Consider the following 144,179-nt stretch of genomic DNA (forward strand, 5'->3'; position numbering starts at 1 on the left):
GCGCCAGAGAGCTCTGGGTATTTACCAACTGCCCTGTAGCAGGAACTGACTCTAGGAGCTCCTTACTCCACCACCATCTTGCTGGTTGTCCCCTCTGTGTCCCTTTTTGTTGTTGTTGTTGCATCAGCTCTCTGCACAGGCCAGCTTGCCTTTACCAGGAGGCCCCAGGAACCAAACCCGGGACCTCCCATATGGTAGACAGGAGCCCAATCATTTGAACCACATCTGCTTCCCGGTCCAGTTTCTTAATAAGCATCTCTAATAATCTTTGTGAGATATAGAGAGTTCCCTGACTGAGGTAAGATAATCAGGAAATTCCCCTTCATCTGGTAGGGGTAGGGGAATAGTAGGATTCAGGGTGTTTGTTGTGAGCAGTGAATGGTAATATGAGAAGGAGAGAGTGACAGAATCTCATAAGAGGTTAATCGACTGCCTGAAAGTGTTGGTGTTCTCAGTCAGTAATAGCGTCTGTATTGCATGAGGAACCAGGAGGTCAAGTTGGGAGCCCTTGAACTTGATCAGCAGAAGCAGCAACAAGCTTCGAGGTGACAGCTAATACACTAAAACAAGGTAAAATAAGAGAGACAAGCCTTTGCAACCAAGTCAAGAGGTCAAGAAAAATAGGAAGTAATGGTTTTTTGATGGTTCCCGTGAAGTTTGAGTTAAAACTCCATGGGCTTATCCAGATTGCTCTTGTGTTGTGGAAAAACAGTAAGGAACATGGTTTGAAAGTTGAAACATTTCCATAAGCAGACAAAAAGTGTGGGCTTAGGAACACCAGGCCTTGACTAGATGAAACACCATCTGGTCATCATGAAAAAATGTTTGGGTGAGGAGGCATTGGAACTTTGCATGACCTGTACCTTATTATTGTAAATGTTGCACCTACAGCTGCTTATTAGTTCCTAAATAAATATGATGTGGAAACTAGGGTTGAGGCTCTCAATTTCGGAAGCCGTGAGTCCCCTCGTCCCATCTTTATTTCCTCTCTTGTGTCTTCCTTTCTGTCCTTATTATTTCTGCAGTTCTGAATCACCTACCCTTCTTGCAAACCTATTGCTGAGCTGGTTTCAGCAATTGGCGCCCAATGTGGGGGCCTGAGGTGGAAGAAGAAATCACTTCAAGCAAAATTGAATGTGTTGTCACAGCAAAGAGCCCTGTGTGGTGTAGAAGGCCTTTCAAGTCCTGAGTGAGTAAGGACACTCTCAGGGTTATGATGGGAAATGGAGACAGTCCAACAAAATATCACCCATATGTCTCCTCAAACAACTCCTCAAGGCAGGAGGAGCTGAGGCCAGCGAGTCTCGTATTTTAAAACTTTTACAGATTATAGAAAAATATTGCTCATGGTTCCCAGCAGTAGGAAGTTTAGAATTAGAAGACTGGGAAAGAGTAGGAAAAGAGTTTAAAAATTACATGTACAAGGTGTTCCACTCCCTGTTACTATTTGGTCCATTTGGATGATTATTAAATCTGTTTTGGAACCTTTGTAAACAGAAGATGAGGAAGAGAAAAATGAAAATAGAGAAAGTGAGGAAGTTCCTCCCACTGGATTTTTTTATGATACTAAAGTTATTTTGCAGCGGTGGACTTGGCCCAGGAGTTAGGGCATCCACCTACCACATGGGCAGTCCGTGTTTCAAACCCCAGGCCTTCTTAACCTGTGTGGAGCTGGCCCACGCGCAGTGCTGATGCACGCAAGGAGTGCCCTGCCACGCAGGGGTGTCTCTGTGCAGGGGAGCCCCACGCGCAAGGAGTGCCCACCGTAAGGGAGAGCTGCCCAACGCGAAAGAAAGTTCAGCCTGCCCAAGAATGGCGCCACCCACACGGAGAGAGCTGACACAACAAGATGATGCAACAAAAAGAAACACAGATTCCCGTGCTGCTGACAACAACAGAAGCGGACAAAGAAGATGCAGCAAATAGACACCGAGAGAACAGACAACCGGTGGTGGGGTGGGGGGGGAAGGGGAGAGAAATAAATAAATAAATCTTTTTAAAAAAGTTATTTTTGCCTTCAGCTCCTTCATTAACTGACTTTAGAAAGTCACTTCCCCACCCCACCCCCCCCCGCCACTGACACCTCCTCCCCCTCCTATGCCTGGAGATGCTCCACCAAAGTTGTCAGCTTTACAACAAGGCATTTTACAGGCTAGAAGGGAAGGTGACTTGGAGACACTTCAAATGAGACACTTTCTGGCTACTATACAAGAAAGAGTAGCTCCTGGAGTGGATCCTCAAAATCTGAATGGAGTTTATGAGTTCACTCATGAACTCTTCCTATTTAAAAATTTGAAAGAGTTAAAAGTAGCAGTGCAAACAATATGGTCCAAATTCTCCTTTTACCTATGGTATGGTGAAGAGGCTTGCTGAAGGCTATAGGCTGGTCCCATCTGACTGGTCCTCATTAGCACGCATCACCCTAGGGTCTGGAGAGTTTTTACAATTCAAAACCTGGTGGATAGATCATGCAGAGACTCAGCCTGCTCATAATAGAGCCCATAATATCCCCATTTCCTTGGATCAGTTAGTGGGGGTGGGGAATTGGGTGGAAGTAGATCAGCAATTAACAATGAATGATCAAGCCATTGCATAGGTCTATTGCTGTTGCTTAAGGGCCTGGGAAAAAATTGAGGCTAAAGGTCAGCCTCTGGTGTCATTTCAAAAAATATTACAAGGACCAAAAGAACCTTACCCTGACTTTATTGCTCGGTTTATCAAAAACAGGTCAATAATTTAGAAGCTGCTAATACTATTTTACAGCTAATGGCTTATGAAAATGTTAATCAGGATTGTCAGAAAGTTATTGGGATTATGAAAGGTAAAGCGGATTTGACTGGATATATTAAATTGTGCCAGGATGTTGGGACAGAGGGCCACCGTGCCACAATGATGGCTTGGGCTATGGCAGGAATGAAAATCAATAAGGGGTTCTCTGGAAAATGTTCCAATTGTGGAAAAATTGGTCACATGAGAAAAGATTGTCAGAAAAAGTCCGAGGGAAAAACAATGCCACCTGGACAGAATATTTCTGCTTGGAAATCATTTGAGCCGTGCCCCTGCTGTAGTAAAGGAAATCATTGGGTTAGCCAATGCTGGTCTAATTACCATAAGAATGGCACTCCCTAGGGAAGTGGGTTGGCCCAATGGATAGGGTGTCTGCCTACCACATGGGAGGTCCGTGGTTCAAACCCCGGGTCTCCCTTGACCCATATGGAGCTGGCCCATGTGCGGTGCTGATGTGTGCAGGGAGTGCTGTGCCATGCAGGGGTGTCCCCCGTGTGGGGGAGCCCCACGTGCAAGGTGTGCACCCCGTAAGGGAGAGCTGCCCAGTGTGAAGGAAGGTGCAGCCTGCCCAGGAATGGCGCCGCACACATGGAGAGCTAACATAGCAGGATACACAACAAAAAACAAGAAAAAAGGAACATGGATTCCCCGTGCTGCTGATAAGGATGGAAGTGGTCATGCAAGAATGTACAGCGAATGGGCACAGAGAGCAGAGAACTGGGGGCGGAGAAATTAAAAAAAAAAAAAAAAAGAATGGCACTGTCCCTTGTTGGGAAACTTCCAGCGGGGCCCTCTCCTAGCCCTGTTCCAAAAAGGGGGCTTTCCTGGTTCAGCAGAACAATCCTGGCACTCCCTGATACTCCACAGTGCCCTTCACTTACCCCCTGCCATGGCAGGAAGCACAGCCATAAATATCCTTATGACAAAACTTGTTATCTTGCTTCCAGGTGATACCTCCATCTGTGTAAAATGGGACTAAGGGGACTTTTACCAATTGGCATGGTCGGATTTCTCCTTGGGAGGAGCAGTCTCACCTCCCAGGGAATTAGAGTGCATACAGGAGTAATTGATTGTGACTATCAAGGCAAGATTCAAGTTATCATGTCCCGTCTCAGTTCCATGGAAAGTTGATATTGGAGATTGCATAGCACAATTGTTGTTGCTCCCTTACCTTCCTGTAGGGACATTCTTCAAACTTGTCCATCATGTCAAATTTTTAATAATCCAAAACAACTGGAACCTGGAGTAAATCCCCAGTGGGTTTAACTGCTAACTCACTGTGGCAAATGGAGATGTAATTCATATCTCCTCCTTTGGAAAATTATGTTATGTTCATGTCTCTGTAGATACTTGTTCAGGATTCATTTGGGCTACAGCTCAGATGGGAGAAATTGCTTGACATGTAAGACAGCATTTGTTAGCTTGCTTTGCTGTAATGGGACTCTCCCAGTCTCTAAAAACAGATAATGTTCCTGCTTACACCAGTGTCTCCCTCAAAAGATTTCTAGATACTTGGAGTATTTCACATATTACAGGACCTCAGTATAACCCCCAAGGGAAGGCTATTGTGGAGTGAGCAAATCAAACCCTTAAACTCATGTTACAAAAACAAAAAGGGGGAGACAAGGAAACACTGCAGGCGCAGTTAAGCACTATTCACTCTTAATTTTCTTAACTGTGGAACCACCCTGGAAGGGATAGCAGCTGAAAAGCATTTCCAAATAATTAGAAAAATCAAACCCAAACTCTGTTTGAAAAAACCTTTAATTGGGTGGAATGATCCACTGACTAATGAATGGTCAACAGGGAAGCTGTTAATTTGGGGATGAGGGTATGCTTGTGTTTCCCCAGGAGACGGAGAACATCCTGTGTGGGTACCAGCTCATCAAATAAAAGCATATCATGAATGCCAAAAGACGATGAAAGTTCCTGTGGAACCCAGAACCTCCGGTCATGCAGATGGAGAGATTGACACTGAAAACTACCTGGTTGGGTCCCACTCCGAAGACCAGAGCAGCTTCACCCCCACAATGGGGGGCAAATTAAACATCTGAGTCAAGAAGCCGAACAACAGTTGGAAAAGGAGAAATTGCCAGTTACTGCTCCTAATTTGCTGGTAGCTATGCTCGCCATAGTAACAGCAAACTTCTCAATGCACACAACAAATCCTCTGGGGTATGAAGCAGCAAGAAATCGCCAAATGTGTCATCACTGCTTTGCAAAACCAAAAAGGGGGAATTGTTGTGGGAAAACACTAAGGAACATGTTTTGAAGTTGAAACGTTTCCATAATGCAGCTAGATGGAACACCATCTGGTCAGCACGAAAAAATGTTTGCGTGAGGAGGCATTGGAACTTTGCACAACCTGTACCTTATTATTGTAAATGTTGCACCTGACCCTTATTACAGTAATAACAAACAGCTGCTTGTTAGTTCCTAAATAAATATGATGTGGAAACTAGGGTTGAGGTTCTCAGTTTCAGAAGCTGTGAGTTCCCTGGTCCCATCTTTATTTCCTCTCTTGTGTCTTTCCTTCTGTCCTTTTATTTCTTCAGTTCTCAATCGCCTTCCCTCCATGCAAACCTATTGCTGAGGTGGTCTCAGCACTCATGCATATATAGATGAGATGACTTTTGTAGTTAGGGAAGCCTAGGAAAGGAGGCTAATGAGCCTCCTTCAGGTTACGGAAATCCTATTCATATTTGGGCTCCCAAGGGAGAATGTCTCTTACTGAGAACTTAATCAATTCATAAAGCTTTTACCATTTCCAGCTTTTGATTTAAAGTGAGAGACTTGTGACTTGTCCTTTCACTTGAACACTTAGTGACCATCGTAGGGTTATTAATTGGCCTAATTTCAATATTTTTGTGTCTCAGGGATTAGGGAGGCCAGAGGAGAGGGAGACAGGAGGGGGAGTAGTCAGAACACACAAAACATTTATTGATTACATTTGCCATCTTATATGGATGTGCCTTGGGTACCCCAAAACAATTACAATAGTAACATCAAAGTCACAAATCACCATAACAGATATAATGATAATGACAAAGTTTGAAATATTGTAAGAATTACCAAAATGTGACATGTATGCAAAGTGAGCCCATGCTGTTGGGAAAATGGCACCAGTAGACTTGCTTGATGCAGGGTTACCACAAATCTGCAAATTGTAAAACAAATTATCTGCAAAGTGCAATAAAATGAGGTATGCCTATAAAGATTATTGTGAGGATTAAATTTGATGAAACAGTGTTAAATTGGAGGCAGTATAGTATTTCCATTAACAACGCAGGACTCCAGCTTCCCTGGATTTAATCTCCACCACTTTCTAGCTGTGTGGTCCTGGGCAAGTTAATTAATCCATCAGTGCCTTAGTTTCCTGATCATAAAATGGAGATATAATGATCTTTGAATTGCAATTCTGAAATCCATAAAGCTCTGAAAACCGAAAGTTTTGTAGCAAACTCCTTAGGTAGCCAATTTTGATCTGAATTGAACTGAGGTTATTTATAGTTCATATTCATACCATTTAGTATGAATAAACCAATGTTTTGCTGCAGAAATATTAATGTTTGATTTCAAGGTCCTGCCCCAGACTCTCTGGGGGTGTAACTTGCACCTGTAGAGGGACTAGACCACCTCTCAAGTATATCTGACACAACGCTGATTTTATTACCTCCTAAGCAAAGGAGAACTATGTGTTAGCACAGTCTTCTGGAACAGAGCAAAGAGCTCATCTTATAAAGGCTTTTACCAAAGTGAAGCTGTGACTGATTGGGGTTGGTTTCCATATTGCTTATTTACAATTTGGGATTAAGGCCAAAGGATTGTCAGTCTTCCAATTTCCTTCTTGACTTTGGGGAATAGGAACTTTTTATTCTCACACTCTCTTACCATTCTAAAATCTGAAAAATCCTATGTTCTGTGAGACCCCTGGTCCAAAGGATTCAGACAAGGGATTGTGAATCTTAAATACCTACTTCACAGGTTATGGATGATACCCATCACGGGGTTCTCTGCCTGATATGCACAAATGACCAACTCCTGAGCCTGAGGAAGGAAGAGCTTTATTGCAATATGCATAGCAAGAAGATCAGAAGGCTTATGGGTCTCCCCCAACTGCAGTAATTCTGAGAGTTTTATAGTATCCAAAGATGGGCAGGTTGAGGTATGATTATTTTGTGTGCAGATTGATTACATGACTAGCTACAGAACGTCTGTAAGAAAACAGTGGTCTTAGCATGAAGATGGGAGTGATTTTTAGCATCATAATGAGGTATATAGGTCACCTACAGGTGAAGGTTTAAGCTACTGCACGTGTCAGACTGGCCCATTTCGGTTGAACTAGCTTTGTCTAGTAATATAACTTAGGAAGTGGGGTTGGTTAGTTCTGGGCTGACTCAATTTCCTTCACTAAGAAACATTAGGTGGCTGTCTTTGAGATCACAAGACTTCAAAGTTGTAAAACAAGATAAGGGGTACAAGTGGGGCCAGTCACGAATTATCATGAGGCTTTTTACAGTCACAAGGTAAAGATTATACAGTTATACAATCATTATCAAAGATCAAGGTATCTGCGTTACAGTTCAGTGAGTTTCTTTTGGCTATTCTACAATATACTAGAAAGTAAAGGTGCATCTATATAATGACTCGGTAACTGTAATCGTTTGTTAACTCTTGGTTCCATGGAGAGCGTTAAAATAGTTAATACGTGTGAAATGACTGAGTCAGTGCTTGGCCTAGAGGAAAGCTCGGTGTACCTGACAGGGTTATCATAAACATGTAAAGGCTTGGCACCTAGCATTCATTTAGCAAGTATTTATCAAATGCTTACTACGTGCGATGCTTTAAGAATACTACCAGAAGAGGAGACTTACTCTACTGTTAGACTAAACACTAGTTCCTTTTTTGGTTGCCTGGCAGAAATGCTCTAATGGCAGGAACCCGTGGCTGGGTAAGGGAGGGCCCTTTTCCACCGCCCTTCGGTTGGCACCCTGCAGGGAGCGCCCCAGCCGCTCAGGCTCACCCGGTGCGCGCCCTCCGCCGCGCAGCCCTGCGACCGCCGGCTTCCGTTCCAGACAGAGGGCACTTTCCGAGGCTGAAGGCCCCACAGCCGCCCTCAGCTTCCGGCGGGAGTTTTCCAGGCCGGGCGACCCACCCCCACGAGCGCGCCAGGCCAGCTGCCCTTCTCGCAGGGGGCGGGCTACGTAACTGGGCAGCTCGGCTGCGCGGCACCGCCTCCTTCCCCACGTCGCCCGCGCGCGCGCCGAAGGGGCGGGGCCAGGAGCGCGCGCCGCCCGCGCGCGCCGAGGCGCCTGCGGATTGGCCACGCCGGCCTGTGTTGCTCCCGCGGAGCGCACCTCCCCTCTGGGTTTCCCCGCCAGCAGGAGCCTCGCGTTCGATGCGGCTCTTTAGTCGCTCGATCCGACAGAGTGGCTGCGCTTCGCCGACCGTCGCTATGTCGCGACAGAGCACCCTCTACAGCTTCTTTCCCCAAGTCTCCTGCGCTGAATAATGCCAACAAGGCCCCCGCAAGGGCCTCGAGCAAAGGCAGCGCCGCCGCCATCACCGGGGGCCTCTCCTTCCCCCAGCGGCGATGCGGCCTGGAGTGACGCCGGGCCTGGGCCCTTGGCGGGCTCCGCGTCGCCGCCTGAAGCCAAGAACCTCAACGGAGGGCTTCGGAGGTCGGCGGCGCCTGCGGTCTCCTCCAGGTAGCTGGGTGCGGGGTCGAAGGCGAGGGGTGATGGCGGCAAGGCGCTGGGAGCCCGGGGGAGGGGAGGCTCGCCGTGGGGGGCGGGAGGCCCCCGGCAGCCCCTGGGCTAGGAGGTGGGGCTGCAGAGATGTCTCGGAAGTGTGCAGGCTGAGTTGGGACATTGGGGCGGGGGTGTAGACTGCAAACAGGGTTGGAGGAGGAAATAAGGCTGTGCAGGAAGAGAGGTTGGAGGGGAGAGGAGATGCACAGGGTTAAGGCGTTTTGGAGGAAGAGGAGGAGACGTGTTCCTCCAGGTGGGGGGAGGGGGCGGGCGTGGGTGCAGAAGGGGGAGAGGCCTGCAGTTTGGGTTGGGGAGAAGATGGGGGGATGGGAGTCCCATAGGATGGGAAGGGAGGAAAGGAGCTATGCCTACCTAGTGCGGGAAGTGCGGGGAGGTGTTGGTGCTTGCCTGGGGCGGAGGAGGGTTTGTGCCTGGGGCGGGGGAGGGATGGCGGAAGCTGGAATGCCAGCTCGCTGGAGGCTATGGGGGCGCGGCTTGCAGCGTGTGGGGGTGCGCGAGGAGACTCCTTGTTCCGAGCTGGGGTGGTGAATTGGGGGTCCAGATGACGCTTAAAGCACGCAGTTGATGGGTGGGTCTGAGCCTCAGACTGCTTGATCCCATAAAGAAGGAACTATGGGCTCATCGCCTGGGTGGTGGTGGGGGCATTGGGGGATGGACCAGGAGCTGAGGGGGGAGTGTCCTAGGGCGGAGCGTCGGGCGTTATTGGGCCTAGTGAAGGTGCGTGCCTGAGAGGTGAGGGGAAGGGGCCAGAAGTGATTGGACCGGGTTGGGTCACCTCGTAGGTAGCACAGGCACCAAAACAAAAGAAAAATTTAGAAAGTTATATTTGGGCACACGTGGAAGTTTTGTATTCAATTCAAACGTTGTTTTTATGAAATTCTTTAGTTTTTATTAACAATTCTATGGGAGGAGGTGGGGCACCGTAAATTTTTCCGAGTGAAGAGGTGAGCCACTAAAAACCTTGATCCGGCCCTGGGCAGGGATGCATGGACCGACTGCGTCCAGCCTGCCCGGAGGAGTCGTTCTCGCTTTCTGGTCTTTTATGAAGGCAGAGGCCTTGGCTGATCTTTTGTTTTTGTTTCTTCTTTTATGATTTTTTCTTGGCTGATCTTTTTATAAGAGCAGCGAGAGTACCGTATTGGATTTGTCACAAAATATAATGGTAGCTATTTGAACCGATGAGGAAATAAGAGGTTTACAAAAACCAAAGAACGCTTTAAAAATTAGAGAGTTGGTTAGTGCTTCTAAGTAATCGATTTCAAATGTCCTGACTTTTAAAGATGTGCTTACAGGAGGTCCCAGTTTTTTCAAAATTTAAACTAATTATTGTTACCCTCGTTTAAGCGACCTTTCCAGCCACTTAAATATGTAATAGAGCGGATTACTAGAACCTGGTTTTGGGGAACAGGGTCAGTATCAGGATAAGACTTTTTTTTCATGTTGAGAGATGCATGATGTGTTAATGTTTGTACTTGAATGGGAATTGATAATTCCTGCATCCATGCTAAACTGATGTGTTTATTGGAGGGCTGTACTGCTTTATTATAGAAATTGGCTCACACACCCGTGGGTATGGACAAATCCAAATTCTGTAGGACAGGCCACAAACTGGGAACTCCAATAAAGGTTTTCTGTGAACTCCCCAGAAGCTGGCTGGCTGAAGTAGAGGTACAGATTATTTTTTCCGACTGCTGAAATCATCAGTTCTCCCTTTAAGACCTTCAGCTGATTATGTAACCGAAAAATTAACAACTGTGTTTTAGTCCACTAAATTCTAGTTTAGGCAGTTACTAACCTTTTGATAGATATATTGCAATGTAGCCAAAAGAAAATACCAATAACTGATCTCACTGATTTATATAGCCTTACTGTATGTTAGCCTTTTTAGTAGCCAGAAGCAAAAATCTGTTGTAAATCACTGAACTATAACCCAGATTCCTGATTTCTTTGGTGCTGATGCTGTGTTTTGTAACTGAAAGGTTTACCCTGTAACTGCACAGTACTGAGACAACTCATTACTGGCCCCACTTGTATCCCTTACCTTGTTTTGCAACCCTGAAGTTGGTGCCCTTGCACATAGCCAGCCCCCTAAAGCTAGGTGTCCCTGCACGCAGCCTCCTTGTTGATTAACACGAGTCAGTTCAGAACTGACCGCCCCAATTCCTAAGCTACTTAGCTGGACCTAGACAGTACTAATTAGAGTTGGCTCGCCTGCCATGCGCAGTAGCCTAAATCTTAAACTTCGTGAGCTAAGCATATAATTGATCTGCGCATGCTCAGTGATTAGAAGATCGGTAACCTGGTCATTATCCTACGCTTGCCTGCCTTTGTTTGAGTGCTATACTTAACCATCATACGGGCTGAGTTTTACAGACCTAACTTGTTTTAATCAATTTAATTAAAACAGCGTATTTTAAAAAAAATGTTCAAATTGTCATAATTTTGCCAGAGGGAGGGAGCCTCTTGTAAGCTGGCTCTTAACGTTTTTTTAGTACCACCTCGGAACTTTGGAAAACATTCATTCTGATGACAAGGTGTCCCATCTTTAATTCTCCTTGTGCCAAGGTATGGAATTAGCTTTTCTGTAGTGTCTTTTTAAATAGAGGCTAGGTGGGATGATATTTTTTTCTGAACACCCTAGAAACTAGTGCACAACTAATGGCTAAGTTCCCCATAGCTGAAGGAAAGAAGGCAGGGAGTGTGGGCAGAGGTAGGTATGATGAGAGCCCTTGGAATGAATTATTGCTCTGACAACTTTTCTTCCCAGTCCCATATTTTAGCTATTTAAAGGGTAGGAAAAGTCTACTTTCATGGTCCACTTTAAAATGTAGGTGCAAACACTGGTAGTTTGATTTCTAAATTTGGTTTGAGAGTTTTACGGATCTTTGAGAATTCAGTGTTTATATAAAAGCGTTTGTTAGATACAACCCAGTTTATCTTTTTTTGTTTACAGAAGCACGTTATAGCAATGCTTTGGAATCTACCTATCCTTTAAAAAAAAAAAAGCGGATACACAAAAATGTTAACTATAACTGTTGAGCATAACCAGTAAACAACACTAAGGTTATGGATATAGAGAAAGTAGAGATAATGTGATTGTAAAGCAAAAACTTAGAGATCTGTTCAGTGTAAATTTATCCTTTTGAAGTCATTTCATATTTTATTTAGTTACATGAAAGCCTTTATATTTATTTTTCTGAACTGGTAGGTTTTTCTGTCTTATGTTTTTTTTCACTGTCTTGCAAATCCCTAAGTATACCAAAGTAGACATTTAAGATACATTATTTAAAGCTTTAAAAGCACTTATCAGATTGTCAGAAAATACAGCCAAATAAATGTTAAAATGCAATTAAATTAGTTTAAAGACGGTTAGGAGAAAGTTTTAAGTAGGGCCAGTTTAAATATAAGATTTAATACAGTATTTAGCATTGGTAAAAAAAAAATCCAAGTATTTGCACAGATTAAAATGTTTCTTTTATTTTGACATTCTTTGGAAACTACACCAACTAGAGAAAAAATTTAAGAATTATCTTTAAAGAGTTAAAGTTTACATACAAAATCAATATATTTTAAAAACTTTAATTAGCACTCAGGAAATAATTTTAAATTGAGAAATGTTTAACATTTTTAGTTTATTACATGTTTTATCAGGTGCTTAATTCGCTTCTTTTTGGCTTGAGAACCACTGTTTCCTGGGCCAGGATTTTTAAAGTGTCATTGTTTTTGAAGCTTGCCCTGGAGAAATTGCACATCACTGAATTTTTTTAATCTTAGCATTTTGTAGTGTACTGCCAGTTCTTAAGAGCAGGGAAGTTAGGTTATGTGTAAGATTCTCTTAAGTAAGGTTATATTTAGGGCAAAAACAAAATGATTATTTAAACAGGTCATTTTGAAATCATTTTAGCTTTATAGATGTGGAACTTATTTATAAACTGATAATGGTTGTAAGGTTTTCAAATAAATTTAAAGGCATTTTATGATAACTTTTAGTTGCTTGGAAAGGAATCTTTTCTAAAATTTTTGAGACTTTGAGATCTTTGAACACTATTTTAAACTATGTTCTACATTTGTACAAATGAATGACAAAGTTCTAAGTTAACAGCTTAGAGATCACAAGTTCTTTGGGATAAGACTAGAATGATTAACATATTTTAAACATATATTAACGTATTTTTATATATAGTTAAATATGTATATTTAAACTTATTATGTATTAGTTGTAGGTATAAAACCTGAAAGTTTTCCCACATGTGTATTAGGTCTCAGTGAGAAAACTGAGTTACCCTGAGAATAGATGAGAGAACTTTTAAGTGGCAAATTTGGCCATCTTTTTTGCTTAAGAATTTTGAACTAATCATTAGTTTCTTTGGGAGACCCTAAGACAACTATATTTTTTTAAAAATTTGCTTTAGATGTATTTTTTTCCTGTATAAAATCCTATCATCAGCACCCTGCAAGAGTGACACACTTGTTCTAGAACATTCCTGTATTTGTATTATCAACCAGTCATCATCCATATCCAGAGTTCACTGTTACACAGTCCCAAGTTTATCCTCTAGCTTTCCTTCTTTGACAAATACAACCCTGAACTTCCCCTTTCAGTGTCTACAAACACACCCATAAATCAGTGCTGCAAATTATACACACAGTAATGTGCTAACATCACCTCTGTCCATTTTCAAACATTTACAATCAATATTATTAAAGATTCTGTGCACATTTAAGTGTCAGCTTCCTGTTTTCTACCCTCATTCTATCTCCTGCTAACCTATACTCTGGATTTTAACTCTGAGTTTAACTCATTATAATTAGTTCATGTTAGTGAGACCATACAATATTTGTCCTTTAGTGTCTGACTTTTTACTTAACGTAATTGCCTCAAGATTCTCCGTGTTGAGGACTTCATTTCTTCTTATAGCTGAATAACATTACATTGTATGTATATAGCACATTTTGCTTATCTATTCATTGGTTGATGGACACTTGGGTTGTTACCATCTTTTGGCAATTGTGAATTATACCACTATGAATATTGGTGTACAAATGTCTGTTCTCATCCCTGCTTTTGCTTCTTCTGAGTATATACCTAGTAGCAGGATTGTTGGATCATATGGCATTTCTATACTTAGCTTCAAGAGGAACTTCCAGTGTCGTCTTCAGCAGCTGCACCATATTACATTCCCTACATTCCTACCAGCAGTGAATAAGTGATCTTTTTTCTCCACATCCTCTCTAACACTTGGAGATTTCTTTTTTAAAAATAATGGCTGTTGTTGTAGATGTTTATTTTTTTTTTATTTCTCTCCCCTTCCCTCCCCTTCCCTCCCCTCCCCCCCATTTGTCTGCCCTCTGTGTCCATTTGCTGTGTGCTCTTCTGTGTCCACTTGTATTCTTGTCAGGTGGCACTGGGATTCTGTCTCTTTTTGTTGTGTCATCTTGCTGCGTCAGCTTTCCATGTGCGGCGCCGCTCCTGGGCAGACTACGCTTTTTTTGCATGGAGCAGCTCTCCTTGCAGGGTGCACTCCTTGTGCATGGGGCACCCCTACGTGGGGGTCCCTCTGCACGGCATGGTACTCCCTGCATGTGCAGCACTGCGTGGGCCAGCTCACCACATGGGCCAGGAGTCCCTGGGTGCTACCTGGACCGCCTATATGGTAGGCGGATGCTCTATCAGTTCAGTTTGAGCCACATCTGCTTCCCTATCTCGTGGTTTTGATTTGTATTTCCATAGTAGTTACTGATATTGAGAATCTTTTCATGTGCTTTTTTTTTCTTTTTAAGGAGGTACTGGGGATTGAACCTGGGACCTCGTACATGTGGAGTGGCCGCTCAACCACCGAGCTACACTCACTCCCCATTGTGTGCCTTTTTTTTTTTAAAGATTTATTTATTTCTCTCCCCTTCCCCCCCACCCTGGTTGTCTGTTCTCTGTGTCTATTTGCTGCGTTTTCTTTGTCCACGTATGTTGCTTCAGTGGCACGGGAATCTGTGTTTCTATTTGCTGCGTCATCTTGTGTCAGCTCCGTGTGTGCGGTGCCATTCCTGGGCAGGCTGCACTTCCTTTTGGGCTGGGCGGCTCTCCTTAAAGGGCGCACTCCTTGCGTGTGGGCTCCCCTATGTGGGGGACACCCCTGCGTGGCATGGCACTCCTTGCGCGCATCAGCACTGCTCATGGGCCAGCTCCACACGGGTCAAGGAGGCCCGGGGTTTGAACCGCGGACCTCCCATGTGGTAGACGGATGCCCTAACTAAAAAGCTGCCCTGTGTGCTTTTTAGTCATTTCAATTTCCTCTTTGAAAAAGTGTCTATTCAAGTCTTTTGCTCATTTCTTTTTCTTTTTCTTTTTTTAAAGATATATCTCCTTTCCCCTCACCGCTCTGCCCTATTGTCTGCTCTCTGTGTCCATTTGCTGTGTGTTCTTCTGTGTCTGTTTATCTTTTCTTTAGGAGGCACTGGGAACCGATTCTGGGACCTTCTCGAGTGGGAGAGAGGTGCTCAATCTCTTGCGCCACCTCAGCTCCCTGGCCTGCTGTATCTCTTATTGTCTCTCTTCTGTGTCTTTTGTTGTGACATCTTGCTGCACCAGCTATCCGCTTGGGCTAGTTTGCTGCGCGGGCCAATGTTTCACTCAGGCCAGCTCGCTGTGGACCAGCTTTCTGCTTGGCCCAGCTTCCTGCATGAGCCAGCTTGCCTTCATCAGGAGGCCCTGGGAATTGAACCCTGGACCTCCCATATGGTAGACAGGAGCCCAGTTGCTTGAGCCACATCTGTTTCCCTGCCCATTTCTTAATTGGGTTGTCTTTTTATTGTTGAGTTGTAGGATTTCCTTATATATTCTTTTTTTTTTTTTTTAAAAGATTTATTTATTTATTTTATTTCCCCCCCTCCCCTGGTTGTCTGTTCTTGGTGTCTATTTGCTGCGTCTTGTTTCTTTGTCCGCTTCTGTTGTCATCAGCGGCACGGGAAGTGTGGGCGGCGCCATTCCTCGGCAGGCTGCACTTCCTTTCACGCTGGGCGGCTCTCCTCACGGGCGCACTCCTTGCGCGTGGGGCTCCCCCACGCGGGGGACACCCTGCATGGCACGGCACTCCTTGCGCGCATCAGCACTGCGCATGGCCAGCTCCACACGGGTCAAGGAGGCCCAGGGTTTGAACCGCGGACCTCCCATGTGGTAGACGGATGCCCTAACCACTGGGCCAAAGTCCGTTTCCCTATATATTCTTAGTATTAAACCTTACTGGATATGTGGTTGACAAATATTTTCTCCCATTGAGTGGGCTGCCTTTTCACTTTCTTGGCAAAGTCCTTTGAAGCACAGAAGTATTTAATTTTGGGTAGGTCTCAATCTAGTCTTTTCTTTTGTTGTTTACGTTTGGGTGTAAAGTCTAAGAAACCGCTGCCTGCCGCGAGATCTTGAACGTACTCCCCTATTTTCTTCTAGGAGTTATATGGTACTCTTATATTTAGGAATTTGATCCATTTTGAATTAATTTTTGTATTTGGTGTGAGATGGGGGTCCTCTTTCATCCTTTTGGATATGGATATCCTGTTTTCTCAGCACCATTTGTTGAGACTGTTCTATCTCATTTATGAATTTGGTAGCCTTGTCAGAAATCAATTGACCAGGGAAGCAAATGTGGTGCAGTTAACTGGGTTCCTGCCTATGACATGGGAGGTCGCTGGTTTGGATCTCATTGCTTCCTAAAGAAGACAGCTAGCTGGCCTGATGGACAGGCATGGCAAGCTGACAAAACAAGAGACACAAGAAGAAAAAACATAGTGAGAGACAAAGCTGGGAACAGAGCTTCTCTTGGTGCCTCCTAAAGAAGACAGTGAGCTGACACAACAAGGTGTCACAAGAGATGGGGCGGGGAACATAATGAGAGACACAAGAAAGTAGGGAGTGGAGGTTGCTTAAGGGATTAGGTACCCTCTTCCCACATCAAAGGTCCTGGGTTTGGCTCCTCGTGCCTCCTAAAGAAGGAAAGGAGAACAGACAGAGCAAGTGAAAAACAACAAGAGGGTGGGGAGAAATAAATAAAATCTTAAAAAAAAAAAAAAAAGTCAATTGACCAGGGAAGCAGATGTGGCTCAAGTGATAGGGCTCCCATCTACCATATGGGAGGCCCCCAGTTTGGTTCTTGAGGCTCCTGGTAAAGGCGAGCTGGCCCACATGGATAGCTGGCCTGCACAGAAAGCTGACACAAGATGATGATGCAACAAAAAAGAGACACAGGAAAGACAATGGGAGCTACAACAAACCAGGGAGCTTAGGTGGCGCAAGATTGAGTACCTCTCTCCCACCTGGAGGGTCCCAGGATTGGTTCCTGGTGCCGCCTAAAGAGAAGACAAGGGGAAGCCGATGTGACTCAAGCAATTGGGCTCCTGTCTACCTTATAGGAGGTCCAGGTTCAATGCCCAGGGCCTCCTGGTGAAGGCAAGCTGGCCCACGTGGAGTGCTGGCCTGCGCAGAGTAGTGCCCCTACGCAGGAGTGCTGCCCTGCACAGGAGTGCTTCCCCATGCAGAGAGCTGGTGCAGCAAGATGATGTAACAAAAAGAGATACAGTAGAGAGACAGTAAGAGACACAACAGATCAGGGAGCTGAGGTGGCACAAGAGAATGATTGCCTCTCCCCCACTCCAGAAGTTCCCAGGATTGGTTCCCAGAGCCGCCTAAGGAGAATACAAGCAGACACAGAAGAACACACAGTGAATGAACACAGAGAGCAGACAACAGGTGAGGGGATAAAGAAATAAATCTTGAGAAAAAAAAAAAGACAAGCAGACACATAAGAACATGCAGGGAATGGACACAGAAAGCAGACAAGTGGGGAGGGGGGATAAATAAATCTTTAAAAAAATAAATTGACCATAGATATGAGGGTCTATTTCTGAGCTCAGTTCAGTTCTATTGATTGATATATCTTTATGCTGGTATTATGCTGCTTTGACTGCTGTAGCTTTGTAATATGTCTTAATGTCAGGAAGTGTGAACCCGCTAATCATGTTGTTCTTCCTAAGTCAATTCTTAAGGTTCCTGCCAGTGCTTTGTTGCCTCATACCAGGCAAAATAGAATTTTACTGGGTTTGGGGCATCCTGCTTCATTGAACAAATGTCCCTTTAAGATGTGTTTCTTTTTTTTTTAAAGATGTGTATTCTTGAGAATTTATACCTTTTATAGACATGTATGTAATTAAATGACTGCTATTAGGTCAAACACTTCTTTAGTTCTTACCCTTCATAACTCAGTTCACACAAGCAAGCCCTAGACCACTTCTGTGTAACAAACCACAGTCACTTTTTAAACCCCAGTCCACTCCAGTCAGACTCAGGACTCATCTGGAGATATTTAATAATTTCAATACACAGGAGAGAACAGCCAGAAACTAGCCAGCCCTTTAGGTTAAGGCTTTGCTAGGTACAGACCAAAACTTCACCTGAGTTCTCCATCTCAAGAGATTGACTTGCCTTTAAAGAAGGGTAGCCAAGCTTGACTGGTGAGTATCCCTACCCTTCTTTGCTTCTGTACAATTCGCCTTGGCCAATATGCAGTTTGAATCATGATGTCCCAAGATTATACAGCCAGAAATAACATTTTATATGGAGAAACATGTTCATTGACATAACATGTTTTTGCTGTTTGGCCAATCTTCCAAAAGTTATTGTTAGAATTTACTCAGGCAAGCAGATTTGACTCAACTGAGAAAGCATCTGCCTACCACATGGAAGGTCCAGGATTTAAACCCAGGGCCTCCTGACCCATGTGGTGAACTGGCTCATGTGCAGTGCTGATGCACCTAAGGAATGCTGTGCCACGCAGGAGTGTCCTCCATATAGGGGAGCCCCAACCGCAAGAGGTGTGCCCCGTAAGGAGAGCCGCCCCATGAGAAAAGCACAGCCTGCTCAGGAGTGGCGCCGCGCACATGGAGAGCTGACGCAGCAAGATGACGCAACAAAAAGACAGAGATTACTGGTGCCACTGACAAGAGTGCAAGCAGACACAGAAGAACACACAGTGAATGAACAGAGAGACCAGACAACGGTGGGGGGGGGGATAAAAAATAAATCTTTGAAAAAAAAAGAATTCAAACTCAGAACTGAAATTCCTTTATATAACAAAGGTTAGTACCCTCCTTTAACTGCTGAATACTGGTTGGGGGGGGGGGATGCTTGTGGTTTTCAGACATGAGTGTGCTAGAATTTGTGGTTAAGTGGCTACCTGACCCCAGTTAAGGAAGGAAAGCCCGCTTTACAAAAGTGAGGCTTGTAGACACTATTTTACACAGTTATAACGATCCCCCCTTCCCCCATTAATTTATGGATATGTTAGCAAGGAGGAATCACAGCTACGGTGGAAGTTTTGAATTCTCAGGTACAGCTTCCTGTTTAAAGATGACCTATGTGGTGTGAGCCTGAGGCAATATTAATAAAGGTGTGCAGGTCATTATGGATTATTTTAAGCTGAATGTATTTATAAAGGCCCTTGAAGCAAGTACACCCTGAAATCATGTCCTGTTCTTGTTTCTCTTTTGTCTAGCCAAGTGGTTTCCATATTCACATTTTTTGAAAGACTTTCATGATTGGGTCTGAATCAGGTGGCTTCAGGTGATAATGATAACTTCTAAAATGTAAAAAATATTTTTTATAATATACTGAAAAGTATTTTACTCTTATGGCTCCTAAGTGAAAAAATCCTGTAAGGCAGCTTAGAAAATTTTGGTATATAGTGCTTGGACAGGGATTGTCAGCTGTGTGTTATCTTTCAACAGAGATGTGCACTTAGTCTGTTAGCAAGATTCTTCTCTCTCCCTCTTTTTCCCTTTCCTCCCTCCCCCATTCTCTTCATCATTAGCTCTTTTTCTCCTTTATTTTTTTCTCCTCTTAGAAAAGCAGCAGGATTAAATCAGTTTTTTGTGAAGATACCTCTGCTTTCAATTCTATAGGCATGTATGCTTGCTATGTTTTGGCATATTAGGCACTTACCTATTAACTTTTTTTTTCATAAAACTAGGTTTATTTTGGGGAAGTAGAAGAGTACTAGGTAGCTTATGACTGTTTAGAATGCATAGGATCTTAACTGGAAACTACTTCCAAGAAAAGTCTAATGGGATATATTTTAATGTAAATAAAAAATATAATCATTATGTTTTGTATTTTATTAATATGATTGGTCAGTTCCTGTTCCTGATATATATATACCCTATTGTAATATAGGTGCAACTCACTATAAATTGGAGAGCATGCCTTTTTCCTGCCATCAACAGTCTACTAGAATTCTGGCAAAGTTTTTAAACTTTGAACGATTTTGAGAAATAATTTTTTACCATACTATAATTTATTGTATTTGTGTTATGATTGCAGTATTGTTTAATACTTAAATGTGCATGTGATGTGTGCTTGCTATGTTTTTAGAAATGACTTGACTTTAAAAAATGACATGTTTTAAAAATGAGAGGAGTCCTAAACGATACCTTCCTTGGAATTGGCTTGTTTATATGATTGTCTTTAAGGCAACTTGACCAAATATTAACCAAATTATGTATTTTCTTTTGGCAACAGTTTCTGTGACTTCTCACCAGGTGATTTGGTTTGGGCCAAGATGGAGGGTTACCCTTGGTGGCCTTGCCTGGTTTATAATCATCCCTTTGATGGAACATACATTCGTGAAAAAGGGAAATCAGTCCGTGTTCATGTACAGTTTTTCGATGACAGCCCAACAAGGGGCTGGGTTAGCAAAAGGCTATTAAAACCATATACAGGTAAGAGACTCACTCTGCTCTGAGTGTATGAGTCTAGCTTAATTACAGTAAAAATAAGTGTATTTTACTTGAATAAATTGCAGCAGTGGCAGTTATGAAAGCCTTCTGGCATGGAGAAGAATAAGATCCAGCTGGTTGTCAGCTAGTTTGTTGTGTGGAATGGAATTTTAACTTGTCTGTCCAGTGACTTAACAGCAATATGTTCTTAAATGAAAGTGATCTCATTGGAGGTAGTAACCAAAATACCAGCTTTAGGCATGAGTAAGGTAAATTAAACAATGTCTACCTCTTAATCTCGAAGAAAGACAATGTGGTCAGAATACATAGCATATAGATCAACAACATTCTTTAGGCTAGATGAAAATACACCCTACCTGGCCTCCAGCATTTTCACCTGTGAGCATATGTGAATTGAGGAGTTTTACATCAAGACTTCCCTAACTTTTTCCTCCCAGACTCTGTCTTATCACAGACATCAGTAAGGCCGGTATATGTAGCCTTACTTGGGATAGGTAGACCTTATCAGTCTCTTTAATTACACAGAAATGCACAGTATGACTGCAGGATACAGTACACTGTACACTTGAGCATGAACTCATTCATTATCCATAGATTCTTCAGGTTAGTATGTTGCTGAACTCAGTGTTGTGGAATCAGGACACAGGTCAGTTTCCCAGAAATCTCTGTGAAGCATGCCTTTTTGCCATAGGGCTAATCCTGCAGCGGGGAAAAACTGCAGGAAGTTAAGTGTAAATAGAAATCTGACATGCAAGATGGAGAAAGAATCAGGAAATCTGATTCTGGCTTCCCCACTAACTATGGTATAATCTTGGCCGACCACAGTACTTGTTTTCTAAGACTGTTAATATATAAAATGAGAGAGTTGGACTGGATAATAAATGATATCCTTTCTAGGACTAATTTTGAGATTCTATACAAAGTTTTGGTAAATAATTAAGAAAAGAGATCCAGAAAATATTTACATTTATGTTGTCATCATAACACCTCCCCTGTACCTACTGTTCTTTGTCCTTAATAATTTTAAATTGTTGTAATACGTGCTTATTAACAAAAAAGCAGGTTTTTTTTTTTTTTTTTTAGATTTGTAGAGTAGAGCTTACATTTAGCGTTCTTGGGGACCATGATGGAACTATGTACACTGGGGAGTGCTGCTGCAACAGGCACTTGGGTAAAAGTTCAGTGACTCCTTCTAACTGATTTTGCTTGTTGAAGTTTGTAGGGAGATGGGAAATTCTAGCTTTAATTTATGTAAGGCAGCCCATGAACATTGCTAATTCCATGAAAGTTTATGGTTGTCCTGTTAGTTTTAGTGTAAAGGAAGTAGAAAACAATGTCAATGTTTTGGGTCTGTTAAATTCAGACAAATTAGGTTTCTTTTACAATTATGGTTATATTTTGGCAGAAGAACAGAACATTTTGTTTTCCCTCTTGCTGGGAAAGAACTAAATATTTGTATACCATGTTAGATTTGTGATCTAACATTTTTGCCTGGTGGATAGAACTCTTAATGAATATTTATGAAGACCGACCTTTACTTGAAAGCAGAACAGGACATTTTGATGTAGCTGCTTTGGGAAAAAAAGTAGCACATCAAAGTTTGAATTGGATTATCCACACAAAAGTTAGTCTAGGGCCCCTTAGTGTTTATGGCCCTCCCCCCCCCCCCCAACCTATCTAACTGCCTTTGGGACAAACTCATTTAAAATATATATTCATCTGGCTAACAGTGTTGTCTTTGCCTTCTTGAAGTAACTTAAAAAAGGCTCTCAACCTCTTTCACATCTCAACTGCCTGGTTTGAAGAGGTATGCCTTATCTGTTTAGGACCGTGGTAGTTAGAAGAGAGGCAACTTCAAGGAGGTAAAGTAGGTAATTCAATTTCACTGGTAGTTTTTCCTTGAAAGTTCCTGCCTTCTGGGTTTTACTGAACTATTCCTATCAGTAAAAAATAATGAGATATTAAAAAGTGTGTTGCCTTCAGTCTTCTTGTTCATTAGGGCAAGTGTTGTAGATTGAGAAACTATCCAGCCAATAGTTCTTATTTATAAATAAATATACTTTTTTCTAGGTTCCAAATCGAAGGAAGCTCAGAAGGGAGGTCATTTTTATAGCGCAAAGCCTGAAATACTCAGGGCAATGCAACGTGCAGATGAAGCCTTGAATAAAGACAAGATTAAGAGGCTTGAATTAGCAGTGTGTGATGAACCCTCAGAACCAGAGGAGGAGATGGAGGTGGGACACTGAAAACATACGGTTATTTTTGTTTGGGAGGGAGATGGGGGAAAAGGGCATACATGTTAAAATATTTTCTTGTAATACATATATATATTTTAGTACACACACACGCGCTTCTGTACTTCCTAGATTTTAATTGAGTTAGATTAATTAGAATCTCAACAGTTAGCATCTCATTTTCCTTAGGTTCTCAGGCCTGGTGGCAAGTAAGGCACATGCTGCAAGAGGTAACCATAAACTTGTACACAGTTTGGAAAGAAGCAGGACATTAGGGACTGTAAAGACCTGGGCATATATTGGTCAGATGGTCTGATGGAGCCTTCTTTTTTAGGATGTAGTCGGGTTCTGAAATTTAATTATCCATGTTTATGCTTTTAACTCTCATTTTTTTTTTGTTGTATTTTGCACTGATAAAAACAGGTGTTAAGTTACCTTGAAATATAACCTAGGTTTCAGATGTTAATGGTCACTAATTGAGTGCATTAAAACCTGTTAGCAAAATGAACATTTAGTTGGTTAGCTTAAAACAAACACGATCATTTTTCTCTAATTTAGTAAATTAAGGAGCTATGTCCCAGAAAGTATCCATCTTTAAGTTCAAATTGATATGTTTTACTTTATTGCCTTATAGATGAGATGGGAAGTACACAAGTTAATATAGCGGACTATTAAGAAAATGGAAAAAAAAAGTTTCTAAGGTTGAGACCAGGGATTGTAACATTAATCACTGGTTTAGAACAGAATGGTAATTACAGAGATCATTTAGCCTAATACTAAATAACACTTTACATATGAGTAGATCCATGAATGCTGAATGACTTGCCTAGAATGATACAGCTGGTTTGTGGAAAAGCAAGGACCAGAATCAGTGTTGATTGCTTACTGCTTTTCTACACTAAAAGAAATGATAAAATAGTAAACTTTATTTCATAACATACCCATTTGTAGAAGAGGTGACCTTGGAAGAAAGATAACAGGGAGATTTAAAAGTATTTCCATAGCTCTATTAATGAGGACATCACCTAATTGTGCTGGTACTTTATGATGTGGGGCACACTTGGTTTCATCAACGTAAACAGTGATGACATCTGTTTTAATGTTGGGTAGAACTGAAATTACCTAGTATAGATACTCCTTGAGAAAGAAAGAGAGTTTCTTATTTCTGGAGGTGGGTTCTTTTCTTGGTATATGAAGTTGCAGCATATTGAGATAAACCACAGCAATACTGTAATGTACCACATTTTGATTCTTTTTTAATACTTTTTCCTTGCCTGGCAGGTAGGTGCAACCTATGCATCAGATAAGAGTGAAGAAGATAATGAAATTGAGAGTGAAGAGGAAGTACTGCCAAAGATGCAAGGATCTAGGCGTAGTAGCCGCCAAATAAAAAAACGAAGGGTCATATCAGACTCTGAGAGTGACATTGGTGGCTCTGATGTGGAATTCAAGCCAGATGCTAAGGAGGAAGGAAGCAGCGATGAAATAAGTAGTGGAGTGGGGGATAGTGAGAGCGAAGGCCTGGAGACCCCTGTCAAAGTTGCTCCAAAGCGGAAGAGAATGGTGACTGGAAATGACTCCCTTAAAAGGAAAAGTTCAAGGAAGGAAATGCCCTTAGCCTCAAAACGAGCAACTGGCATTTCATCTGAAACCAAGACTACTTTGAGTGCTTTCTCTGCCCCTCAAAATTCTGAATCCCAAGCCCACAATAGTGGAGGAGGTGATGACAGCAGTCGTCCCACCATCTGGTATCATGAAACTTTAGAATGGCTTAAGGAGGAAAAGAGAAGAGATGAGCGTAGGAGGCGGCCTGATCACCCTGATTTTGATGCATCTACTCTCTATGTGCCTGAAGATTTCCTTAATTCCTGTACACCTGGCATGAGAAAGTGGTGGCAGATTAAGTCTCAGAACTTTGATCTTGTCATCTTTTATAAAGTAGGAAAGTTTTATGAGCTATATCACATGGATGCTCTCATTGGAGTCAATGAACTAGGGCTGGTATTCATGAAAGGCAACTGGGCCCATTCTGGTTTCCCTGAAATTGCATTTGGCCGATACTCAGATTCCCTAGTGCAGAAGGGCTATAAAGTAGCACGAGTGGAACAGACTGAAACCCCAGAAATGATGGAGGCACGATGTCGAAGGATGGCACATGTATCTAAGCATGATAGAGTGGTGAGGAGGGAGATCTGTAGGGTCATTACCAAGGGTACACAAACCTACAGTGTGCTAGAAGGTGACCCCTCTGAGAATTACAGTAAGTTTCTTCTTAGCCTCAAAGAAAAAGAAGAAGATTCTTCTGGACACACTCGTGTGTATGGTGTATGCTTTGTTGATGCCTCACTGGGAAAGTTTTACATAGGTCAGTTTTCAGATGATCGCCACTGCTCCAGGTTTAGGACTCTGGTGGCACACTATCCTCCAGTACAAGTCTTGTTTGAGAAAGGAAATCTCTCAACAGAAACCAAGATAATCCTGAAGGGTTCATTGTCCTCTTCCCTTCAGGAAGGTCTGATACCAGGCTCCCAGTTTTGGGATGCAGCCAAAACTTTGAGAACTCTTCTTGAAGAAAAATATTTTACAGAAGAGTTAAATGAGGACAATGGGATGATGTTACCCCAGGTGCTTAAAGGTATGACCTCAGAGTCTGATTCCATTGGGTTGACACCAGGAGAGAACAGTGAATTGGCTCTCTCTGCTTTAGGTGGTTGTGTCTTCTACCTCAAAAAATGCCTTGTTGATCAGGAGCTTTTATCAATGGCGAATTTTGAAGAATATATTCCCTTGGATTCTGACATGGTCGGTACTATAAGACCTGGTGCTATCTTTGCTAAAGCCAATCAACGAATGGTGCTAGATGCAGTGACATTGAACAACTTGGAGATTTTTCTGAATGGGACAAATGGTTCAACTGAAGGGACCCTTCTGGAGAGGATTGACACTTGCCATACTCCCTTTGGTAAGCGGCTTCTAAAGCAATGGCTTTGTGCCCCACTCTGTAGCCCTTACCCTATCAATGATCGCCTAGATGCCATAGAGGACCTCATGGTTGTTCCTGACAAAATCTCTGAGGTTGTTGACCTTCTAAAGAAACTTCCAGATCTTGAGAGGCTGCTGAGCAAAATTCATAATGTGGGGTCTCCCTTGAAGAGCCAGAACCATCCAGATAGCAGGGCTATAATGTATGAAGAAACTACATACAGCAAAAAAAAGATTATTGATTTTCTTTCTGCTCTGGAGGGCTTCAAAGTAATGTGTAAAATTATAGGGATTATGGAAGAAGTAGTTGATGACTTTAAGTCTAAAATTCTTAAGCAGGTCATTACTCTGCAGACAAAAAATCCTGAAGGCCGTTTTCCTGATTTGAGTATTGAATTGAACCGATGGGATACAGCCTTTGACCACGAAAAGGCTCGAAAAACTGGACTCATTACTCCCAAAGCAGGATTTGACTCTGATTATGACCAAGCTCTTGCTGACATAAGAGAAAATGAACAGAGCCTCCTAGAGTATTTAGAGAAGCAGCGCAATCGAATTGGATGCAGGACCATAGTCTACTGGGGGATTGGTCGGAACCGATACCAGCTGGAAATTCCAGAGAGTTTCACCACCCATAATTTGCCAGAAGAATATGAGTTGAAATCTACCAAGAAAGGCTGTAAACGATACTGGACCAAAACTATTGAGAAGAAGTTGGCTAATCTGATAAATGCTGAAGAAAGGAGAGATGTGTCACTGAAGGGCTGCATGCGGCGATTGTTCTATAACTTTGATAAAAATTACAGGGATTGGCAGTCTGCTGTGGAGTGTATCGCAGTATTTGGTAAGACTGGGCAAGCTTGTTCCTCAGGCTTGGGTTAGTAATGCCATTGTCATTGTTAAACCCATAAGATTCAAATCCACTAGACAGTCCCCACTGGCCCATATTTCTAATCAAGTAACACAGCCTACGTTCTGGGAAGGATATATACTTGACACCTTGTCAGATAAAACGACAAGGTTGCCCACAGCAATTTAAGTTGTTCACTTGAAACTTTTAATTATTAGTAGTCCTCTAGCCTTTCTTCCATCTTGAAAAATTAAGATTTTCATTGAATTTTTTAGTATTATTAAAGCTTCCATTTCTTGTTCTATTAATTTAAGGCTATTTATTGACCCATTGCTTTTGATTGTACTTTAGTTTTATAGCCTTTGCATCTTTTCATTTTTGTATTTTCAGTGAATCTATATGCATGCACATTTTAAAAGATTTTAATTTTCCCTTTTCCTCTGCAGCCTAAATTGTCATGCCTTCTTTAATGGATGTTTAAAAGCTGGTTTATGTATTTGTAATTTGGTAACCTTTGTTTTAGAAATAATTTCCCTTAAATATATCTTTGCTGTATTGTTTTTTTTTTTTGAAATATAGCAACAATAGTCCAGTCTACCCAAATCAGTAACAAAGCATTTTATACTTGTGTGCAGGCAGTGATAAAGATATTACTAACTAGAGTGTCAAGTGTAAGAAAATCAAGTGGAATACGCCACATTCACTGAAATTAATTTTGGAGGACTTTTTATAGAAGTTGGGTCTTTTTATTACTGTAGTGTATATATTTACTTATCAGTCCTCAAAATCCATTTACCTTCTTTTTTAACAGATGTCTTGTTGTGCCTGGCTAACTATAGCAAAGGGGGTGATGGTCCTATGTGCCGTCCAGTAATACTGTTGCCAGGAGAAGATACTTCCCCCTTCTTAGAGCTTAAAGGATCTCGCCATCCCTGCATTACAAAGACGTTTTTTGGAGATGACTTTATTCCCAATGACATTCTAATAGGCTGTGAGGAAGAAGAGGAGGAAAATGGCAAAGCCTATTGTGTACTTGTTACTGGACCAAATATGGGGGGCAAATCTACACTCATGCGACAGGTAAACTGATCCTTAATGTCCTTATAGGATTTATTTCATGCTTAGGCCATCCTTTTCCTACTTTCCCAGAAAGTACACGAGTTACGTAAAATTGAGTTATTGACTCCCTAGGAAACTCCTTGTGTGTTTTAAAATTGAATTTACCTTATCCAGTCAAATACACTTACTGTTAGGAAAGATATTAAAGGGAGGTCATTTCAGATCATCATTATTTATCAAGCTCTGACGTGATTTAATTTGAACAAAAATACAAAGACCATATGATTTATGTAATGATCTTAAGTATCTTTTTATATTAAAAATATTTGCCTGCAAATACCAGACACTAGCAAAGGCAAGAAAAATTTCTCCCCTACAGATTTCTAGGGAGTATGGCCCTGCTGACATCTTGATTTCAGACATCTAGAGTCCCAAACTATGATACAATAAATTTCTCGTTATAAACCAAAAAAAAAAAAGGTGCCATATGAAAAGGCACACATCTTCATAAGCTTTGTTATACTTACCGTAATTTTCTCACTGAAAAGGAAAAATCAGATTTAAAAAGTACTAGATATGGGGAAGCGGACTTGGCCCAGTGGTTAGGGTGTCCGTCTACCACATGGGAGGTCTGTGGTTCAAATCCTGGGCGTCCTTGACCCATGTGGAGCTGGCCCATGCGCAGTGCTGATGCGCGCAAGGAGTGCCCTGCCACGCAGGGGTGTCCCCCGCATAGGGGAGCCCCATAAGGAGAGCCGCCCAGCGCGAAAGAAAGTTCAGCCTGCCCAAGAATGGCGCCACCCACACGGAGAAATGACACAACAAGGTGATGCAACAAAAAGAAACACAGATTCCCGAGCTGCTGACAACAACAAGCAAACAAAGAAGACTGCAGCAGATAGACAGAACAGACAACCGGGGTGGGGGGAAAGGGGAGATAAATAAATAAATAAATCTTTATTAAAAATAAAACGTATTAGATATGGGCTAGAAACCTAGCATATAGTTTCTTTTCTATGAAAATTTGGTGTGCCTTTGGTGTATCAGGAATTGGAAAAAAGGATCTTCAGAACTCGCATATAATGGATTATAGGCAGGCTTGTCCTTATAAAACAATACTACTTTAAACTCATTAGGGAATCTTTTAAAAAGATGCAGGCAGACCCAGACCCATGGCAAATAAAATTCATGACTTCCAGTGACTATGGAAATTGCTTTTAGCAAAGAGACGGTCTTTCCTCTATACTAGGGGTTGGCTACTGCAGAGCTAAGAACAGGTTTTACATTTTTAAAGGGTTGGGGGTGGGGGAAGTGACAGAAACAATATGGCCCACAAAGTCCAAAGTTTTGGGTCCTTCATAGCAAGTTTTCCTTTTTTTTTTTTTGCTGATTCCCCTGCTCTCATGTGAGATATGATACTCGTCACCAAATTTGCCAGCTGGTTTAACCTTTTAGTATTAAAATCACCTGAAAACGTAATGGAATTTTGGTTCATCAATATGTTATTAAGGATTGAACCCTTGAACCTGAGATCTCATATAAGGGAAGGTGGTGCTCAGGTACTGAGCCACATTGGCCAGAGTTGTTTTTGTTTGCTTGTTTTGTTTTTAGGATGCACTGGGAACCAAACCCAAGACTCCCATGTGGCTTGAGCCAAATCTGCTTCCCATGGATGTGTTTGTTTATAACTTTTAAGTTAAGAGTCGAGAATCTCTAGTTTTAGTATGCAGGCTCTGAGGTTTTAAGGCCACTTAGGCCTTGAGCTTGATTCTTCTTCATTCTAGTAAATGGGTGTAAGAACTCCTTAGGATTTTGCCTGGCTCCTTTATAGGGCTGCTTAAGACAGACATGGTTGTATTAGTTTGGTTTACTGCCTCTGTGTGCTATTAAATTCTTCATCTTCCTATTTTATATGTATGTAGGTTATTTTAATACTAGTCATAAAAGGCCTTTTCCTCCTTCATTCACAGGCTGGCTTATTAGCTGTAATGGCCCAAATGGGTTGTTATGTACCTGCTGAAGTATGTAGGCTCACACCGATTGATAGAGTGTTCACTAGACTTGGTGCCTCAGATAGAATAATGTCAGGTGAGTTCTTTTCCACCTAAGGCTTTATTCTGGCAATCCATTTGTTAAAATTTAAGCTATTGAAAAATTTGTGGTTTGTATTTCCCCCCCTGGTGTTATGCAAAGCTGCTTTCAGATAAAATAATACAAAATATTAGAATTTAAAAGCATAGCATAACCTTTACTATCAGACCACCTGACCACTTTATGAGCAGATCCTTACTGTCCCTAGGACTCTGCTTGTTAACCACTATGTAGCATATGCCCTGTTCTTTTAATGAAATTGAACCTTTAGAACCATTAGATAGTTCATGATAGATTCATATGATATGAACCTGAAAGATGAAACTGATAATCCACGTATGCCGGTTTTGTTTTTTTTTTAGGTGAAAGTACATTTTTTGTAGAGTTGAGTGAAACTGCCAGCATACTTACACATGCAACAGCACATTCTCTGGTGCTTGTGGATGAATTAGGTAAGGAGTAGAAATATGACTACAAAGAAGAAAAGCACTTCCACTCCTCAAAGACTGCTAGCAGGCTAAACACAGCCCATTTACAGAATGTTTCTGGGTGTACTAACCTCTTCTATGTTTTTTGCATTCCTTGGTAAGGTGCAACCTTTTTGGTAAAAGGCAGGTTGTATACTATAACTTTGCTGCATATTTCACTTTTACAGGAAGAGGTACTGCAACATTTGATGGGACAGCAATAGCAAATGCAGTTGTTAAAGAACTTGCTGAGAATATAAGGTGTCGTACATTGTTTTCTACTCACTACCATTCATTAGTAGAAGATTATTCTCAAAATATTGCTGTGCGCCTAGGACACATGGTATGTGCAAATAAAAGTCCAATTTAAGGGAATCAATTTGTGTATTTCCATTGCTAGCACATGAACGTAATAAAATATTTTTTCTTTTTGTTTAGGCATGCATGGTAGAAAATGAATGTGAAGACCCCAGCCAGGAGACTATTACCTTCCTCTATAAGTTCATTAAGGGAGCTTGCCCCAAAAGCTATGGCTTTAATGCTGCAAGGCTTGCTAGTCTTCCAGAGGAGGTTATTCAAAAGGGACACAGAAAAGCAAGAGAATTTGAGAAGATGACTCAGTCACTGCGATTATTTCGGTAAATATAGTGGATATAATTTCACTGTACAGCTGATCTTACTAAGGGAAAAGGTGAGGGATAATGTACTGTGAAAATGTAAACTAAAGTAATTTTTTTTTTTAATTTTAAGGGAAGTTTGCCTGGTTAGTGAAAAGTCGACTGTAGATGCTGATGCTCTTCAGAAGTTGTTGACTTTGATTAAGGAATTATAAACTACATTGGAAATTGAGTTGACTTTTGACAAAGGTGGGAAATTCAGACAACATTATGATCTAATAAACTTTAGTTTTTAAAAATGACCATTTTTCCATTTCTTTCTAGGAAATTAAACCCTTTTAATTCTTACCTACCGTCTACATAATGGTTATTGAATACTCCACAATATATTAAGTCTAGATGTTATGGTACATGCATACACTTTCAGGCTGTTTTATACCCACTGTCACCAATACACATAAATGGGGGGGGGGGAGCTATGAAACTGTATAGGGCTGTATATATACTTGTCTCAGCTTAACGCAGGAAATTGTTTTATTTCCAGCAGTTTTATCTAAACTGTTCAAAAAAAAACTATGAACAGAGTTTCAAATACAGGACTGTTTTGAAGAGACTTTCTAAAGTGTACTTTAAAACATAGTAGTTTTTACCTTTCACAAAACTGAGTTACAAGAATACTTTTGTTTTACAGTGCATCCCTTCCTAGGAAGTCTCATTAAAACACTCACTTTTTCTAGGGGTGATTTTGAATGCTGCACAGGGAAGGGAAGGAAATAATAGTCTTAACTTTTCTTAAAGGATACCAGAAACATTGCTGGATATAATTTAAGATTAGTGTTTTCTCTTTCATAGAAAGAACGTACATACTGGGACATGAGTACAGTTACAGCAAGTCTAGGTGTGCTAACAAAACAGGGCACATTCAAGTACAATAAGATTTTGCTTGAAATTAAAAACGAACTACATGAGATTAAAGCATTAAAATCATATTTCTCAATCTGAATACATGTTAAAAAAAAATCAAAAGAAACGCAGAAGTGCTAGGTCACATTTTTACCATATTACAAAAGCAATTGGTACCCATGTCCATAAAGGCAGCAACAAAGCTGCTTGTCTATTTGAGATTACTACTGCAAATTGGACTGCATTCAATGCTAGTTGTAAAAACACCAGCTTTTCAGAAGTTGGTATCTGTACAAAATTGCAGCTTATTTTCTTCACTTCTATCCCTTTCAAAAGTCTTTACACAGTAATGCTAAAACACCCAGCTTTGAGATCCTGAGTCAATATATTGCCACTTTATTTTTGGTAGCTTGAGCTTCATAGTGTCAACTGACCTCGTGTATCCATTTTTAATACAGTCTCTTCCTGTAGCATGGGCAAATATTTTAAATCTTCCAAAAAAAGTTTTAAGTTATGATGTTAGAATGGCAGGATTTTTTTTTCTTTCGGGAAGGAATTCAGTTGTGCTGCAATGTATTAGATTCTATAGGTGGAGCAGAGTCATATAGTGTATCTGTATCATGTGTAGGCTCACCAGCTAATGTACAAGGATTAGACAGTGTTCCAGCACCACAGTCACAGAAAAACCTAGAGCAAAATGAAAACCCAAAAATTAGGAAAGTGAGGGTGTGGGGAAATAATTGGGTAACAAAGCAATCAAGTGTGCTACATACCTATCATGTCTAATAAATTCTACATCATGTCCCTGATGGCACTTCTTAATGCAGTTCACACATATGGCATTTCGATCTGTGGTGTTACAAGTGTGACACCTAAAAAGCAACAACTTGACATTATTTTCCTTGAACATGTCATTAACTCAAAATAATTGCAATTTGACCAAAACCAGAAAATTTATGTGGCTTCAACACAAATTCTGAAAAGCAGCAACAATGCAATAAATAAATCTCCTGTTTTCTGAGGAAAATGAAATTATTAAATTGTAAAAGGTCAAACTTTGAGTTTAAAAAACTTGACTTTTCCTATCAAGTCTGGGGACTCTCAATTCTCTCCCACAGTGACTGGGACATATCGAGCACTGGCTTTGCTTTGAAACTCCTAGGGAAACTATGTTAAAAATACTACATTCCACATTGCTAGTGATACCACTATAATTGCAGTACTACACAAAGTATTTCAAATACTTTAAGCACAGGCTCCTCAAGTATCAGGTAGGTTGAACACAGAAACCAATATGGACAGGGACAAAATTTTCAGTTATATTCTCTTTCTACTGGCAAAAAGTCTTAGCTCACACATTTAAGGAAATCTATAAAAATATTGGGTACTTCACCATCTTTCCCTTTTCAGGACTCAAATAATTCAGAAATATACCTGTAGAAATCATGCATGGGATAGCTGGTATAACTTGATATTTTATATAAACACTGGCCTCTACTAACAGCCTTTTCTATGGCGTCTTGATTGTTCATTATTTTGTTATCTGTAATTGAAAAAAAAAAGTAAAATTCTAGAGGGGCAAAGATTATTATGATTAAAAAATATTCCAATAGTCACTTTAAAACAGGCTAACCAATGAAGTAATTGTAAGGGATCAGTTAATAAATATGGATTTTCCTTCTGCAAGATATTTCAACTATTTTTGTTTGTTTCAAAATATTTCACAAGTTATTGCTACCTTCTAGAGTAACAGGAAGAATCAAGCTACTGAATAACAAAACAGTTGCTTTGGATTGTTTCATGGCATATTTTGTGTATTTGTAGGCAGTACAAACTTCCAACGTACCTTTCATTGTCACATTAACACCAGATGCTAAAAATAAGCCTCCAAATCGGTTGTTAAAAATCTGATTGCCTTCTAATGTTGCAGTTGCGTGATTTGTAATTTCAATACCTGAAGTAAAATTCATAAACAGATGCATTACATAAAGAAACCTGAAATATAGCAAATATAGTAAACTTTTAAATATAAAGTGTAGTGCTACCCTTAACATCTAAAGAATAAAATGTGAATGTTTATTTGAATCACTGACAGTGAAATTCACTTTACATTATATAATAATCCACTATCCTTGCCAAAGGAAGGAGTGATACTAAAGAAGTTTTACTATTTTTATTATATAATATATATTTTTATAATATATTTATTATTCCTTTGTAAACTAATTAGAAGGGGATAGTGCTCATATCGAAAGTAAATGCATTACTGGCAAAAGTAACCTTTAGCCCTTTGGCCTCCAGGTACCATGCCATGTATTTATGTTTATTAGTAGTCCTAATGGTAGTATGAGCCTGCATTTACTCTTTTCCAACTAATGTTGGTTTAGGGCAGAAGAATCCAGAAGTTAGACTAGGTGCTCTCCTAATGACTGTGTAATAGACAAGCATTCAGCCACTTTGGCATTGACTTAAGCAAAAGAGAATTAATAGGCCAAAAACTGCAATTTATATAGAAAGCAAGCCACAGAAAATACAAACCTGCAGCAAATCCATCAAATATTCTGTTTTTCCTTAAGACTGGATGACTATTAGTGCTGATGAGAACCCCCGCTTGAGCATTCCTGAAAATATCATTTTCTTCAAGGAGACCTATAATAAAATATTTTCTTAGATTAAGGATAATGTATATAGCAAAAAAAGCCAAAACACTTGACTACCTTTTTTGGGGTGGTACTTACCTTTTCTTTTGGTTGCTTATTAACTGCACTGTAAAATTCACAGGACCAATTTTTGTCAAAATTTTTAGTCCCTCAAAGGTATTTATGGTAGCATTTAGCCAAAAATGGCAGGGAGCCATTCTAACCAATAAACTGAAAGTTCCATGGTAGCAGGTACTATGTGTAGTCTGCTCACCACTGTACCCTCACCTACCACACAACACAGTCAATTCTCCATGAATACTTCTGAATTAAAATGCATTCCTCTGAACTAATTCTAGCACCTTTGTAGCTCAGGCCTTTATTATTTGACCTTTGTTACTATAATCATTCCCTGGTCAATTTTCCTTACTCCAGACTTATTTCATCTTTTGAGAACTGAAACTGAAAATGTTATGATCATTTTCCTTCTCTTAAAAAATTATTACATTTTATATCAACCTATTAATAGCCTTTCAAATATTCTCCCACCTACTTGTTTCACTATATTACCTAGACCTGAATAAGCTTTAGGTTTCTACCTCTAAAAATTCATCACTGTGGTTTACATATTTCCTCTTCCTGAAACACCCTGCACTCTTTCCTTCTATTGTCACTTCCTCTGGGAGGTTCAGTTTCTCACCATCAAATTTAAGTACACCTCTCTTTTGGTAGTATGATACAATGATTAAGAGTAGGTGGAAGAATCAGATGCAGTCATTTAAATACTGACTCCACCACTGTACTAGCTCTGAGTTGGGCAAGTTACTTACTATCTCTGCCTCAGGTTCTTCCTCTGTGAAATGGGCATAATACCTACCACATACTGTTATGAGAATTAAATGAGGTAATACATGTAAATAGAACACAGCACTAAAGTACTAGCTAATATTATTCCTATTATATCTCCTACTTACAGAGAATTATACTATACTCTGTGTGTACTGGTGTTTCTCTGATCCCTGAAGAGGTGAATCACGGTTTTATTTCTATAGATATTTGACCTTTCTGTGATATTTCAGTTATTGACCCCTAAATTCCTTTTCCCTGCTCTTCTCTGAATTTTCTCTATGACCTCTCAGGCTCCTCTTCTGGCCACTCTTTAAATATTAATATTCCAGGGTTCTGCTCTTGGCTCTTTTTTTCTTATATACTCTTTGGGTGATATATCCACCAGTGGTTTCAACTATTACATATATGCTGCTGCTTAATTCTTCGAAAATCTGTTTCTTTAGCTTAGTATAATTTCTAGTTACACCAACTTTGCTATCCCAGGGAATATCTTGCATTGAATATACTTAAAACTGATCTTAACTACTGGTTTTCCACAAACTAGTTCTTCCAACATTCCTAATCTCAATGAAAAGTACGACAGTCACCTGAATAGAACTGTAAATATCTTTTTTCTCTCAAACCCTGTATTTTAGTTGATGACCTAGCCAGCAGTCATGTTGATTCTACCCTTTGACATAATTAATAATGCATCCCCCCTTTTTACCTTTATGACACTATCACTTTAGTTTAGGCTTTTATTTCTTGCCTAGACTAGTCTAAGCCCTGCCTCTAATCTTGCACTACCTCCACTGCAACTTCCTTAAATGCTATTGCTAAGATGGAGTCTAAATTCCTTACTGAATGTATAAAGCCTCTTATTATTTGAGCCCTGCCCTCTCTATAGTCTCAACTGTCAATACCTCTTGCCTTATTTAGACTTGTTTACAATGCCACACTCCATTTTAGACTGCAAACTTTCTGGATGTAGTATTGTGTTCTATTCAACATATCTTTAGCTTCTGTGTCACACACAGTACTTGGTATAGAGGTGTTCAATCAGTATTAACAGAATAAATGGGAAGATGAACTAATGCTTTTTCTATATCTGAAATGGCCTCCTTCCATTTACCTGTAAATACCTACTAATTTTTCAAGACACAGCTAAAGAGTCAATAACTTGCATAAAACTGACCATTCTGTATTGTATGTTCTCACTATATCTTCAAAAGACTCCTTTGTTTGGGTTATTATTTCAGGAATAATGATACATTTGCCTTTGACACTCTGGTTTGCAAGAGGCAGGGATTGTGGAATTTGCCTCAATGCAAACAAAGAGAGCTGACTTTTATGAATATCAAACCAGGTATACCCTGGCTTCATTAAGTGCATTTCTCAGCAAGCACAGGTGTAAACCATTACAAAAGCAATAGCCATTTACAACAGACATTTTCATATATTTATAGATCAATTAATGTCTCACACCTAATTCTACAACCTGACTTTGAAGTTTATTATAATCATATTACTATGAATAATAAGAGGTCTAGAGAGAGAGGATATACACAAATTCTGCTTCCTTAAAAAAGCTCTACTGGGAAATGGACTTGGCCCAGTGGTTACGGTGTCCGTCTACCACATGGGAGGTCCTCGGTTCAAACCCTGGGCCTCCATGACCCGTGTGGAGCTGGCCCATGCGCGTGCGCAAGGAGTGCCCTGCCACGCAGGGGTGTCCCCCGTGCAGGGGAGCCCCACGTGCAAGGAGTGCGCCCCGTAAGGAGAGTCGCCCAGCGCGAAGGAAAGTGCAGCCTGCCCAGGAATGGCGCTGCCCACACTTCCCGTGCTGCTGACAACAAAGAAACAAGACGCAGCAAAAAGACACAGAGAACGGACAACGGGGGGGGGGGGGGGGGGGGGATTACATAATTAAATAAATCTTTAAAAAAAAAGCCCTATTGGCATACTCAAGATGGCTACAATAGGAAAAGGAAAAAAGTTCTGTAAACATTTATCTCCTTTAACTCTAGGCACTAATCTCCAAACCATCTCAGGACTTGAAAAATACTGAGATCCACTTATTTACAAATTATATGAATTGGCAATGTCACTGATGATTAAAGATGTGGAAGAAGAATAGTTGAAAACTGAGTACCTCGACCTCCATTAAATATACAGATGCCACCATCTCTCCCATCATGGATTTTATTTCTTCTTAGTGTAGGATTACTGTCTGTCTTAATCCAGACTCCAGCCATTGCATTGTCAAATATTTCATTGTCTTCTATACATCCTAAACCTAAAATGCAAAAAATTAGGTTATGGTATGTAGAATGTACATTTCTAAAGTCTTTCAACACAGAAAAAGATGTCAGACTAAACATACCGGAATTATAAACCAGAATTCCACCATTCTGTCCTCCCCAGATTTTGTTGCGTCTGATTTTGGGGTTGCTTCCAGTTCTGTGGGTAAAATAAAAAATAACGATGTTAACTACTTCTACTCCCTTTTCCCATGTTCCATAAAGTAGTAGTGAAAATATAATCATAGTAAGAACTATATACAACAGAGTTCCTCGAGGACAGAACGTTATAACAAGCTCTTTATTTTACAGAATAGCATAAAAACAGAAACTCACATTTACTGAGTACCTACAATATTCTAGGCATATAGTGAGAAGTATTTATATATCGCCACCTTTTGCGAAACCATAGGTCCTTCTAACCCAGAGTCATGTCTCCCTCCAAGCATGAAGGAGCTCCCTGGCTGCTATGATTCCGAGTAGATGACAGAACCATGTAAATGAGCTTTTATGGCATTTGTGCCAGTAGCTTTTCTCAGCCAGTCCAGAGAAAGTATCTTCTGACAATTTAAGTCAGGAGTGCAATTAAGAATGTCAAAACATATAACAGATGGACTAAAGACTGAGCATCAAACAAGGAAATTTCTTCTACATACCCTCCCCTAAACTCCCCACCCCCTCCTGAAATAAAGTCAAATGTAAAAATGCTTACCTTATCTGAACCCCTGAATACATATGATTATAGATATCGTTGTCCTCTAGCACTCCATGTCCATTGTCATAAAAATAAACACCAACCTAAAATTAAAAAGAAAAAAATAATTCAAGTAACAAAAAAGTTTACAAAAACAAAGTTATTTCCCATCCAAAAGTCCAAGATAATCCTACCTGCTTGCCACTGTGTATTCTGTTTCTTCTCAGTACTGGAGTGCTGCCAGTTGTCACCCAGACTCCAGCCAGAGTATTACTGTAAACTTCATTCTCTTCTATTACACCTTGACCTTTCTCATGCTAAATAAAAGTTATACTGGTTACAATCTATTTCATCTGTAAGCAAGTATAGTGTGTTTCCCCATCCCTTTAAAAAGAGTTATGAAAAAAAACTCAATTTCTTTTTTTTTAAAATCTAGGTAAGGGGGTGCAAAAATATTCTACTTATGTAGCCTCTACCTGAGTTTATAAGAGTCCAAAGTTTTTATAATGTTATGTGGTCATGTATTTCCAAATCTATTATAGTAAGAATAATAGAATGGAATTTTAACAAAAGGACCTCTTACTTCATATTAAGATGTATAACAGCCTGAAGATTTCCCATTCAGTAAGTTAATAGTTATTTCAAATTTACTACCAGTGAAGTCATTTACAAATAGTAAGGTCTCAGGTTATGAAATTTTTTACTTTTATCAGAAAATTCTTTAAAACGTGGTGATTTCTAAAACTAAATAAAACTGGAATCACCCTTGGTATAATACAAGGACCTTTTAGAAATATCCATTTTTAAAAAAAAATTAGATGTAACAGTTTCAGATACCATGGTGACAGGAGTTAAGAAATACATGGGTTTTAAAATTTTATAAGATGCCCAATAATTTTTTAGTATACAATCAAGTGAAACTTTTCTTTTTCAGATGGTAAAAATATTCAAGTCTAATATTATTGGTACTTCTAATAATATAGTATGATTTTATTTAATGCTTTTGGAAAATTTCAGATATTTATGCAGTAGTCACAGTGGCAAAGTTCCAGCAAAACAACAGATTACCAATCTGTCTTTATGAGTTCAACCCATATTACCAACTTTTTATCAGAAAGATTTTTAATAAAAAAAGATTTATCTCCTATTGCCTATATTTAGTCTGTTAGGTGCTGATTAGATTTTATAGCACATTATACATATTACAAAAGCAGAAGTCATTCTAATACTGGCAGGAAGAAAAGGTGTCTTACTTATTGTCTAAATATTAATAACAATTACAAATTGATACTCCCAAAGTTGAATATGGTCTACCTAAAGCTAGCCATACTCCCTCAACCCCTTTTCATTTTCTGGGTTTGATAAACAAATTTACAACTGTATTAACTTACCACATAAATCCCACCATGCTGGCCATCATGAATTTTGTTATGCCGAACAATTGGACAACTATTTGTCCTAATCTGAATTCCTGCTAATGCATTGCCTATTTAAAAATAAATGTTAAAAAATCAACATTTGGAGTGCAAAGAAATGTTCACATTAGGTATTAAAGTTCTTAGTAATCTGTGAAATGAGTCATACTCAGAACAACATTTATGGCTCACAAACATTGTAAAAAAAACTAAGGAAGCCAGAAGTGTATATAGATACAGAAGGTTGTAGGCAGTCTATCATAGCAGGTAAGAGACAAGACTTTGGCGCCAGGCTGCCAGGCTATGAATTCTAGAAAGTCTACCCCTTCCTTCCTATGTGACCTTGAATAACTTATTTTTACCTCTTTGTGTTTCCTATCAATAAGCAGGGATATTTAATAGTAGCTACACCTCACAGGGTTGATGTGATGATTATATGACTTAATTTAGGTAAGATAGTCAGAAAAGTGCCTGACACTGAGTAAACATATAATTATTATCCAGGTGTTAGTAGAAGAGAAAGCCCAGGACCATATTCTCGTCTAGCACGTAAATATCCAATATAATTGTTTGCTGAATTAATGCTGCAAAAGCTTTAATGAGGAATAGGTTATCTTCCCTCTCTAGACAGAACAAAAATGTATCAAATTACTACAGAACTTATTATTGTTAAACAATGGATTGAACCTAAGGAAACTAAAAAAGTCCTTGAGACTAGGATCGTATTTATATTTTTAGCTCTAGTATCTAGCATAGGGCTTGGTATGTAGTAGGTTTCAGCAAATGTCTGCTAAGTGCATGAATACCACAGAATAATCTTTACTGAGAATTTTAAGAAATTGGATTGATTCTCCTACTAGGAATGGTTTCACATTGGTCCATTTTGCTAATGTTAGATAGGTGGACCACTCTCTAAAATTTTATAAAACAAAACCATAGGCTTACCATAAATATCATTTCCTTCAATAAGGCCTCGTCCATCACCAAAGATATAAACTCCTCCTTGATTTCCATTAAATATAGAATTTCCCCTACAATTATGTGAAATAATAAAAGAAATAAGCATCTAATTCAGCAAAGCTTACTTGTTTTATACAATTGTAAGGCTGCTCATTATCATGTGACCTTGGATAAACTATTTGTCTATGGGCCTGAGTTTCTTAATATATAAAATGAGGGATCTAGACTAAATGGCTTTTCTATGTTCCTATTTTAGTTCTTTCTAAAACCTAAGGCTTTGGAAAAAGCCATTTTTTGACAAAAATAGCATTAAAAATTCCCCTTAAATGACCTAATACATTAAATTTTTAAAAACTGATATAAAAACTTTGTTGAATATTAATATGGATGTTCCATAATCTATTTTCATAAAAGGTAGTAAAAATAAAATTTGACAATTAAAAATTATGGTCTTTGATAAAATTCTAATAGCTTTGCCTGACAGTTTTGGCCAATGTTTTTAAGGCTGGATATCTATTTGTTTCCTTATTGTGGAGGGGGCAGAAGGAACTATTAAAGAAAAATGAATCTTAAAAGTTTTTACTTCTTGATATTCTTGGTCTCTCTCCAAGAATCTTTGCGATTAATTAGTTTCCTGAGTTGTTCTATCCATTGCCTCTCAGAAAAAAAAAAAAAGAAAGGGCACGGTAATTCAGGTCTCCAAGGAAGGTCACAGGTCTATCTACTCATCTATAATGCAGGCTCATGAATGTTCAAGAAAAAAAATCGCAGCATTTGCATTTGTTCATAAAATAATATTATGCACAGATCACTAAATAAAAACAAACAGAACACCAAAAAAACAATAACTATGCTTATTCAGATGCACGATGACTTACTAGTAAAATCTATTTTACAGTATTCAGATGTCTAGGAAAAACTTTAAGAATGAAGTCTAAGTATCTTGACTCTTCTTTTAACACAAACGCTAGAGTGAAAAAGTATTTTCCGTCCATAATTACATGTAGATACCTTATTGTTGGGTCACTATTTGAGGTAATCCATACACCTGCAAAGTTATTTGCATAGATTTTATTCTCTATGAATTGTCCTCTTCCTTTTTCATGAACATATATACCTCCAGTCTGCCCATGGTGAATTTCACAACGAACCACTGTGGGATTAGCATAGGCTTTCACTTCAAAGCCTGCTATCCTATTTCTGTGTATATTGCAACTTTCAAAGTAACCCTGAAAAATACAGAAATTAATCCTTTAAGTAAATGTTTCTTTCCAAAAATAAATGCCATTTTAAAAACTTCTGATGCATCTATACAATATTTTATACTTAATAAGTATCCAAGGGAAGCAGATGTGGCTCAACAGATAGAGCACCCATCTACCATATAGGAGGTCCAGGGTTTGATACCCCAGACCTCCTGGCCCATGTGGTGAGCTGGCCCATGCACACTGCTGCTGTGTGCAAAGGAGTGCAGTGCCATGCAGGGATGCCCCCCCTGCACAAGGTGTGTGCCCCTGCAAGGACACCAACACTGTGCGAAAAGCTCAGCTTGCCCAAGAGTGGTGCTGCACATAGAGTTGATGCAGCAAGATGATGCAACAAAAAGAGACACAGATTTCCAGTACCGCCTGACAAAAATGCAAGTGGACACAGAAGAACACATAGCAAATGGACACAGAGAGTAGACACCGGGGGGGGGGGGGGGGGGGGGGGGGAGTGGAGAGAAATAAAATCTTAAAAAAAAAAAAAAAGTATCCAAATAGGATTTATTAAACATTTTTGACAAATTTACAAGTTAAAATAAGGATATAATTCTGCGTACTCTAGAACACCATACAGCTCATTCTTTAAGAAAACTGACTTCCAAAAATAACATTCAGAAGTAGTTTTCAGGTTTTATTTTCCACAAATAAAGTACAAATTATGTACAAATTGCATAACCACATCTGGATTATAATCTTTTTTTTTTTTTTTAAAGAATTTATTTATTTATCCCCACCTCTTTTGTTGTTTGTACTTGCTGTATCTATTCGTCTTCCTTGTTTCTTTAGGAGGCACCAGGAACCAACCTGGGACCTCTGATGTGAGAAGGAGGTGCCTAATTGCTCGAGCCATCTCTGTTCCCTGATTTGTTGTATCTCTCACTATGTTTTCCTTCTTCTGTCTCTTGTTGCGTGAGCTTCCTGTACCTGCCCACTGTGCCAGCTCACTGTCTTCTTTAGGGGGCACTGGGAACTGAACTAGGGACCTCCCGTGTGGGAGGTGGGAGCTCAATTGCTTGAGCCACATTTGCATATTCTTTCTTTAAATTAGGGGATTATATCAAAGTGAACAGCATCTTCAAATACAAAACTTTTCTTTCTTTGATCCAGTACATTTAAGAGAAATGTTTTTATTCAACTATGTTTTCTTTTTAGTTTTTAATTTTTCATATTTTCAATTACTAAATGTACAAAATAAAGTTAATTATAAAAAGAAATGCTATTCCAAAAAAAAAGTGAATGCACACTAGAGTGTATGTAAATATGATCATGGCAAAATTGATCACCAACAAAATAAAAACAAACAAAAAAACGCCGAACAAACAAAAGATGTCAATGTTAGACTGGAACTATTTGGATTTTTGACATTTCCATCAATAAGGAGGGAGTTCAACTATTCTAACTTCTGGTCTCTTCCTCCCAGGAGCTAGAATGACATAGCTGATTGGTAAATTTGGGAAGCAATGATCTGGTTATGTTCTGCTTCACCATTTTCTTCACGGAGATGAGCTGCCCTTTGGGAGCATGCCTTCTCCTTTTTCTGCAGGAAACATTCTGAGTAGGTAAGCCTACTTAATTTTGGGGTTCTAGTAAACAGACCATTAGCTTCTTATTCTTACCTGTGTCCCCCAACTTGACCTTTAAGACGATGATATTTCAAGCCTTCTTATGATACTTTTAGGTTCTAATTTTTAATTTGCAGGGGAAAGTATGCTATTTATTGGGCTCCCTTGAAGATTCCAACATTTAATGGTCACTGTGATGGATGTCTAGCTATACTAAACTATACAGCACTTCTGACAAAAGTCTTATATGTTTTCTGTCCCTCACTTCTTCCATTTATGCCTGCTTTCACACTTGTTACAAGTTATATCTTTGTACATTGTCCAAAACCACAGATATATTATTTTCTATGCATTTGCATTTTAGTACCTGTAAGGAAGAAGCAGTTACATGCCAAAAAATACAATAGTACTGGCATTTGTAATTGCCTAAATGATTACTTTTACCTGCTCACTTTATTTCTTTATGCCACTTTGAACCCACTGTTAGTGTCCTTGCAGTATGAAGAACTCCTTTGAGCAATGCTTGTAGGGCCAGTCTAGTGGTGATGAACTCCCTCACCATTTGTTTACCTGGGAATGTTTTAATCTCTCCCTCATTTTTGACAGTCTCATCAGATATAAAATTCTTTTTGGCAGTTGTTTTCTTTTAGCACTTTAAGTATTTCTACGCACTACCTTCTTGCCTTTTTTTCAATGACAATAGCTTGCAGACTGGGCACATTTCCCTGTACCAATTTAGCATGCCTTAAAGTCAATTTATGCCTTAAGCTATGCTTCTGTCATACCTTTTGGTTAACCTCTTAACCTGCTCAGAAACCAAGTCTCCCTGCTGAGGGCATCTACATTATGAGAACTGGAGAACTAGTATAGGCTTCTGAAGGAGGACAGATGCTCAAGACTCTTTTGTTACATCTTCCTCCACACCTCTGCCTTGATTTCCATAATTCCCACCCACTCCTCCAAATCCTTGGAAAAGGAAGCTATAATCTATGACAATGTAACAATTTCTTTGTTCCAGATGCAGAAGTCTAAATGGTCATTTTCACTCAGCTTTCTTACCTAAAGGCCCAGGCTAAAGCCTGAGTTGTAAGTGAATTGCTTTTCTCAGATTACAGTTACCTCAGGAACTAGCGATCATCTGCCACTGGTTTGAAAATAGGTCTTATCAGCATTTGATTGAAGAGTACTCCTCATGAACTAGTTCAGTTTAAAAAAGAACTCTGCACTAGGATTTCAGGCACAAACAGCAAAAATAAAAAACTGTCTTTACCACTGATAGACAATCTCTGCAGGTGAATCCAATGTGCGTACTATACTTAATACCATATAATGGCAACAAGACCTTACCATAATCCATATCACCACTCATCACCACATCACCAGATCCTCTAATGTCTCTTTGATGCTGCAATAATGTTACCAAGGCTGTACTAGGATTTGTAAACCACTCCAAGGAAAATTAGGTATTAAATGAAAATAACATCTGAATAGACAAAGAGAACATTATTTTGAAATAGTGACCTGAGAGAATGCAGAAAGTAGGGTCTGTAGAAAATTGTGTAAAATTACATAGTATTTAAAACCTAGTATCACCCATAAGAATGACTAACATAACTACTCAACAGTTTTTGAACTACTAATCTTAAGAGTAAAACGTAAGTCAAACTAATGATACCATTTTTTTCCTTAAAGTGTATTTCACAGACAACCTGCATTAGACACAGTTATAGTGCTTATTAAAAATGTTAATGCAGGGAAATGGAGGTGGCGCAACCAACTGGGCTCCTGACTACCATATAGGAGGTCCAGGGTTTGATGCCCAGGGCCTCCTGGTGAGGGCAAGCTAGCCCATGCGGCAAGACGGCTCACATGGAGTGCAGGCCCACTGGGAATGCCACCCCACACAGAAGTGCCGCCCTGTGTGGGAATGCTGCCCAGCGCAGGAAAGCTGCCCTGCACAGGAGTGCCAGCGGATGTGGAGAGCTGGTGCAGCAAGATGACGCAACAAGAGACACAGAGGAGAGAAAATAAGATGTATCAGAACAGGGAGTTGAGGTGGCACAATACAGTAATCGCCTCTCTCCCACTCCGAAAGGTCCTGGGATTGGTTCCTGGAGCTGCCTAATGAGAATACAAGCAGACACAGAAGAAAACATAGTGAATGGACACAGAGAACAGACAACGGGGTTTTGGGGTGGGTGGGGGGAAATGTAAATGTACACTGAAATACTGACTGAGCCTCAGTGTTCTAAAAATGCCGGAAGAAAGTCAAACACTCTTAAAACTGAAACACAGAATTGAAGTCTGATAGGTCTCAGTGATTCCAAGGAAGTAGACTAAGATCATTTCAAATGAAGCAATGGGGAGGGTCCACATAGCAATGGAAACAACACCCTGATTAATGAACTCTCAGATTTGTCTTCCTTGTTATACAAATCCAGATTAGATCTTTAGCTGGGACAATTAGAGGGGGACCAATCTGATAAAGTGGGGATTTAGTAATTTTGGGAAAATAAATTTAGTGTTACTATTTCTAAGTAAATAACACCATCTAAACTAATGGCAAATAAACCTGTCATTAGAAGCCTGCCAGCTCTGTTTAAATGACTGGCTACAAGTATCTGCAATTAAAACATCTACTGATATATCCACTGAGTGCCTCTTTCTAGGTGAAGTATCTCCTCTCTCCTACTAAGTTCCACACACCCTTTACACAAGGCAGTCCAAACAAAGGGACGGTTTTTAGATCATCCCTATTCAAACTGTCACACATTTCAAATGCCAGGTGGAAAGAATGAGCCTGGGCATATATGCTAAGTGCACACATTAAAAAAACATACTTACCTCGAACTCCATTTTCAGAAATCCTGACTTAACTACTATGTCTGGGTGGAATATAGGAACTTTCATTTTTAAAAAGCTTCTGGGTAATTTTTATGCCCACTTATGTTTGAGAACTACTGGTTTATACACTACTTTTCTCTATGATCTTAACAATTCCCTGAAGACTTCAACTGTCCCTTCTACATAAATTTAATGTTAATATACGAATTTATAGAAAGAATACTGCACACTGATTTTAAAATATAATGCTGAAATTGCTTTTATAGGTATACTCTTTAATTCAGAAAATCTGATATGAAAATAAAGCTGAAACTATATAAAATTTAACTGATATAGAAATCAGTTTTTCTATTAAGAATATATATTCTTACCATGCCATGATCAAATGTGAACACACCAACATCACGTCCATGATGAATATGATTCCGTCTAATAATTGGGTTTCCATGATTTTTAACCCAAATCCCAGCTAAAGCATTATTGGAAATTTCATTATCCTCATATATTCCCTACAACAAATAACCAGAAATAAACATTAGCAGAGTTTTGAAAAATCGCAAAAGAAAAAAAAATTAAAGTATTTAAATACCTGTGCATGATCTGTTATATAAAGTCCGACATTTTCACAGTCGCTGATGTTACAGTGCTTGATAGTGGGACATGCTCCTTGACCACTAACACAAACTGCAGAGCCAACTGTAAGAAAAAAGAATTATTTCATTTAAAAACCTAATGGGCAAGAACACAGTGACTCATTTTATGAAAAAAGATAAAGGAAACACTAACCTGTACATGTACTTCGGATAATACAGTGATCGATAATAGGGCTACAGTTTACTGTTATCTCTAAGCAGTGGTGTGCATTGTGGTGTTGAGCAGATTTGTCATCAGGGTTAAACTGAAAAATAGAAATATTGTTCGAGATAAACATCCAATGCCTTAATGATTTCAACATGTATATTTTAAATCCTAAAATTTCTTACCCTTATTGTCATATATCCAACATAAGCATCCTCAGAACCTTCCATAAAAACAAAGGTTGAATCTCTAGTGTTTTCAATAATAACTTTGTCTGCTACTTTTCCAGGTGCTGTGGAGAAGATATTTTAGAGGATATTACCTTTATCAGACAGATGAAATGGAAATAAAAAACTACTTTTTAATCAGTACAAATATTCTGTGAACCTTTATTTTTAATTTGGGTACTTTTATTTTGGAGCAGGGGATTTAAAAAAAAAATTATGTATTATTAGAAAGAACTACTAATCAATTTGGCAGTTGTGTTTTATTAGTCTTTAATTAAAGCCAGTCATATTTAAGGAGATATTATTTGACTAATTATACACACATCTTCTATTTAAGGCTCAATTAGAAATGAGTATTTAATATTAAATGCCTGGTATATTAAAAACAACTTCCTGTGGAAATAGAATCACCACCAGCAGTAGCACTGGAAAAAAGGGAACAGTTTGGGGAAGGGGAGTATGGAGGGGAGAGACAGACATCTTTACTTAAATTGATTTACAACAGTGGCCTAGATTTAGAAGCTAATGAAAATCACTAGGCAATAATTTTCTTCTTCCCTCTCCCAACTCTCTTTATGGAAGGATGGTGGGGGTGGGGGGAAGCAGAAGGTACAGGAGATTCAAATTTCACTAGGAACTAATGAACTAGTTAATTTCAGTTTCCAAAGTAGCTAAATTTTTGCTACCAGATTAAAAAATCAGGCAGCAAATATCTTCAAAAGACTGAAGAGTGTTTAACAAATATTTCATTGAATTTATTCTTAGAAACTTGACCAAAAATACCTTGGAAATAGTAGAAAACAAAATATATTTTAAAAAACCACAACATTTCAGTTCCATTAAAAGCACAGCAGTGAAATATCTTTATTTTAAAAAATAGAAAGTACTGACATAAAAAAATATATACATCTATAACTTCCCAACTCTTTATGTTTTCATTTCCTTCATATAAAAGATGCAAGATATTTTTACTACTGTTCTTTCCTAGTGTTAAAGTATTATCAAGGTTCTTGACAGCAGTAGTTTCATATGGATTTTAAGTCACTTGTATTTTAAAACTCATCATGTAAATCAAATGATATGACTGTTAAAATTCTTGTGATAATGGATTTCAAAATACCTGCACCAATCATGGTGATTGGTGATTCAATATATATCCATTCATCAGTGTATATTCCAGAATGAACAAAGATAAGTCCATCAAAATGAGCCTCTTGTACCCCACCAAGAGCATCTTCAATGGTATCATAATACTAGGGGGAAAAAAAAAGTGTCAGTATAAAACTGGGAGATTACCATTTAGAGTCTTATAATAATACAAATCAAACATACCAACATATTTTCTCTTCCTTTATATCTTGCAGGGTTACTGTAGAAATGTTCAGCAAATCCTGGCTTTACATGTGCACCTTTATACTAAAATGCCAAAACAAAAACAAACATTGAATACTACTGAAGTCTTAATTTACTGAATATTAAAAAAAAAACAACCCTCAGTTATTTCAACTTTGTTCCACAGTGCAGTAAAAAATCTGGAACAGATTATGACTAAGAAAGGAGTTTCTCAACCTTTACACTATTGATATTTTAGGTCAGATAATTCTTTGTTGTAGGGGCTATCTTGTACACTGCAGGATGTTCAGCAACATCTCTGGCCTTTACCCACTAAATACCAACAGCACCTGTCACGCCTTCTGCCCCTGGGATTTTGACAACCAATAATGTCTCCAGACACTGCCATATATTCCCTGGGGAGAAAAATGGTCCTAGTTGAGAACCACTGGTAAAGGACAATATGAAAATTAAGCTAAATGTGAGAATCTTATTAAACTACTACTAAAAACTTACAAATAGTTATTTTTTTTTTTTAAAGAATTATTTATTTTCCCCCCTTCCCCTTCTCCTGCCCTGCTGTTTCTGCTGTCTGTGTTGTCGTCTCTTCTCATTTTCTCTCCCCTAGGAGTCACTGGGATTCAATCCTGGAGACCTCTGATGGGGAGAGAGGTTCCCTGTCAACTGCACCACCTCAGTTTCTGGTTTCTGCTGCATTTCACCTTGACTCTCCCCTTGTCTCTCTCTTTGATGCATCATCATCTTGCTGCATGATTCACTTGTGCAGGGCAGTGGCTCACTACGTGGGCACTTGCACGGGCACTGGCTTGCCACATGGGCACATTTTCTCTTCTTTTCACCAGGAGGCCCCATGGATCGAACCCAGGTCCTCCCATATGGTAGGCGGAAGCTCTATCACTTGAGCCATATCTGCTTCCCACAAATAAAGTTTTAAGTAAAAGTTTAAACAGACTCATAGAAATCATAACTGCTCCTCAGGCTACATATAATTACTGCCACTGGATATATTTTCAACCAACATGTCAATGATAGAAAGAATTGCGGAATATTTTGTTGGCTGATAAACTTTACTTTTTAAAAAAGATGGTTTTATTTGCAAATGTTTAATATAAACCAATGTTTTTCATTTATACTTCATACCAATTGCTGAAAACTCTCTTTCCAAGGATTTGGATGTTCATATTCTTCTGGATTAATCTGGTAGAATTTACCAGGCTCAGGATGCATCATAGGGCGGGTATATTCAAATACTTCCATGTATAAACGTTTCCTGAAAGGGGAAAGGAATGAAATATTTTTTCATAAGATGCTTGTTGAATTTAATAAAGTTTAAACCACCTGTAACAATTATCTGAAGCCTTCCAAACCCAAAAATTTGAAAAGTAAGAGTAAGATTAGGCAAAAATGAATATAAGAATACAGAATTTTAAATATAAGAATTGATTTTGGCTAAAATAATGTAGCTGCATATGAAAAAGAGTTCACCCAGAAGAATAAAACATATCAATTTCTTCAAAATTTGACTGTTTTTACTCAGGGAAAAATGCCACAGTTTATGTAAAAGTCTGAACAGTTATTATTTAAAATGAAGATTTTGAATAGCATCCTTTAAATTTAATTCTTTCTCTATTTTCAGTCCATTTACATCCTATCAAGAACAACCATCAAATCTTAGAGTTGGTTTAATAGTAACTATTATCATTTCTTATACAATTCACTTAAAAAAAAAAGATTTATTTATTTATCCACCCCCACCCCATTGTCTGTTCTATGTGTCCATTCGCTGTGTGGTCTTCTGTGTCTGCTTGTCTTTTCTTTAGGTGGCACTGGGAACTGATCCTGGGACCTTCTGGAGTGGGAGAGAGGTGCTCAATCTCTTGCACCACCTCAGCTCCCTGGTCTCCCTGGTCTCTGTGTCTCTTTTTGTTGTGTCATCTTGCTGCACCAGCTCTCACTTGGGCCAGCACTACTGCACGGGCCAGCTTCCCTTCACCAGGAGGCCCCAAGAATCGAAACCTGAACCTCCTATATGGTAGAGAGGAGCCCAACTGCTTGAGCCATATCTGCTCTGCTCCTCCTTTTTTTTGAGGTACTGGGGCTAGGGCTTGATCCTGGGATGTTGTATGTGGGAAGCCAGCACTCAATCACTGAGCCACATTTGGCTTCCCTAAGTTGTTTTTATTTATTGTTTGTTTACTTTTTTTTTTTTCAGGAGGCACCAGGAACTGAACCTGGGACCTTCTCATGTGGGAAGCAGGTGTCAACTGCCTGAGCCACATCTGCTCCTCTAATTCACCAGTAACAGTTTACTATATTTTTTCCCAGTCTTTCTTTTACAGATGGTTTCATTAACTATAATTGTGTTTACATAGCACATAAGTTTTGCATTCTCTTCTTTTTACCTTTCATAACACAGCCTGTCCCCATGTTATTAAAAATTCTTATAGGGAAGTGGCTGTGGCTCAAGTAATTGAGCTCCCATTTACCATATGGAGGACCCTGTTTGATCCCGGGGATCTCCTGATTAAAAAAAAGAACTAAAGCATAATAGATGTGGGCAGAGAGGCACAAGGCCCCTTTCCCAGGTGTGGCAAAGGCAGCGCACCAAAAAGATGATCATGCAACCAGATAAAAAACAAACAAAAAAACAAACTCTTGTAAAAAAAAAAATCACTGTTATGGCTATATGACAACTCTCCACTATAGACATGACATAGACTATGTAATCTACTCCCTTGTTGTAGGATATCAGTTTATTTCAAAATTTTCTGGAGTTACTGGGTCAAAGGGCATGCATATTTTAAGGTCCCTGAAAACAACTGCCAAATTGTTTTCAGAAAGTGATGAACGGGAAAGCGGACTTGGCCCAATGAATAGGGCGTCCACCTACCACATGGGAGGTCCAAGGTTCAAACCCTGGGTCTCCTTGACCCACGTGGAGCTAGCCCATGAGCAGTGCTGATGCGTGCAAGGAGTACTGTGCCACGCAGGGGTGCCCCCTGCGTAGGGGAGCCCCATGTGCAAGGACTGTGCCCTGAAAGGAGAGCCGCCCAGCACGAAAAGTGCAGCCTGCCCAAGAATGGTGCCACACACACGGGAGAGTTGACACAAGATGACGCAACAAAAAGAAAGACCGATTCCTGATGCCACTGATAAGGATAGAAGCAGTCACAGAAGAACACACAGTGAATGGACACAGAGAGGAGACAATTGGGGGGCTAGCGGGAGAAGGGGAGAGAAATAAATAAAAACTAAATCTTAAAAAAAAAGCGATGAACAAAATCTATACTCTCACTAAAGGATTAGATTTAATACATTAATAATTTTAAATTAAATTTTGTTCTCGAAAAGTAATTAAATGAAAAACATTTTCCATTATCATTCAGTTGTTATTAAATGATAAACAGCAGAGAAAGTATTACATATTTACAAGAATTTTAATTTCGTTTCAACTGTTTAATTATAACTACCAACTCACATTTCAACTTCTCTACTATACCTTTAGCATTTTGGGCAACAAACAATATATCCCAAGATAATAAGAAATAGGTTTTCACTTACCACAAAATTGGATCATTAGCAAGCTCACTGAAGCGTTTACACACACAAGCTGCTCTACAAAGATCCTGTTCCAGCAAGTAAGAGAAGATTTTTAGAACCACTTCATCTGGTAGTTTCTCCTGAAGATACTGTTCAGCAGGTGCTGCTATAAAGAGATTAACAAACAGAATATAAACAATCTGTCAAACTACTCATTATTTAAAAAGCATGGCTTTCACTGTATCTAATAAATAGCTTCTATTATTTGAGGGCAATCATTTTTATAAGCATTGTACTTTCACAAATGATACATATTTATCTCCCTTTATCTTGATTTAACAAGAGTTCTTTCTTTTAGCAATTATATACCATCTCAGAAACTGGTAAAAATATATAAAAAATATCTTTATACAACAATAAAAGACACAGATCAGAGTTTTACGACATACTCTATAATAATTACTTTCTCAATCCTAAATGTAGTATCAACTATTTCCCTAATTTAATTTTAAGTTATCAAACAACACTTAAAAAATTACTTTATCCTATCCCTTAGTTTCCTTATAGGAAATACCTGATAGATCTTGTGATTTTCCAGATACTCTTGCACGTTTTGCACGATGACCAAAGTTTTCTGTAGCTGAAGTTGAGGCACCCTTCAAAAATAAAAAAATGAAAATTAAGTAAATATTTTTGCCATACATAATCACTGTTCCTAAAAAATGATGGCATTTCCTTTTTTGTTTGTTTTCCTAAAAATTCTTTCATTACAAAAAGAAAAGCAATTATACTTAACTTACCTCCATACTGCTCTTTGTAGGACACGCTGTTCTTTTCGGCAAAAGAGTTTTTCGACGAAGTTGATATGGACTATTTTGTGCACCAGGACCTGATTCTTCTGCAACCATATCTGCAGGCACATCATCATCTGTTATAAACAAATAAGAAAAATGACAACCACTTTTTAAAGAGTGCTGTTGATGTAGTAAACTTTTTTAAAACTTCAAATTACTTCATGTTATGTTTAGAGAAGATAAAAATTTTTAATTCTAGCCAAGTGGATAACGATTTGAAAGAACTGAATTTCTATTTTCCTTTTTGCTTCAAAATAAATTCCAAATAGATCATATATTTAAAATATATTTAAAAAAAGAAACTATAGACTCACTAGAAGAAACCAAGGAAAAAAAATTTTTAATATATATATTTTAAATGAAATGTCCCCCCCTCCACCCGAGATGGCTCCCTTGTCTATTTACTCATTGTTTTTGCTTGTTGTCTGCTTGTTGGTCTGTTTTTCTCTTTAGGTGGCACAGGGAACTGAACCTGGGACCTCCCATATGGGAGGTGGGCACTCAACTGCTTGAGCTACATCCACTCAAAATTATTTTTAAGATGTTATAGTGGATCTTTTTCAAGGTATGGCATGAAACTTGGAAGGCATTAAGGTAAGGAGGATGTCCCAACTAATGAGCAGAGTGGGAACACTGAGGATGTCTACTGTGTAGTCAGAGTACAAATGGGATGAGGATGGCAGTGGGGTGAGGTGGGTGCCCATGGAGAAGGGCAGCTCAGTATATATTATTAGGGTATCAAGATACCCACCCATCAAGGTGAACAGGGTGTTCACAGAGGTTGGCCTGGCATAAGGGTACTGGAGCACAAGAAGGGTAAGAAGAAGGTCCAATGGGGTTGGGAGGCAGACTTGGAATGGAAATCAGCCAGAGCAGGGAAGAGAAGAGCCTTCACATAGGAGAGGGAATGGCAGCGATGGAGGTTTAGTTACACAAAACAGAGGGAGTGATCAAACAAATAAATAGGATAATGGAAGCCAAAGTTTTCAATATTAGAAAAGGGAGTTATAAAAATGAAGAGGGAGAAAAGCTAGATTAATCCAATGGTGCTGGAATGGAACCAGAGGTTATCAGTGTCACCTCATGGTTTTCATTACATAGATAAATATATAAATAAACACAGATAAAACCGTGTGGATGCAAGAGTATGAGTGTAGATTGTGCAGAATTGTGTGGAAGCATCAAAATTAATGATAATAAAAGATTATAACCCAATGAATAAAATAGGAAACCATAAATCCATACTGACATAAAGAAATAAATGAATAAATTCAAAGTATGATGATGAACAGGGTATTCAAGGAACCTCACCAGAAAATAATTAAGTACAAAGGAAAAAAAGAGTAACTCTATAGCAGAAATGCCAAGCAGCTACTGCCTCATCATGTGATCGAAGTATACACCAATATTAATGGGACAAATTAAACCAGGTGCCACCTGACAGCATGGAACAATAAAATCACAGCATCACCTCTGTGATACTCCTCACATGCATAAACTGAATTGGATTATGCAGACATATCAGAAAAAGCTTAATTTGTCCTAATTTTTGCCTACAGAATGGCCTGTAATCTTCAAAACTGTCAAAGTCTTGGAACTCACAGTAAAACTGAGAAAGTATTTCAGATTACAGGAGACTAGAGATATTGCAACTGATTACTGTAATTCTGAACTGGATTCATTTGCTAGAAAGAAGTTATTAGTACATGATTAGTATGATGAAAACTAAATGGTGCCTAAAGATTAGATAATAACAATGTTTCGATGATAATTTTCTGATTGTAATGGTGTAGTATGGTTTCCTAATAGCACAAAAAGGAAAACAACCAGACATTATGTATTATCTGGTATCAGCACCATCTATAGTCTTGCCAAAAAACAATCAAACCTGAATCAAATCAAACCTGTAGAAAACTCTGCAAGTCAAACTACCAGTTTCTTCAACAAATAAATTGCTAGGAAAAACAGTACAGAAAAAATTAATAAAGTATACTACTTAAAAATGTCTACTTTGGAATTAAAATTATAAAGAAAATGTAAAGAATGATTTTTTTAAGCTATTCAATAAATGTTGCATTAATAAATACTCAAATGTATGCTATAAACATCATTTTCAAATGAAACTTGGAAAGCCACATAAAGGTCTCCCATATACTAGAAAATGTAGCTGGTGTAATATCATCCTGGGTATTTATGTAGCCTTCCCTTTGTGCTCTTAAATGCAATTTATTTCTATAAATGTCCCACATGTGTTTGAAAAGAACACCCACATTCTATTTTATTTTAAAGATTTATTTATTTATTCCCCTTTCCCCTCGCCCCCCTTTGTTTACATTTGCTGTCTGCTCTCTGAGTCTACTTGCCTTCCCTTTAGAAGGTACGGGGAACCTGGGACCTCCCACGTGGGAACGAGGCACTCAATCGCTTGAGCCACCTCCGCTCCCTGCTTTGTTGAGTCTCTCTCACTGTCTTTTCTCTGTGTCTCCTTGTTATGTCAACCTGTTATATCAGCTTGATGTGCCTGCCCATCGCGCCAGCTCACTGCCTTGCGCGTCTTCTCCAGGAGGCACCAGGAACCAAACCCAGGACCTCTCATGTGGAGCAGGAGCTCAATCACTTGAGCCACACCCGCTTCCCTACACTCTACTTGTTAGAGTATGGTTTAAACATGTCTGAAATATCAAGAATGTTAATTTTGATGTTCAGCTATCCTCTGCTTTTATGTTTTTTTTTTAAATTAGAGAAATTATATATTTACAGAAAAATTCAGCAGAAAGTAGAGAGTTCCCATAAACCTGCCATCACACATACAGTTTTCCTTATTCCTAACACTTTGAATTATTATAGTATTTCATTACAACTGATGGATCAATATTATTATGCTATTAACTGTGGCTCATAGTTCATAGTAGGGTTCACTGTGTTGTACAACTCTGTTTTTAAAAATTTTTTTATTCTGTTAACACATATTCAACCTAAAATTTCCGATTTTAACCATTTTCAAATATACAATTTAGTGGTGTTAATTACATTCAAAATGTTGTGCTATACCATCACTACCATTCATTACCCAAATTCTTCCACAACCCTAAACAGAAACTCTATACCAGTTAAGCATTAACTGCCCATTCCCTACCCCACCTATGGCAAACCTGTATTCTAGTTTCTGACTCGACTCTGCATACTCATTATTTCATATAAATGAGACTACATATGTCCTTGTGTTTGGCTTGTTTCATTCAACATGTCTTCAAGGTTTATCCATGTTGCTGCATGTATTGGAAAGTTATTCCTTCTTTTACAGCTAAATAATATTCTGCTGTAGATACATACATTTTGTTTATCTATTCATCAGGTGATGGACACTTGGGTTGCTTCCGTCACTGGCAACTGTAAATAATGCTACTATGAACATCCGTGAACAAATATCTATTTGAGTCCCTGTTTTCAACTCTTTTGGATATATACTTAAGAAGTGAGGGTGGGGTGGGGTGTGGGGTATATGGAAACCTCTTACAGTTCTTAATGTAACATTTTTTTTGCAATCTATTTATCTTTAAAAAAATGACAAAAAATAAATAAAACATAAAAAAAAAAAAAGGGAGACTGCCAGGTCATATGGTAATTCTATACTTACTGCTTCTTTGGAGAAGTGTATTTTCCAATCTTTTGGCCATATTTTAAGTCGGTCATTTGTCTTCTTGTTGAGCTGTAGGATTTGTTTATATATTTTGGATATTAAACCAATTATCCATGTGGTTTCCAAATATATCTGCCCATCCTGAAGACTGTCATTTTACTTTGATAAAATCCTTTGATTCATGGAAATTTTTATTTTGATGAAGTTCCATATATCTATTTTTTCTTTTGTTGTTTGTAATTTTAGTGTAAAAATCTAAGAAATCATTGCTGAATACAAGATCCTGAAAATGCTTCCCTATCTTTTTCTAGGAATTTTATAGTTTTGGTTCTTACTTTTAGGTCTTTGATCCATTTTGAGGTAATTTTTGTGTATGGTGTAAGGCAGGAGTCCACATTCATTCTTTTGCATATAGATATCCAGTTTTCCCATGTGTTGACTATTCTTTCTCCACTGAGTGGACAACTGGACATAGGTATGATGGCTTCCTTCTGAACTCTCAACTAGATTCCACTGGCCTATATGTCTGTCACTATGCTAGGACCACACTGTTTTGATTAGTTTAACTTTGTAATAAGTTTTAAAAGTGGGAAGCCTGAGTCTTCCAATTTTGTTCTTACTCTTCCATATATACTTGATTGGCTTATCCATTTCTGCAAAGAAGGTTGTTGGAATTTTCACTAACATTGGGTTGAATGTATAAATTATTTCAGGTGGAAATGACATCTTAATCCATGAACACGGAATGTCCTCTATTAATTTAAGTCTTTAATTCCTTTCAGCAATGTTTTGTAGTTTTCTTTATAGGACTACTATATAGCCTTGATTAAATTTATTCACAGGTATTTAATTATTTTGGTTATACTGTAAATGGAATGTTTATTTCCTCTTTAGATTGTTCATGACCTGTGCATAAAAACACTACCAATTTTTGCATGTTTGTCTTGTATCCTGTCATTTTGCTGAATTAATTTATTAGCTCTTGTTGCTTTCTTGTAGATTTTTCATGACTTTTTATATATCGGATCATATTATCTGCAAATAATGAAAGTTTTACGTCTTCCTTTCCAATGTGATTGCCTTATTTCTTTTTCTTGCCTAACTGCTCTGGCTAAAACTTTCAGTACAATGTTGAATTAACAGTGGTGACAGTGGGCATCCTTGCTTTGTTACAGATCTTGGGAAGCTTTTAGCCTTTCACCATTGAGTATTATGTTAGTGGTGGGTTTTTCATATATGCTCTTTATTATGTTCAGGGGAGTTTTCTTTTATTCCTAGTTTTAGGAGTTTTGTTTTTTTTAAATTAAGAAGGGGTGCTGCATTTTCTCAGGCTTTTTCTGCATCAATTGAGATCAAATATTCTTTTTTTCTTTGTTCTATTAATATGGTATGTTATACTAATTAATTTTCTTACATTGAACCACCTATGCATATCTGGCATAAATCCCACTAGATCATGGTGATTAATTCTTTTAACATGGTGTTGGATTCAGTTTGCTAGTATTTTGTTGAAGATTTTTGAATCTATATTCATAAGAGACACTGGTTAATTCTTTTTTCTTGTATTTCTATCTGGCTTTGGTATTAGGGTGATGCTGGCCTCATAGAATTAGTTAGGAAGTGTTCCTTCCTCTTCAATATTTTGGATGAGTTTGAACAGGATTGGAATGGTTGTTAATTACGCAGTGAATCCATCTGGTCCTGGGCTTCTTTTTTGGGAGGTCTTTGATTACTGATTCAATCTCTTTATTTGTTATTGTTCTGTTGAGATCATCTATTTCTTCTAGAGTTAGCATAGGTGGTTTGCATGTTCTAGGAATTTTTCCATTTTATCTAGGTCATCAAATTTTTTAAGAGTTGTTCATGATATCTTCTTTTTAAAAAATGATTTATCCTCCCCCCTTCCCCTCCTCCCACACTGCTGTTTTTGCTGTCTGTGTTGTCTTCTCATTTTCTGTCCTCTAGGAATCAACAGGATTCAATCTTGGAGAACTCTGATGTGGAGAGAGGTTCCCCATCAATTTCACCACCTCAGTTCCTGTTTCTGCTGTGTTTCACCTTGACCCTTCCCTAGTCTCTCTTTTGATGCATCATCATCTTGCTGAGTGACTCACTTGCACAGGGCACTGGCTTACCACATGGGCAATTGCTCACAGAGTGGGCACACTTTTTCTTCTTTTACACCAGGAGGCCCCAGGGATCAAATCCAGGTCCTCCCATATGGTAGGCAGAAGCTCTATCACTTGAGCCACATCCGCTTCCCCATGATATCTTCTTATAATATTTATTATTTCTGTGGGATCGGTAGTGATGCCCCACCCCCTCCCCCGCTTCATTTCTGATTTTTATTATATGCTTTCTTTTATTTTTTTCTTTTGTCAGTTAAACTAAAGGTTTGTTGATTTTAATAGATCTTTTCAAAGAACCCACTTTATTTCCTTCCTTCTGCTTACTTTGGGTTTACTTTACTCTTCTTTTTCTAGTTTTCCCACTTGTGTAGTTAGGTCTCTGATTTATTTCTTCTTTTTTAATGTAAGCATTTAGAGCCATAAATTTCTCTCTTCGCACTGCCTTTGGCTGCATCCCATAAGTTTTGGTATTTGTGATTTCATTTTTTGACCTACTGGTTGTTTAAGAATACATAGTTTAATGCCTACGCATTCATGAATTTACCCATTCTCTCTCCACTACTGATTTCTACCTTCATTCCATTATGGTTGGAGAAGTTACATCACATACTTTCATTACTTTCAAATTTACTGAGACTTGTCTTGTGACCTACCATGTTGTCTGATTCTAGAGAATGATCCATGTGCACTAGAGAAGAATGTATAGTCTGCTGTTACAGGGTGAAGTGTTAGGCCTAATTGTTTTTTTTAAAAGATTTAAAAAAAATTTCTCCCCTCCTCCCCGCCAAATTGTCTGCTCTCTGTGTCCATTCACTGTGTATTCTTCTGTGACCACTTCTATCCTTATCAGTGGCACTGGGAATCTGAGTTTCTTTTTGTTGCATCATCTTGTTGTGTCAACTCTTCATGTGTGCAGTGCCATTCTTGGGCAGGCTGCACTTTCTTTCGCGCTGGGCAGCTCTCCTTACGGGGCTCACTCCTTGCGCGTGGGGCTCCCCTACGCAGGGGACACCCCTGTGTGGCAGGGCACTCCTTGTGCGCATCAGCACTGTGCATGGGCCAGCTCCACATGGGTCAAGAGGCCTGGAGTTTGAACCGCGGACCTCCCATGTAGTAGGCAGATGCCCTATCCATTGGGCCAAGTCCGCTTCCCCTAACTGGTTTATAGTAGCATTTGAGTCTTCCATTTACTTCTTGATCTTCTGTTTAGTTAGATGTTTACTGGAGACTGAATTGTGTTCTCCACAAAAAGCATGTTAAGGTCCCAAACCTTGGTCCTGTCAAGAGTGAATCATTTATAAATAAGACTTTTTGGCGGTGGACTTGGCTCAGTGGTTAGGGCGTCTGTCTACCACACTGGAGGTCCGCGGTTCAAACCCGGGCCTCCTTAACCCATGTGGAGCTGGCCCATGCGCAGTGCTGATGCGCGCAAGGAGTGTAGTGCCACGCAGGGGCTCCCCTACACGCACAAGGAGTGTGCCCCATAAGGAGAGCTGCCCAGCGTGAAAGAAAGTGCAGCCTGCCTAGGAACGGTGCCGCACACATGGAAAGCTGACACAAGATGATGCAACAAAAAGAAACACAGATTCCCGTGCCATTGACAACAACAGAAACGGACAAAAAAGAAGACACAGCAAACAGACACAGAGAACAGACAACTGGGATGGGGTGGGGAGGGGAGAGAAATAAATAAATCTTAAAAAAAAAAATATATATATATATATATATAAATAAGACCTTTTAAACTGTTACTAGTTTAGGTGTGCCCAAATTGAATGAGGATGGGACTCATTTCAGTATGACTGAAGTCCTTATAAAGACTTCAAAAGAAACTGCACATGGAGACAAAAGTTAGAAGCTGGAAATGAAGAGAACCTGGAAGGGAAAGGAAAAGATGCTGCTGTGTTCGTTCACTGCCACATGATGGAAGAGCCAAAGAACCCCAAAGATTACTGGCTAACCAGAAGATACCAAACTTGAAGACTATCTTATAGCCTCTGAAACCATGACCCAATAAATTCTTGTTAAGTCAACGTATGGTATACTATCTGTTTTAACAGCCAGGAAACAAAAACAGTTTTTGGTACCAGAAAGTGGGATGCTTCTATGACAAATACTTAAAAATGTAGAAGCAGCTCTGGAATTGGATAATGGGTCGGGACTGGAAGAATTGTGAGGTGCTTGATAGAAAATGCCTAGATTGTTCTGAAGAGACTATTGTAGATATATGGACAGTAAAGTTACTTCTGATGAGTCATTAGAAAGAAATGATGTATTATTGAAAACTGGAAGAAAAGCGGGTCTTTGTTATACCAAAACATCTGACTTCAACTGTAACTTATAGAGAACTTAATTTTCATTAGAAAAATATGTTCTAGACTAGAGCTCTCAACAGAAATATAATGTGATCCAACTTTTCAAGTAGCCACATTAGCAAATAGTCAGTGAAATTAATTTTAATATATTAAACTCAGTATATTTAAAATATTATCATTTGACACGTTAACAATATAAAATGAGATATAGCATATAGCAATTTAGACTGTGTTTTAGGTGGTCAACAGTCAAATGTGGCTAGCAGCTAGTGAAGTTTTAGCCTATATTAATAAACTCTTATTAGTCCTCTAAAAGCATAAAAAAGCTAATATCATGCAATTTAAAGTGTGCTATATAAATACACATATATTTATAATTTCTAGATTAATTTTTCTATAATTCTATATAATAGCATCTTTACAATTAACAGGAACCACAGGAATAAATAAAGGCTTCTGAAGAATAAGCATGTTTCTTTAAAAAATGATCTTTGAAAGTTTTGGTATTAAATAGACTGAAATTTTATTTTAGGACTCATTTCAAGGAAAGAAAGAGATGTAGAGACTTAAGCCTATCCTTTTTGAGAGAGTAGTATATACCTTAGCTTTTAAATATATTTATAAGTATCTTAAAGATTTGCTAAAAACTGTATTATTCATCAGCTGGGGTTTAAAGTCTATATACCTCAGGTTATATATATAAGCTAACCTAAAGTTATAGGGTTGTTTATGGAATTTAAGTTATAGAAGTTTTTTCCTTACAAAAACTATACATATTCCATATTACTTACCCATAGCCACAGAACAGACTGGAAACTTAGGCAAATCTGCTCTACTAACAACTGTGTGTTTAGAAACAGTTCCCTGTCTCACAGTATAAAGAACTAGACCTGACAACTGTTTCTAACACAGTTGGGGAACTACCACAGCCTTCCTCTGACAATTAAAAAAAAATTATGAGTAAAGTGAAATCAAGGCAAAATTTGTAAGTAAAATCATTATATCAAACTTAAAAAAAACCTGAGTTGCTGTAGTCAGATACTTATTTCTGACTATATTTTATGTATAGTTACAAACTTTAAAAAATTACTCAGGATACTTTTATATAATAGTCCCATTAATGTGTTCAATTATTACACACACACACACACACACACACACTTCTGCTGAAATTTTACCACAACATGAACTATAGGGATTACCTAAGACTGGTCAAAGAAAATATATATAAAATACATACTTTGATTACTTCAAGCAATAACAAACTTCAGAAGCTACATCTTTGATATTATAAAGACTACTAAAACGTCAAAAAAAGCTTCACTTCAACAGAAGAAATTTAGACCTATCTATTCTAAACTGCCTGGCTTAGGTGCAGTCAACAAATACTTACTGAATGAAGAAAAGAAAGAATGAATGAATGTGCCAGGCACTGTGTTAGGTACCGGTGAAACATAGAACAACTGAACAGAACACTGAACTTGTCTTCCAAGAGTTTAAGGAAGACATCAACAACTATATAGGGAAAATAACAAATACCTTGTGCCATATGCTGAAATAGGGATAAGCAAAAAATACTATGGAAACACAAGAACATCCAATTCAATCTTAGATGGTGCCAGGATATTAGTGAAGGTTTCTTGAACAAATTCCAAGCTGAAAATCGAATAACTGGGAGTCAAACAGAAGGAATTAAGAGTATGTGAAGACCTAAAGGTGTTCACCTCCAACATAGGTCTCATGGAATATGAGCTGCTCCATTTTGGTTGTACCATGAAGCAAAGGCCAGATGCTATGTAATAACATGTATATAATATATAATATATAACATATCATCTATATATAATACATAATATACATAATATGTAATGTAATATATTTTATAGGGTGCTATAAAATACTTTAATTTGGATTTTATCTTGAAGGCAATGGATAGCCAAATGGGTTTAAAATAGGACAGTGACCTGTTCTGATTTGTGTTTTAGAAAGATCACCCAAGCAATGTAAAAACAACTGGAAATGGACAGTACTCAAGGTTGAAGACAAGTGGAAGACCAGTTAGGGGGCTATGGCAGTAATGCAATTAAGAGATGGAAGATTGGGGAGTGGATGTTGCTCAAGTGGTTGAGTACCTACTTCCCACATGGGAGGTCTGGGGTTCAATCCCTGGCCCTGGTACTTCAAAAAAAAAAAAAGAAAAAGCAAAGAGAGAGATAAAGATTGCTTGAATTATGGTAATAGAAATGGAAGAACTGGGCAAGTTTGACATACAAGGTAAATTCATAAATCTTGGTGACTGACTGGATATCGATAGGGATGGAAAAGAGATTAGAGCCAGGAACAATATTGGTTTGGGCAATCCAATTGTTTGTGGTGACATGAACTAAGGTTAGGGACCTCTGAAGGTTCAAGGAAGGATGGGGAGAAGAAAAATGAGTTCAGGTTTGGATTTTGAGTTTGAGGTATCTGTGGGAAAAACTGGATATATGGATATATCTGTTATATATGAATTAAGTTCCAGTGAGTGATTTGGGTACGAGATAAAGAGAATACTGTCACTCTGAAAATATACCAGAGTAGGAGTAAGGAGTCAGAAAGTATAGATTATTATAATTATTTACATATGGTACAATACTGATGTTCCATGGTAGATGTGCAATGAAACTTTTGAGAAATAGCCATAAAATGTAAAGTGGATTATCTGTTGATGACAAAAGCAAAACTATGTATTAAAAAGTGTGTGGGTCCGAGAACTGATAAGCTTGATGAAAATTAACTTTAGCCTGATGAAAATAAAAGTAGCTTTACACTCAAGTAGAAGCTGATTTGATCAGAGTATCAAGTACATCATTAATTTAAGATCACCAAATTAACAATTAAGTTCAAACCTAATTCTAAATTAACCCATGATTCATATAAGTCATCAACTAAAATGTTAATATTCATCTACTTGCTAGTCACTGTAAAAATAAAGAGCTGACAGACTTGATCTGGTAGGGAATGAGGCATGTAAACAAATAATTGAAAAATGTTAAGTGCTATACTAGAGGCACACCCTAGATGTGACACAAGTATAAAATAGAAAACCCAAGTCATTATATGTTCACAGCTTAAAAGAGAACAATTTAGTTTGCTCCTAATTTTATTTTCACATTGTTCAGAAATTTCTAGAATTGCCTTTTCTTAGTTTAGTTTTATGGGGAAGGAAACATCAAGACTTTCCTTAGCAAAATATGAAGATCAAAATAATAATAATGCTATTACATTTTTACAAGCATTAAATGCTTAACTTTTTCTTTGTGAAGTCACACAAGACAGAACTATTTAATGAAAGAAGGAAAATGAACTTCACCAGAGAGAGGGAGCCTAAGTATTTTTAGTTCTCTTCCTTTCATGGTCCCATAGGTAGGCCATAATTTCTGGAAATGCAACATTATTTCTAGTAATGCTTTTTACAGATTAAGAGATTATCTGTAAGGTAAGATATTAGCTTGTTCTACTGATGAGCACCGAAGATGCGTTAAGGTTAAATGCTAGAGGTTAGAAAGCTAAAGAGGTAACAAAATAAATTTAAGGTCAAAGGATTCCAAGTATAATTTTTTTTTCCACCACAAAGTAATTTGTATGTCTCAAAAAGTTTATTAAGGAAGCAGACTTGGGTCAAAGGATAGAACGTCCGCCTACCACATGGGAGGTCTATGGTTCAAACCCAGGGCCTCCTTGACCCATGCGGAGCTGGCCCACACGCAGTGCTGATGCGCACAAGGAGTGCTGTGCCACGCAGGGGTGTCCCCCGAGTAGGGGAGCTCCACGTGCAAGGAGTGTGCCCTGTAAGGAAAGCCGCCCAGCCCGAAAGAAGTCCAGCCTACCCAGGAGTGGCGCGGCACACGGAGAGCTGACGCAGCAAGACGACGCAACAACAACAACAAAAGAAACAGATTCCTGATGCCACGGACAAGAATACAAGCGGACACAGAAAAACACAGTGAATGGACACAGAAAACAGACAACTGGGGCAGGGGGTGAAGGGGAGAGAAATAAATAATAAATCTTTAAAAAAAAAGTTTATTAAATACAAATGGTGATGATGTTGATAAGGATAGTAATTGGAAAAATAGTTCTACTCCTTCCCCTATTAACAACGTACCTAACACTAAAAACTTTTATGTGCTGGCAACTACTGTTCACATCAGCTCTATGAAGAAGACATTATTATTCCTATTCTACAGATAATGAAGCACAGAGAATCTAAGCAATGTCCAAGGTCACATCACATTAAGTAGCAGAGGTAGAATTTGAACTCAGAAAGTCTGGCTCCAGAATCTCACTTTTAACCACTGTACTACCTAACTACAAATTAGTCATGCTAAATATTATTGGATATACTTATTACTAGGTCGATATTAACTTATAAAAGAACACCATGAAATGGAACATATACTTTTTGGAAATGCTTAATTTATAGAAATTAAAAAAAAATTCAAATGATACCTTTTCAAGTCATATTTTATTAAAAGTGTTAGCAAGTTAGCATTTTTACAAAAACATCAGAACATATACAGTGGACTATTTTCATAATGGATTTCTCAGATCTTTTCATATTGTAATATCAATAATATGTGAAGACAGTATAGCACAATGACTAAAGATACAGGATCTGGAAACAGTGTTTGGTTCTTGGATAGAATCATGGCTTACTAGTCGGGAAGTTCTGGACAAGCACCTTAACCCTTCTGAGTTTCAGAGGATCTATAAAGTATTGATAACCATGGTATCTACCCTCATAAAATTGTTGTGAAGATTATAAAAGACTGATAATAACACAGTAACTAGCAGAGATAGCATTCAAATATTAGCTATTTTTATAATTGATATTTGATGCCAAAAGTTTGGTAGGTATGCTCTAAATATATTTTAAATTCCAGGTATGAACCATTTTTATATTACTAATTTAATCTTCCAAATACTGTGTGGCTGAAATAACCCTTCCTTTTACTACTCATCATATACTTCCTAGTACTACTCATCATGGATAAGTTTAGAATAGCTCCTGAACAGTAGAAAATGCAGTGGTAAATTCACAAAGGCCAAGGGATGACAACAGATAAAAATGCATACTTCTTTATAAAGTATCAGTAGTCATTCAGGAAGCTATAAAACTACTTCAACAATCCTGTCACAGTTCTAAGTAGGTGTCACATTTTTTCCCCTCATTATAACAATATGTTCACTTGGAAAAATTTGGACAATGAAGGAAAACATGAAAGAAAAAAAAAGTCACCTGAAGTCCCATTACTCAGAGTTTATCACCGCTAATGTTTTAGAATATTCTTTTTATTTTTCTCTGCACAAAGTATATAATTTAGTTGAAACACTGTATACACTCCTGTGTAACATGCTTTTTCATTTTCATGTATCATAAGATATGTTCATGATACATGTCATGAAATTTTCTGAAACATAGTTTCCAATGGCTGCATAATATGAATGTGCCATGATTTATTTAACGGTCACCAGTCCACTATTGTTAAGGTTGTTTCCATATTTTCTTGGCCACATATTTTTGAAATTTCTTCAAACATGACAGAAATTCATCCTTTAAGGGCAAATATGATTTTTGAGATTAACATTAATTCATTCAAATTCAAATAAAATGAATTATCAAGTTAGAAAGGAATAAAAACTGACATTTACCAGGGTATTTGTAATAAACAAGGCACTTTATCAAGGACTTCAATATCTCATTTAATCATTAATATTACCCTGAGGCTGATACTGTTATTCCCATTTTACAGATGTGGAAACAGGTTTAGAGAGATTGACATTCTAAAGTCAGACACCTAAGAGGCATGGCTGAGATTTGATTCAGGAACCCACAATCTTAAGTTTTGCTCTATAGTACTTCTTTTGGATCATAATCAACAAACAATACAGCCAATACCACCAGCCAACAATAAAAATGTGTAGCTAATATTTATGATACATGTATTATCTCTATAGTTCCTATAAAGGAAGACCTGATGATTACTAGTTCAACTGTTTTAGTCTATCCTATTCCTAGGACATGTTATGCACATTTGTATCTCCACGCCTTTGTTCACTTTGGTCTTCCTACTTAGAATATCCATCTTTTTTCTCTCTACTTATATAAGGTTATCGCTCAGTGTTCAGTCAACTTTCACATTGTCTATAAAGCCTTTCCCAACATTCTCATCTCAGACTCCTCAATGAAACTTATAAATCAAAAACTAATATTATGATCCACTCTTCCCTGCTAATGTGATACTAATGTAATTCACTGCTATTATGATACTACTATGTAAAATTACAACATGAAATCAGGAAATCTCTTTCTAGTATAGTGAAATCACTATAATATCACCTTTAGGATCTATTGTTCAAATTACTTTCTTAGTATATTACTATTTTAAACTTTAAAAATAACAACTTAGGGGAAAATGGCAGCCTAGGTAAATCCACTTTTATTTCTAAGACTCTTTAAAATGATTATTAAGGAAATAAAAAGACATAAACACCTACATAAAGAGACCAGGTTAGAGGCCATCAATGCATCAGAGATTTCAATAGTTTTCTGAAACACAGAAAAAATAAAGGAATCTTGACTAGTGAAACAAAGTAAAGGAAGCTACTACCTAGTAAAAAGCACATGAGCTAGGCTGTAGCAGAAGAGGGAGATTTTAAAAATATGAGCAAAGGAACCTATCTTACTCAGGAGCTCCTGTCTAGGTCAGACATAGAAAACAAGACAAGGAAGTGCTCTAAAACTCAGAAGTCTTGAATGAATATGCAAAAGTGGCAGAGATAAAGAGTATAGAAATATTTTTTCACACAAGCCTAGTTCTTACCACCAAAAGTATAAGGCTTGGCAGTTGGTATTATAGGCAGATTTTGTGTGTATATGTGCTTCTTATTAGCAAACAGAAAAAAACAAACAAAAAAACCCACCTTATTTCAATCTATTCCCTTAAAGTTTTACTGAAGAAGATGAAATATATTAAAGAACAGCAGATGGCGCCTAAATATCACTTTTCTTTACTACTGCCTTGGGTCAATATAAATGAAACAAAACCCCCTTCATATTAGGACTGGAGTATACCAGGAAAAAAACAAAACAAAAACAATTATTTCAGTTTTCATGTGGTACACCAATAGAATGATGTTAACAGCAATGTTGTACAGCATGAGTACCTAATGAAAAACACTAAGTTGCTTCAAATGCAAAAATCTGAATGGATTAGATGTACTTTGTTTTATTAAAAATTTAACTGAATTTCCTCTAAGAGTTACTAGTCTATAAAAAAACCTACTAATAATAATATACTAATATCTACAAAATTAAAGGGACTCATGTCACCATTTACATAATAAACTCTATCAACACGGGTACTCGTCACAGAAAACATATTTCCTTCCTTGATTGCAGATGACTGAAGTGGCTAACACTACTGCTATAAAATATACCCACTGATTTCAGGATCATCTGGAGTTGAAAAATATTAAAATGTAAAAATTATATATATATATTTAAAATTGGCGATTTGAGGAACAACTTGTGGCAGGGTCAACCAATAGTATAATACTTTATCACTCTCTTATAAAAGTTTCCTTTTATGATGATATCTGGGTTAAAACTAAACTAATTTTCACTGACTGGGGGTAAAAGAAGGGGTGAGGAAAACTTGGCAAGATTTAAAAATAACAGGCCCTGGATAATTCACAGGGAAAGAAAAATAGTACATTTTCCAAGCATTAAAATCGTATTTTATCATTTTGATTAAAATATTTCTAAAGCAAATCACCTTGTTTTACCTTTTTAAGACTACCCTTAAATTAATTAACTTTCTTGGTTACAAATGATAATCACTATAATCCTGAAACAGCCTACTGTTTTGTAATAAGACCTTAAGACCCATTTATGAATACAGAGCTATTTTCTAGAAATTGCTAAATTTCTTGAGTAACTCCTGATTTTTAAAATATATGTGTGTGTGTATATATATATAGTCCCCCTTTCTCACTGTCATGTTGTTAGCTGTCACTTCTAGCTGATTATCCATGAGATTACTACATCCATCCTCTCTGATAAACCAAAGAAGTAATCTTGCTAGACATGGTTTTTAAAAGAAAGTAAATAAGCATTAAGTGGGAGCTTAAGAGTTATTCCCAAAAATAAACTACATGGGTTTTAAGACTAAGTAATGCTGCTGAGAATTCTTTATTGCTTTTATTTCTTAGTTTTTAGGATAAATGGGATTGCTTTGTTCTAAATAGTTAAAATAACTCTTTTTGCCATTATACTGTGAGTGATTAACTCATTTGTCAAACAATACAAAGCAGAAGGATCTCCAACAATAGCAAAAGAATCAGAAATTGACTATATTGCACATGGATGGCTAATAAGAAATTTAAATGATAATTATGAATATATTTTCAATCCTTATCCTTAATTAATAATTGTTTTTCCTTGGAGTCTTAACCAAGGCTAATCAAAAGTTTAGCTTCTTCAGTAGAAATCAAGGTAAGTTAAAACAATCTGTAACACAGAATAAATTTGTTCCACTGGAAAATAAGAAGGGAAAAAAGGCACCACAACCACCACCATTTTTAAGGCTTGAATCGGGAAGTATAGCAGTTCTCAAAATTAGCTGTATGCTTGTAGATGTAAAAATACGTACATCCAAGCTTTACTTCCTATGGAGTGGTTGCTGTGATTGACTTCGTAATATCCATTCTATCCCACATGAATAGTCTGGTCATTTACAAGTAACTTCATGTCCCTGAAGGATGAACAAGCCCAAGCCAATTTAATTTGGACCGGTGAAAGATAAAAGCAACTAGCTTTTGTGACTTCTGGGAAAAGAGAGCATTCTCTCTTCTTTCCTGTTAAGATACAAACAAGGACAAATGTTACATGATTTATGGCAAGCAGTCATCCTAGATACTTGAGGGGACCTAACCTAAAGGTCCACATTGACAAACTGAGGGCAGAGCTAGGACAGCTTCAGGAGACCAGAGGCAGGTCATGACTGCTTCCTACCTTAACACTTCCTGTTACTTGAAGTTTTCTTTTTGTATAAGCCAGTTTGAGTCAGGTTTAAGTTACTTGAATCTAAAAGAACTCAAATTTTGAAAAGTTCCACTTCCCAATATACAAAGTAAGGTTGAACGCCACTGGTCTAGAGAAGTAATAATATGAATTCAAGAATTACACAGAATGGAGTGATATGAAGAACTGGGAAGTAAAAATCAAATAAAAGAATCAAGACTTATCCTCAAAAAGCTAAATACAAAATTACAAAATGACCTGGCAATCCCATCTCTATGTATATGCCCAAAAGAAATGAAAGCAGGGACTCCCAAAAGATACTTCTATACCATGCTGACGGCAGTATTGTTCACAACAGCCAAAAGATACAAGAAACCCAAATGTCCATCAATAGATGAACAACAAAATGTGGCATATACATACAATTGAGTATTATTCAGCTGTAAAGTAGAATAAAGTTCTCATACACATGACAACATGGAATGAATCTTGAAGACATCATATAGAGTGAAATAAGCAAGTCACAAAAGGGCAAGTATTATATGATCCACTTATACAAAATAACTAGAATATACAAATTCACAGAGACCAAAAGAAAATTCTAGATTACCAGTGGTGGGGGTTGGGTAGGGAGGAACATGATGTTAATGCACAGTTGGTGCAGGGGTTCTGATTGGGTTGACAGAAAAGTGTTGGCAATAGATGGTGGTGGGAAGCGGATGTGGCCCAAAGGATAGGGCAACCACCTATCACATGGGAGGTCCAAGGTTCAAACCCGGGGCCTCCTGACCCATGTCATGAGCTGGCCCACACACAGTGCTGATGGGCCCAAGGAGTGCCATGCCAAGCAGGGGTGTCCCTTGCGTAGGGGAGCCCCAGTGCAAGAAGTGCACCCCGTAAATAGAGGTGCCTGGTATGAAAAAAGTGCAGCCTAGGAGTGATGCCGCACACACGGAGAGCTAATGCAGCAAGATGAAGCAACAAAATGAGACACAGATTCCAGATGCTGCTGATAAGAATAGAAGTGGACATAGAAGAACACACAGGGAAGGGACACAGAGAACAGACAACCGGGGGTGGGGGGGGGGGGGTGGGGTGGGGATGGCTGGGAAGGGAAGAAAAAAAAAAAAGATGGTGGTAAAGCATACAGCACACTGTGAATGTAATTAATGCCACTGAATTGTATACCTGAAAAGTGGCTAAAATGTGAAATTAAATTTTGTATGTATATTACCACAATAAAATAAAATGAAAAAAGAAAGAAAAAAGAATCAAAACCAAATCTACAGGGCAAACTATTAATCACAAAATATAAGTGCAAATCTAAAAATATGCATACTGTCTGAATCTTTCTCTGAATCCTCCTCTTCTTACAGTGATTATCACAGTACCAGTCATTATCAAGTACCAGCCAAGTATTCAATACTTGCTAGGTAAGTAAAACAAATCAAACAATTAATCCAATGAGCACATTAGCTTCCAATACAATATTTTCCTCCTGCATCTAAACCTGTTTCAATAAATGTAGAAAACCAAAATGTTGTTAAAGTGATTCAACAATGTAGAATTCTATTTACACAATTACTGCCAGTAATAATCACTAGTTAGTTTTATAGAAGACATTCTTCTTTAAGGCCCATAGTGAACATAATTAAAAGAAAATTTCTGAAAGTATTGGTTTTTAAATTGTGGTAACATATATGTACATTCAAAATTTTCCATTTTAAGTTAAATGTACAAGTGGTATTCATTACATACAATGTTGTGTGTTACCACTACCATCCATTACCTAGACTTTTTCATGATCCCAAACAGAAACTCTGTACCTATTAAGCAATAACTTCCTATTCCCCTCCCTCCAGTCCTTGATAACTTCGAATCTTTCTGTCTGTAAATTTGCTTATTCCAGCTATTTCATGTAAGTGAATTCATACAATATTTGTTCTTTTGTGTCTGATTTCATATAAAATAATGGTTTCATGAATCAACCATGTTACAGCATCTGTAAGAACTTTGTTTTGTTTTACAGTTGAATAACAATCCACTGTATTATGAACTACAGTTTAATACATTCATTTGCTCATGGACACTTTGTCTATTTTGTCTGATATTAGGATAGCCACCCCAGCATTCTTTTTTTTTTTTTAAATAAAGATTTATTTTATTTATCTGTCCCCACCCCCTCGCTGTTTATACTTGCTGTGTCTGTTTGTCTTGTTTCTTTAGGAGATAATGGGAACTGAACCTGGGACCTCCAATGTGGGAAGAGAGGCGCCTAATTGCTTAAGCCACCTCTGTTCCCTGCTTTGGTATGTCTATTGTGCCACCTTGTTGCATCAGCTCGCCATGCCTGCCGTCAAGACAGCTTACTGTCCTGCTCATCCTCTTTAGGAGGCAATAGGAACCTTTGCTCCCTGCTTTGTTGTGTCTCTCATTATGTTTTTGTGTCTCTTGTATCATCTTGTTCTGTCACTTGCTGCACCTGCCAGTTAGGCTAGCTTGCTGTCTTCTTTAGGAGGCACTGGGAACTGAACCACAGACCTCTCATGTGGTAGGCAGGAGCCCAATTGCTTGAGCCACATCCACCTCCTGTCCAGCATTCTTTTGGTTGCTGTTTGTTTGCATGGAATATTTTTTTCCATTCTTTCACTAACAATCTACTTGTGTCTTTTGATGTAAGGTGAGTCACTTGTAAACAGCACATAGTTGGGGCATTTAAAAAAAAATCCATTCTGCCAACTCTACCTTTTAAATGTAACCCATTTTTATTTCAAGTAAGTAGTGATAAGGCAAGACTTACTTCTACAATCCTGCCATTTGTTTTTTTGATGTCTTATTACTTTTTTGTCCCCCATTTCCTTCACTGTTGTCTTCCTTTGTGTTTAGCTGATGTTTTGTGGGAAACATTTTAATTCCTCTCTCATTTCCTTTCTATATATTTTAAAGATATTTTCTTCATGTCTGCCATAGGATTTATATTAATACCCTAAATCTGTAATAATCTAGTTTGAATTGATACTTAACTTCAATAGCATACACAATCTCTGGTCCCATACTCATTTTTACCCTTCTTGTGTTGTTCTTTTCACAGATTACATGTTTACACTTTGTATGTCCAATGACAGATTTGTGTTTTCATGTATTTGTTTTAGATCATGTAAGAAATAAAAAACATACAAGCCAAGTATCCAATAATACTGCTATTTACCCAAGCACTTAACCTTTGTCATGCATTTTTATTTCTTCATATAGCTTCAAGTTATTGTCCTAGTATCTTTTCCATTCATCCTAAAGGCATTCCTTTAGCATTTTTTATAGGGGAGGTCTAATGGTAATGAACTCCCAACAACTTTTACCTGGGAATGTGTCTTATTTCTCTCTTATTCTATTTTTATTTTTTAAAAATCTTTTTATATGTATTCCCTACTCCCATTGTTTGTGGTCACTGTCTGCTCTGTGTCCATTGCTGTGTGCTCTTTGTGTCTGCTCACCTTCTCTTTAGGAGGCACTGAGAACCAAACCTGGGACCTCCCATGTGGGAGAGAGGTGCTCTATCACTTGAGCCACCTCAGCTCCCTGCTTTCTTGTGTCTCTGCCTTTCCTCTTTGTGTCTGTTTGTTGCATCATCTTGTTGTGTCAGCTTGCCGCATCTGCCCCATGCACCAGTGTGCCTTCTCCAAGAGGCACTGGGAACTGAACCCGGGACCTGCCATGTGAAAGGTGGAGGCCCAATCACTTGAGACACATCTGCTTCCCTCTCCTTTATTTTATTTTTTTAAAGATTATTATTTTTTTATCCCCCCCCCCCCGTTGTCTCCTTTCTGTGTCCATTCACTGTGTGTTCTTCTGTGACCACTTCTATCCTTATCAGTGGCACCGGGAATCTGTTTCTTTTTGTTGCGTCTTCTTGTTGTATCTGCTCTCACGTGTGTGCAGCGCCATTCTTGGGCAGGCTGCACTTTCTTTTGTGCTTAGCGGCTCTCCTTACAGGCCACACTTCTTGCGCATTGGGCTCCCCTATGCGGGGACACCCCTGCGTGGCATGGTACTCCTTGCGTGTATCAGCACTGCGCATGGAGGAGGCCCAGGGTTTGAACCACGGACCTCCCATGTGGTAGGCAGATGCCCTAATCATTGGGCCAAGTCTGCTTCCCTCCTTCGTTTTAAATAGTTTTGCTGGATAGAGAATTTTTGGTTGACAATCCTTTTCTTTTAGCACTTTAAATGTCATGCTACTGCTTTCTGGCCACAATAGCTTCTGATTAGAAACCAGCACTGAATCTTCTATTTGTTGGAATTTAAATTTTACTTCAATAAAAAGGTGTTAATGTGATTATGTTTACATAGGCTTGTGATCAACTACACTGATATTAAGTTTATAAGCCACTAGTAACCACGGGAGGTGAAACTGAACCTAAATTTAATAAGTCTTCCTATTAATTAAATTTAAAAAAATTTTTTATTAAGCACTGATAGTAGTTCATCAGAAACCAATAAAAGTAATGAAACACAGAAAATATCTTTGAACAACTCTTAAAGAAAATTATGTATATAGCATAAATATTAAATAGGTATCAAGATTTAATACGTAGTTTATCTTATATACAATCAAAAGGGACTTCGATCAAGATGAATAAGGGTCCATAATGGCAAGGTAAATTACTAACTCATAATCACTAACTTTTATTTACTAGGGCAATGATATGAATAGGCATTATGTATTTTGACTCACAAGTAATTGGATGTGAAAAGTAGAAGTGGTAAAACCTTGAAATTTAATTCTACTTTTATAGATTGCCAAACGAATCCACATTTTTTTCTTTTAAGGTTTTTATTTATTTCTCTCCCCTTCCCCACCCCCCAGTTGTCTGCTCTGTGTTCATTCGCTTTCCGCTTGTATTCTTGTCAGCAACACTGGGAAATGGCGTCTCTTTTTTGTTGTGTCATCTTGCTGCGTCAGCTCTCCGTGTATGCGGCACCACTCCTGGGCAGGCTGCACTTTTTTCACACGGGGCAGCTCTCCTTACGGGGCACACTCCTTGCACGTGGGGCTCCTCTATGTGGGGGACACCCCTGCATGGCATGGCACTCCTTGCGCGCATCAGCACTGCGCATGGGTCAGCTCACCACACAGGTCAGGAGGCCCGGGGTTTGAACCCTGGACCTCCCATGTTGTCCACATGTATTGTTTTACAAACCATATTCTATTTGCTATGAGACAAGAATACACTTTCATTTAGTTTGCCAATAAAACAAGGAAAAGTAAAATATCAACCTAACACTTGACAAGATTTTTCTTCTATATGTACAAACTACATGGGTTCTCTTTAGTTTAGCCTATTTTTTTTTTTAAGGTACCAGGGGCCAGGGATTGAACCCAGGACCTCATATGTGGGAAGCTAGTGCTCAACTACTGAGCTACATCAGCTCCTGAGTTGGTTTCTTCATCTGTTTTGCTTGTTTGTTTTAGGAGACACCGGAACCAAACCCAGGACTTCCCATGTGGGAAGCAGGCACTCAACTACCTGAGCCACATCTGCTCCCTAGTTTAACCTATTTAGAGTAAACTTTTCCTAAACTGTTAATGATAAAAGGAATCCATAGCTTACCATGGCATATATTTAGAAACCACAATGTGTGGCACATATTAAGTGCTAAATAAGTATCCAAGAATAAAACATTTTCAATAAAATCTGATTACATCATTGTGACAAACTATTATTACCCCCAATTTATATTAACTGCTTATATTAACAAACCCCAGATTTTAATCTGAGCAGATGAACATTTACAATAATCCACATTTTTAAGTCTCCCTTACTGCTGGGTTGGCGATCTAGGATATAAGGTTTTGGGCACTGGAATATATAAGCTTAAGTGTCCTTCAAATCTCTCCTTTGCATTAGAATGTTAAAGTATGAGCAGATACTTTGGACCAAAGATAAAAGTTATGTGTTAAGGATAGCAGGGGAACAAAACAAGAGCACAGGTCTCTAATGTTACAGTGAAGCCTCATACCAACCCTAGATGTTTATTCTAGAATTTTATCACAACAGAGAGGAATACGGTTCTATCTTTTAAAACAACTGCTGTTTCAAGTTTCCTGTCACTCAGACAAACCCAATTTTAATTAATAATCAACATGAAGTAAAAGTATTCTCAGCATTTGGGTAAAAATCTTAAATACATGTAAGAATTAGTAAAAACAACACAGGCTATTAGTCAACAGAACTTGTTTGAACAGCTCTGTTGTTATTTAGCTATATGATCTTGGCCAGATAACTTAGTCTCATTGAGCTTCAACTGCCACAAGTTAGAGTGATGGGAAAAATACTTCTTAGGATTACTGTGAGGATTAAATATCATGAAGAAGCAGGAAAAGAGGAAACAAAGGAAAACAAGTATCAGCAAAAAGCTCTAAGAAAAATATTAATTGGGAAAGGGAAATCAAACTGGTGTTTTAAAATCTGAAAATGATGACAAGTGGGTAATTCAAGCATGTTTTCATTATATACATGTATAAACTGTGGTGTATACAAACGATGGAATATTATTCAGCTGTAAGAAGTCATGCACCATATAAAAACATGAACGAACCTGGATGATATTATGTTGGGTGAAGCAAGTCAGACACAAAAGGACAAACACTGTGTGACCATGTTATTATGAAGTGAATATATTGTGTAAACTCATTGAGTTAAAAACTAGAATATAGGTCACGCGAAAATAGAATGAGCTTAGGGAATGGAAAGCTGAGGTTTAATCTGTACAGAATTGGTGAAAAGGTAGGTTGTAAATCCTTGGGAAATGAAGAGAAATGGTGAAAGCACATCATAGTATTTGTAACATATATTAGCAGTGCTAATATATGGGTATGACAGTGGTTGAAAGGGAAAGTCTAAGGTCATGTATATTACTAGAAGGAAAGCTAAAAATGTAACATGGGACTGTATAGCACAGTGAAGCCTCATGTAAATGAGGCTTGGGTAATAATGCATATATAAGACTGTTTTTCTTTGAAGCAGAACAAATGTACTTAAATGTTACAAAATGTTAATAGGCAAAAATAAAACCAAAGCAAACCATGGATAGTTGTGTAAAGTAATATATTAATAATTTTCCATTAAGGTTAAAAAAAAAAAAGGAAATGTACTAAGTGTAAGAAACTGGACAAAAGGTACTACCTATTGTTTGATACCATCTATACTAAACATAAATACAAATAAATCAGAGTTAGAATCAGAATAGCAGCTATATATGGCAGGGAAAAGAAAGATGGCAATTATTGAAGGGTAGAGTTGTTTTTTTTAAAAATTATTGGAGGAATGAAAATGTTCTAATATTGATTCAAGTGATGAACACACAATTCTGTTATACTAAATAACACTGATTGTACACTCTGGATGGATTGTAGGCTTTATGAATATGTTTATGAATATGTATCAATAAAATTGATTTAAAAATTACATGATAACTAAGGGTTCTTTCAGCTCTAAACTTTCATCACAAAATTAGGTGCTATGCCACATGTATCTATAATCAAGCCAAGTCTTGTTTTCTTAAAAACTTTCAGTTCTGTACCACTCTTTAAAAAAAACCACCACCAAAAAACCCCAAAAGAAATCATACTCAAAACCATTTTAAAAAGGCAGGATTCTCATTGATAAGCCTAGATCATCTTCAAAGTATCTTTATGTACATAACACTGTGCTGATTCTGCAAAATATTTTGTGAACTCTGGCATTATCTTTTGTATATACTCTGAAATAGAGCTGCAAATCCTAAATTTAAACCTTTGATGATGCTCACAACTTTGAAATAATAATTACCCCAAAAGACAAAAACAATCTCCTAATCCCAGGTTCCAGATTTTATTTAAAATGACTGCCTTGGGAAGTGGATGTGGCTCAAGTGGTAAGGCCTCGGTCTACCATATGGGAGGACCCAGGTTCAATCCCTGGGACCTCCTGGCAAAAAAGAACAAGAAAAAGCATGCCTGCACAGTGAGCCAGTGCCCATGCAGTGAGCCGAGTGCCCTTGCAAGTGCCCGTGTGGTGAGCCAGTGCCCATGCAAGTGAGTCACGGAGCAAGATGATGACACAAAAAAAGAGATGAAAGGGAGAGTCAAAGTGAAGTGCAGCAGAGACCAGGAACTGAGGTGGTACAATTGACAGGGAACCTCTCTCCTCATCAGAGTTCCCCAGGATCGAATCCCTCTAAATCCTAGAGGAGAAAGATGAGAAGACAAAAAAAGAGAAACAGATATAGAATATCACACAGCAAATGGATGCAGCAAAAACAGCCGGGCGGGGGCAGGGGGAAAAAACCTTAAAAAAAAAAAAAAATTCATTGCTTTAAAAAAAATGACAGCCTTTAATTAATTGTTTTAATTATCACAATACTCTTTATTGACTCTAATGGTACAGTGTATTATCAAGTAGATTGGTTAGGTTAACCAGTAGTAATGAAGAATCGCAAAAACATCTGTAGCTTAAAACGACAAAGACTTTATTCTTGCTCATTCTACAGCTCTATCACTGGCTAAGTGAAGAGTTCTGCTCCATGTAGTCATCCCTGTCTATGAAAGGATGACTTATGGTACAGCCATTCTCTAAAACACTTCATTTGCAGCAGCAGAAAAAGGGAGTGCTGAAAGGCCTCATATTGTTAATTAAACGACTGGCCTTGAGGGAATATACTCTCTTCCATTCCCAACTCTTTGATCGAAACTGTTCCCCCATCCAATGATAGAGGGACAGGAAGTGTCAGAGAAGCACCAAAAGTATATAGTAAGTAGTATTAATGACATTATAAAGGTGCCCACTCTAATGACACATATGGAAGAGGTTAAAGAAGTTTTTAATGATACAGATTTGAGAAGCTGTTAATTCTAATAGTTGTATCATTGCCTAACAAAATGAGAACTTTAACTTCACTGAACTTCCAAACATTTTATTTACAGAAACTACCAGACTTAAGGATAATCTGAATCAAATGCTTGAGTCAATAAAGTATTGATATACATATAGTTAGATCTATTTAAATAGATAAATATAAATATATGAATATATACATATACTCCTAAAGACATAGAACATCCAGGGGAATAGAGATGAGATGGCACTACTAGCCCAAGTTCAAAGGTTTTTTTTTTTTTTTAATTACTTTAATTTATTCTCGTTAGTTTCCCAGGCCACAATCAACCAGAAGTATTTTTTTTTTTTGTACAAGAAAAGAGAACCTCTGAATATGAGCCAATAAATTAGTAAGGATCACCCACAGAAAGTGAGTGAAGTGAAACATTAAGAAATGGTGGGATCTTCAGGGAACTGGAAAATGTGTGTGGCTCATGAAGCCCTTGGCCTAAATCCTGGCCAACTGTTACCATGTTGGAACTTAAGTCAGTATCATCAAATAATATGAAATGTTAAAGGAGACTGGAATCAAGATTATGTGAAATCTCAAATTTAAAACATTGGAAAATAATTTTATTCATTTTTTAGAAACACAGCAGAACAAACAGAACATGCGTATTGACTAATTAGTTCACTGACTGCAAATCTGAAACCCTTGGGCTAGGCAAAGTCAAAGACTTTTTTGTACATTCTTTATGCACATATCTTTTGGGAATCAGCCCCAATCTTGACTGTTGTCTCTGAGGCATCTTACGAAAAAACACCTTTACTTCATAAGGGAATTTTGAGGTAAACTAGATGTCTAACATAACAGACCTAACAAATTTGCTTTTGATGTTATTTAAAGTAAATGAACATAAAAATTTCTATAAGATGCATTTTTACAAGGAGCTCCCAGCTAAAGTAGTATTTTAATTAAGTCAAGGCATAAGAATTTAATTCTTTTGTAGGGATTAAACAAAAGGGAGCCAACAGACAGATCCAAAAAACCAAATGAAGAGTTCAGAAATTTTTCTAAACTGTTTATCTGAACTCTAATAAACATGACTTAGAGTTGTATTGTTCACCCTAATGATGACTGATGGGGATGCATTTGTGAAATTGTTTATCTAAGATTAAGGACAGGTTTTTCTATTTGATTTCATTTATATGACTTCTGCTTCATAACTTAGCACTGCATTCCAACTCTTATAGGAATGCTCACAACTTTAGAACTAGGTCAAAGATATTACACTATAATATCTAATTAATAAACCATAGAAACTGCTTATTTTTTCCTTTAGTCCTTCTATGATATATAAAAGTGAAATTGTTCTATGTAAAAAAAAACAGTACGTATTATGGGCAGTCCTTAAATTTCAATTTTTTAGTAAGAACCACAACTTCCATACATTTTAAATTATCACTCCTAAACAAGAATTTCAAATTTTTAATTTTCAAATTGACAGTCTGAATTACTACACGACAGAGACCAGGCCAGCCAATAAGTTAATTTCAGTGATGTTACTGTATTTTCTGTACAGAAATATTTAACATAATTATCTCATTATTTCACAGCAGGGGTTGTCTTCAAACTATCCTTAGAGAGACATGAAAATGCCAAAGAGACTGAAATACCACAGAGATGGAAAGTGGGCACTGACGGTTTATATTTAAGGTTTGATTATTATTAATAATGATTATCACCCTGTCTCCCATAACTGCTTTTATAATATCACTTATTTATCATCTGCTTAGATGAGAACATACACTCTATAAAAATAGGGAATCTGGTTTGCACACAGCTGTATCATCAATGTCTAATTCCTGGAACATAGTGGATGCTCAACAAGTATCTGCTCAATGAATATGGTGGATACTTTTCTGTCCTTTAATTTGTTAAAGTGACAGGTTGCACTACGAGGTTTTCTTGGTGTTAAATCAACTGTGCATATCTGGGATCACCACCATGTGACTGAGTTGTATGCATTCTTTCATTAATATAAGTGGGTTTAATTTGCTAATATTTCATCTATGATTTCCCCACCCCTGTTTTATATATACATATTTTGTACTGTCCTTCTTGGCTTCTCTGGGTATCAAATATTTCTGCATTTTTTTCACTAATATACGTAAGTATAGGTACTCTAGAAATATATGTTGAATGATTAATCCTGTAAAATGGAGAGTTCTCTCAATTTCTCTTCAGAGTAACTCTAAAACTCTATGTTTGGTGCTTTTTTGGGTTGGGGTGGGCACAAGAGAATTTGCTGGGTTTTTTCCTATGACTGATTAATTTATTCATTTTTCCATTTCTCAGATTAATTTTGACAAATTACATTTTTCTAGAAAACTGTTCATGTCATCTAAGACCCAAATTTATCTATGGTTATATTCCTTCTATCTTAATATTGCCTTTGTACTTTTTACCTTGACAACCCCTGTTAGAAGTTTGTTTACTGACCTTTATTGCATTATTTGTCTTTTATTTCATTCATTTCTGCTTTATACTTATTTTTATTCCTTTTTCACCTTCGGTTTTATTTTACTGTTTTTTTCATAGTCCCAAGAGTTGGGGCTTAATTATCTATTTTCTCTCTTTTAAAAAAAATCAGTACTTTCAAGCCAAGAAATGTCTGTCCACCACATTAACTATATCTTCAAGCTCAGATGCTGTATTTGCCAGAATTCTAAATATTTTGTAATTTTTGTGATTTTATCTCATGAGTTATTTAAAATTTATAGTTTTCAAATGTATATTCTAAGTTCATTATGTTGCAGATTTTCAATTTAATTAAACTGAGGTCAAAGGACATGCTCTAAATGACAATGACCCCCAAAAATCTGATGAAATTTCCATAATTTCCATTATGACAATGCAAATTTGTAACTTTTATGTATGTGTTTTAGTCTCTTGTCTTTAGTATGTCAAAAGCACATACGAGAAATGGGTTGGCTTTTACAATGAGGATTTATTAGTTTAAAAGCTTACAGTTTTGAGGCTGAGAAAAATGTCCAAATCAAGGCATCATCAGGCGATGCTCTCTTCCCAAAGATCAGCTGCTGAAATCCTGACTCTTTTGTGATATGGCAAGGTACATGGTGGCTTCTGCTAGTCTCTCCCTTCTCTTTTGAGTTTCCATGCTTCAGCTTCTTGCTTCTGTGGCTTTCTCTCTCTCTCCATATTCAAGTAAGAGGATTCAGATTCACCTTGGGCCACGCATTAACTGAAATAACCTAGTCAAAAGAGCCCACCCTCAATAGGTCACACCCACGAAAGTGGATTAATGCTAAGAATATACATTTTCTGAGGTCCAGAAAGCCTCAAACCATCACAGTATGCTTGAAAATAGTGTGTATATATATATATATATGCTCTACTTGTGGGGGGGTTATATGAGTATATACTGGGTTCTATATCTCGGAAATCAAGCTTGGTCAATGGTCTATACTAAATTTGTGAAATATGATGACCACATGTATGCGTTCATTTTCTGTCCTTTATATATATAGTTTTTTTTAAAGAGGCACTAGGGATTGAACTTAGGATTTCGTACATGGAAAGCAAGCTCTCAACCACTGAGCTAAATCTGCTCCCTCAATGGAGTTGGCTTTTTTGGTTTGTTTTTTTTAAGATTTATATCTCCTAGACTGATGATTCTCTACTTTTCTTAACTTTTCTCATGCACATTACATATTTTTGGTCTTTTGATTCTAGATCCTGGAGATTTTCTAAACTTTATTATGTAACTATTTCTGTGTTTTAAATTGTTTTATTTATTTTATTTTCAGCCCCCCTCCTCCCCCCAAAGGCTACTACTGTAACGTGTTTAATATGAATCTGTTATTACAAAACAAACATTAAGGATTGTGGGAAGATGGTGACAGACAGGCAGAGCTGAAGGCTCTTATAAAAACAAGGAAGAGCCAAAAGCTGTCCAAGGAACCTGCTCTGGGGGTCAGCAGACAAGGACAGTGCTATACAACACCTCAGGAGCATGAGGGACGGAGAAACGAAGAAGCTGAAACTACAAACATGAGTTACCAAGTCCCTGTGGCAGTCAGGAAGGGCTCCCCACCTCCAAGATATTAAGCTGAGGTAAAATACCTTGCTCACTGAGCTTAGTGAGAGGGGAACAGACATCTTCCTGTTAGCTGTTTCAAGGGAAAAGGGAGGGGAGGCCAGGGTGCTTTTCTTCAGTGAATTCAGCCAGCAGAGTCTGCACTGAATCTCTGATCTGGAGATTCAGCACAGGAAAACAGGAAAGCTGAGACTGAAGCACCTATGTGGAAAGGTATGCTGAGTAGCGCCATCTGCTGGCCAGTCTGGAAACTGCATGGACAAAAATTGTTCACAATTGCTGTACCCAAGCCCTGGAAGAAAATCTGCAACCCACTAGTGAATCCCTGGTCCAATTTTGAAAAATTAAGCTGGGCAATTTTAAAGACTGAGAATAAGCTGAACCAAATATCAAAGGAAAGCTGTGAAAAAAACAAAATAGGAAAGAGAGAGAAACTGGCCATCAGAGTAAATTCACCAACATATTCAGATGCCTAGACATCAGCAAAAAATTACAAGCTATATTAGGCAACAGGAAGAGATGGTCCAGCCGAAAGAACAAACCAAATATCCTGAGGAGACAGAGGATTTAAGATAATCAGTGATAATCATTACTTTTCTAAATCACTGCAAAGAATTTATAGAAAATATGATTAAAGAAAGATTTTAAGAAGACACTGGGAGGGCATAAAGAACAATTTGAAAGCCTGCAAAGAAACATAACAGACCTTATGGGAATAAAAGACATGATCAATGAGATTAAAAATACATTAGAGAGAGTGAAGGTGGCTCAGGTGATTGGGTGCCTCCCTCCCACATGGGAGGTTCCAGGTTCAGTTCCTGGTGCTTCTTAAAAAGAGAAGACCAGCACACAACAAATAAGACACAGCACATACAAACAATGAGAGGGTGGAGAGAAATAAATAAATAAATCTTAAAAAAAAAAAAAAAAAAAAAAAAAAAAAAACCACAAAAACACTAGAGGGAAGTGGATGTGACTCAAACACTTGGGCACCTGCCTACCACATGGGAGGTCCCAGGTTTGGGTCCCACAGCCTCCTAAAAAAAAAAAAAAAAAAAAAAAAAGCAAAGACGATGAGCAGATGTTGCCCCCACTGCAACAAGCTAGATACTGCTGACCCCACCACAACGAGCGGATGCCACAAGCCAGCAGATGCCACAGCCCATGGGGAGCGGATATGGCTCAGGCAGTTGGGCACTTGCCTCTCATGTGTGAGGTCCTGGGTTTGGTTCCGGGAGACTCCTGGAGAAGGTGAGCAAACAATGAGCAGGCAGACAAGAGAACCATTTGGGGGAGGTGGGGAGGATAAATAAAGAAAAATAAAGTAAAAACAAACAAAACAGCAATAGAGGCAAAGAAGAGCAGATTTGAATTGCTTGAAGACAGAATTAGTGACTTTGAAGGCAGAAGTGGAAAAGTTAGGAGAACAGAAGGAGAATGGAAAAAATGGAAGAGTCTTAGGGAACTGAATGACATGAAACACACAAACATTCACATTATTGGTGTCCCAGAAGGAAAAGAGAATGGAAATGGGACAGAAAGAATACGTGAGGAAATAATGAGTGAAAACTTCCCAACCCTTGTGAAGGGCATAAATATCAATATCCAAGAAGGAAAATGCACCCCAAACAGAATAAATCCACACAGACCTACCCCAAGATACCTACTATTCAGAATGACAAATATCAGAGATAAGAGAGGATTCTGAAAGCGGCAAGAGAAAAAGCAAAGTGTCACATACAAGGGAAACTTTATAAGACCAAATGCTATCAGAAACCATGGAGAAGAGAAGAAAGGGTATGATGTACTAAAGAGAAAAACTGAAAGAGAAAAACTGCCAACCAAGATTGCTGCATCTGGCAAAGTTGTCCTTCAAAAATGAGGGTGAGTTCAAAGTCTTCACAAACAAAAACTGATAGAATGTTACCAAAAGACCAGATTTACAAGAGATACTGAAGGGGGTGCTGCAGCCTGAAAGGGAAAAACAAGGGTGAGAGATTTGGAGAAGAATTTAGGAATGATGATTATTAGGAAGGGTAAACTAAAGGATAAGAAGACAGACAATAGAACAGAAAGGTAAACTAAAGGATAAGAAGACAGACAATGAACACAGAGACCCAAAGGACAAAATGGATGAAGTAAGTAATGCCTTTACAGTAATAACATTAATGTTAATAGACTGAACTCCCCAGTCAAAAGACAAAGACTGATAGAATGGATAAAAAAAAATATGAGTTGCCTATATGTTGTCTACAAGAGACCTACCTCAGAAGTAAGGACACAACCAGGTTAAAAATGAAAGGCTGGAGAAAGTTATTCCATGCAAATAGTAACCAAAAAGGAGCTGGAGTATACCCAATAAATGTAAATAACAATATTACAGTATATGAATAATAATTACTCAGTGCAACTGGCAAACCGTTCCTGTGATCAATATTCTGTAAGTTTCTTCATACAAAATAAACACTTGCTTTTAACTGAGGAGGACTGGAGAAGAGAGATATTTTTGGATACTTCATTTTTCTTTAGCCCTTTCTTATGCATACTCATTAATTCAAACAATCCATTTGGATCAATAATGATTCAGCATGACTACTGTTGTAAAAGATTATGAGTTTTTTTGCCTCATAAAATCATGAGTTGGCATATTGTTATCTGCTGTAATTAATTTCAAAAAGATGTGAAGACTTCCTAAATAGGAATCTGATTATCCAGAAAGAATTATGGCCTAAATGGAAATTAAATAACTAAACCAATAATTTATTTCATTCTTAAAGATTATGTCCAATAGTTAGAGCTGTAATACAAAAATAAGACTTGTTAAAATTAATTTCTGTATTAGAATTAGTATTTCCATTTATAAATGTTTGTTGTTACACTATTTCTTATAAATGATTATATTAAATTTAACCGGCCTTACACTTTAAAAAAAAATTTGTAATTTCTTTCAACCTATTTTTCTCTGTATTTTACAATTTCACAATAAAGGTTTTTTTAACAGCTAAAAAAAAATCCACTGAATATACACTTTGGACTGCTCATACAGTATGTGAATATATCTCAATAAAACTGCTTAATAAATAATTGTGCAAGAACAGCCAAAAATAGCAGATATGTACAGCAGGGGAAACAGAGATTGAAAGGGGAAGAATTTCCTTGTTTGTCTGGTTGTCTGTTTTTTATTAGTGAAATAATGAAAATGCTTTAATAATGATTGAAGTGATAAACACACAAACTATGTGACTGTATCAAATACTACTGACTGTATATTTTTGAGTAAATTGTACGCTTTCTTAACATGTATCAATAAAATTGATTTGTTTAAAAAAAATAAGAGTGGGTTTGGGGGAAAATATACCACATGTAAGAAGACATGGACTATAGTGAGGAGGAATGTTTTGACGATGCTTTTGCATAGATTGTAACATATGTATCACAACAATGCAAGGTACTGGTAGAGGGGTGATGTATGGGACCCCTGTATGATGTTATCGTGTTTACTTTGTAAGTCCACAACTTTTACTACACATTTATTCTTTATGTATGTTCATGTATGAATACTTCAATCAAAACTATATTAAAAAAAAACCCAAAACAAACCAGAAAACTCCAATTTAGTTTGTATACCTGGAATATACAAAAAAATTTATTGTGGTAACATACGCAACAGAAATTTCCCATTTTAACCCCTTTTAAGCCTATGATTCAAAGGAATTGTATATGCGATTTAAAAATATAAACGTTCTTAGTACTACCTCCTTATTTTGTTTCTTGTATTTTTCACTATATGCCATGTCTACATCTAGTAAGTTGCTTTCAAATGCTGTATAAAATCTGCACACACATATCTTTCCTATCTACATTCAGACTTGTATATGGGTCACTCAGATTGCCTCCAACTTCCTATAATTACAGAAAAATATTTCAGTGAACATTCATATACATGTTCCCTCATGAAGCTGTTATAAATATTTTAAATTACTGGGTCACAGTGTACATGTGTACTTCTGGCAACAAAGCCTACACTCCCATATTTTCATCAATACTTGGTATTACCCAGTGTGGTATACAAAGTTCACAATTCTCTGATACTCTTCACTTCCTGAGATAAAGCCTATTTCCCCTCCCCTTGAGTATTCACTGGACTCAGTGAGTTGTTTATTTTGAATAGGAAGGGTTACTAAGCAATTTGGGAGACTAGATCATAAAAGGCATAGTTGCTTCTTGCCACTTGTTCTATTGGATCATTTGTTCTGGGGCAGCCAGGAATCATGTCATAACGACAATCAAGTAGTCCTGTGGATAGGCCTAGCAACTGCCGTGGGGAACTAAAACCTTCTGCCAACAACCAGCAAGGAACTGAGGCTCCCTGCCAAGAGCTTTGTGAGCAAGACATCTTGGAAGCAGATCTTCCAGCACCAGTCAAGCCCTCAAATGATGCAGTCAAAGAAAACAGCTCGATCATGAGACCTTGAGCTAGAAGTACCCAGCTAAGATACCACTAGATTCCAAATTTTCACCATCTTTACCAGTCAGGGTTATCCAGAGAAACAGAACCTGCAGGAGATTACATGACTATCTGACAGAATTTCTTTTTTCTCAGGGAATCCTCAATTTTGCTCTTAAGACCTTTCAACTGTGTGGATAATGCCCACTGAGATTATTAAAAGTTACACATAAAATGATATCTCATTGTTTTAACTTACATATTTCTGACTACAAATGATTTTAAGCATTTCCTATTAGCTCCTTCCATGAATTGCCTATTTAGAACCTTCATATTTTTATATTGGGTGGCTGTCTTTTTCTTTTTTCTTTTCCAGGAGTTCTTTGAATTTTCCAGATGTTTTATCTCTTGTTAGTGCTTACATTTTGTAAATATCTTCTCCCTTTCCATCATGCCTTTTCTTTTCAATACAAAGAACTCCTAAATTTTGATGCAGTTAAAGCTCATCTCATTTTCTGGCTCACTGAATGTGTGTTTTTTTTTTTTTTTTTAATAAAAATACATTTATTGCAATTAAGTCATTGCAGAGCCACATTTAAGGAAGATATATTGGAAGAATCTTACCTGAGCTTGCTTTGGGTAGCTCTAATGCTGTTATATAAGAGATTTATGTAAACCTAATTTTTACATCTGAAGTGGATTCTAGTAAACAGTATGTTATTAGAAAAACTTTTTTTTTTACATTTTACAATTTTATTAAGTACTTAAATAACGATTTCATTTTTTACAACAAATATTATACTTTTGTATATTGAATCTCATGGCTATGAAATCACAAGTCCTATTCATGTGTCATCCAAGTATAGAGATCACAATCATCTATTAGCAAATGCTTATGGATCACTGAATTAGTAGATTTACTTTCTATCAAATGTGCTTCTGAAGTTTTGTATTCAAAGTCCTTCCTCAATCCTATATTACAAAGATAAAAGTCAACAAATCCTTCTATTGCATTACAGTTATACCCTCCTCATGGATTGGAAGACTAAATATCCTTAAGATGTCAATTCTACCCAAATTAAAAAAAAAAAAGATTTATTTATTTATCCCCTCCCCCCCCCCCCCCACTGTCTGCTCTCTGTGTCCATTTGCTGTTCAGAGTGGGAGAGAAGTGCTCATTCCCTTGTGCCACCTCAGCTCCCTGGTCTGCAGCATCTCTTATTTCTCCTCTGTGTCTCTTTTTGTAGCGTCACCTTGCTGCACCGGCTCTCCACATGGGCCAGCACTCCTGTGTGGGACAGTACTCCATGTGGGCCAGCTCGCTACGCAGGCCAGCTTGCCTTCACCAGGGGGGCCCTGGGTATCGAATCCTGAACCTCCTATATGGTAGACGGGAGCCCAACTGCTCGATCTGCTCCCCATCTACCCAAATGATATAAAGATTCAATGCAATCCTGATTAAAAACCCCAGCAGTTTTTAAAGAAATGGAAAACCGAATTATCAAATTTATTTGGAAGGGTAAGGTGCCTCAACTAGCCAGAAACATCTTAAAAAGGAATAATGAAGTTGGAAGACTCTCACATCCAGACTTTAAATCATACTACCTAGCTACAGCGGGAAAAAACAGCATGATATTGGCATAAAGATAAACATGGAGACCAATGGATCCAAACTGGTAGTTAAGAAACAGAACCTCACATCTATGGTCAAGTGATTTTTGACAAGGCTGTCAGCTCATCCAGCTGGGGCAGAACAGTCTATTCAACAAAACATGGTGGAGAACTGGATATCCAATCAATATCCAAAAGAAAAAAGAGGACCCCTAATATCACACCTTATAAAAAAATTAACTCAAAATGGATCAGAGAGGGAACTGATGTGGCTCAAGTGGTTGAATGCCCACTTCCCACATGGGAGGCCCTGAGTTTGGGCCCCACGCCTCCTAAAAACAAAAACACAAACAAGCAAATGAAAAAACCAACTCTGGGGAGCTGATGTGGCTCAGTGGCTGAGTACCAGCTTCCCACATACAAGGTCCAGGGTTCAATCCCCAGAACCTGCACCTATTAAAAAAAAAAAAAAAAAAGGGCTCAAAGACCTAACTATATAAGCTCCTGGGAGAAAATGTAGGGAAACAGCTTCAAGACCTGGTAGTAGGTGGTGGTTTGTTAAACCTTACACCAAAAGCATAAGCAATGAAAGAATAAATGGATAAATGGGATCTCCTCAAACTTAAAAACTTTTTGTGCTTCAAAGGACTTTGTCAGGGACGTGAAAAGGCAACCCGCTGAGAGAAAATATTTGGAAACCACATATCTGATAAGGGTTTGAGAGCCATGCTATATAGAGATTATACAACTCAAAAGTAAAAAAGCAGTCAATCCAATAAAAAAATGGGGAAAAGGCTTAAACAGACATTTCTCCAAAGAGGAAATACAAATGGTGAAAAAGCACTTGAAAAAACGATCACTATCACTAACTATTAGAGATATGCAAACCAAAACTACAATGAGATATCACCCCACACCTCAAAGAATGGCCATTGTTTAAAAAAACAAAAATCAAATCAAAACAAAAAAACCCAGAAAACATAAGTGCTGGAGAGGATGTAGAGAAACAGGAACACTTCTTCACTGTTGATGGGAACGCAGAATGGTGCAGCCTTTGTGGAAGACAGTTTGGTGGTTTCTCAGGAAGCTAAATATAGAACTCCTGTATGATTCGGCAATCCCTCTACTAGGAATATATCCAAAAGAAATGAAGCTGTGATGTGAACAGACATTTGTACACTGATGTTCACAGAGGTATAAAGTTATTCATAACTGCCAAAAGATGGAGACAACCCGTGTCCATCAACTAATAAATGAATAAGCAGTTTGTGGTATATACCTGTGATGGATACTATGCTACTGTAAGAAGAAATGAAATATGGACACGTATGAGAACATGGATGAACCTTGAGGATATATATTTTTTTATATTCTTTTTTTTTGTCTTTATTCATTTTTTTAATTTAACATTCAAAAAATACGAGGTCCCCATATGCCCCAAACCCCCCAACCTCGAGGATAATATGCAGAGTGATATTAGCCAGACACAAAAGGACAAATACTGTATGGTCTCGCTAATACAAACTAAATATGAAGAATAACCACATCAAGTTAAAACCTAGAATAAGGTTATTAAGAGATAGAATAAGGGCAGAGAAGAGGTACTGACACTTAATGTATGTAGAATTTTCAACTGGCTTGACTGTAAAAGTGTGGAAATGGATAGCATTGATGGTAACAACTTATAGTGAGTATAATTAACATGCCTGGTTTATAAATGGGATTGTGGCTAAAAGGGGTAGTCCAGGGATGTGAATGTCAATTGAAAGAAAGCTAGAAAATAATTTAGGGACTAAGTAAATGTGAACTCATAGGTACATGAAGACTGTGGTTAACAATACAAATACAAGAGTGCTCTTCTATGAACTAAAATAAATGTACGTCACTATTACAAGGCAGTAACAATATGGTGATGCATAGAGAAAATATAGCTAATGTAACTAACTTATGGACCAAAGTTAAAGCAATATTGTAATATTCTTGCATCATTGTAAAAGAAGGTACTTTATCAATCAATAATGGGGGGTAGGAGATTTTTTCTTTTAGGCTAAAGAAAAAACATTCAAAGGTTTACTGAGATTATAACTGTATAACTGTGATGAAAGTGAAAGCCACTGAGTGTACACTTTGGATAGATTGTAGAAGGCACAGGACTGTATAACAGTGAATGATGTGGTGGAAGACGGACTGTGGTTAACAGCACAAATATAACAGAGCTTTCTCATGAACCAAAACAAATGTATAATACTAATACATGGTGTTATTAAAAGAGGGTGTATGTGAAAAATATACCAAATGTATGCTATGGACCATAAGTTAGTGATAATAGCCTGATGTTTTTCTTTTATAATCTGTAACAAATGTTCCCCAACAATGTAAGGTGTTGGTGGAGTGGTGATACATGGGAATTCTGCACATTATACATGATTTTTTTTTGTAAGCTCACAACTTCTCTATTATATACATATATTTTATATACATATAAAGGGTCCAATGGACTCATGGTAACTGCAAGATCGAATGATTAAGCTTTTTCTCTTTGTTCTTTGAAGATCTTTAAGAAAGAATTAAAGTTGTAAAATCCCAACCCTCAACTGCTTGAAAAAGAAAACCAAAAACCAAAATAGGGTCCAACTACACCAAGGGTTGAGCTTTTTTCATTCCCTAATTATAGTCTTCTGGCCTGGAAGCCACAGATTTTATTTCTACTCTTAGAAATAAAAAGCAGCAAACATGTATTGCGTGCTTATATAGACAATTTTCTAATGGCTTTCTACATATTATTTTACTTAATCCTTACCACAAGACTATGACAAGGTACTACTGTCCATCCCCAATTTACAAATAAGGAAATTTATGCACAGGAAGGTAAAATGACTCCCTAATGTCACAAAGCTGGTAAGGATACACTAGGATTTCATCCAGGTACTCTGGTTGCAGAGTCACAAAAATAGCTATTTCTTTTTATAAGATGCCCTCAGGTTCATCAGTATATATTCACTCCTTGAGAATAAGACAAAAACATTAGCATTCTTGACTCAATAAACTATCCTACCCTTCCTCCAACTCTGTTATTTATTGTTTAATATTTTGGTTTTACCTTTTAAAACATATATATTTACACCTAATATTCAACCTGATTTCTGAACATACCTTGCCAATTCTTTGCTCACCACTGTATTCTTTCATCCAAATCTTCCTTTTTTCCAGTTTACTATTCTCCCTGCTGAAGTACATTCTTTGGTTCTTTCATATATCAGGTTTTTAGAGGTGAACTCAAGTTTTGTGTACACGAAAATATCCTCACTTGGGCCCCATTCTTGCTGATACTTTAAATGGGTACAGAGTTAAGCAGTTATAGTCCCTCTACATTTCGAGAAAAGATAATATTAAGTTTGTTTTTCTTTTATGATTATTATTATTTATCTCCTTTAAGGTCTTAAATATACTAAATTACTTTGACTGCTTTATTATTTACGCTTCAAAGACTAAAGATTCACTAGAATGTGATTATCAATTATGCCAACCCCACTTCACACAAAGAAACATACTTTAAACACAGAATCACAATTTCCTTTTTTCCTCACTAAGCAATAAATCTTGAGGTTATTTCTGTATCTATATAGAGAATTTTTTTCACTTTTCTTTCCTTCTTCAGAGTATTTCTCTTGTGTTTTTGTACTTTTGTTTGAAGTTTCATCATAAGTCAAAGTTGTATATTTGTGTATGTATTCATATATGTTTGGGTGTGCTTACATCACCCTAACGAATTCCATTTGCTGCCTCTTCTCATCCAGGCCCCTCACTCCAGAAAGAGATTTTATAATGGCTGCAGATCCAGTCACGGAGTGACTGGGAGGTTGGCCCACATCTTATCCAAGAGGCTTTCACTGTTTCCTTTCATCCCTGTAGGCGTGCCATTTTTCTAAGCAGTGGTCACACTTGCTTTTTCAGCTCCTTCCTGACTCAGCCCTCTAGTTTCTTGGATATAAGAAATGTTCTGCACTTCCACCCCCCCACCCCCAAACCCCATCTCTCCACCAGTATTAGACAGCTTTGGTCTCTACCCTAAAGCAATGAATTTTCAGGGGCACCTGCCTGCATCCAAACCACATTCAAGGAGACCCATGTATTTAAGCTCTAAACTTAACATTTTGCTTTTTGTTTTTGTTTTTAAAGATTTATTTATCCCTCCTACCCCCCACTGTTTTGTGCTTGTTGTCTGCTGTATCTGTTTGTTTTGTGTGCTCATTTTCTTTTTAGGAGGCACTGGGAACCAAGGCACCCAATGGTTTGAGCCACCTCCACTCCCGCTTTTTGTTCTTTTAAGTCCAGAGATGTTCATCTTTGTTTTGAGCTTTGAGAACATGATATTTTCACTTTCATTTTTAAGAGTAAGAAAATCTCCCTCACAACCGTTCATCTATTCGCTCACTTCCTTTAATCCCTCCCCCTGATAATTCTTGTTAAATTTCTGCTGCGTCCTCTCCAAGTTTGCTTATGAATTACACAAATATATAAACTATTTAGCCCAGGAACTTTTCTCATTTTCCCTCCTTATAGCTGCATGGGATTCTGCTGTATGGCTTTTCTATAGTTTCTTTAACCAATTCCCCAGTGATAAAAATTTAGGTGTTTCTAATCTACTGCTACTCAAAGTATGCTACAAAATAATCTGCTACGTATCCTGTTGCAGGTGTGCAAATATCTAAGATAAATTTCAGAAATTACAACCTACTGGGTCACAGAGCAAATACATTTTTATTTTGGTAGATATTGCCCAATTGCCTTCCAGAGAGATTATTTCAATTTGTAGTCTTAGCAGCAATACACAAGAGCACCTTTTTGCCAACAACCAACAGAGTATAGTGTTCAACTTTTGTGTTTTTGTTTAAAAGGTGAACAATATAATTACAGCTTTAATTTGAATTTCTCTTACTGGGAATGAGGTTGACAACTTTGCATATGCTTAAAAGTAATTTGCATTTCATTTTCTGTGAATTATTTGTTCATATCTGTCCACTATTTTTTGGGTTGCAGGGTCTTACCTAATTTACAGCTCTTCATATACATTTAGGAAGACTACACTTTGCTTTCAACTGCAAATAAGTTTCCAAGTTTTTAACTTGTACTTTTATTTACGGTGGTTTCTGACATTCAAAGTGTTTTGTGACATATAATATTTTTCAATTATTTTATGACTTTTGGATTGAGTCAGTTTAAAAGGTCTTCTGCACAACAAGATTATAAAAAGACTTCTTCAATATTTCTTCTAGTATTTCCAGGGCTTTATTTTTCATAATTAAATATTTGATCCATTTTGGTGTTTGTGTGAAATACAGATCCAGCTTCTTTTTTTCAGATTGCTACCCAGTTATCCCAAAATTAATCAAACAATCGACCTTTGTTCCACTGATTTGAGATGCCACCTGCATTATATTTTTTCCTCCTTTTCTGTATACAAAATTGGTTTTTGCATGTATGACACATGTGTGTCTCGTATAGCTCTAGCATTTCTTCTTTTCTGAATTAAACCAGGTACTTCTGCCCACCAACCCTGTTGTTTCCAACAGAAGACTTAGCTTTAGAAATTCCAGGTAAGCCCCTCACTTTCAGTACATATATTTAAACTCAATGCATCTTAGACGTTTTAGATAGTTCTTAAACAATCTTTGGAGTCTATATAATAGGTCTTTCAGGTCACTGAAAATGTAAGTTGAGGAATTTTTCTTATTACTCTTTTCTTTCATGATTTCCAGAGAAGAATGCATGCTTATGCAGCTATATTTATTTTAAAAGTCTGATGTTAACTGTGTGTGTGTGCATGCACATGTCTGTATGTTTAATTCCATCACTGTTGTCTTTGGAGAGGAGAATCTCGAACTCAGAGAACCAGCCTGACAGTTTCTCATTATGTATGACAGAGGAAAATTAACGGTAACCTAAATAATAATAGGGGAGAGTAAATAATTCAAGTATATACATAAAACGCATTATGTAGTCATTGAGAACCATTTTCAAAGCATGTTGCCTTTGGAGAGAAGGAGAATCTCAAGCTCACAGAACCAGCCTGATGGTTTCTCCTTATGTAGACAGAGAAAAATTAATGGTAACCTAAATATCTAATAATAGGGGAAAGATTAAATAAATTCAAGTATATACATAGAATGAATTATGTAGCCATTGAGAACCATTTTCAAAGCATACATATATATACCCACATGCCTATATATTAACAATGAGGAAACAATGATAAGGGATAATGGAGAATACAAAAGTATACACAGTCTGATTCTAATTAAAATATTACATGTAACTTTATGTATATTTCTAGATATTACAGATATTTACTTACACCAAAAAAAAAAAAAAAAAAGAAAAAAAGAAAGTAGAGCTTTCTCTAGTTTGTTCAATTATTGCTAATTTTTAACTTCCTCTTTATGCTTTTCTGAATTTTCAGAATTCTCTTTGGGAACGTGTAATTGATGACTCATTATCCTCCCTCCTTCCAAAATCAGGTAACTTCAGTGCAATTAGTGATCATTTTCAAGTAACAAAAACATCTAACTATCCCTAGAAATATGTTTTTTAAAAAACTTTCCCACTGGAGATGATTACTGGTGAACATAATACAATAAATAAAATATAAGACTGCTGAAATAGAAAAACATGGGTTCTAATCTTAGGGTTGCCATTTACTAGCTCTTCTGAGTTATTTAAATTTCCTAAACCTCTGTTCCTCGTATGTAAAATGGATATATTACCTACCTGATGGAGGGCCTTGTGAGAATAAACAAGCATTTAGCACATACCTAAAACAGTGATCAATAAATGACAGCTAGTAATGTAATTACTACTGTAAATAATATTACTCAATATTTATTGTTATTTATCATTAAATAAAATAATATTACTGGGTGGACTGAGGGAAAAATACACCAAATTTAAGATATGGACTATAGTTACTAGTAATATTTTGATGATGCTCTTGCATAGTTTGTAACAAATGTTTCACAACAATCCAAGGTGTTGGTGATGCGGTACTGTATGGGACCCCTGTATGATGTTATGCATGTTAGTTCTGTAAGTTAACAACTTTTACTATACACTTATTGTTTATGTATGTTCATGTAGGAATGACATTCTTCAATAAAATTTTAAAAAATATTACAGAAATTCCTTGTGTTGTTTTCTCATGAATACCAAGATAGCCAATTTGTTACTTAAACGCTTTCCATAAAATTGTTACCTTAATATATAAATTTTAAATAAATTCTACTGTGTACAAGTCTATACTCTGATATTTGTCATCTATTATCACCTATGAAGTGTGTATGAGCCTACCAACAACTGTAAATGACAGCAAGCACCTAAGGCTGAGATATAGGTAGCTCTCAAGCGAGCAAAGGGCACTGAAAGGAAGCGAAGTAACTACTGAATTCACAATTTTACAAAAGTATACAAGGGCGGGGGGTGTTAAAAAAAAAAAAAAAAGAGGAATAGCAACGTATATGGCTCATTCAAGAACTATGTGCAGAAAAGAATAATTTTGGCTAAAGAATTTAGATTATTCCACAGGTGATAGAATATAACATACAAAAAGCCTTGAATCTACTTCTCTCTCCTTTTTGGAAAAGAAACACCAACATAAAATGAACTGAGAAATGAAAAGAATAAAATGGCAGAGTGAAAACTCTGCCTTGGTAATTCTTCCAAGCTCTTTGTCTGGCCCCTTTCCTCTCACACAGAAAATTCATCTTTTTCCTTTCCACTATCTGTGTCATGTTCACTGTTCAAAACCTAGTTTAAGTATCCACTTTCTCTTGGAAGTCTTTCTAAACTATCTCATCCCTAAGACTACGCTCTGAAATATTTCATGAACACACTCATTCAATAACATTTAATCTCACACATTAATGGCAGGACTATAAATTATACAACCTTTTTTGAAAACAAATTTGGCAACTTAGCAAATTTTAAAATGTAAATATCCCTTTGACCTGATAACCTACTTTTATGAATCTGTTTACTGAAATTGTGACACAAACATGTAAAGATATTTGCACAAGGATGTTCACTACCATCCTAAATAGAGAACATAAGAACCTATTAAACATAAGAATATTTAACAAATTATAGTACATTCATATAATGGACTACTGCAACAGTGAAAAAAAAAATGAGGTAGCCTTTTATATATTAACACAGAAAAATGTTCATGATACATTTTCTAAATAAAAAACAAAACTCAAGTTACAGAGTAGCATGTACCATGTAGTTTCCTTTGAATGAAAAAAGTATATATTTGAGTATTGTATGTGTATACAAATATATGTATGTACACACATGAATTTAAAAATCCAAAAGTAAACAATTATTTCAATTATTTAAGAATTGCGAGGGCACCAGACCCTTATGGTCTATTACCACTAACGTGGCACTTACACATTAAGTCTCTTGATGTTCCCATTATATCTATGTTCCCATCTACTCTGCTGGATAATTAACGTCCTACATTATCAACCATAACACTTTATATAAACTACATGTTTATAGATGCATATGTATATGAAAAAGTTTAAAAATGGAATGAGCGGGCTCCTATCAAACTCATTTTAATGGCTGCTTCTGGGAAGGATTAAAAAAGTGAGGAGGGGGATGGGACAGAGGGCACTTTTTAAATATATGATGGTATTAATCATTTGTATTTTAGGTTGCAAAATTTTTTTCTTAAAAGTCTGTCATTTGCCTAAACTTTTATTGTACCTTTTATTGCACAGAACTTTCAGTTTATTTTATGTAGTCAATTTCTTGGTAATTTCTTTAATGGCTTTTGAATTTTTTTTAGGCCTTGCTTAGTAAAAAGTACTTTCTTCTAATTATTTCATAGTTGTTTTAAAATGCTGAAATCTTTAATCATTTGGAATGTATTTTTTGGTACCAAATAAAATAGGGTTTAATTAAATTTTTTTCAAATGAATAATTAGTAACCTCAATAGTAAATCTTTTCCTCGTTGACCTGAAATACCACCACCATAAACAGATACTTGAATTCACAATGGAAAAGAATTTTGTTTCACCTCTTCAAAATTTATTAAATAGCTTTTAAGCATCTAAATTCAGTTCCATTGTGAATCATCTCATGAATCTATTATTAACATGTTTCACTCTCCACTTTTAAAACCAGTCACAGCTAAGACAAAAGAACAACAAAAAAAATAAAAGTCAACCCACAAGAAAGTGAATCAATTTTACTTGAGTATTTTTTAAGCTACCTAGTATCCTAAAAATTAATTTTTGTTTAGTTCAACTGGGAAACTACAGAAATCGTTTGTCAGACCAAGAGGTTCAACAATGTATGAAACTGAAAAATTAACAGAATAACAAAATTCTGGAACAAAACCAGGTATCACCATCATCACTGACTGGGAGTTTGGAGACCTGGATTCTAATTCCAAATGCCACCCTGAACAAACAAGTTGAATAAACTTCGATAATTAGGACTAAGGTTCCTTCTATTTTAAACATTCTATAATTCTGTTCCTAACCAATTTACTTGCTCTCTCTCTAGGAAAAATAACTTCTTTAGTGTCCCATTTTAGAGTTTACCAGATGTTTATACCAGTCTAAATATTCATTTTCTTTAGGTATCTTCTGAGCATATGGAAAATAACTGAAAAGTATTTTTCTTGTAAGAAATACCTTCAACCATGTGAAAGGTTAAGTTACCCTTTGGCTCTTTCCTCACTTAAAGACTTAAAAATTTTTGACAGACATAATTTTCAACTACTCCAACATTTTATAAGTCTTACTGCTATGATACAATATCATATGTTACACGTGCATGCAATTTAGAATGATTCATTTAACTAGCCCAGATTGCTTTCTGCTGTTCTTAGATCTAGCTAGACATTTTTAAGCATCTATTCAATTGTTTTAGTTTGTATATAGATTACAGCACATCTGCTTTTTTATTTTGTTTTTAAAATAGACTATTCAAAGTTACTTGATTTCTCAGCTTCTCAGGTACTTAATCTCATTCAATTAAAAAATTATCTATAAACTTACTACATCCAGTAATCTAAATTATTAACTACTATATGAATCAATCTGGTGGCTCCAGAGAAGGTAGTTAAAAGGGGAACAACAGAAACAACCATTTAAGTGCCTATTTGCAAATGGGTAGCACTATTTTTATCTTATGTAACACAACCTTTAAAAATCTCTCCCAACTAGTACACTAACAATAAGACTGCTCCATATAATAAGAGCTTTATTTAAATCTGACTATATTGTACTTGTTCCCTCTTCAGCTACCAAAAATTGCCATTTCAAAGAAATAATTTACATACATCTGATGTGTCCTAAGAGCATGCTGATCACTACCTAGAATCTATACTTAATGATGGCTTTGCCCTATACACATAAGTAGCTCCTACCTTTTTTTAAAAAAAAAGTTCACCTCTTTTAATGAATGAGTTTAGTTTATTTTCTAATAGAAACATGCTTGTTTTCTCTTCACATAGGTTTATAAGGAGACCATAATATGGTCAGAAGGAAAGACTAGTCAAGTGAGTGTGAGCTGATTTAAATAGAAATAACCAAAATCACTAGCAATTTTTAGTTACTTAACTAAATCTGCATTTCAAAGGCCCATATTTTTTGAAAGCCATTTCCAGGTTCTTGAGCATTGATGCCTAACACCTGAAGTCTCACAATCCAAAATTTCTTAGATTGTTTCTAATTATTCACTTGTGCACAGTAAGTTTCCATCTTCCATCATTCAGCAAGGTATGTAAGCAAATTATTTGTATACACTTACTATGCCAAAATCTAATGTAATTTTTGATGAGAAAAAAATATTCTAAGCTATATTCACATACTTACTGTGTAAAGGAATAATCACTGGTTCAACCAAAGTTCCAAATATCAAACTTTGTTTTTAATTCTAAACTCTGGTTTTATGATCATCAGTTATTCTCTCTCCTAGAAATGATACACCTAATTATCATCCTAACTTACTGTAGCTACAAAATCTAAAAATGCTCATAAATGAATAAGCACTTAAGACATACTCATAGTACTGAAAAATGTTAAAGCTATAAAGGCTTTTATGCAAATTTAAAATGACACTCAGGGAAGCAGACTTGGGTGTCAACTGATAAAACGTCTGCCTACCATATGGAGGGTCCAGGGTTTGATACCCAGGGCTTCCAGACCTGTGTGGTAAGCTGGGCCACGCGTGCAAGGAGTGCCGTGCCTCGCAGGGGTGACCCCGCACAGGGAAGCCCCATGCACAAGGAGTGCGCCCTGCAAGGAGAGCCGCCCTGCATGAAAAGAAAAAGTGGGGCCCATCCAGGAGTGGCGCCACATACATGAAGAGCTGATGCAGCAAAATGATGCAACAAAAAAAGAGATGCAGTTTCCCAGTACCACCTCACAATATGAGTGGATGCAGAAGAACACACAGCAAATGGACACACAGAGCAGACAATGGGGAGAGGGAGGGGAGAGAAATAAATAAAATAAATCTTAAAAAAAAATAAGGTTTTTCCGACCTGGTCGACATAGAATGGCTCCTGCTAAGAAACGTGACGAGAAGAAAAAGGGCCGTTCTGCCATCAACGAGGTGGTGTCCAGGGAGTACACCATCAACATTCACAAGTGCATTTATGGAGTGGGCTTCAAGAAACGTGCCCTCGGGCCCTCAAAGAGATCCGGAAATTTGCCATGAAGGAGATGGGAACGCCAGATGTGTGCATCGACACAAGGCTGTCTGGGCCAAAGGGATAAGGAATGTCCTGTATCGTATCCATGTATGGTTGTCCAGAAAACGTAATAAGGACGAAGATTCCCCAAACAAGCTCTATACCTTGGTTACCTATGTACCTGTCACCACTTTCAAAAACCTACAGACAATCAATGTGGATGAAAACTAATAGCTGACTACTAAATAAAATGATGAAATAACTGCAAAAAATAAAATGACATTCACTAGGAACTATGACATCAAAGTAGTATGAGTTCACATCACAATCAGCTATTAAATTCTTTTTAAATACAAACCTACCTCTCTGCAGATTCCGTAAATTAGAAAAACAAAAACATACAGAAAGAGCAACAAAAATCATTTCAGTTCCACCATCCCAGAAAAGTACTGCTAACATTTCACCCAATTTTTAAAGCACTTCACCAAGTTTGCATTCCGTTTCACTGTGTATACACATGTGTGTATAATTAATGCATGTCTATAGGTATGTGGCATTTTTCTAGCCCTCTAAAACCAGAGACTTAATTTTACAGACTGTCTTAATTTGCCACACGGCTGATGATGCAAAGAAATGGGTTGACTTTTACAATGGGGATTTTATTTAGGGTAAAAGCTTCTAGTTCCAAGGCTGTGAAATGCTTAAATCAAGGCATCAGTAGAGATGCTTTTTCACCAAAGTCAGTACTGGTGATCCTGAGGTCCTGTCACATGGCAAAGCAAGACGGCCACTGATCGCTGCCGAGGTCCTTGCCTTCCCCTCCAGTATCTACCGTCTTCCAGAGGTCAGCTGTGGGCAACCAAACTTAAGGCTTGTCTCTTTCTGAGCCTCCTCTATCAGTCTTGGCTGCTTCACTGTTTTCCTGAGTCCAGCTGTGGGCTACCAGGCATATGGCTCATCTCTTTGGCCTTTAGTTGCTCTGTGGGCCTAGCCTCTCCAGGACTTTGTCTTTAAGCTTTAGCTGCTAGTGATCCTTGAGTCCTCTCTCACATGGCAGGGATCAAAAATGACAGCTTCCTTTTTCTCTGTGTCTCTTTATATAAAGCTCCAGTAGAAGGTGGAGACCCATTCTGAGTCACACCTCACTGACAAAGTCCAATCAAAAGGGCCTCATAAGAATGGAATAGTTCAAGAACATAATCTTTTTTTGGGATTCACCAAATTCAGACCGTCACACACCCTCAAGATGCTCTCTACATCCAGAACTCTCAGTTCATATTACAGCTTAGAGTTTCTCAAATCAAATGACTCAAAAATAAAGACAGGTTCCTTGTGAAAAGGAATGGAGAATCTAAGACAGAATTGGAAAGATCCATAAAGGCACCCTGGGAGTTACAATAACCACTTGGTATATGGGATTACTAATGCTATGAAGAACCTTAAAATGTTGTTTTATCTCTGCAACTGAGTAGCTCAGGTTTTAGCAACAAACATAATTTATTATAAACTTGTCCTCTTGTCTTTAATATAAGGATATAAGGGGGAAAAAAAAGAATATAATGAAGAACAATACCATTAAAATAAGACATATGATCCCAGTTCTGCAGGAAATTTCCTTTACTAGGCACAGATTTCTTTCTTACTCATTTACATAAAAATTCTATAACTTAATTTTTGGGGTGCAACAACTTTTCAAGTGTGGCAAAAAGATAATTCAATAAATGATTAAAGGACAGACCATATCATGGACTGTAGGGGCTATAATAAACCTTTACCTTAACAGTATTTAACAGAAAGCTCTCTAACAGACACTTGTCCTGAGAACATGATGAAGTTACAAATATAAACTCCGGTTTATGTGTACACACACACAGACAAACACACATGTATCTTCTAGAAAATATATGTGTCTGACTTATTAGGCAGAAAAATATGTCCTGGTTCAGATCTATCAATCTAATCAACAGGAAAACTGATTTCTACTTGCTAGAATGGCATAAGCAAAAAAAAAAAAGAACAAAAAAGGAAGAGTGAAAACAGTATCAACAAGTTTATTTGCAAATTCATCCTGATTTCAAAATATATAGTATATAGTAAAACCTAACAAATTCAGACCTCACTGATTTATACTGGTAACTCAAACCAAGAAAGAATTTTTAGAGCATCTCAGAAATGACCTTATTCAATCTCCTAAATTTAGAAAGGAGATTAAAAAACCACTCTGGGAAAGTGGGGGAAAAACTCTAAAGAAGCTCAGATTCCTTATCCCTAAACTTAATAGCAACATTTACTGAACTGGGTAACATACATTAAAGAAAATGGAAAAGAAGGTTGCAATGGCAAAAATAACCATTAGAACTAATTTTGGACTGGTAAGGGCTTAAAGAACAAATATGAGATAATGAAATCTTCCTCTTTTGTTATGAAAGTCTTTTATGTCACCAATTTCTAGCAAGTAGTTCCCAAAGAATAGAGTCCTAACTGTCATTCTCAGTGGACAATTCTACGAGAGGGAATAACAAGTTTATCAACTACTAGTACTTTAGCACAAGCTTTTACTAGGGAAAGAACTTTGACACCTTCCTCCTATACCTTTGAAATTTAAGGATTAGAAAGGCATCTTTGAGAGCAAAATGTGCCCCAAGGTGTCTGTGGAAGTTTCACTATTTCAAAATAACCTGTCTGTAAAATAATAAAGGATAATCAAAGATATGCATTAAAAACAGAATAAAATAAAGTAAGCAGTCAAGTAACGGCAAAATATTTTCAGAGGAATTAAGAGGATAAGCTTACAAAGGAGTAGGAAATAGTTCCAAACTGAAATAAAAGATACCTATGGCTACTTCAGTAGCAAAAGAAGTGGCAATTTTTGGAATGAACGTTTAGAATCACATATTAAAGTTACAGTATGTTTAAAAATTCTTAAATAGACACCCACCCACACCTTGAAACAACCCAACATGCACTCATTGGGGGAAATTAAAAGTATATTAAGTAGGTGTGTGAATTTCTTGACTACTGAAAAAAATATTCTTTTGATTTTGAAATTATACACATACCAGAAATAAATATTTTTAGAAACCTACTAAAATTTTATTTTTCTAGTTTAAAATACCAAGTCTGCATATGACAAATTTTAGCACAAAAATGAAGTTTACAATAACATGTCTAAAGAATAACCCAGAATTTAAATAGCAAATGTGGCCATATGTAAAAAATGAAAATGGCAAAGAACTTGGCTGTCCCTTCCACATTGTTTTTGTGGACAAGAAAATATAACTGTTAGCACTAAAACGGGACTGGTAAGTGGTGAAAGAGTGGACATAATGAAAAGACATGCAAAAAGGTTAATCAAGTATTTAGTGTATTATATTCTTTACTCCTTACATTTTCTTTTTTTAAAGTATACTTAAGGGACAGAAGTTAAACAAGTGAATTACCAATTCCAATGAAACTAAGAAATATGCTAATATGTGTCTTAAAGCTGTTTTATCTTTTATTTCTTAAAAGCAAAGGGAAGTTCTGCCTTCGGAAAAAGACAGGCAATGGTATATGCTGAGATACTAAACTCACAGGGAAAGGTCTCAGCATTTGTAAAATGAATTTAAAAAAACCTCTTGCTAAAATTTTTAATCAAAGGACAAATGAATGGACACATCAATTACATTCCTAGGCAAACTCAACAGACACATGTACAAGAGATACATAAGAATGTTCTAATGGAAAACAACTCTCCACTCCAAATGGAAAGCAACTCTAAAGGAAAACAACTCTACGCCCATCCACTGTAGAAGTATAAGTTTTGCAACTTATCAATTTTGTTTCTACAGCAACAAAAATGAACAAACTATTGCTACAAGCAACAACATGGATGAAGTTCATAAATGTTAAGGAAAAAGGCCAGATATGGAGGAGTACAAACTGGGTGATTCCATTTACATTAGTTTAAAAACAGGTAAAAATAATCTAAGCAGTTAGAAAAAGGGGCAGGACAGTGACTGGGAGGGCACTGGAGGGGAACTTTTGAGGAGATAGTAGTGTTTGTTTGTTTTTTTTTAGTTAGGCCAGTTAAGAGAGCTTATTGAGAAATGAGAGAAAAGAGAAGTACACAGCTGAGATGTGGATGTGGGCTACCTCCAGGCAAAAAGAAGCCTGGTAGTTTTTTATTTCTTGATCTAGGTAATTGTTACGGAGATGTGTTGACTTTGTGGAAAGTCATGAAGTCAGATGATCCGGGAGCCAATAAAAAGCATATTTAAAAAAAGGACAGGATATATGTCACTATTACAGGGTAGTGGGGATGTGGAGAAGCATGGGAAAAATACCATCAACGTAATCTATGCTTAACAGCAATACTGTAATATTCTTTTTAAAAAATTAACAAATCAATTTTATTGATACATATTAATAAAGTATACAATTCATACAAAGTGTGCAATCAGTGGTATCTGGTATAATCACATAATACTGTAATATTCCTGCATCAATGCCAAAGATGTATTCTGATAATAACGGGGGTATATGGAAAAAATATGCCAATGAACACTATGGACCATGGTTAGTAGTAACAGTCTGATGATGTTATCTCATCTGTAACAAATATTCCACAACAGTGTGATATTTTGGTGAAGAGGTGTTGTATGGGAATTCCACACATGTGCATGATTGTTTTGTAAGCTCACAACTTCTGCAATAAAAATACTTTTAAAAAGACTAAATTATTTCCACAACTTAAATAACTGTACACACACACACACACAGAATTGAGGGGGGAGAAACTTGAAATTTTTAGTTTAGTTTCAGAAGCAGCAGCCCAAGTACAAAGTAAATGATTCTTAAACTAATCCTCTACTCTACCTCTCAACCAAAGTGCTTATCTGCCTATAAGGAAGCACTCCTACCCAAAAAGCCTTTCTCCAAATCACTTAAATTCTCCTATCTCTTTTACAGGGCCTAAAATACCTAAGTCTGGCTAAGTGTTCAGTCTCTTAAAAATGCAAATGCCTCTCAGATGATATCAGTCATTCACATACAACTGTGAATTAGTTCAGTTGGCTACTTTCATCTTAACATATTGCTGGCTTTATATGTAAAGAAGAAAATGAATGATTACACAATCCCCTTTACTATAAAATCACTTGGATGTCTGCTAAGGTTTCTACTACAGATGCAAGAAAAAGAAGGTCCTCCGGCTTTGTCTTGTCTGATTGTGGCAGCCAAGATTGAATGGGGGAATACAGGAAGTTCTAAAAATATGGGAAAGGGAAATAATCGTTGCAACTCAGAAATAAACTTAAAAACAGCAAAAAAAAAAAAAAAAACAACAACAAAAAGAACACCAAAACCCCAACAAAACAAAAACAAAAAACCAATCACATGGCTAAAATTTTTAAATTTCAAAATATAGTGCCTTTTACTTTCCCTCCCAACCCCCATTTATTTCACTGAAGTCTTCTGATCTGTCTTCTCTGAGAGGACACAGAAAACCTGTAATGACTCCCACTTTACATTTGTTAAATTCTATTCATTTCTCATTCTCCTTAAAGACACTCCACCCCCCTCAAAAAAAAGGTATGATCAACTATGTGGAAAGAAATAATTACTAGTGACATACATACCAAACCTGTCCACCTCAAAATAAAAACAAACAAAAAATATATGTTCTTCCTCTCTCCCCTCCCCAGGTGTAATAGATATAATTTATATACTACGAATGCCAGATTCAAAATTAATACTTGAATGGAAAAAGAAATCTGGGGAGCGAATGTGCCTCAAGTGGTTGAGGGCCTGCTTCCCACATGGGAGGTCCCAGGTTTGGTTCCAGGTGCCCTAAGAAACAAAAAAACAAACAACAAACAAATGAAGGAACCAACTCAGGGGAGCAGATGTGGCTCACTGGTTTAACACTGGCTTCCCACGTTCGAGGTCTCGGATTCAATCTCCTGGCTCCAGTACCTCCATTCCCAAGAAGAGAATTCTCATATCCAAGCCCTGAACATCTGAAGAAAACATCTAAACATATAGAGAGAGTTGGTAAACCAGCAAAGGCTAAGCTGAGTCAAGTCAGTTTCATCATCGTATTAAAGAAATCAAGGTTGAACCCACACAATGTTTAGTTAATTCCATTCTAAAAGTAAAACGTTTAAGAGTCAAAGATTTTGCCACAACCCAATTCAGCCATCTGGAAAAGGACTGCTGTTGTTCACTAGGGGAAGATGTAAAACTAAAATCATCGCTACTACCAGAAAAATAACTTAAAAGCACAGGTTCTTACCCCCTTTTTAGCCCTCAAATAATCTCTAAGCTTTGAGAAAATAAAAAAGCAGGCCCGATTCACAAAAAAAGATGAATGGCACCTCTCCCCCCTTGAGATGTGTAAATATTTCTTAATTTATTTTTTAAGGTTAGCCACTAGATAGAATAGCTTTTAATTTTTTCCTGCATTTTTTGAATGTACCTCCATAATCTTGAGGAGCAGAATAACTGCTTTTTGGAAAATGGGAGAGTAAGCAACTAATAACTATAACTTATACTTGCTTTAATATTTTATTTTGAGTTTTAAAATAAAAAAATGCAATTAATTTGTTTTAAAGTAAAATGATATTTTCAATATTTGCCTTCAACTAAAATAAATTATGTAAAGGAAATTTCTCAGTTTCATTTCTCTATTTTCTAAGGATCAAGTTTAAACACAGTTCTTGTGTTAACCAAACATACATTAAAACACTCAAACAAACCCAAGCTATCGTGAGGAAGGGCTAGTTAGTCCATAAATCCGTCAAAATTACTACTGAAGTCCAATAATAATGCAACCCATGTTTTCTCCCACCTGAAATAGTCTTGTCTATAATCATGAGCTAAAATGTCTTAATGCGCATTTTTTCATAACTTATGAGTAATTCCAGGGAAATCTACTCTTCTTTGTAAAGTTGAGTTCTGTAATATCATCAAGTCAGAAAAACACTCTGACCAATCAGTGCAGCCTCTCTTCTTGAGACAACTCTATATGAGAGTTAAAATTATGATCAGGCGGTTTCTCAGAAAATGTGAAATGACCAATGGCATTGAACTAATGTATTTCCAATAGAACAGATGGGATAGGATAGGGGGAAGATACACTGCAGGAGCTAGGTTACTATCATCCTTGTAAGTGATGGAGACATTCTGCCAAATGTATCTCTGTAATTTCCCTTTATCATGGAAACTCTGGGTCATAAAAATTAATTTTGAATTTCTTCTCTGCTACTTACTATGTTTACTACTGTGTAGCTGTGCACCTCAGTCTCATTTGTAAAAGATGCATAATAATTGCCTAACAGAACTGCTAAGATTAAATGACGTAATATGTAAGAGAGTCTGGCATTGACTCTTACACATAATAGGAGGAGTTAAACTTTGGAGTTATTATTCCAAATAGCCCATGTTTCTTTTGTTTCCGTACTCTTTCTTCAAAGGGGTAATATTCATTTCATGTAATATTCCTTATTTATAATTGCACAGCAATCTGAGGTTATGCCAACATCACTTAGATGGCATTTTGGGGGTACAGTAGAAACTCTTTTAACAACTCTTGCACATTTTATCTCTTGGTTTAGTTTTATATACAGGTGATCTCATTTATTATTAATTTTTTCTATATATTTAAAAGAGATGCCACTTATTGAGCAGCTATCATATATTAGGTACTTTATTATCTCTTATTCTTACAATTATTCTATAAGGCAAGTATTTTTTTTTCACCCCCATTTTAATGACTATCTAAGGCTCAAAGAGGTTCTAATTGCTTGCCTAGTACCAAACAGTTAGTAAATGGTATAGCCAGGATTAGAACACGAGTCTATCTGGCTCGAACAGTGAGCTCCTTACCATTATACTACCCATCTGTCTTATCTTCTTTACTTTTCATTAGCGCAGTTGTAGTTTTACAGAAAAACTGTGCAGAATGTACTGGGTGCCCCGTCCCCATTTCTCTATTATTAACAATTTGTATTAGTGCTCATCCCCGGTATTTTGCTTCTTTATAATTTCATTCTCAGAGGGAAGCAACTGCAATGGGAGGAGGGTGGGGCAGAGACCTTGCTAGCAATCTCACATACTAATAGGGTTGGAAGTTAAGAAGGCATTTCAAAGAACTGATAAATTAATGAAAAGGAAGGTCTACTAAAACAGAATGAAACTTTAGAGTCAAGTGGGACAAGAGAGACACAAAATAAAATTAACTTAGTAAGGGGTAAATAGGGGACAATAAGAGACCTTAAGTTGAAATAATTATTCTAGTTTGGATATTTTCAAAAGTAAATAGAATAGGAACGCCAAAAAAAAAAAAAAAAAAAAGGAGAGAAAATATAGCCTTGAGGCCTGCCTGCCAAATCTAAGCACAGGGGTCCTCATTAAAGGTGAGGATCTCCTCCTAGTGGTTCCTCCCTTACCTGGTAGGTCTTCAAGATAACTGGACTATCCTTGGGTTTGCGAGAAATCCCAATAAAGAAAGAGAAAACAGTATAGGGAGAACCTTTAGGCCTCATCAGCAGTACTTTAATTTAATATCAACATCAACACTATACCATTTCTACCCCTCAAGTAATTTTCTAAGCTTTGAGGAAATAAAGAAAGAGGCTCCCTTCACACTCAAAATGAGTGGCACCTCTCTCCAGGGATGTATAAATACCCAATATTTTTTAAGGTTTAGCCACCAGGTGGGAAAGTAGGTTGTGTGTGTGTGTGCGTACATTTTACCGTATTTTTTTTCTAAAACAGGACAAAATATGTTTCTTATCTAGAACACCTTTAGTAGAGTTGAAGAGGTTCCTAATTCTATTAAGGCTAGGACAGTCCACAGAGAAGGCATAATTAGCATACAGGTCTAGGACACCAAATGTGCTGGCTGCTGTATATTATGAATATGTAGCGCTAGCAGGACTATTTTATACAATTCTACATGTACTGAATTCTTCTAACAAGCTTAGTTAAAAACAAAACAAAACCAAAAAGTCCCTGTAATTTCAGAGTCATAGATGCAATTTTATTCCCCAAATATGGGATTAAAGAGCTGATTAAGTTTTTACTCTACAAGACTGTTTCAGATTAGAAATTAATTGCAAAATCCACTTAATTTCCTGAACTATGATATCATAGTTCAAATTTCGGCACTTCAAAAACAGTCCTATGACTTTTCCAATACCTTACAAAAAAACTATTTTCAAAAACTTCCATACCAAAACTATTTTCAGAACTCAAATTTCATCTTACTAATTAAACCATAATATATGATGTAACCAACGAACCACACCAATGTAAGGTGTTAATACTAGAGTTAGTATATGGGAATCCTGTGTTTTAGGCATGACTTTTCTGTAAACCTACAACTTCTCTAAAAACAAAACAAAACACCATAATAAATGAGAAACCAGTAACAGTGACTGATTCCAGGCAGGAGAATTTGGTAGCTGGTAGGCAGGAGTTAGAAGACGATTTGTGAATTTTACATCATGTGCACCTATTACCTATTCAAAACAATCAACTTTAACAATCCCAAACTAAACTGTCAGAATATACAGCACTTCTGTAGATTTGGAAAAAGACTACAGAAAAAGACTAACAAGTAGATTTAGAAAGCAAAGAAGATAAATCTAGCAGAACAAGTTGCAAAAGCTGAATCCTTGAGAATTAAAAAAAAATATGTGAAACAAATTATTTTCTACTAGCTTAAAGTGTTATGGGAAATCCTAAACTCAGGAATTTAAATTAAAAGACTAAATAATGATTGGTAGTCAGTCTTAAGACAGTGGATGGCTTCTGATAACTTTAATGCAGACAACATTACATGAAATTCTCAGGCAAGTATTTCTCAATGTGGAGTGTAAAAATCCTTCTCCATGGAAGGCTTTGATGAGTCAAGAGTTTACCCCATCAGGTTTAGTTACTTTCTTCTGCAAACACTGGCCATTACATAAGAGAGAAAAAATTTATTAAAAGAAATTTTTGATACCAATTAAAGTTTTGATACCAATTAAATAACCTGTGGGTTAGGAAGCAGCTAAGTTGGTTGTAACAGTACTCTTACTTGAAAAAAAAAAACTATCATGTAAATAGTATATTACCACTAAAAAGCCAAAAGGTCATCCTTTATCAGGAAAAAAAGAAGTGATTATATATAGGTTGAACTAACTCAAGTTGTCCTAACCAGTGAATCTCATTTCAATGTCCTAACTGGAAAGTTATCTGCTCCACTACTATATAACTTATAAAAGATTCCAAGCAATAGTTACGTATCTATCACAAGTTAGTAAAATTTTTTAAAAAAGTTGTTCACTGTTTGTAAGTCTCTCAATCGTGTTATTGAAACTGTGAAAGCCAGTATATTCTTAAGAAACAAGAAAACACTAAACTAACCACCACCACCCCCCTCCTTTCCAAAGTAGAAACGTTGACACTGTGCACGCTCCAAAAAACTTCTAAGGACGATTTTTCTTAGCTAAGTTCTGATCATTATGTGAACTGTACATTTAAAAATGTAATCAAAATGCCAATTTTCAAAGAATGATATATTTTTACATAAAGTAGCCAAATCTTTATTATTGTAGTCTTCTAAGTAATTTTAATGTTTTATTCATTTTGAAGCCATTTATTTGCCCTCTAAAAGACCCATACTATTTCCCTGAAGGCTAATCAGCAAGTTCTTTTCCCCTCTGTGCCAACAAGTCTCAAACAGTTTCTACTAGCTGCAGCAAAGCAACAATTCTACAGTGAATCTGATTTTCTATTTAGTTATCTACATACTGAAATTTTGATTCATGAATCTCTTTGTCAGTCAGTTTATGGACATCAATGAAAAGAAAATTGACACTTTGGCACGTGACTGCCTGTAAGCAAGTTTTATCATCACTTTACCTCAAATGGAAATAGGCTTTGGTAGCTAATAATTTTGAACAAATGAGGAAAAATGTCCAAGACAAAATCACCTCAACTAAGTTTGAAGTTACACACAAATAGTGAAATGGAGATTCGAAAGAAACATTTAAAAACACACAATGGAACTAAATTAAGTTTGGCTGAAACCTTTTGATTCAGCACTCATAACATTAATAAATCAGGACATTTTGAAAAAGCTCACTTAAAGCAAAATAATCTTCAATATTGAACGCTAGAATTTCAACCTTATGTCATAGTTTTTGTCAACAGTATTACATATATTGCCAATTCCGGAAGGAGAAGAATATTATTTGAATGGAACATATGAGAACTCTAACATGCAAATATAAAAGGAAATGATGAAATTAAAAACCATTTAAATTTACTGAAAAACAGATAAATGTATCACAGAATCATTAAAACACATTTACCAATTATGTTGCACAAGTGTCCTAACGCTTGAAACATCATTCTTTCAAGCAACATAGAGCAAATGCTTTCTCAAGGACTATCTGTAACAGTGACTAGTGAAAACCCTTTAAACTATTTTCCAGATTAACATCTTCCTCCTTCATTTGTTAAATATTTTGGTCAAGTACAACAATGAAACAGTTTTTAAGGCAAGAATGTATAATTTTAAAAAGGCATTTAACCTCAATCCCCTAATAGGAGGTGTGACAACCAACGCATGTAAAATTAACCTTAATCCGCCAACTAAAACACGCAAAATGTCTCCGAACAATTCTCCTTAAAACAACAAACGTACCCGAAAATATGGTAGATTCTCACCCCCACCGCGAGCAGCTAATTAATAACGAGAACAGTTACGTTTGGAAACCAAGGGGTAACACCCCCACCTCATAAACCTCCCCAAATAACCGCATTACTCAAGTAGAACTGAAGAATATTTTTGCTAAACCAGGCATCCAACACCGGGGAGCCTTCAGCCCTTTAGACAATGGTGGTTACCAGACAGTGCTGCACACAGTTAGGTCCAAATGACACATTTCACTAGGCCTTGCACACAACACACACACAGAATCCCAAGAGGTCAGTTCTAAGGAAGAGGCGGTCAAACCCCACTAGGAGATGGAGGGCAGTACCCAGGCGTGGGGGGTCGCTAAGAGAGGACAGAGAAGAGGGGTGTAGAGAGAGCGGAAGGCTAACTGCACTGCACGCGAGGGAGGGGGCTGGAAATGGCCGATGGATTCTATATTTATTTATTTAAAGGTCTTGATTTAACGGGTCTTTCCCAGGGATTCTGCAACTAAAGCCAAACTGCGCAGCAAACACTGTGGGGTTGGAAGCGGAGTCGCTGCTCCCCCTACCCCGTGACTAGGGAGTTGGGGGGGGCGGGGGAAACAAGTTCCCCGGCCAATACCACAGACCACTCCGATTCCCCCTCCTCCACAGGAAGGGGGAGGCTAACACAGAGAAAGGGGGAAAACAAGTTCCCCAGCCAACCCCACCGCCCGATCACTCCCAGTCGTTCCCCCCACCTTCCATTATAGAAAAGGGGAGGCGAAGCCGTGGAAGGCGGCAGAAAAGGGGGAAATTCCACCCTTCACCTTCCCCCCGGCTACCAACAGGCTCCCCGCCGGCTCGGTGCGCGAGCCGAGAAGCCAAAAAGACGGGTGGGGGTGGAGGGCGCTGAGCCCCCGAAACCAAACAAAGCGCGGCCTGAGCTGGAGCCGGGACGAGCCGGGGAGCCGCGGCTTTTCCTGCCGGCAGGGCCCGGGCTGACACTGCGGCACCGGGGACCCGCCTCCGCTCGGCCGCCGTCTCCCACCCCGCGGCGCGCAGGCCGCGCCCGCCCGCCCGCCGGCCCCGGCGCTCTCCCCGCGGCTCCCGGCCCGGAGCGAGCGCGGCCTTACCCCGCTCGCCGGCGTTGTTCCGCTCCTGAGGCAGCGGCGGAGGCGGCGGTGGCGGCGGCGGCGGCTGCTGCTGCTGCGGCGGCGGCGGAGGCTGCTGCTGCGGCGGCTGCTGGGGCGGCTGCGGCGGCGGCTGCTGCGGAGGCTGCTGCTGCTGTTGCTGCACCGGGCGCGGCCGCGACACTCGCCTGGGTCTCCGGTTGGCGGCTCGGACGGAGTTCATTTGCCGGGCTGAGGTGGCGGCGCTGGCGGAGGGACACACACACGCACACGCACGGCGAGCTCCGGGCCAGGAGAAGGGGGTGGGGAGAGGGGGAGGAAAGGAGAGGGGACGAGGGAAAGGGGAGATGGTAGGATCGCGGGGCGCGAGCGAGACCCCGAGTCAAGAGAAAGGCCCGGAAAGACAGACGGAGACCGGGTGAGGCCGGGCGGGAGGGCCTGACGCACGGGGAAGGCCGAGGCCGCCGGGCGGGGCGGCCGCGAGGGACGGAGACAGAAAGACGGGCAGAGCGAGAGAAAGAAAGAAAGGGCGTCCGCCCGCTTGGGGATCCCGAGGCGAAGCGCGGCGACGGTGGCTGAGGAGACAGATCCCGGTCCCGCCGACTCCCGAGCGGCGTCTCCGGCGGAGGGGGGAGTGGGCGGGCGGGTGAGGAAGGGAGAAGGAGGAGAAGAGAGGGAGAGGAGGGAGGGAGGGAGCAGGGGGCGCCCGGCTCTTTTTTTCCCTCTTCCTCCCCCCCACACCCCCTGAAAGAGATTTCTGTGAGGAATTTTTCCTCTCTTTCTTCGGCCTTTTCTCTCTCCTCCCCCCCTTCTCTCCTCGGCGAAGGGGAAATGAGTGCGAAGGGAGGAGGAGATAGGGGGGAAAAGAGGCGTCGTCGTTCCTCCTCCTTAAAGGAACCTTTCCTCCTCCTCCTCAGCCCCGTCGCCGCGGCTTCTGCTGCTGCTCCGTGGCAGGAGGAGCCATTGACACCGCCGGAGCCTCCGCTCGCCCAGTCGGTCCCTCCCCGCCGCGGGGCTGGCCTGGGGCGCGGGGGAGGGCCGCGGGGCGGCGGGGGGAAGGGTGAATGGGCGGGGAGGCAGAGGGGCGGGGATTCTGGCCCACGAGCCAATGGGAGGCGCCCATACAACCTCTGGGCCAATGGGGCCTCTGCTCTTATCGCGAAGTCCCTTCCTTCAACGCCCTGTTTCCTCTCTCGGGTTTCCTCCCTCCCCTGCGGAGGAGGGGGAAGGAGGAAAGGGGGAGTGTGGTGGGGCGGGTGATAATGGGGAGGTATCAGGGCATATAATAGAGCGGGGGGTGGGCGAAGAGAGCGCTAGTGCGTAGCGAAGATTCTAGGGGAGGAGGATCTCGGAGGAAAGGGCGGGGGTTGCTGATGTAATGGGGAGAAGTGATTAATCCTTCGGTTGGCCGTTTCAGCCACCCCCTTCTATATCCGATTTTTTAAGCGGAAAAAAAAAAAAAAAAGTGGAGCGAGGGAGCCTGTCTTTGGTAACTCCGGTTTTCTCTGGTAGTATGTTAAAGTCTGGGCTGTAGGGAGCGCTAGAGATTCTGAGCCCATTATCCAAGCCTAGGGTATTTGCAAACCTTGAAGATCTACTTTACCGAGTTATGAGCTTGGCAACCGAAAGTTTTAAGTCGGCTCCTAACCGTAGTCTAAAAGAATTCGTCTATGTCCCTGAAAGGTCATGGTAAATATGCCGTAGACCTTTGGTCGGTTTGCTTTTTGGAGAAATGGTGTATATAATGTTAGGAAAAATAGTATGTGAGGAAAGGGAAGAAGTAAATTGAGAGTTTTTATGTGATTTTTTCCCCTTTTCTTTTATAGATTCCACAGACTCAAAGGAAAAGGAAACCCCCCAGAGGAATTATCTTTTGTATCTGTATCTGGTCCCCTCAGCATAATCGCTCCCCGAGGAAAACGCGTTATGTTCTAGCTGTTGTTGTGATGGCTGCAAATGTACTCTTTCTCAGTTCTTCGTCCTCTCTTTTGTTTATCATTTTTTTTGGATGTGGAAAAACTGGCGGTTTACCAGATTCTGTGGTTTTCAGACATTTGGGTGATTTCTCTCTCACTGAGTTTGATCAGTTGCCATCTAGGTTTGAGATAGATGAACAAATGTGACACGAGGCAAATTACTTCACCTCTCTAGGTATCCGTTTTTTCTCTCAAATAAGAACTTATTTTGGACTACATTATCTTTTTCAATTAAAAAAATTCTGTGGGTTTGAAATAATCGCTCTGTGGTCCAGAAAACAGAGAAATTTAAATCTAGGTTTTTTCATCCTCAAAAAAATATTTGGGAAAGGAATCTGTTAGAAAATAACTGGAGGTTTCCAAATTTTTATGGTTCTGAGCTGGGTGCAAATGGGTAAAATTTTAGATTTGGTTCAAATAAACAGGGTAAAAAGTAAAATTACAGGAAAATAACAAACTATGAAATTATAAGCAGGTCGATAATTGACTTTTCTGAAAAATTACTGTGTTTCAACAGGCACTAATTGGTTCCTCCCATTTATGCATTCCTATAAAAGGTGTTATGTGGAATATGTTTTAAAAGAGCAAAATCTTGGGTGTGATGTATTTTGGTGTGGCAGGGCTGCAGATTTACTCACAAGTTTAGATGAACAAAGAAAATGTAGCCTGTTTATCTTCTATAACTTAACCTTCCTCTTGAGCCCCCATTTGTTTTGTTTTGTTTTTTTAACATAAGTGCTCACGTGTTTCAGACTTTATTTCCCCACTTCCCTCTCATCCCAGGATATGTATGGGGAGAGTGTTGCTGTATCAGTTATAGTGAGTGTCTTTTACATCTCAGCATCCTAGATTTCTAAGTTTACTATGATGACTTTCTGGCATATGGATGTAAAATTCCTTGTTCTAGCAAAATCAGTATATTATGACAATTTTCTAATAGATCGAAGTAAAGTGCCTTGAGAAAGAATGCTCCTTTTTCTACTGCACACCATCACTAATGGACTGGTAGATGGGGAGGCTTCCATGGCATCAAAGAAGGGCCACGGGCCACCTATGCTGGTCCTTGTCTTGTCTCTGATATGGAATGGCTGGTACGGTCTGCTAGCAGAACTGCTAGCCTCACAGGTAAAACTGGTCATTTCTGTCCTTTCAAGGTGCCATGTTGGCTCCTTTTGTTGAAATCTGTAACCTGAGGCATTTACCCCACGCACTGCAACATCTTTGTTGTGACCCCTGTCTCCACAAGTCCACTGATCCTCTTGTGTGCCCCTCTTAACTTCTCACTGAGGCACATGGGAACTTCTAGATTCCTGAAATACCACATGTAGGTCTATTGAACCACCTCTCCCCATAAATGTTGCACTGTGTTCCCTACCTCATATTGAACTATGCTTTCAAGTTAAAGCTGAGCTTCTGGAGGTCACAGCCTTTCATAGGTATGTTCAGGGAAGCAAACCACTACCCCCAGTTTTCTTGGATTTCCCTGTATCTATCTGAATACTTCAACTACACATCTCCATTTCTATTCTCTATCCAGAGGGGGATGAAAGAAAGCACTTCAAGTCTGATTTCCTTTCTTCCACTTCCTTGTCTCCTTTTCTTTCCTTCGTCTCTCTGGGCTACAGGGGATAGAATTTTCTCCTTTTTATATGTCGGGAACTTTCCTTATGTGCTATATCCTCTTTGTTCTTGAGGGGGTATTTGTTTTCTTCCTTCTTTTGAAGCTATGCTGGCTGATGGGTGTGAGAGAGAGACTAGTGTAACAATAATGGAAAATCTACTGGGAGGTATTCAGAATATTACCTTGGACCAAGGTAGACTTAATATTATTCTAGTAATGGGAGGACTTGTAACACTGATATAAAGATGGTGGTCACCAGAAGTCCGGAGGGGAGGGAGAGGGAGGAATGGGTGTAACATGGGGCATTTTGGGGACCCTGGAATTGTTCTGCATGATACTGCAGTGATGGATATAAGCCATTATACTTTTTGTCAAAACCTTTAAAATTGTGTGGTGCAGGGTGTGGACTATAATGTATACTATTATGTTTGGTAGCAATGCTTCAGTATTTCATCAATTGTAACAAATGTACCACACTAATGAAAGATGTTGTTAATGGGGGCAAGTGTGAGATGGGGAGGGAGTGGGGGTATGTGGGAATCCCCTATATTTTCTATGTAGTTTTTATGTAATCTAAAACTCCCCTATATTTTCTATGTAGTTTTTATGTAATCTAAAACTTCTTAAAAAAAAAAAAAGTGACAACAGCAACAACAGTAATCAGCATCACAAAGATAAAAGAATTTAAAAAATAAAAAATATTGTCCAGGTGTTGCTAGTTTCTACATATTTTTAGTTTTTCTCATGAGATTTAACATTAAAAAGTGTTCAAAGCCATCTTAACTTAGAATTGTGGAACGAGGGAGTTTGGCCAGGTCTTGGAGATCATATATTGTTTTCTGTATTTGACACACTGGAAAACTAAAGTTCAAAGAGGTTGGGTGACAAAATCAAATCACACAGCTAGTAACAAGTTACTGCTTGCCAGCCCAGTGCCCTTTCCATTCATAGTTATTACAGACTCTTAATTCTTCTAACTGAAACCCAAAATATTCCAGAGGACTTTATCATCCCCAGGTCCACCTGTGTTAACAAATAATCCTAGCAATTAGCTCATAGAAGTTACATGGACTAGAAAAACAGGAGAAAAATTTAAAGGTTTTTTTTTTTTTTTTTTTTAACTTGGGTAGAAGACTCCCAGGACTACTTCAGTATACACTTAGCATAATTTCAGAAGTCTGAATTCCCTTAAGATTTACTCCATCTTCAAGAACATTTCTGTTTGTTTTTCTCAACTAATTACTGGTGCTTAAAAGGTTAGTGTACTTAAAATTATTTGTTTATAAAACCTATCACAATAGGAGAATGGAAAAAATAAGCTCTTTAATCATTTTAATATCTGGCAGGTGAGATTTACTGTGATCTTTAAGCTATAGTAATTTGTTATTTCAAAGATTCAGCTTCCCTTTCCTCTGTCATTCCATCATCTGGTCCCAAGCCATCAGCACTGTCAGTTATATAAGATACCTCAAAGCTGCTCACTCCTTTTATATCATTTAGGAAATTCATTTGCTCTGAATATGGTTTTCCTGAAGGAATAACCAACTCTGTTTAAAATATCCTCATTAGAGTATGAATGACTTATCTCACTAAGCTGCAAAAATTCATTCTTTAGTACATGGTCAGATAATTTTTATCAGGTAGTGAAAATTAACTTGGAACCAAGGATTTAAATTTAATGTGTATGTGAAAAAACCTGGTAAGAATACAATCTAATATTCATAATAAAAGTTATCTTTAAAGAATTGTAGACTCTTAACTCTATAACCCTTCTCTGTGGAATAATACAGACATATCCCTATCAGAAGAGCTTTGTTCAAGATGTAGGGTAGACTATGATAAACAGTTGCAAGTCTTTATTTTTACTTTTTAAAAACAGAAACCAGTCTCTAAGCATTAAGAGAAGACTAGGCCAAAACAATACAAGTACATTTATATTATGGAACATGACACAAATATGGGCAGATTTGAGAGTGGAAGACCAAGAAGGAACTTTGCTATGTACCGGCTGTGTGCCTTTGGGCAAAGTTTTACTTCTCTGTTCTTCAGTTTCTGCATCTATAAAATTAGGGTGAGGGAGTGGGTATAGCTGTGGTTGAGTACCTTATTCCCATGTACAAGGTCCTGGTTTCAATCCCCAGTGCCTCCTAAAAATAAAAACAGGGTGATAAAAATACTCATTTTGTGGGATTCTTGATAAGACAAATTAATTTTATAAAATGCTTAGAATAGGGAATTGGAGGTGGCTCAAGTGATAGGGCTTCAAACTACCATATGGGAGGACCCAGCTTCAATCCCTTGGGCCTCCTGGTGAAAAAGAAGAGAAAGCGAGCGAGTGCCCATGAGGTGAGCTGAGTGCCCGCATGGCGAGAGTGCCCATGTGGTGAGCCAGTGCTTGCACAAGTGAGTGAGTCACGAAGCAAGATGATGATGCAACAAAAGAGAGACAAAGGGGAAAGTCAAGGAGAAGCACAGCAGAGACCAGGAATTGTGGTGGCACAGCTAACAGGGGACCTCTTTCCACATAAGAGGTACCCAGAACTGAATCCTGGTGAATCCTAGAGGAGAAAAAATGAGAAGATCAAAGAGAGAAATAGATGCAGAAAATCACACAGCAAATGGATACAGACAGCAAAAACAGCGGGGGAGGGGAGATAATAAATCTTAAAAAAAAAAAAAGCATTTGATAATATATTAAAAAATGTTTAGAATACTACTTGGTACTGAGTACTTGGTACTCAGTAAACTGTGAGCAATTATTGTTTTTGCCACTGTTGCTGTTATTTCAGGCATTATTTGATGAATTTTAGGATTACATTTCAGACATTGTAGGTAGGGAGGCAGATATGGCTCTTATAAGGAAATATGTCTAGAAAATGAATGGTATTTGAAAAAAATTTTTAAGGTAGAGGGAAGTCAGTCAATACCTAAGGGGAGATTTAGGCAGAACAACAATTAGTGGAGATCAGGCATGGGTTGAAACTGAATGGGAGGAGACCTGGCAGTATTTCTCCACTCAGGCAAAATTTGAATTGAGGTCTCGTCATAGATGCAGAATAGCTTGGCCCCTGACTTTTTCACTATGGAATGCTCAAGACAATCTGAGGAATAGGTCAGAAAATAAATGTTTGGGCCTGGGGAAAAAAGGTAAAAGAAAAGCTGCAGTTGGATGTTTATGTTACAAGAAAAATTGGACCCACTTAAGTAAGTTAAAAATGTAAAAGCTCACCTGGGCCTCCTTGAGAGGAGTCATCAAGCACTAGAAAGAAATGGAAAGCATAGTGTCACAGCTAACCTCTTAGTGTGAAATTTACCCCAACTGAATTTAAATTCACACATAGTAGTTGGAAAACCAACATCTTCTAGTAGACATCCCGGCACGGGAGAAACCAAAAAGATGTTCTTGTTTTATCTTACGTTCTCTGATTCATTCCCCTTCACTCAGATAACACTAGGCCTGCCACAGATTTTGATGGGCAACATCACCAAGGGTCTATACACAGGGTTCTGGAACATTAATTTGTTTGCAAAATGCTATAACTGCAGGAGTCATGTCTGCTTCTAAATTTATGGGACAGAAGAGAGCTATGAGGTGTATTTAATTTTGAAGATTCTACACCCATTTTCATGGAAGAAGGCTCAGGATGCTGTGACTGTTGAAGGAACCCAAACCCCAAGCCTCTGATCAGGAAATTAGGGAGAAGAGAATTTTGAACTTTAAGGCCATTGGAGTTCAGTTACCAATAGTCATTTTGGACTTTAATTTCTCCAGGAATTTAATAATGGGAAAGGCTTCACATTGTTCATTTTTCAACCACTTTTATTTGCACCTTTAAAAGTAATCATCTCCGTTGACCAATTTGGGCAATATGACAAGGCATGATTTCAGATGGGAAAGAGATTAGGAAGAGCACTTTTGACCAAAGGGGCAGTGTGGCCTTGAAGTTAAATAGATTAATGACCAGTTCTGACCCATGACTGAAACTTAAGGGAGTGACAGCTGAACTGTGCATCTCATTGATCCCAGACAGTTATAGTAAGGAGCAGTGGTAATAACTGAGGGAGCTGCTGAGCTTCTTTGAGAGTGGCAGCCTAATTGGACAGTCCTGTTGAACAAAGGTTTGTTAAACCCAATTGTTTAAGAGAGAATAAACAGGGTGGAGGAAGATGGTTATTCAGCTTCTCTTCCTGTGTTTCCACCAGTGAGGAGGAAACTTCCACTCAAGCTTCTGCCTCTCTATCCTTTTACTGGCTCCCTCACATGGAAGAAGTGGCTAGTTCTGGTCAGACACACTGAGGACCTGTTGTGTTCACAGGGAGAAGGAGGAGTTATTACATTTAAAGGCATTCACTTACATTTCCTACAGGCCTCAATGCCTCCTTTTTCATTTTCTACCCCTACAAGCAGCAGACTGTTTTGCAGATTTTCTCCCCCTGTGGTAAGCAAATCAAAAGCAGGTGGGTGGATGGAAGGGTGAAGGACATGGGGAACTACCTCTAGTGACGGGGTCTAATCCTTCTCCACTCCCCCTCTCTGTTTCCTACCTGTGGGTCAGTTTAAGCCAACCTCATCCTGGCATCTGGTCAGGTAAGTGGACCTGTGCTCAGCTATTACTGTCTCTCTCCATGAGTCTTGTTTTTATCCTCATTCCTCTCTCCTGGCACACTTAAGGGATCCCAAGATTTAGATTTGGGCTTGAGAAAGCAAGGGACTCACGTAGGCCTCCTGACCTCTATCAAGCCTTGCAAGCTTCACTTTGGGTATTTGGTTGGTTATTAATAAAATGAGGTTCTCATTGGGGTGCAGATACATGCATGCTCCTTAGGGAAGCGAGGAGGGTGAAGAAGTGAGGTAACATTTAAGTGTGGAATTCTACTCCAAATTTCTAACACTGTGGGGACAAATGGTTATTTTCTACATTTTAAAGACATGAACACATCTTATAAGAGGTTGTTTAGTTCAGAAATTCCCCAAAGGAAAATGAACAAGAACTTCAGAAAAGTTAAAAAAAAATTTTTTTACCCTAATTTACTTTATTGAAAGATAATTTAATAGGTACATTTTCATTTAAAGAAATCATTTGTTGTTTATAATGAGAGAGGCCTTTGGAGCGAGCTACTAAGTGCCAAACAGGGTGGGAACTTTTTTTATTTAAGTAGTCACAAAAGCTTTATAGTAGAATATCAGTAAGTCCACTCTGATCCATATTTTATTCCTCTATTCTGTGGGTCCTGGGATGGTGATGTTCACTCCACCTCTGTACTGAGAAGGGGCTTACATTCCTCATGGATGATAGATGCTTGCAGTTGTAGGCACTCTCAGTTCCCTGGTGTGGTGGTTGACCATCATCACCTCCCTGTTAGCTGACCTGCATAAGTCCAACAAACCAGAGAGTAGGAGTTGCAACTCTGCTGAGGCTCAGGGCCCATCTGGCACATGGACAGTCCAGAGATTCAGGTCTCCTGAGTATACACCATCCCTAGCACCAACCACAGGTTCAGTAAAAGTGACAGAAGAGGCAAGTGTAAAAGGTAACATCTGAGTCTAACTCTATTAGAAAAATTTTTATGATATAAAAACGAGGAAAAAGTGAACACATAAATATATTTTGAAAAAGATTTTGTAGCTGTATTTTACCTCCATGTTTGATGAGTAACTATTGCTATTCAAGTTTAAGTGATGGGAAAAAATGTGAAATGATAGACAATTACAAATAAATGAAAATGTTATGTTCAATGCATGTAATAAATTCTCTATTTTGACAATTAAGAGCTATGTATTTTATGTTAATAGAAAATGAGTTTATCTCTATCCTCAGCTATTTATAGAATATTGGTTTGAAGGAGTTCCAGATTACTCCTTTTCCCAGAGCTCTCACATGATTTGAACCAATCCTTTTCCTGCCTTTCACCCTATAATCTATTGTTGCTTAGTTTGTGCTACCTATTGTAGAGCCCTCATCTTCCATAGCTCCTTCTAAAAAGATAGGCCATTGCAAGGAGTGAGGATAGAGAGGAAGACACGGTTAGGAACTGAAAAGATAAGAAAAACGTTTAGTTTTATATGTTTTGTTTCCCCAGAAAATTGTATTGTCAAATAGATGTCCACACATAATTTGGACTTTCAGTGCCCAAATGCACTAGAGAGAAGGCCCCGTGGGGCACCTGCTTCTGTCCATATTACTGGTTGGTGTTCAGTAAATCATTAAAGTCAGTGCTTAGATTTACATATATAATAATTTTGAGATAATGTTAGTAGAAACCTTGCTGTGAAATTCCAGGTTTTGGGGTCTAAAAACAATGGAGAGTCTTACTCAATCCATTCTCATGAACTTCCCTTCCTTCATTTCAAGAAGGCCATTGACACTGTAGAAGTTTACACTTACGAAAATTGAAAATTAGGGAACTGATTTTTTTGTATAAGTAAAACCATTGAACCTACTACTTACCTAGAATGGCAAATGAAAGGAGTCAGACTTTTTGAAAACAAAGGGAGCAACAGATTAAGCACCTTCTACAATTCTAATAGCCCTAGTTAAAAACCCTTCTCTAAAAAGTAAACAATGAAAAGGTACTTATCAAAGGTGAATAGTTTGTAGTGTAGAAGCTTGTGGGTTGTATTGTTTTTGTTCTTGTTTGTCCATTTTTTTGTTTTTGTTTTTTTAAGGAAATACTACTTGTAATCCATCTTGTCCTAGCAAGAAAGATAGAGTTCTCCAGTCATTGAGGACCTTTTTTAAAGGGCAAGCCCCACCACAGGATTTATCTTTCTCTTGATATGGATCAACTTAATTGTGACTTATAGTAAAATATAATTTCTTATTTGGGAAGTAAGTGGGTAGGGCAAGGATTATTCACCTGCCAACCAAGGTCAAGTGAACAAGTACAACCAGATATTCTTGATGTCTCTATTTGTGAGCCTCTTTGCTAACTCTATATCATCCACCTAAGTGGTTTCCTTTCTTCCCCTTGACTCCAACTTCTAATGTATTGACTGATGACTTTTTTTTGTGGGGGGGGAGGTACCAGGGATTGAACCTAGGACCTCATGCATGGGAAGCAGGTGCTCAACCACTTGAGCTATATTTGTTCTCCTTGACTGATGACTTTTTTTTTTTTTAGTTACTGGGGCTGGGGATTGAACCTGGGACCTCATACATGGGAAGCTGGCACCAACCACTGAGTCATATTGGCTCCCCTAAGTTGGTTTATTCATTTATTTGCTTATTGTTTGTTTTGTTTTTTTGGTTTTAGGATGCACCAGGAACCAAACCTGGGACCTCCTATATGGGAAGCAGATGCTCAACCACTTGAGCTATATCTGCTCCCACTGACTGATGACATTTTGTTCCTAACATTGTTTGCTTGCTGCCATTACTTCTCCCAAGATCCTAATCTCTATGTTGTAGACCCTGGGCTAGTAATTTGACCAAGATTTCCTGTTTCCTTGCTTGATAATTTCACTTAGTACTATAGTGAAGTAGAAAAACCATGGGTGCTGCAGTCAGTCAGTTTCAGGTTTAAATCTTGATTATACCACAGGCTTGAGAATGCACCTTTCTGAGGATTATTTTTCTTTTCAGTAAAATGAGGATATTAATACCCAACTCAAAATATAGTTGTGAGAATTAGTCTTTGCAAAGCACCCACTATAATGCCTGGCATATAGTAGGCTCTCAAGTAGTAACAACAAATAGTAACTATATAGCATGGAATATTTTATGTTGCAAATATCAAAAAAATACAACTCACACTGAATTTTCTGTTTCATGAAATTGAAAAGTCTAGAGGTTGGGCAGGGGGCAGGCATTAGGGTTAGTTTATATCACTAAGATATCAGTTTTCTCCCTTTCATTCCACTCTGTATTCTGTAATATCAACTTTATTATAAAACTTTGGTCACAAGTTGGCTGCCAAAAGCTCCAAAAATTACAAATTTGGTGGGTGAAATGACCAAGATGATAGAGTAAAATGCTCGTGTCCCTCCCTCCACAGAAGTTTCAAACAGCAAACAAACTAGCAGAATCATCTTTGTCAGAACTCTGCAAAAAAGAGTTAAATGGTTGTAGTAACTGGGTGAGTGCTGAATCAAGAAAGTGGCAACTTAAAAACATAGGAAAGGATTTTAAAAAATGTAGGAAAGGATCAAGGTGAAGGGGTGATGTACTCCAGGCTTGGTACCCTACATAGTTTTGAAAAATCAGCAGAAGCAACAGATAATCTTTTTTAAATCTCCTGAAAACAGCTAAGGATTGCACTATTAGTGTGAACACCAAATCAAGAAAAAGGCAACTTAAAAATGGTAGGCTCTTGTTGCACCCTTGTTGGCCCTTCCTCCATTCCCTCACTGGCTTGGTCTAGAGCGAGCACGTACTCCCATTATACATCCCTGGTCCCAGGTTCAGAGGAAGCAGGGTAAACACATTGTGCACATAATAGGGTGCATGTGTATTTGTGCCAGTCTGTCTGGTTGGGGGTGGGGGGAGACTGAAGGACTGAACAAAGACACTCATTGCAGGCTCACTATCCCAAAACTTGCTCTGCATGTAGAAGGCAGCTCAAAGTGTTCTCCAATCGAGAGCTGCGGGGGAACAGTCAAATTACAGCTGTCTAGGGCAAAGGTTTGCTGACTGTGGGAATACAGTGCAGTTCCTGGAATGGTGAGGAAATGGTTTTACCTATGGAAGAGGGGACGTTCCAATCCATGTAAACAGGGGAATTCCTAGGGCCATGTGTGCATGACCAGGATGAGACACATGTGCAGAAAGGACTAGGGAAGACACTACACTTTTGCCTCAAGCTATTCTCAAAACTCATTTTATGGCTAGCTCTGAAGAAGAGCACTCCCAGGCCAATATGCAAAGACTGGGAAAGGCGTTTTCTTTCCTCCTTCTTTTTCTTTTCTTTTTTTTTTTTTGTCCCCCACATTCAAGAAAAGCTCTGTCATAATACCTCCTGGATAAAAGCTTAAGCAACAGACACCTCAGAGTCTAAATTCCAGCAGTAATACATTAAAAAGCAAAATGTACAAAAGATTACAAAACACAAAGAAAGAGAATGATGGCTCATGCAAAATAGAAGGTTAAAGTGTTAGAATCCATCAGCAAGTATGACCAGACCTGGGACATACCAAACAAAGATTTTAAAAAATGGTGCTAAATATTCTCAAAGAGCAAAAGGAAAATATGGACAAAGAACTAAAGTGTATTAAGAAAATTATAGATGAACACAAAGACAATATCTATAAAGAGATATAAATTATGAAAAGAAACCAAGCAGGGAAGCAGTTGTGGCTCAACTGAAAGAGCAGCTGCCTACCATATGGAGGGTCCAGGGTTCAATCCCAGGGCCTCCTGACCCGTGTGGTGAGCTGGCCCACACACAGTGCTGCTGTGTGCAAGGAGTGCCATGCCATGCAGGGGTGTCCCCCGTGTATGGTTGCCCCACATGCAAGGAGTGTGCCTCGCAAAGAGAGCTGCCCCGTGCGAAAAAAGCACAGCCTGTCCAGGAGTGGCACTGCACACATGGAGAGCTGACACAGCAAGATGACACAACAACAACAAAAAGGCAACACCATTTCCTGGTGTGGCATGACAAGAATGCAAGCGGACACAGAAGAACACACAGCGAATGGACACAGAGAGCAGACAATGAGGAGGGGGGGAAGTAAATAAAATAAATCTTAAAAAAAAAACAACCCAGAAATAAGCAGAGCTGAAGACCACAGTAACAAGAATTAAAAAAAAAAAAAAAGAAAAGAAATCCCTAGGGCTTCAATATCAGATTGAAGGTGACAAAAGAAGCAGTGAACTTAAAGAAAGACAATCAACATCATTTAGTCTGAGAAATAAAAAGAAAAAAAAATGGGGAAAAATGAACAGAGACTGAGAGGACTGGGGAACATCATCAAGCATACCAATATGTGCATTGTGGGAGTCCCAGAAGGAGAAGAAAGAGAATAAGGGTCAGAGAGGATATTAAAAAAAAGATCTCTGAAAACTTCCCAAAATTGAATGAAAAACTTGAATATACACATCCAAAACATTAAAAAAACTCTAAATAGAATAAACCCAAATAGACATACACTGTAACATACTATAATAAACTATTAAGTGCCAAAAATAAAGAGAGAATTCTGAAAGCCACAAGAGAGAAACAACATGTCACATACAAGGGAGTCTCAAAAAGATTAAGTGTCAATTTCTCATTGGAAACAATAGATGCAAGAAGGTAGTGTGATGACATATTTAAATTCCTAAAAGGAAAAGAAAAAATGGCAACCTAAGAATTTTATATGTGGCAAAATTCTTTAAAAAATATGGGAGAGATTAAGATTATGAAATTCCCAGAATAACAAAAACTGAGGGAGTTTGTCACCTCTAGACTGACCCTATAGACAATGCTAAAGGGAATTCTTCAGATTAAAAGGAAAGTACACTAGATGATAGAGCGAAGCTGCAGAAGGAAAGAAAGATCTCCAGTAAAGGTAACAACAGAAGCAAACATAAATGGCAGTACTATTGTGTTTTTTGTTTGTAAATGGAAAGATATTCTGTGTTCATTACTTGAAAGACTAAATATCATTAAGATGTCAATACTACACAAAGCAATTTACCAGATTTAATGCAATTAAATAAAAAATTCCAATAGCTTTCTTCACAGAAATAGAAAAGCTAATATAATCAAATTCATATGCAAGGGCAAAGGGTCCTGAATAGCCAAAAACATCTAAGAAAAGAAAAACCAAGTTGAAGGACTAATGCTTCCTGATTTAAAAATGTATTACAATTCATGCTTAGTGGCAATGCTCCAATATGTGTTTGTCAATTGCAATGAATGTACCTCACTAATGAAGGATGTTATTAATGTGGGAAAATATGGGAGGTATGGGGAACGGGGCATACGGGAATCCCCTATATTTTTTAATGTAACATTTGTATAATCTAAGTATCTTAAAAAATAAAAATAAAAATAAATGTACTATAAAGGTACAGTAATCAAAACAGCATGGTATTCACAAAAGGGTAGACATATTGACCAATGGAACAGAATTAAGATTGCAGAAATAATCTTACACATCTATGGCCAATTGTTTTTTGACAAGGGAGTCAAATCTCTACTCAATGGGGAAAAAAAAGTCTTTTTAACAAATCATGCTGGAATAATTGGTTATCCACATGGAAAAGAATGAAAATGGATCCCTATCTCACAACATATATAAACATTAACTCAAATAGATTAAAGACCTAAATATAAGAGCTAAGACTATAAAACTCCTAGATGAAAACATAGAGAAATATCTTCAGGACCTTGCATTTAACAATGCAATCTTACATTTTAAACTGAAAGCATGAACAAGAGCAAAAATAAATAAATTGGATTTCATAAAAATTATAAACTTCTGTGCATCAAAGGACCTTATCAAGAAAGTGAAAAAACAAACAGAATGAGGAAAAATTTGGAAACCACTTATCTGCTAAGGATTTAATGTCCTAAACATATAAAGAACTCCTACAACTCAACAAAAAGAAAAAAAAAATTTTTTAATGGGCAAAGGACTTGAAAAGACATTTCTCCAAAGATATACAAATGATCAATAAACACATCAAAAGTAGCCACTGGTAAGATAAAAATAAATAAAAAAGACAGAATGACAAGAAAAAAATTATTTCTCAAATAAAAAATACTAAAACAACCATGAGCTACCATATCACACCCACTAGGGTAGCTATTATTAAAAAGAAACAACAGAAAAAACCCAGAAAATAACAAGTGCTGGAAAGGACATGGAGAACTATGAATACTTATACATTGTTGGTGGGAGTATAAAGTGTTACAGCCACTGTGGAAGCTTGAAGTTTCCTCAGTAGGATTGCCACATGATTCAGCAACCCCATTTTTAAGTATATACCCAAAAGAATTGAAAGCAGGAACTCAAACAGATATTTGCACACTAGAGTTCATTGTATCATTATTTGTAATAGCCAGAAGGTGGAAGCAACCCAAATGTCCCCCAGCATATGGATGGGTAAAGATAATGTTGTCTCTATATATATGAAATATTATTAAGCCCTAAAAAGGAATGAAATCCTAATACATGTTACAACATGGATGAACACCAAAGACATCAAGTTGAGTGAAATAGGCCAGACACAAAAGGACAGATATTGTATGATTCCACTTACATGAAATAGCTAGAATGTGCAAATTCATTGAGACAGAAAGTAAATACAGGTTGCCAGGAATAGTGGAGGGAGGGGGAATGGCAAGTTAAAGCATCATGAGTACAGGGTTTCCATTTTGTCAATGAATGGTGGTAATGGTAACAATATTCGAATGTGATTAATGCCATTGAATTGTATGCTTGGGAGTGGTTGAAATGGGAAATTTTAGACTGCATATATGTTACTACAATTTTATTTATTTTTTTAAAAGATTTATTTTTATTTATTTCTCTCCCCTTACCCCCCCCCCCCCCAATTGTCTCTTCTCTGTGTCCATTTGCTCCGTGTTCTTTGTCTGCTTCTGTTATTGTCAGCAGCACGGGAATCTGGGTCTCTTTTTGTTGCATCATCTTGCTGAGTCAGTTCTCCATGTGTGCAGTGCCATTCCTGGGCAGGCTGAACTTTCTTTCGCGCTGGGCGGCTCTCCTTAAGGGGCGCACTCCTTGTGCGTTGGGGCTCCCCTACGCAGGGGACACCCCTGCGTGGTATGGCACTCTTTGCGCACATCAGCACTGCGCATGGGCCAGCTCCATATGGGTCAAGGAGGCCTGGGGCTTGAAGCCTGGACCTCCCATGTGGTAGACGGACTTCCTATCCATTGGGCCAAGTCTGTTTCCCTGTTACTACAATTTTAAAAAGAGAGAGAGACTAAAGAGACAATGACAATTGAATGCAATACATGATTCTGAATTGGATCTAATAGTGGACAAGAAAAGGTCCAAAATGTATACATTTCATATCAGTGTTAAAGTTCTTAAACTTTATAGCTCTACTTCAGGTACGTAAGTGGAGAAGCGGATGTGGCTCAAGCAACTGGGCGCCTGCCTACCACATAAGAGGTCTTGGGTTCTGTTCCTGGTGCCTCCTAAAGAAGTTGAGCAAGGGAAGTAGACTTGGCCCAGTGGATAGGGTGATTGAGTGCCTCCCTCCCACATGGGAGGTCCTGGGTTCAGTTCCCAGGGCCTCCTAAAAAAAAAAAGATGGACAGAGAGCAGACAGTGAGTGTAACCAATGGGGGGGAGGGGAAGGGATAAATAAATCTTTAAAAAAATGTACGTACATAAGTGAACATGGAATTAATAAAATGCCAAAAGAGCATGATGTTTGCAATCTACTCTCAAATGTTTAGAAAATAGATAAATAGATGATATATAAATAGATAACAGATGATAGAAAGATAGACATGATAGAGTGATATCGCAAAATTGGCAAAATATTAAAAGTTGGCAAATTGGTTATCTGAGCATGAGTTATATTGGAGTACTTCACTGTTTTTGTACTATTTTTGCAACTCTTCCCATAGTTTGAAATTTTTTCAAAATAAAAAGTTAAATAAAAAATGCACACATTCCCTTGTCCACATCTAGAGAGAATTACTTGGTCCCTGTAGTCCTATAAAATATCCTGAAGTTCACTTACTTAAATTGCATGCCTGAACCAAAAGCTGTGCATAGAAAGATGGAAATGTGATGGTTGGCTTAAACTAATCAGGGAGTAGGTTCATTTCTCCAGAAGCACATGGACTGCATGGGGAGGGGTGGATTCTTCAAATGAAAAGCAAGTTACTGTGGAAGAGAGAAGGTAGAACTAAATGCTGGGAGACAACCAGTAAGTATTCACTATGGTAACCATTGTCATTATTCATTACTACTGACTTCCTTGGCCCTGACCCTCAGCTCTTGTTTATATCTTTAGACTCAAAAGAGAAAAAAACACTAAGATAGCTTTTATTTCGAGTAATTGTATTCTTTTTAGTAAAGAAAGATTAATAAGTATAAAAGTAGTTTAATTTAACTGGGTATGAGGCATCTGGAGCACCAGCCAAACAAGAAATTATATGCAGGGACTGCAGGGGTTTAACAGGCATGAATGCCAGGGATAGAATGAGCAGGGAGGAAACTAGAAGGATGGTGATTTGCCAAAATGCCAAACCCGTAAGGGTGAGAAAAGTTATTGGCCTGTACTTTACTGGAGCCAAGTTAGAACTGTTAGATAGGTCAGGAGAAAAGGACCAATTAACAGCAGGAGGGGGCATTCCCTAAAGCAGAGTTGAGAGACAAAAGATCTGATCGAAATATGATTTTTACTGCTCTGGCCACCATTTTACATCTCCCTGCCCATCTAAGAGATTCCTCTTTGTCCCTGCTCCCATCCAATCAATCATCAATTTCTGCTAATTTTATTCTGCCCTTTCTGCCAAGAAGGCTCTCCCACACTCCTTTCTTCAATTTATCTGTCTAATTCCTACTCATTAGTTGAGACTTTTAAATTGTCTTTCCTTCCCAGGAAGGCCTCCCTGTACACTATCCCTTCCCAGGCCCCAAGACACACACAACAGGTTGACTTAAATTACCCTGTTTGGTACTCCTTATCTATAATCAATATCCAGAAGCCGAGTGATTTGTCTACTTACTGACCTCAACCATTTAATGGTTCTGAAGAGCAGGGACTTTACCATTACCATCTTTGGTTCCTTGGCATCCAGCACAGGGCCTGGCACACAGTAACACTCAATGAATGAAGGAGGCTATTCCTTTGGTTACAATCTGAAATCTTTTACCCAGGACTTAAGCAAAATGACACATAAGAACCAAAGTGTTTCTCAACCCACCTGTCCATTCTTTCTAGAAGGAGTAGGGGGAAAGGACCACAGAGACACATTAGTTTTAAAGTGGTGAAAACAGAGTCAAGACTGCCAAAAAGGCCCAGAATGTCTCTTTACCTTTCCTATTCTTCTTCAAATCCTGTTCTTATCCTCAGACTGTTAAAGGATGTTTATTGTCCCTATTTAGTCACACAGAGGTCACAAAACATTTAAATTTTGTCTTTTCCAGTCAGAATAAGGATGTAATCATTTCATGAAAGTGACCATTATAATAGTTCAGACTTACAAATGCTGGTTATTGGCATTTACAGAACAAAGCAAGCCACCTGAATTAAGTACCAGGCACTCAGTAAACTTACTGTAATACCTCATTCCTGGTTACAAAGAGCTCATATGACCTTTATGTAGGGAATTTGTTTTCTGTTTAATTTTGTTTTCCATTCAAAACAGAGATACATCCATTATAGGAAAAGACCCAATTACTGGGTAAACACAATAACACCTAATGACTACACCCTATGGTATTTAGTCTCAAAACATTTGGCATTTCTTAACACATAGAATTACAAATATTTTAGCATTACACTAAAATGAGATTAAATGTAGTTTAAAATGTTCAAGGAGGTAGAAGGCTCAACCCTGTTTCTCAAGCAGGCTAACAGAAAGGTCCTGTGCTTTGCCTGATGGGTTTTTTTTTTTTTTTTTTTAAGATTTATTTATTTATTTCTCTCCCCTTTCTCCCCACACCCCCGCCCCGGTTGTCTGTTTTCTGTGTATATTTGCTGCGTCATCTTCTTTATCCGCTTCTGTTGTTGTCAGCAGCACGGGAATCTGTGTTTCTTTTTGTTGTGTCATCTTGTTGTGTCAGCTCTTTGTGTGTGCGGCGCCATTACTGGGCAGGCTGCACTTTCTTTCACGCTGGGCGCCTCTCCTTATGGGGCGCACCCCTTGTGCATGGGGCTCCCCTATGTGGGGGACACCCCTGCATGGCAAGACACTCCTTGCATGCATCAGCACTGCACATGGGCCAGCTCCACACGGGTCAAGGTGGCCCGGGGTTTGAACCACAGACCTCCCATGTGGCAGACGGGTGCCGTAACCACTGGGCCAAGTCCGACTCCTGCCTGATGGGTTTTGACATTAAGGAAAGGGAAGAAGATTAAGAAGTGGGGATCCACTTCAGTAATTTCTTGCAAGTTTCTGATTATTTGGAGGCAGATCCACCTGTAGGCAAGTTTCTTGAAAGGACTAATGCGTCTCTATGTCCGCCCCTCAGTCAGGACTGTTTTCAAGCCCTTTCACCTGTTTTTGGCATCCTTCCCACTGGTCCCTGTGCACTCAAGCTATGCTTTTCCAGTCTGGGTTTAGGGCTGCTACACTATGCCTGTATGATTGTCACTCCCCAAGGCCTTCCATGAGAATTATATTGATAACAACTTTTACAGGTCTAAAGGACCCCTTTTTCCCTTCATATTTTAGTGTTTTCTTAATTCTAAGGTATACCCCTTTCTTTCTTTCCTTTTTTTTTTCCTTCTTCACATTTCAGTGTTTCTGAAATTGGAATTAATTTCACAGTCTTTTTTTCTCCTGAAAAAGTGGCCACTACATTTTTGGTCTGTCCTACAATCAAAAGCATCTTAAGGATTGGAGAGATGTGGTATAAATATACTTCACTGGAGACAATCAGTTCTTCAAGAGTCAGAAAACCTTGCTCCACACAGAGATTTGAGTTTCTTATATAGATAACTCAAGCAGAAAAAGGACTTGAGATAGGAGTATATGAATAGTTTAGGCAAAACAAACTAACTCTTAACCCCCTCTTTGCATTTTGTGGTTTGGGGATTGGATGTAAATGAAACATGAAGCTAAATGCCTCCATCACAGAGAAGATAAGGGATCACAAACTCTCTACACTCATGGTCTTAAGGCCTAATATTTGTGTTGAACAAGCAGCTGAAATTCTAAAGAGGACCCTGAGCCTCTACAGAAGAATGTCCTTTATGTGGATGACCAGTTATCTAATACCACCTGTTGGGTCTTCCCTGAAAGGCCTGCAACTCGTTTCTATTTATTCTTGCTAAAGAGATGGCCATTTTGGTCACTAGTCTGTAGAGAGGGGCTGAGCATCAATATAACCATGAACATATGTAGTTCTTTGAGTAAAATATTCAGAGACAGCTGAGACCCATTTCTGATGCCCAGCAAAATTATACAATGAACTTCTAAAATATTTTAGGGAAGACAGTTGAATAAGAGCCCTATTCCAAGGATCCCCATCCAAATATTCTTAGTATTTGAAGTTAAAAATAAAATGGAAATTCTGAGAATAACATGCCTGTCCCTAACATTTGCAGAACCCATAGCAAGAGGACAAATAGTGGGCTACATACATACATACAATAACTAAACCATTAAAAGTATAAATGAAGTGAACAAACCATTAAATAAATATGTTCTCTTCACCTTCCTTTATTATGGCAAATTAAAAAAAAAATACGTGTAAAGCAATAGTTTTTATATGACTCAATGCCAAACAGCAAAAATGACTGGATTTAATTATTATTGCTCATTTGGGTGATTCATTGATGGACTGATGATGTTTGGTGACTAATGAAGATGTACACAACTGATACATTATTATACATTTATTGTATTCATTTTATTTTTCTATTTTTTCAGCAAAATCACTAATTATAGTATAAAACACATTTTCACATAATTTGTGCTCTTTAGACAATAATGGCAAAATAAACAAAAACAATTTATTTTTTTCAAAATGTATCTTTGATTTTTGTTTAACATTTTATTATGGAAACTTTCATATATTTACCAATGCATATATTAGAGTATAATGAACCCCCAAGTATACATCATCTGGCTTCCATAACTGTCAAATCTTGATCAATCTTTCTTCATCTATACTAACCAACTCCTTCCAGTCAATTATCTTGAAACAAATACTGTCATATCATATCCTTTCATACTTGAATATTTCAGTATGATCTTGAGAAAAATAGGAACTCCTAAAAATTAACCTTAATATTATTTTCATATAAAAATTAATACCTTAATATTAGATATTTCAAAAGTTAATTTCAGTGGAATTGGAGGAATTTTATTCTGCTGAGGCAGTAGCAACTGATATTGTAAATAAAATTCCTCAGTCAATACTAAGATTTGGAAATGAACCATGAATTTTACATATCATTTTCATACCTTTTAATGGGGTTGCAATAATTATCATTATCATGAGAAATATTACAAATTTTAAATTTCATATTAGGAATTCTTTCATTTTTATTGTAATTTTTTTTCACCAGTCCTTAAGACAATATCTATAACCATATAGTACTAAGTTCTTTCAATTTTTTCACAGATGGGATATCATTAAAAAAAGAGAAGAATATGTGGCTTGATTTGTTCAAAGCTTTCTACACAGGACATATATCTCTAGGATGTATAGAAAATATCATATATATATTGCATATACATTTGTATATGAATGTCTTCATAACCATGCAAACATTTTTATTTCCTTTTTCCAATTTCTTTTATCATGTTCGAATATAGCTTGTTATGTATGTCACATTTAGCATCTTTCTATTTAGAAAAATCATTTTCTCTAAAAAATTAAAAAGTATATAAAATTATTTAAAAAGCAAAATATCCTTGCAACTAAAAAAGTAAAATATGTAGGAATAAATTTAACCAAGAATGTAAGGGACTTATACACAGAAAACTACAAATCATTAATGGAAGAAATTAGAGAAGTCCTAAATAAATGGAAAGATATTCTGTGCTCATAGATTGGAAGACAAATATTGTTAAGATTCAATGCTACCTAAAGTAATTTACAGGGAAGTGGATGTGACTCAAGCGACTGGGTTCCCATTTACCACATAGGAGGTCCTGGGTTTGATTCCCGGGGCCTCCTGGTGAAGACGAGCTGGCCTGTGTGGAGAGCTGATGCAACAAGATGACACAACAAAAAAGAAACACAGAGGAAAGACAATGAGAGCCACAACACACCAGGGAGCTGAGGTGGCTCAAGCGATTGAGGGCCTCTCTCCCAAATTGGAAGGTTCTGGAATTGCTTCCTGGTGCCTCCTAAAGAGAAGATGAGAAGAGAAGACAGACACAGAAGAATGCACAGCGAATGGACCCAGAGAGCAGAGAACACAAGCAGCAAGGGGGGCAGTGGGAATAAATAAATTAAAAAATAATTCTAAAAAAAAAAGCAATTTACAGATTCAACACAATTAAAGAAAAATTCCATTAGCTTTCTTTACAGAAACGGAAAAGGTAATAATCAAGTTCATATGTAAGGGAAGGGGCCCTGAATAGCCAAAACCTTCTAGAAAAAGAAGAACCAAGTTGGAGGACTAATGCTTCCTGATTTTAAAATGTATTACAAAGGTACAGTAATCATAACAGCATGGTATTGGCACGACAGTATACATATAGACCAATGGAACAGAATTAAGTGTGCAGAAATAAACCTACATATCTATGGGCAATTTATTTATTTTTAGGATTGAACCCAGGATCTCATACATTGGAAGCAGGTGCTCAACAACTGAGATACATCTGTTACCCTGGCCAACAGATTCTTTTTTTAAGATTTATTTTTTCTTATTTTTCTCCCCTTCCCCTTCGCCCCCATTGTCTGCTCTCTCTGTCCATTTGCTGCGTGTTCTTCTTTGTCCACTTGCATTCTTGTCAGCAGCACCGGGAATCTGTGTTTCTTTTTGTTGCATCATCTTGCTGTGTCAGGTGTGCTGTATGTGCAGCACCACTCCTGGATAGGCTGCGCTTTTCTCACATGGGGTGGCTCTCCTTACAGGGCACACTCCTTGTGCGTGGGGCTCCCCTACACATGGCACTGCACTCCTTGTGTGCATCAGCACTATGCATGGGCCAGCTCACCACACAGATCAGGAGGCCCTGGGTTTGAACCCTGGGCCTCCCATGTGGTAGGTGGATGCTCTATCAGTTGAGCCAAATCCACTTCCCCAATAGATTTTTTTTTTACATTAAAAAAAAATTTATTGAAGTATATCACTCATACATAAACTTACACAAACAATAAGTGTATAATAATAGTTGTGAACTTACAAAACAAACATATATAACATCATACAGGACTCTCATAACTCACCCTACCACCAATAACTTGCATTGTTGTTAAACCTTTCCAACTAATGATTAAAGAGAATTGTCAAAATATTACTACTAAACAAAGTATTTTCCACCAACCAATACTATTATTATCTTTATATCATTTATATATGAACATACATAAACAATTAAGTGTATAGTGAAAGTTGTGAACTTACAAAGCAAATATGCATAACATCGTAGAGGGGTCCCATATATCAACCCTCCACCAACACCTTGCATAGTCATGAGACATTTGTTACAAATTATGAGAGGATATTGTAAACATCTTAGTACCAATCATAGTCCTTATCTTATATTTGGCGTGTTTTTCCCCCAACCCACCCTATTTATATTTTTTAAAATATCTTTTATGACAGAAGTTGTAAATTATAAAAAAATCATGCACATGTGCAGAATTCCCAAACAACACTCATCCATCAACACACCACAATGTTGTGTGTCATTTACTACAGATAAAATAATATCTGATTGTTACCATGTCCATAGTGTACATTTGGCTCACATTTTCCATACTGCCTCATTATCAACACAATACATCTTTCGCATGGATGCAAGAATATTATTACTACTAACCACAGTCCATAGGTCCCTCCAACTGTATTTTTCCCAGGCTTCTCCACATTCCTAACACCCTACAGCAGTGATATACATTTGCTCTAGCTAACAAAGGACACTCTTGCATCTGTACCATCAACCACAATTCTCATCCACCTCTTGGTTTACTGTGCTATCCAGTTCCTAAACTATTCCCTAGCATTCTGTCAATTGGCATTTACATAACTAGACTACCATTTTCAGTCACATCCCTGTTTATAAATTAGCTGTTACTCACTGTGTGTTACCATCCACTCTATACATTTCCCCACTTTTACAGTAAAGCTAATTAAAACTTCTACATACATTAAACATCAGTAGTCCACTCAGTCCTTATCTCCTTTAGGAATCCACCACCTACCACCAGGTCTTGAAGATATTTTCCAGTAATTTCTTCTAGAAGTTTTATGGTTCTTGCTTTTTAGTTTTTTGACCCATTTTGAGTTAATTTTTGGAAAAGGTGTGAGATAGGGGTCCTCTTTCCTTCTTTCAGCTATGGATATCCAATTCTTTCAGCACCATTTGTTGAATGGATTGTTCTGCCTGAGCTGTGTGAGTTTGACAGGCTAGTCAAAAATCACTTGACCATATCTGTGAGGGTCTGTTTCTGAACCATGCATTTGGTTCCATTGGCCTATTGTGTCTGTCTTTAGGCCAGTATCATGCTGTTTTTACCACTATAGGTAGGTATTATGATTTAAAGTCTGGAGATGAGGGTTCACTTTTCCTTTTTATGATGTTTCTGGTTATTCAGGACTCCTTACCCTTCCAAATAAATTTAATGATTGTGTTTTCAATTATTTCTTTAATGCTGGTGGAATTTTTATTGTGATTGCATTAAATCTGTATATCAATTTGAGTAGAATTGACATCTTAATGATATTTAGTCTTCCAATCCATGAGTGTGGAATGTTCTTCCAGTTATTTAGGGCTTTTTTGATTTGTTTTAACACTGAGTTGCAGTTTTCCAAATACAAGTGCTTTACATCATTGGTTAAGTTTATTCCTGACTATTTGAGTTTTACCTGTCATATTTTATTTTCACCATTCTTTTGATACTTTTAGTTACTTTTATTGACATAATCTTCATTTCTAGACTCTCTTCGAGGTCCCTCTCTCCTGCTTTTTCTTTCCAGGCTCTAGTAACACCCTTTAGTATTTCCTGAAAATCTGGTCTCTTGCTTAGAAATTCTCTCAGTTTCTGCTTATCTGTGAATATTTTAATTTCACCCTCAGTTTTGAAAGACAGTCTTACTGGATATAAGATTCTTGGCTGGAAGTTTTTCTCTTGCAGTATCTTATATATATCAGACCACTGTCTTCTTGCCTCCATGGTTTCTGGTGAGAAATCAGCATTTAATCTTATTGGATATCCCTTATATGTTATGCATTGCTTTTCTCTCACTGCTATCAGAATTCTCTCTTTATCTTTGGCATTTGACATTCTGATGAGTACGTGTCTTGGAGTTGGTCTATTTGCATTTTTTTGGATGAGAGTACGTTATGCTTCTTGGTAATGGATATCTATGTCATTCAGTAGGGTTGGGAAATTTTCTACCGTTATTTCTTCAGATATTCCTTCTGCCCCTTTTCCCTTCTCTTTTCCTTCTGGGACACCCATGACACGTATGTTTGCATGCCTTTTGCTGTCATTTAGTTCTCTGAGACCTTGTTCATTTTTTTCCATTCTTTTCTTCATCTCTTCTTTTGTATGTTCACTTTCAGAGGCCATTTCTTCAAGCTCACTAATCCTTTCTTCTGCCTCCTCAAATCTGCTATTATATGATTCCAATGTTTTTTAAATTTCATTAATTGCACCTTTCATTCCCATAAGATCTGCTATTTTTCTATGTATGCTTTCAAATTCTTTTTTGTGTTCATCCAGTGTCTTCTTAATATCCTTAATCTCTTTAGCCATCTCATTGAATTTATTAAGATGTATTTGAACATCTATGATTCATTGTCTCAACCCTTTTATGTCATCTGGAAGCTTATCTTGTTCCTTTAACTGGGCCATAGCTTCCTGTTTCTTGGTGTGGATTGTAGTTTTTTGTTGGTGTCTTCGCATCTGGCTCCCTAGAGTATTTTTTCTGGGTGCATTTTTTCTCTTTAGTTTAGGGCTTCCTATCCTTTCTCCCTAGCTGTTTTCAGGATTATACTGTAGCCAACTGAATTTATTCATCAGTTGTTGAAATTGGTGCCCAACCTGTCTCTTCCCCCCTGTTTTGGAGAAGTGGAGCTTTCAATTCCAGCCACATAACAGCTCCTGAGGCGGCTTGTGCCTCCTGAGGAGGATGGGCACCGGCCTCCGTGGCATGGAGCGCTCTACTTACAAGTCTTCTCAGCAGATGGGCAGTCTCCTCCTTCTACTCCTTCAAGGATGTGGCAGGATGCTCTTTTGGTCTCCTGGAGCCCCAAACAGGTGCTTCAGTGAGCTCCAGAGAGCTTGGGTGTTTGCTAACTGTCCTGTAGCTGACTCCAGGAGCTCCTTACTCTGCTGCCATCTTACTGGTTCCCCCAATAGATTTTTAATAAGGGAGCCAAGTCTACTCAATGGGGAAGGAATAGTCTGCTCAACAAATGGTGTTGGGAAACTGGATATCCACATGGAGAAGAATGAAAACGGACCCCTATCCCACAGCATATATAAAAATTAACTCAAATGGATCAAAGACCTAAATATAAGGGCTAAAACTAAAAAATCTCTTAGATGAAAGCATAGGGAAATATTGTCAGGTCCTTGCATTAGGCAATGAAATCTTAGACTTTAACTGAAAGCATGAATGAAAAAATAAAAGGAAAAACATAGGTAAATTTGACTTCTTAAAAGTTCAAAACTGTGCAAAGGACATTATCAAGACAATTTAAAAAGACAACCAATAGAATGGGAGAAAATATTTGGAAATCATATATCTGATGAGGGTTTCAAGTTCTGAATATATGAAGAACTACAACACAATGACAAAAAGACAAAAATCCAATTTTAAAATGGGTAAAGAAATGAATAGTTATTTCTCCAAGAATGATATAGAAATGGTCAATAAACACATGAAAAGATGTTCAACATCATTTGCCATTAGAGAAATGTAAATCAAAACAATGAGGAGTCGGACTTGGCCCAGTGGTTAGGGCATCCACCTACCACATGGGAGGTCTGTGGTTCAAACCCTGGGCCTCCTTGACCCATGTGGAGCTGGCCCATGCGCAGTGCTGATGCGCTTGAGGAGTGTCATGCCACACAGGGATGTCCCCCGCATAGGGGAGCCCCACACGCATGGAGTACGCCCCATAAGGAGAGCCGCCCAGCACGAAAGAACGTGCAGCCTGCCTAAGAATGGTGCCACGCACACGGAGAGCTGACACAACAAGATGATGCAACCAAAAGAAACACTGATTCCTGTGCTGCTGACAACAACAGAAGTGGACAAAGAAGAAAGACGCAGCAAATAGACACAGAGAACAGACAACCGGGGTGGGGAGGAGGGGAGAGATATAAATAAATAAATCTTTAAAAAAACAAACAAACAAAATGGCACAATGAGATACCACCTATTATCCACTAGAATGGCTATTATTAAAACAAACAAACAACAGCAACAAAATAGAAAATAACAAGTACTGGCAAGGATGTGTAGAAATAGGAACGTTGCTATCTTGTTGGTGGGAATATAAAAGTGTGCAACCGCTGTGGAAAACAGTTGGTAGTATATTAGTCTGCCAAAGGGGTGCTGATGCAAAGTCCCAGAAATCTGTTGGCTTTTATTTGCGGTAAAAGCTTACAGTTACCAGGCCCTAAGGAATCCAACTCAGGTTTGCTTTGTCACTGAAGTCAGTTGCCATGTGTTGAAGCAAGATGGTTGCTGATCTCTGTGAGGGTTCATTCTTCCCCTCTGGGCTTCCTCTTTCTCAGCTGCAGACTGCCGTAGGGCTTGTCTCTCAGGGTTTCTTCCTTCTCCTGGCATAGGGCTCAATTCTTTTTGGGCCTTCTCAGCTGTTCTAGTCTCTTTCCAAGGTCAGCTGCAGCTGCAAACTATCAGGTGAATGGCTTGTATCTCCTTGGGGCCCCAGGATAAAAAATGACAGAGCTCTCTCTCTTCCTGTGCATCTTCTTGAGTGAGTGTCCTCTTATATGGGCCCACCAAGGGGATGGGGACTCAACCTGGGTCATGCTTTACTGACGTGTGGAATAAAAGCCATAATCTCAACAGGTAATTTAATCAAGGGCCCCTCAACTAAATCTAATATAATCAAAGGGTATCACACTTAGAAGAATAGATTAGTTTCCAAACATAATATTTCTCTTTTTGGGATTCATAAATAATCTCAGGAAGTTAAATATGGAAGTGGCAATCCTACTTCTAAATATGTACCCCAAAGAATTGAAAGCAGGGTCCCGAACAGGTATTTGTACAGCAGTGTTCACAGCATTATTCACAATAGCCGAAAGATGGAAACAACCCGAATATCCATTAGCAGAAGAATGTGTTTTATGCATACAATGGAGTATCATCCAGCTGTAAAAAAGAATATGAAGACATCATATTGAGTGAAATGACAGACATAAAAGGAAACATATTATATGATCTCGCTGATATGAAACAATTAGAATAGCACATTATAGTCAGAAACTAAAATATAGGTTGCCGGGGGTTGGGGGTTGAGAATGGGGATTAATGCTTAATTGGTGCAGAGTTTCTGTTTGGGATGGTGGAAAAGTTTTGGTAATAGTAGTAATGGCAGCACAACATTGTGAATATAATTAACATCACTAAATTATATATTTAAGTGTGGAAAAGGAAAATTTTAGGCTGTATATGTTACTAGAATAAAAATGTTTTTAAAATGACAGACCTGTACAACAAAAAACATGCATCCTAATGGATTATAGTTAATAGTAGTGTAATTATAATCATATTGTTTTATTAGTTGTAACAGAGGTACCACACTAATGCAAAAGGTTAATAATAGAGACAACTATGTGTGTGAGTGCATTTAGGACAATGTTGTGAATGTGACTAATCCCACTGAATGGTATGCTTCAGAATTGTAGAGAGTGGAAAGTTGTATATATGCTTCCAGAATTTTTTTTTTTTTAAAGAGAAACTAAAAAGACAATGGCAATTAAATATAATACATGATGCTGGACTGGATCTAATAATGGAGGAGGAAAGGCCCTAAAGTACCTTATTGGGACATTTTAAAAACTTGGAATATAAACTAAGATTTATATCAATAGAACTTGATAACTGTACTTAAGGTGGTTACATAAGTGAAGATCCTTGTTCTTAGGAAATGTACATGGAAATATTAAATGTTTGATGAGCATAATGCATGCTATCTACTCTCAAATGTTTAGAAAATAGATAAATAGGTAGATAGACGGATGGATAGATAGAATGGTATGGCAAATGTGGCAAAATGTTAAAAGTTGGTGGATGTGGGTATCTGGAAGTGGAGTGGGGCATGTTGCAGTTCTCTGGATTTTTAAAAAAATATTTATTTGTTTGTTTGTTTATTTATTTATTCCCCCTCCCTCTGTTGTGTCCTCTCTGTGTCCATTTGCTATGTGTTCTTCTGTGTCTGCTTATATTCTCATTAGGTGGCTCCGGGAATTGATCCTGGGACCTTCCAAAATGGGAGAGAGGTGATCATTCTCTTGCACCACCTCAGCTCCCTGGTCTGTTGCATCTCTTATTAGTTCTCCTCTCTTTTTGTTGCATCATCTTGCTGCGCCAGCCCTCCTCGTAGGCCAGCACTCCTGCGCGGGGAGAGCACTCCTGTGGGGGGAAGCACTCCTGTGTGTACTCCATGCAGGACAGCACTCTGTGCGGGCCAGCACTCTGGGTGGGCCAGCTCGCCACACAGGCCAGCTTGCCCTCACCAGGAGGCCCTAGGCATCGTATCCTGGACCTCCTATATGGCAGATGGGAGCCCAATTGCTTGAGCCACATCCATTTCCCTGTATGGATTTTTTAAAAAAGTTTTTAGGCAGTAATCTGTATGGATTTTGTATTATTTTTGCAACTGTTTGTAAGTTTGAAATTATCTAAAAAAATAGGAATGACTCATTAAAATGACATTCAATTAAATAAACAAAAAGTAAATAGCCAAACTTAGATCTTTTGTAAAATGTTTTTTGTAAGCTTTGCTAGAATCATTAATAGCCAACCACAGTCCACACTAAATAAACGTGGCTAGCACAAAATCAAAATTACTTTCCACCAAAAACCACAATTCCCTATTTATCTGAGAATCTACTCTTGTTTCACTTAACTATTCTAGTGAAGCTTGCTATCTTGACTAAATGAAATCTAACTGCTCTAACAGCATTTAACTGGCATCTCCATTGTTAACTGAGGGTGGCTGTGAAGTCAAATGTGTTTAATCAAGATGATCCATCTCTGTGCAGGTCCAGGAAATGTATAAAATCCTTGAATCACACCAAAGAATGTCACTGCTCTTGGCAGCATTGAGGCCTTGCCTCC

At 37.9% G+C, this 144,179-nt stretch overlaps 2 protein-coding genes and 1 pseudogene across 2 annotated transcripts; 2 read left to right on the plus strand and 1 right to left on the minus strand.

Moving 5' to 3' along the window:
* The first annotated feature begins 8,115 nt into the window (after positions 1-8,115).
* On the plus strand, positions 8,116-30,938 carry MSH6 (mutS homolog 6). The gene is given in 12 exon segments (XM_058278518.2): positions 8,116-8,272; positions 8,274-8,350; positions 8,352-8,495; positions 20,119-20,318; positions 22,407-22,570; positions 23,852-26,396; positions 27,214-27,482; positions 29,432-29,549; positions 29,915-30,004; positions 30,208-30,362; positions 30,458-30,657; positions 30,770-30,938. Coding segments are annotated over 12 exon segments (4,131 nt in total). The 5' UTR covers positions 8,116-8,185; the 3' UTR covers positions 30,852-30,938.
* On the minus strand, positions 30,905-114,563 carry FBXO11 (F-box protein 11). Its single transcript, XM_004482407.5, has 23 exons — positions 113,497-114,563; positions 52,765-52,892; positions 52,539-52,620; positions 51,986-52,130; positions 49,565-49,694; positions 48,404-48,487; positions 48,192-48,324; positions 47,030-47,136; positions 46,833-46,944; positions 46,636-46,742; positions 46,418-46,555; positions 41,387-41,604; positions 40,361-40,446; positions 39,392-39,486; positions 38,195-38,317; positions 38,019-38,104; positions 37,390-37,466; positions 37,159-37,302; positions 34,078-34,188; positions 33,386-33,493; positions 32,974-33,082; positions 32,313-32,411; positions 30,905-32,226 (listed from the first exon to the last, which is right to left on the minus strand). The coding sequence occupies exons 1-23, from the start codon at positions 113,714-113,716 to the stop codon at positions 32,097-32,099; spliced, it is 2,772 nt and encodes a 923-aa protein (XP_004482464.2). The 5' UTR covers positions 113,717-114,563; the 3' UTR covers positions 30,905-32,096.
* LOC131273956 (large ribosomal subunit protein eL31-like) lies at positions 96,719-100,957 on the plus strand (annotated as a pseudogene).
* Positions 114,564-144,179: the final 29,616 nt, after the last annotated feature.

This window comes from Dasypus novemcinctus, chromosome 17 (assembly GCF_030445035.2).
Source record: "Dasypus novemcinctus isolate mDasNov1 chromosome 17, mDasNov1.1.hap2, whole genome shotgun sequence".
Lineage (NCBI taxonomy): Eukaryota > Metazoa > Chordata > Mammalia > Cingulata > Dasypodidae > Dasypus > Dasypus novemcinctus.

Bases quoted from the DNA above. Each gene is read 5' to 3' on its own strand.
- FBXO11 (XM_004482407.5), bottom strand. From the start codon at position 113,716: ATGAACTCCGTCCGAGCCGCCAACCGGAGACCCAGGCGAGTGTCGCGG. The intron at 38,105-38,194 runs GTAGGATTATCT...TTTTAATTTTAG, and splicing joins GAATACACAGTGGCAAGCAG to GTTGGTGTTTATTTTTATGA. The intron at 37,303-37,389 runs GTATGTTTAGTC...TTTGCATTTTAG, and splicing joins AATTCTGGTTTATAATTCCG to GTTTAGGATGTATAGAAGAC.